At 49.9% G+C, this 131,858-nt stretch overlaps 12 protein-coding genes, 1 long non-coding RNA gene and 3 other non-coding genes across 28 annotated transcripts; 11 read left to right on the top strand and 5 right to left on the bottom strand.

Moving 5' to 3' along the window:
- Positions 1 to 44,942: 44,942 nt before the first annotated feature.
- On the top strand, positions 44,943 to 47,372 carry LOC148379117 (tetraspanin-7). Its single transcript, XM_088366493.1, has 2 exons — positions 44,943 to 45,103; positions 45,171 to 47,372. Exon 2 carries the CDS (start codon positions 45,828 to 45,830, stop codon positions 46,917 to 46,919), a length of 1,092 nt encoding a protein of 363 aa, XP_088222619.1. The 5' UTR covers positions 44,943 to 45,103; positions 45,171 to 45,827; the 3' UTR covers positions 46,920 to 47,372.
- Positions 47,373 to 47,868: 496 nt separating this feature from the next.
- def6c (DEF6 guanine nucleotide exchange factor c) lies at positions 47,869 to 51,732 on the top strand. Its single transcript, XM_088366485.1, has 12 exons — positions 47,869 to 48,222; positions 48,780 to 48,920; positions 48,980 to 49,165; positions 49,402 to 49,632; positions 49,694 to 49,840; positions 49,906 to 50,014; positions 50,083 to 50,297; positions 50,362 to 50,469; positions 50,539 to 50,705; positions 50,801 to 51,017; positions 51,088 to 51,178; positions 51,248 to 51,732. The coding sequence occupies exons 1-12, from the start codon at positions 48,127 to 48,129 to the stop codon at positions 51,457 to 51,459; spliced, it is 1,920 nt and encodes a 639-aa protein (XP_088222611.1). The 5' UTR covers positions 47,869 to 48,126; the 3' UTR covers positions 51,460 to 51,732.
- Positions 51,733 to 51,991: 259 nt separating this feature from the next.
- On the top strand, positions 51,992 to 54,838 carry mcat (malonyl CoA:ACP acyltransferase (mitochondrial)). Its single transcript, XM_088366492.1, has 4 exons — positions 51,992 to 52,498; positions 52,565 to 52,652; positions 52,714 to 53,069; positions 53,136 to 54,838. The coding sequence occupies exons 1-4, from the start codon at positions 52,115 to 52,117 to the stop codon at positions 53,409 to 53,411; spliced, it is 1,104 nt and encodes a 367-aa protein (XP_088222618.1). The 5' UTR covers positions 51,992 to 52,114; the 3' UTR covers positions 53,412 to 54,838.
- LOC148379114 (uncharacterized) lies at positions 53,488 to 55,434 on the bottom strand. Its single transcript, XM_088366494.1, has 6 exons — positions 55,315 to 55,434; positions 55,204 to 55,232; positions 54,465 to 54,588; positions 54,259 to 54,351; positions 54,143 to 54,194; positions 53,488 to 54,070 (listed from the first exon to the last, which is right to left on the bottom strand). The coding sequence occupies exons 3-6, from the start codon at positions 54,578 to 54,580 to the stop codon at positions 53,975 to 53,977; spliced, it is 357 nt and encodes a 118-aa protein (XP_088222620.1). The 5' UTR covers positions 54,581 to 54,588; positions 55,204 to 55,232; positions 55,315 to 55,434; the 3' UTR covers positions 53,488 to 53,974.
- ttll1 (tubulin tyrosine ligase-like family, member 1) lies at positions 54,957 to 59,800 on the top strand. Its single transcript, XM_088366491.1, has 10 exons — positions 54,957 to 56,651; positions 56,732 to 56,855; positions 56,979 to 57,187; positions 57,241 to 57,421; positions 57,741 to 57,878; positions 57,953 to 58,061; positions 58,130 to 58,273; positions 58,349 to 58,435; positions 58,989 to 59,152; positions 59,494 to 59,800. Exons 2-10 carry the CDS (start codon positions 56,743 to 56,745, stop codon positions 59,627 to 59,629), a joined length of 1,281 nt encoding a protein of 426 aa, XP_088222617.1. The 5' UTR covers positions 54,957 to 56,651; positions 56,732 to 56,742; the 3' UTR covers positions 59,630 to 59,800.
- trnay-gua (transfer RNA tyrosine (anticodon GUA)) lies at positions 57,601 to 57,691 on the bottom strand. The gene is given in 2 exon segments: positions 57,601 to 57,636; positions 57,655 to 57,691. It is a non-coding gene; the product is annotated as a tRNA-Tyr (tRNA).
- trnay-gua (transfer RNA tyrosine (anticodon GUA)) lies at positions 58,790 to 58,876 on the top strand. The gene is given in 2 exon segments: positions 58,790 to 58,826; positions 58,841 to 58,876. It is a non-coding gene; the product is annotated as a tRNA-Tyr (tRNA).
- On the bottom strand, positions 59,372 to 59,458 carry trnay-gua (transfer RNA tyrosine (anticodon GUA)). The gene is given in 2 exon segments: positions 59,372 to 59,407; positions 59,422 to 59,458. It is a non-coding gene; the product is annotated as a tRNA-Tyr (tRNA).
- Positions 59,801 to 60,022: 222 nt separating the features above from the next.
- pacsin2 (protein kinase C and casein kinase substrate in neurons 2) lies at positions 60,023 to 67,712 on the top strand. 4 transcript variants are annotated; one of them, XM_088366486.1, is made up of 12 exons: positions 60,023 to 60,188; positions 62,127 to 62,209; positions 62,287 to 62,443; positions 62,551 to 62,786; positions 63,346 to 63,501; positions 63,570 to 63,745; positions 63,820 to 63,940; positions 64,099 to 64,146; positions 64,742 to 64,875; positions 65,615 to 65,779; positions 66,207 to 66,388; positions 66,456 to 67,712. In XM_088366486.1, exons 2-12 carry the CDS (start codon positions 62,153 to 62,155, stop codon positions 66,566 to 66,568), a joined length of 1,545 nt encoding a protein of 514 aa, XP_088222612.1. In that variant the 5' UTR covers positions 60,023 to 60,188; positions 62,127 to 62,152; the 3' UTR covers positions 66,569 to 67,712. The 4 variants fall into 4 exon arrangements, with proteins under 4 accessions (XP_088222612.1, XP_088222613.1, XP_088222614.1 ...); XM_088366487.1 differs by lacking the exon at positions 64,099 to 64,146; XM_088366488.1 differs by lacking the exon at positions 65,615 to 65,779.
- Positions 67,713 to 67,845: 133 nt separating this feature from the next.
- arfgap3 (ARF GTPase activating protein 3) lies at positions 67,846 to 71,931 on the top strand. The gene is made up of 15 exons (XM_088367530.1): positions 67,846 to 68,042; positions 68,499 to 68,617; positions 68,705 to 68,777; positions 68,837 to 68,968; positions 69,034 to 69,193; positions 69,254 to 69,313; positions 69,381 to 69,427; positions 69,502 to 69,656; positions 69,732 to 69,863; positions 69,943 to 70,080; positions 70,149 to 70,259; positions 70,318 to 70,444; positions 70,575 to 70,662; positions 70,744 to 70,868; positions 70,946 to 71,931. Exons 1-15 carry the CDS (start codon positions 67,974 to 67,976, stop codon positions 70,961 to 70,963), a joined length of 1,554 nt encoding a protein of 517 aa, XP_088223656.1. The 5' UTR covers positions 67,846 to 67,973; the 3' UTR covers positions 70,964 to 71,931.
- A 137-nt stretch (positions 71,932 to 72,068) lies between these two features.
- On the top strand, positions 72,069 to 75,504 carry ikbip (IKBKB interacting protein). Of its 2 annotated transcripts, XM_088367534.1 has the most exons (4): positions 72,122 to 72,631; positions 72,714 to 72,831; positions 74,472 to 74,693; positions 74,748 to 75,504. In XM_088367534.1, exons 1-4 carry the CDS (start codon positions 72,441 to 72,443, stop codon positions 75,267 to 75,269), a joined length of 1,053 nt encoding a protein of 350 aa, XP_088223660.1. In that variant the 5' UTR covers positions 72,122 to 72,440; the 3' UTR covers positions 75,270 to 75,504. The 2 variants fall into 2 exon arrangements, with proteins under 2 accessions (XP_088223659.1, XP_088223660.1); XM_088367533.1 differs by lacking the exons at positions 74,472 to 74,693; positions 74,748 to 75,504 and adding an exon at positions 73,203 to 74,394 and having other exon boundaries at positions 72,069 to 72,631.
- ckap4 (cytoskeleton associated protein 4) lies at positions 75,369 to 77,620 on the bottom strand. The gene is made up of 2 exons (XM_088367532.1): positions 77,133 to 77,620; positions 75,369 to 76,703 (listed from the first exon to the last, which is right to left on the bottom strand). The coding sequence occupies exons 1-2, from the start codon at positions 77,532 to 77,534 to the stop codon at positions 75,624 to 75,626; spliced, it is 1,482 nt and encodes a 493-aa protein (XP_088223658.1). The 5' UTR covers positions 77,535 to 77,620; the 3' UTR covers positions 75,369 to 75,623.
- A 733-nt stretch (positions 77,621 to 78,353) lies between these two features.
- Positions 78,354 to 88,410, top strand: bltp3b (bridge-like lipid transfer protein family member 3B). Of its 6 annotated transcripts, none has more exons than XM_088367521.1 (24): positions 78,354 to 78,605; positions 78,752 to 78,930; positions 80,634 to 80,796; positions 80,876 to 80,914; positions 80,981 to 81,072; positions 81,150 to 81,339; positions 81,443 to 81,583; positions 81,652 to 81,819; positions 81,896 to 82,076; positions 82,144 to 82,227; positions 82,303 to 82,458; positions 82,788 to 82,900; positions 82,965 to 83,106; positions 83,171 to 83,364; positions 83,466 to 84,164; positions 84,247 to 84,827; positions 85,117 to 85,200; positions 85,411 to 85,559; positions 85,665 to 85,813; positions 85,876 to 86,026; positions 86,151 to 86,186; positions 86,913 to 87,172; positions 87,239 to 87,523; positions 87,589 to 88,410. In XM_088367521.1, the coding sequence occupies exons 2-24, from the start codon at positions 78,887 to 78,889 to the stop codon at positions 87,715 to 87,717; spliced, it is 4,230 nt and encodes a 1,409-aa protein (XP_088223647.1). In that variant the 5' UTR covers positions 78,354 to 78,605; positions 78,752 to 78,886; the 3' UTR covers positions 87,718 to 88,410. The 6 variants fall into 6 exon arrangements, with proteins under 6 accessions (XP_088223647.1, XP_088223646.1, XP_088223645.1 ...); XM_088367520.1 differs by having other exon boundaries at positions 78,354 to 78,672; XM_088367522.1 differs by having other exon boundaries at positions 78,355 to 78,930; positions 87,239 to 87,341; positions 87,408 to 87,523.
- A 189-nt stretch (positions 88,411 to 88,599) lies between these two features.
- On the top strand, positions 88,600 to 123,673 carry anks1b (ankyrin repeat and sterile alpha motif domain containing 1B). 2 transcript variants are annotated; one of them, XM_088367526.1, is made up of 29 exons: positions 88,600 to 88,745; positions 89,110 to 89,648; positions 95,329 to 95,409; positions 96,318 to 96,474; positions 98,210 to 98,362; positions 98,515 to 98,658; positions 100,001 to 100,076; positions 100,432 to 100,533; positions 100,990 to 101,112; positions 101,329 to 101,510; positions 102,370 to 102,507; positions 104,518 to 104,674; positions 105,994 to 106,127; positions 106,885 to 107,083; positions 109,829 to 110,295; positions 110,398 to 110,523; positions 110,952 to 111,021; positions 112,117 to 112,223; positions 114,056 to 114,154; positions 114,292 to 114,444; positions 119,804 to 119,911; positions 119,979 to 120,185; positions 120,263 to 120,388; positions 120,462 to 120,533; positions 120,635 to 120,718; positions 121,049 to 121,186; positions 121,260 to 121,430; positions 122,221 to 122,312; positions 122,864 to 123,673. In XM_088367526.1, exons 2-29 carry the CDS (start codon positions 89,518 to 89,520, stop codon positions 122,910 to 122,912), a joined length of 3,846 nt encoding a protein of 1,281 aa, XP_088223652.1. In that variant the 5' UTR covers positions 88,600 to 88,745; positions 89,110 to 89,517; the 3' UTR covers positions 122,913 to 123,673. The 2 variants fall into 2 exon arrangements, with proteins under 2 accessions (XP_088223652.1, XP_088223651.1); XM_088367525.1 differs by having other exon boundaries at positions 120,632 to 120,718.
- On the bottom strand, positions 123,531 to 126,413 carry LOC148379103 (uncharacterized). Its single transcript, XR_015855481.1, has 2 exons — positions 124,951 to 126,413; positions 123,531 to 124,627 (listed from the first exon to the last, which is right to left on the bottom strand). It is a non-coding gene; the product is annotated as an uncharacterized LOC148379103 (long non-coding RNA).
- Positions 124,051 to 130,006, top strand: tbc1d30 (TBC1 domain family, member 30). 3 transcript variants are annotated; one of them, XM_088367527.1, is made up of 14 exons: positions 124,051 to 124,679; positions 125,296 to 125,460; positions 126,669 to 126,730; positions 126,861 to 126,926; positions 126,990 to 127,115; positions 127,184 to 127,369; positions 127,434 to 127,503; positions 127,569 to 127,667; positions 127,743 to 127,911; positions 127,997 to 128,102; positions 128,170 to 128,276; positions 128,357 to 128,487; positions 128,558 to 128,746; positions 128,825 to 130,006. In XM_088367527.1, exons 1-14 carry the CDS (start codon positions 124,280 to 124,282, stop codon positions 129,790 to 129,792), a joined length of 2,844 nt encoding a protein of 947 aa, XP_088223653.1. In that variant the 5' UTR covers positions 124,051 to 124,279; the 3' UTR covers positions 129,793 to 130,006. The 3 variants fall into 3 exon arrangements, with proteins under 3 accessions (XP_088223653.1, XP_088223654.1, XP_088223655.1); XM_088367528.1 differs by lacking the exons at positions 124,051 to 124,679; positions 125,296 to 125,460 and adding an exon at positions 125,583 to 125,983; XM_088367529.1 differs by lacking the exons at positions 124,051 to 124,679; positions 125,296 to 125,460 and adding an exon at positions 126,325 to 126,386.
- Positions 130,007 to 131,858: the final 1,852 nt, after the last annotated feature.

The following is a 131,858-nucleotide window of genomic DNA, read 5'->3' as shown; positions in this document are numbered from 1 at the left end:
TTTGAAAGCCTAGCTCCAGTATGAAGCCCCTGAGCCTGGCTTTAATGCCTACTTTGAAAGCCTAGCTCCAGTATGAAGCCCCTGAGCCTGGCTTTAAAGCCTACTTTGAAAGCCTAGCTTAAGTATGAAGCCCCTGAGCCTGGCTTTAAAGCCTACTTTGAAAGCCTAGCTTAAGTATGAAGCCCCTGAGCCTGGCTTTAAAGCCTACTTTGAAAGCCTAGCTCTACTCCGCAGCCCCTGAGCCTGGCTTTAAAGCCTACTTTGAAAGCCTAGCTCCAGTATGAAGCCCCTGAGCCTGGCTTTAAAGCCTACTTTGAAAGCCTAGCTCTACTCCGAAGCCCCTGAGCATGGCTTTAAAGCCTACTTTGAAAGCCTAGCTCCAGTATGAAGCCCCTGAGCCTGGCTTTAAAGCCTACTTTGAAAGCCTAGCTCCAGTATGAAACCCCTGAGCCTGGCTTTAAAGCCTTCTTTGAAAGCCTAGCTCCATATGAAGCCCCTGAGCCTGGCTTTAAGGCCTACTTTGAAAGCCTAGCTCTACCCCGAAGCCCCTGAGCCTGGCTTTAAAGCCTACTTTGAAAGCCTAGCTCCAGTATGAAGCCCCTGAGCCTGGCTTTAAAGCTTACTTTGAAAGCCTAGCTCTAGTCCGAAGCCCCTGAGCCTGGCTTTAAAGCCTACTTTGAAAGCCTAGCTCCAGTATGAAGCCCCTGAGCCTGGCTTTAAGGCCTACTTTGAAAGCCTAGCTCTACTCCGAAGCCCCTGAGCCTGGCTTTAAAGCCTACTTTGAAAGCCTAGCTCCAGTATGAAGCCCCTGAGCCTGACTTTAAAGCCTACTTTGAAAGCCTAGCTCCACTATGAAGCCCCTGAGCCTGGCTTTAAAGCCTACTTTGAAAGCCTAGCTCTACTCCGAAGCCCCTGAGCCTGGCTTTAAAGCCTACTTTGAAAGCCTAGCTCTACTCCGAAGCCCCTGAGCCTGGCTTTAAAGCCTACTTTGAAAGCCTAGCTCTAGTATGAAGCCCCTGAGCCTGGCTTTAAAGCCTACTTTGAAAGCCTAGCTCCAGTATGAAACCGTACTATGAAGCCCCTGAGCTTGGCTTTAAAGCCTACTTTGGAAGCCTAGCTCCAGTCTGAAGCCCCTGAGCCTGGCTTTAAAGCCTACTTTGAAAGCCTAGCTCTACCCCGAAGCCCCTGAGCCTGCCTTTAAAGCCTACTTTGAAAGCCTAGCTCTACCCCGAAGCCCCTGAGCCTGCCTTTAAAGCCTACTTTGAAAGCCTAGCTCCAGTATGAAGCCCCTGAGCCTGGCTTTAAAGCCTACTTTGAAAGCCTAGCTTAAGTATGAAGCCCCTGAGCCTGGCTTTAAAGCCTACTTTGAAAGCCTAGCTCTACTCAAAAGCCCCTGACCCTGGCTTTAAAGCCTACTTTGAAAGCCTAGCTCCAGTATGAATCCCCTGAGCCTGGCTTTAAAGCCTTCTTTGAAAGCCTAGCTCCAGTATGAAGCCCCTGAGCCTGGCTTTAAAGCCTACTTTGAAAGCCTAGCTCTACTCCGAAGCCCCTTAGCCTCGCTTTAAAGCCTACTTTGAAAGCCTAGCTCGAGTATGAAGCCCCTGAGCCTGGCTTTAAAGCCTACTTTGAAAGCCTAGCTCTACTCCGCAGCCCCTGAGCCTGGCTTTAAAGCCTACTTTGAAAGCCTAGCTCCAGTATAAAGCCCCTGAGTCTGACTTTAAAGCCTATTTTGAAAGCCTAGCTCCAGTATGAAGCCCCTGAGCCTGGCTTTAAAGCCTACTTTGAAAGCCTAGCTCCAATATGAAGCCCCTGAGCCTGACTTTAAAGCCTACTTTGAAAGCCTAGCTCCAGTATGAAGCCCCTGAGCCTGGCTTTAAAGCCTACTTTGAAAGCCTAGCTCTACTCCGAAGCCCCTGAGCCTGGCTTTAAAGCCTACTTTGGAAGCCTAGCTCCAGTATGAAGACCCTGAGCCTGGCTTTAAAGCCTACTTTGAAAGCCTAGCTCTACTCCGAAGCCCCTGAGCCTGGCTTTAAAGCCTACTTTGAAAGCCTAGCTCCAGTATGAAGCCCCTGAGCCTGGCTTTAAAGCCTACTTTGAAAGCCTAGCTCCAGTATGAAGCCCCTGAGCCTGGCTTTAAAGCCTACTTTGAAAGCCTAGCTCTACTCTGAAGCCCCTGAGCCTGGCTTTAAAGCCTACTTTGAAAGCCTAGCTCCAGTATGAAGCACCTGAGCCTGGTTTTAAAGCCTACTTTAAAGCCTAGCTCCAGTATGAATCCTCTGAGCCTGGCTTTAAAGCCTACTTTGAAAGCCTAGCTCCAGTATGAAGCCCCTGAGCCTGGCTTTAAAGCCTACTTTGAAAGCCAAGCTCCAGTATGAAGCCCCTGAGCCTGGCTTTAAAGCCTACTTTGAAAGCCTAGCTCTACTCCGAAGCCCCTGAGCCTGGCTTCAAAGCTTACTTTGAGAGCCTAGCTCCAGTATGAAGCCCCTGAGCCTGGCTTTAAAGCCTACTTTGAAAGCCTAGCTCCAGTATGAAGCCCCTGAGCCTGGCTTTAAAGCCTACTTTGAAAGCCTAGCTCCAGTATGAAGCCCCTGAGCCTGGCTTTAAAGCCTTCTTTGAAAGCCTAGCTCCAGTATGAAGCCCCTGAGCCTGGCTTTAAAACCTACTTTGAAAGCCGAGCTCCAGTATGAAACCCTACTCTGAAGCCCCTGAGCCTGTCTATAAAGCCTACTTTGGAAGCCTAGCTCTGGTATGAAGCCCCTGAGCCTGGCTTTAAAGCCTACTTTGAAAGCCTAGCTCCAGTATGAAGCCCCTGAGCCTGGCTTTAAAGCCTACTTTGAAAGCCTAGCTCCAGTATGAAGCCCCTGAGCCTGGCTTTAAAGCCTACTTTGAAAGCCTAGCTCCAGTATGAAGCCCCTGAGCCTGGCTTTAAAGCCTACTTTGGGAGCCTAGCTCCAGTATGAAGCCCCTGAGCCTGGCTTTAAAGCCTACTTTGAAAGCCTAGCTCTACTCCGAAGCCCCTTAGCCTGGCTTTAAAGCCTACTTTGAAAGCCTAGCTCCAGTATGAAGCCCCTGAGCCTGGCTTTAAAGCCTACTTTGAAAGCCTAGCTCTACTCCGAAGCCCCTGAGCCTGGCTTTAAAGCCTACTTTGGAAGCTTAGCTCCAGTATGAAGCCCCTGAGCCTGGCTTTAAAGCCTACTTTGAAAGCCTAGCTCTTCCCCGAAGCCCCTGAGCCTGCCTTTAAAGCCTACTTTGAAAGCCTAGCTCCAGTATGAAGCCCCTGAGCCTGGCTTTAAAGCCTACTTTGAAAGCCTAGCTCTACTCCGAAGCCCCTGAGCCTGGCTTTAAAGCCTACTTTAAAAGCCTAGCTCCAGTATGAAGCTCTGAGCCTGGCTTTAAAGCCTACTTTGAAAGCCTCGCTCTACTCCGAAGCCCCTGAGCCTGGCTTTAAAGCCTACTTTGAAAGCCTAGCTCTACTCCGAAGCCCCTGAGCCTGGCTTTAAAGCCTACTTTGAAAGCCTAGCTCCAGTATGAAGCCCCTGAGCCTGGCTTTAAAGCCTACTTTGAAAGCCTAGCTCCAGTATGAAGCCCCTGAGCCTGGCTTTAAAGCCTACTTTGAAAGCCTAGCTCCAGTATGAATCCCCTGAGCCTGACTTTAAAGCCTACTTTGAAAGCCAAGCTCCAGTATGAAGCCCCTGAGCCTGGCTTTAAAGCCTACTTTGAAAGCCTAGCTCCAGTATGAAGCCCCTGAGCCTGGCTTTAAAGCCTACTTTGAAAGCCTAGCTCCAGTATGAAGCCCCTGAACCTGGCTTTAAAGCCTACTTTAAAGCCTAGCTCCAGTATGAAGCCTCTGAGCCTGGCTTTAAAGCCTACTTTGAAAGCCTAGCTCCAGTATAAAGCCCCTGAGCCTGGCTTTAAAGCCTACTTTGGAAGCCTAGCTCTGGTATGAAGCCCCTGAGCCTGGCTTTAAAGCCTACTTTGAAAGCCTAGCTCTACTCTGAAGCCGCTGAGCCCGGCTTTAAAGCCTACTTTGAAAGCCTAGCTCCAGTATGAAGCCCCTGAGCCTGACTTTAAAGCCTACTTTGAAAGCCTAGCTCCAGTATGAAGCCCCTGAGCCTGGCTTTAAAGCCTACTTTGAAAGCCTAGCTCCAGTATGAAGCCCCTGAGCCTGGCTTTAAAGCCTACTTTGAAAGCCTAGCTCCAGTATGAAGCACCTGAGCCTGGTTTTAAAGCCTACTTTAAAGCCTAGCTCCAGTATGAATCCTCTGAGCCTGGCTTTAAAGCCTACTTTGAAAGCCTAGCTCCAGTATGAAGCCCCTGAGCCTGGCTTTAAAGCCTACTTTGAAAGCCTAGCTCCAGTATGAAGCCTCTGAGCCTGGCTTTAAAGCCTACTTTGAAAGCCTAGCTCTACTCCGAAGCCCCTGAGCCTGGCTTTAAAGCCTACTTTGAAAGCCTAGCTCCAGTATGAAGCCCCTGAGCCTGGCTTTAAAGCCTACTTTGAAAGCCTAGCTCCAGTATGAAGCCCCTGAGCCTGGCTTTAAAGCCTACTTTGAAAGCCTAGCTCTACTCCGAAGACCCTGAGCCTGGCTTTAAAGCCTACTTTGAAAGTCTAGCTCCAGTATAAAGCCCCTGAGCCTTGCTTTAAAGCCTACTTTGAAAGCCTAGCTCCAGTATGAAGCCCCTGAGCCTGGCTTTAAAGCCTACTTTGAAAGCCTAGCTCTACTCAAAAGCCCCTGAGCCTGGCTTTAAAGCCTACTTTGAAAGCCTAGCTCCAGTATGAAGCCCCTGAGCCTGGCTTTAAAGCCTTCTTTGAAAGCCTAGCTCCAGTATGAAGCCCCTGAGCCTGGCTTTAAAGCCTACTTTGAAAGCCTAGCTCTACTCCGAAGCCCCTTAGCCTGGCTTTAAAGCCTACTTTGAAAGCCCAGCTCCAGTATGAAGCCCCTGAGCCTGGCTTTAAAGCCTACTTTGAAAGCCTAGCTCCAGTATGAAGCCCCTGAGCCTGGCTTTAAAGCCTACTTTGAAAGCCTAGCTCTACTCCGAAGCCCCTGAGCCTGGCTTTAAAGCCTACTTTGAAAGCCTAGCTCTACTCCGAAGCCCCTGAGCCTGGCTTTAAAGCCTACTTTGAAAGCCCAGCTCCAGTATGAAGCCCCTGAGCCTGGCTTTAAAGCCTTCTTTGAAAGCCTAGCTCCAGTATGAAGCCCCTGAGGCTGGCTTTAAAGCCTACTTTGAAAGCCTAGCTCCAGTATGAAGCCGCTGAGCCTGACTTTAAAGCCTACTTTGAAAACCTAGCTCCAGTATGAAGCCCCTGAGCCTGGCTTTAAAGCCTACTTTGAAAGCCTAGCTCCACTATGAAGCCCCTGAGCCTGGCTTTAAAGCCTACTTTGAAAGCCTAGCTCTACTCCAAAGCCCCTGAGCCTGGCTTTAAAGCCTACTTTGAAAGCCGAGCTCTACTCCGAAGCCCCTGAGCCTGGCTTTAAAGCCTACTTTGAAAGCCTAGCTCCAGTATGAAGCCCCTGAGCCTGGCTTTAAAGCCTACTTTGAAAGCCTAGCTCCAGTATGAAGACCCTGAGCCTGGCTTTAAGGCCTACTTTGAAAGCCTAGCTCCAGTATGAAGCCTCTGAGCCTGGCTTTAAAGCCTACTTTGAAAGCCTAGCTCCAGTATGAAGCCCCTGAGCCTGACTTTAAAGCCTACTTTGAAAGCCTAGCTCCACTATGAAGCCCCTGAGCCTGGCTTTAAAGCCTACTTTGAAAGCCTAGCTCTACTCCAAAGCCCCTGAGCCTGGCTTTAAAGCCTACTTTGAAAGCCGAGCTCTACTCCGAAGCCCCTGAGCCTGGCTTTAAAGCCTACTTTGAAAGCCTAGCTCCAGTATGAAGCCCCTGAGCCTGGCTTTAAAGCCTACTTTGAAAGCCTAGCTCTACTCCGAAGCCCCTGAGCCTGGCTTTAAAGCCTACTTTGAAAGCCTAGCTCCAGTATGAAGCCCCTGAGCCTGACTTTAAAGCCTACTTTGAAAGCCGAGCTCCAGTATGAAACCCTACTCTGAAGCCCCTGAGCCTGTCTATAAAGCCTACTTTGGAAGCCTAGCTCTGGTATGACGCCCCTGAGCCTGGCTTTAAAGCCTACTTTGAAAGCCTAGCTCTACTCCGAAGCCCCTGAGCCTGGCTTTAAAGCCTACTTTGAAAGCCCAGCTCCAGTATGAAGCCCCTGAGCCTCGCTTTAAAGCCTACTTTGAAAGCCTAGCTCCAGTATGAAGCCCCTGAGCCTGGCTTTAAAGCCTACTTTGAAAGCCTAGCTCTACTCCGAAGCCCCTGAGCCTGGCTTTAAAGCCTACTTTGAAAGCCTAGCTCCAGTATGAAGCCCCTGAGCCTGACTTTAAAGCCTACTTTGAAAGCCTAAATCCAGTATGAAACCCTACTCTGAAGCCCCTGAGCCTGGCTTTAAAGCCTTCTTTGGAAGCCTAGCTCCAGTATGAAGCCCCTGAGCCTGGCTTTAAAGCCTACTTTGAAAGCCTAGCTCCAGTATGAAGCCCCTGAGCCTGGCTTTAAAGCCTACTTTGAAAGCCTAGCTCCAGTATGAAGCCCCTGAGCCTGGCTTTAAAGCCTACTTTGAAAGCCTAGCTCCAATATGAAGCCCCTGAGCCTGGCTTTAAAGCCTACTTTGAAAGCCTAGCTCCAGTATGAAGCCCCTGAGCCTGGCTTTAAAGCCTACTTTGAAAGCCTAGCTCCAGTATGAAGCCCCTGAACCTGGCTTTAAAGCCTACTTTAAAGCCTAGCTCCAGTATGAAGCCTCTGAGACTGGCTTTAAAGCCTACTTTGAAAGCCTAGCTCCAGTATAAAGCCCCTGAGCCTGGCTTTAAAGCCTACTTTGGAAGCCTAGCTCTGGTATGAAGCCCCTGAGCCTGGCTTTAAAGCCTACTTTGAAAGCCTAGCTCTACTCTGAAGCCGCTGAGCCTGGCTTTAAAGCCTACTTTGAAAGCCTAGCTCCAGTATGAAGCCCCTGAGCCTGACTTTAAAGCCTACTTTGAAAGCCTAGCTCCAGTATGAAGCCCCTGAGCCTGGCTTTAAAGCCTACTTTGAAAGCCTAGCTCTACTCCGAAGCCCCTGAGCCTGGCTTTAAAGCCTACTTTGAAAGCCTAGCTCCAGTATGAAGCCCCTGAGCCTGGCTTTAAAGCCTACGTTGAAAGCCTAGCTCCAGTATGTAACCCTACTCTGGAGCCCCTGAACCTGGCTTTAAACCCTACTTTGGAAGCCTAGCTCTAGTATGAAGCCCCTGAGCCAAGCTTTAAAGCCTACTTTGAAAGCCTAGCTCTACTCTGAAGCCCCTGAGCCTGGCTTTAAAGCCTACTTTGAAAGCCTAGCTCCAGTATGAAGCCCCTGAGCCTGGCTTTAAAGCCTACTTTGAAAGCCTAGCTCCAGTATGAAGCCCCTGAGCCTGGCTTTAAAGCCTACTTTGAAAGCCTAGCTCTACTCCGAAGCCCCTGAGCCTGGCTTTAAAGCCTACTTTGAAAGCCTAGCTCCAGTATGAAGCCCCTGAGCCTGGCTTTAAAGCCTACGTTGAAAGCCTAGCTCCAGTATGTAACCCTACTCTGGAGCCCCTGAACCTGGCTTTAAACCCTACTTTGGAAGCCTAGCTCTAGTATGAAGCCCCTGAGCCAAGCTTTAAAGCCTACTTTGAAAGCCTAGCTCTACTCTGAAGCCCCTGAGCCTGGCTTTAAAGCCTACTTTGAAAGCCTAGCTCCAGTATGAAGCCCCTGAGCCTGGCTTTAAAGCCTACTTTGAAAGCCTAGCTCCAGTATGAAGCCCCTGAGCCTGGCTTTAAAGCCTACTTTGAAAGCCTAGCTCCAGTATGAAGCCCCTGAGCCTGGCTTTAAAGCCTACGTTGAAAGCCTAGCTCCAGTATGTAACCCTACTCTGGAGCCCCTGAACCTGGCTTTAAACCCTACTTTGGAAGCCTAGCTCTAGTATGAAGCCCCTGAGCCAAGCTTTAAAGCCTACTTTGAAAGCCTAGCTCTACTCTGAAGCCCCTGAGCCTGGCTTTAAAGCCTACTTTGAAAGCCTAGCTCCAGTATGGAGCCCCTGAGCCTGGCTTTAAAGCCTACTTTGAAAGCCTAGCTCCAGTATGAAGCCCCTGAGCCTGGCTTTAAAGCCTACTTTGAAAGCCTAGCTCCAGTATGAAGCCCCTGAGCCTGGCTTTAAAGCCTACTTTGAAAGCCTAGCTCCAGTATGAAGCCCCTGAGCCTGGCTTTAAAGCCTACTTTGAAAGCCTAGCTCCAGTATGAAGCCCCTGAGCCTGGCTTTAAAGCCTACTTTGAAAGCCTAGCTCTACTGCGAAGCCCCTGAGCCTGGCTTTAAAGCCTACTTTGAAAGCCTAGCTCCAGTATGAAGCCCCTGAGCCTGGCTTTAAAGCCTACTTTGAAAGCCTAGCTCTACTTCGAAGCCCCTGAGCCTGGCTTTAAAGCCTACTTTGAAAGCCTAGCTCTACTCCGAAGCCCCTGAGCCTGGCTTTAAAGCCTACTTTGAAAGCCTAGCTCTACCCCGAAGCCCCTGACCCTGCCTTTAAAGCCTACTTTGAAAGCCTAGCTCCAGTATGAAGCCCCTGAGCCTGGCTTTAAAGCCTACTTTGAAAGCCTAGCTCTACTCCGAAGCCCCTGAGCCTGGCTTTAAAGCCTACTTTGAAAGCCTAGCTCCAGTATTAAGCCCCTGAGCCTGGCTTTAAAGCCTACTTTGAAAGCCTAGCTCCAGTAAGAAGCCCCTGAGCCTGACTTTAAAGCCTACTTTGAAAGCCAAGCTCCAGTATGAAGCCCCTGAGCCTGGCTTTAAAGCCTACTTTGAAAGCCTAGCTCCAGTATGAAGCCCCTGAGCCTGGCTTTAAAGCCTACTTTGGAAGCCTAGCTCCAGTATGAAGCCCCTGAGCCTGGCTTTAAAGCCTACTTTGAAAGCCTAGCTCTACTCCGAAGCCCCTGAGCCTGGCTTTAAAGCCTACTTTGAAAGCCTAGCTTAAGTATGAAGCCCCTGAGCCTGGCTTTAAAGCCTACTTTGAAAGCCTAGCTCTACTCAAAAGCCCCTGAGCCTGGCTTTAAAGCCTACTTTGAAAGCCTAGCTCCAGTATGAATCCCCTGAGCCTGGCTTTAAAGCCTTCTTTGAAAGCCCAGCTCCAGTATGAAGCCCCTGAGCCTGGCTTTAAAGCCTACTTTGAAAGCCTAGCTCTACTCCGAAGACCCTGAGCCTGGCTTTAAAGCCTACTTTGAAAGTCTAGCTCCAGTATGAAGCCCCTGAGCCTGGCTTTAAAGCCTACTTTGAAAGCCTAGCTCCATTATGAAGCCCCTGAGCCTGGCTTTAAAGCCTACTTTGAAAGCCTAGCTCTACTCCGAAGCCCCTGAGCCTGGCTTTAAAGCCTACTTTGAAAGCCTAGCTCCAGTATGAAGCCCCTGAGCCTGGCTTTAAAGCCTACTTTGAAAGCCTAGCTCCAGTATGAAGCCCCTGAGCCTGGCTTTAAAGCCTACTTTGAAAGCCTAGCTCTACTCCGAAGCCCCTGAGCCTGGCTTTAAAGCCTACTTTGAAAGCCTAGCTCCAGTATGAAGCCCCTGAGCCTGACTTTAAAGCCTACTTTGAAAGCCTAGCTCCAGTATGAAGCCCCTGAGCCTGGCTTTAAAGCCTACTTTGAAAGCCTAGCTCTACTCTGAAGCCCCTGAGCCTGGCTTTAAAGCCTACTTTGGAAGCTTAGCTCCAGTATGAAGCCCCTGAGCCTGGATTTAAAGCCTACTTTGAAAGCCTAGCTCTACCCCGAAGCCCCTGAGCCTGCCTTTAAAGCCTACTTTGAAAGCCTAGCTCCAGTATGAAGCCCCTGAGCCTGGCTTTAAAGCCTACTTTGAAAGCCTAGCTCTACTCAGAAGCCCCTGAGCCTGGCTTTAAAGCCTACTTTGGAAGCCTAGCTCCAGTATGAAGCCCCTGAGCCTGGCTTTAAAGCCTACTTTGAAAGCCTAGCTCTACTCCGAAGCCCCTGAGCCTGGCTTTAAAGCCTACTTTGAAAGCCTAGCTCCAGTATGAAGCCCCTGAGCCTGGCTTTAAAGCCAACTTTGAAAGCCTAGCTCCAGTATGAAGCCCCTGAGCCTGGCTTTAAAGCCTACTTTGAAAGCCTAGCTCTACCCCGAAGCCCCTGAGCCTGCCTTTAAAGCCTACTTTGAAAGCCTAGCTCCAGTATGAAGCCCCTGAGCCTGGCTTTAAAGCCTACTTTGAAAGCCTAGCTCTACTCCGAAGCCCCTGAGCCTGGCTTTAAAGCCTATTTTGGAAGCCTAGCTCCGGTATGAAGCCCCTGAGCCTGGCTTTAAAGCCTACTTTGGAAGCCTAGCTCCAGTATGAAGCCCCTGAGCCTGGCTTTAAAGCCTACTTTGAAAGCCTAGCTCTACTCCGAAGCCCCTGAGCGTGGCTTTAAAGCCTACTTTGAAAGCCTAGCTCCAGTATGAAGCCCCTGAGCCTGGCTTTAAAGCCTACTTTGAAAGCCTAGCTCCAGTATGAAGCCCCTGAGCCTGGCTTTAAAGCCTACTTTGAAAGCCTAGCTCCAGTATGAAGCCCCTGAGCATGGCTTTAAAGCCTACTTTGAAAGCCTAGCTTCAGTATGAAGCCCCTGAGCCTGGCTTTAAAGCCTACTTTGAAAGCCTAGCTCCAGTATGAATCCCCTGAGCCTGGCTTTAAAGCCTACTTTGAAAGGCTTAATCCAGTATGAAACCCTACTCTGAAGCCCCTGAGCCTGGCTTTAAAGCCTTCTTTGGAAGCCTAGCTCCAATATGAAGCCCCTGGGCCTGGCTTTAAAGCCTACTTTGAAAGCCTAGCTCCAGTATGAAGCCCCTGAGCCTGGCTTTAAAGCCTACTTTGAAAGCCTAGCTCCAGTATGAAGCCCCTGAGCCTGGCTTTAAAGCCTACTTTGAAAGCCTAGCTCTACTCCGAAGCCCCTGAGCCTGTCTTTAAAGCCTACTTTGAAAGCCTAGCTCTACTCCGAAGCCCCTGAGCCTGGCTTTAAAGCCTACTTTGAAAGCCTAGCTCCAGTATGAAGCCCCTGAGCCTGGCTTTAAAGCCTACTTTGAAAGCCTAGCTCCAGTATGAAGCCCCTGAGCCTGGCTTTAAAGCCTACTTTGAAAGCCTAGCTCCAGTATGAAGCCCCTGAGCCTGGCTTTAAAGCCTACTTTGAAAGCCTAGCTCCAGTATGAAGCCCCTGAGCCTGGCTTTAAAGCCTACTTTGAAAGCCTAGCTCCAGTATGAAGCCCCTGAGCCTGGCTTTAAAGCCTACTTTGGAAGCCTAGCTCCAGTATGAAGCCCCTGAGCCTGGCTTTAAGGCCTACTTTGAAAGCCTAGCTCTACCCCGAAGCCCCTGAGCCTGGCTTTAAAGCCTACTTTGAAAGCCTAGCTCCAGTATGAAACCCTACTCTGAAGCCCCTGAGCCTGGCTTTAAAGCCTACTTTGAAAGCCTAGCTCCAGTATGAAGCCCCTGAGCCTGGCTTTAAAGCCTACTTTGAAAGCCTAGCTCCAGTATGAAGCCCCTGAGCCTGACTTTAAAGCCTACTTTAAAGCCTAGCTCCAGTATGAAGCCCCTGAGCCTGGCTTTAAAGCCTACTTTGAAAGCCTAGCTCTCCTCCGAAGCCCCTGAGCCTGGCTTTAATGCCTACTTTGAAAGCCTAGCTCCAGTATGAAGCCCCTGAGCCTGGCTTTAAAGCCTACTTTGAAAGCCTAGCTTAAGTATGAAGCCCCTGAGCCTAGCTTTAAAGCCTACTTTGAAAGCCTAGCTCTACTCCGCAGCCCCTGAGCCTGGCTTTAAAGCCTACTTTGAAAGCCTAGCTCCAGTATGAAGCCCCTGAGCCTGGCTTTAAAGCCTACTTTGAAAGCCTAGCTCCAGTATGAAGCCCCTGAGCCTGGCTTTAAAGCCTACTTTGAAAGCCTAGCTCTACTCCGAAGCCCCTGAGCCTGGCTTTAAAGCCTACTTTGAAAGCCCAGCTCCAGTATGAAGCCCCTGAGCCTCGCTTTAAAGCCTACTTTGAAAGCCTAGCTCCAGTATGAAGCCCCTGAGCCTGGCTTTAAAGCCTACTTTGAAAGCCTAGCTCTACTCCGAAGCCCCTGAGCCTGGCTTTAAAGCCTACTTTGAAAGCCTAGCTCCAGTATGAAGCCCCTGAGCCTGACTTTAAAGCCTACTTTGAAAGCCTAGCTCCAGTATGAAGCCCCTGAGCCTGGCTTTAAAGCCTACTTTGAAAGCCTAGCTCTACTCTGAAGCCCCTGAGCCTGGCTTTAAAGCCTACTTTGGAAGCTTAGCTCCAGTATGAAGCCCCTGAGCCTGGATTTAAAGCCTACTTTGAAAGCCTAGCTCTACCCCGAAGCCCCTGAGCCTGCCTTTAAAGCCTACTTTGAAAGCCTAGCTCCAGTATGAAGCCCCTGAGCCTGGCTTTAAAGCCTACTTTAAAAGCCTAGCTCTACTCCGAAGCCCCTGAGCCTGGCTTTAAAGCCTACTTTGGAAGCCTAGCTCCAGTATGAAGCCCCTGAGCCTGGCTTTAAAGCCTACTTTGAAAGCCTAGCTCTACTCCGAAGCCCCTGAGCCTGGCTTTAAAGCCTACTTTGAAAGCCTAGCTCCAGTATGAAGCCCCTGAGCCTGGCTTTAAAGCCAACTTTGAAAGCCTAGCTCCAGTATGAAGCCCCTGAGCCTGGCTTTAAAGCCTACTTTGAAAGCCTAGCTCTACCCCGAAGCCCCTGAGCCTGCCTTTAAAGCCTACTTTGAAAGCCTAGCTCTACCCCGAAGCCCCTGAGCCTGCCTTTAAAGCCTACTTTGAAAGCCTAGCTCCAGTATGAAGCCCCTGAGCCTGGCTTTAAAGCCTACTTTGAAAGCCTAGCTCCAGTATGAAGCCCCTGAGCCTGGCTTTAAAGCCTACTTTGAAAGCCTAGCTCCAGTATGAAGCCCCTGAGCCTGGCTTTAAAGCCTACTTTGGAAGCCTAGCTCCAGTATGAAGCCCCTGAGCCTGGCTTTAAGGCCTACTTTGAAAGCCTAGCTCTACCCCGAAGCCCCTGAGCCTGGCTTTAAAGCCTACTTTGAAAGCCTAGCTCCAGTATGAAGCCCCTGAGCCTGGCTTTAAAGCTTACTTTGAAAGCCTAGCTCTAGTCCGAAGCCCCTGAGCCTGGCTTTAAAGCCTACTTTGAAAGCCTAGCTCCAGTATGAAGCCCCTGAGCCTGGCTTTAAGGCCTACTTTGAAAGCCTAGCTCTACTCCGAAGCCCCTGAGCCTGGCTTTAAAGCCTACTTTGAAAGCCTAGCTCCAGTATGAAGCCCCTGAGCCTGACTTTAAAGCCTACTTTGAAAGCCTAGCTCCACTATGAAGCCCCTGAGCCTGGCTTTAAAGCCTACTTTGAAAGCCTAGCTCTACTCCGAAGCCCCTGAGCCTGGCTTTAAAGCCTACTTTGAAAGCCTAGCTCTACTCCGAAGCCCCTGAGCCTGGCTTTAAAGCCTACTTTGAAAGCCTAGCTCTAGTATGAAGCCCCTGAGCCTGGCTTTAAAGCCTACTTTGAAAGCCTAGCTCCAGTATGAAACCGTACTATGAAGCCCCTGAGCTTGGCTTTAAAGCCTACTTTGGAAGCCTAGCTCCAGTCTGAAGCCCCTGAGCCTGGCTTTAAAGCCTACTTTGAAAGCCTAGCTCTACCCCGAAGCCCCTGAGCCTGCCTTTAAAGCCTACTTTGAAAGCCTAGCTCTACCCCGAAGCCCCTGAGCCTGCCTTTAAAGCCTACTTTGAAAGCCTAGCTCCAGTATGAAGCCCCTGAGCCTGGCTTTAAAGCCTACTTTGAAAGCCTAGCTTAAGTATGAAGCCCCTGAGCCTGGCTTTAAAGCCTACTTTGAAAGCCTAGCTCTACTCAAAAGCCCCTGACCCTGGCTTTAAAGCCTACTTTGAAAGCCTAGCTCCAGTATGAATCCCCTGAGCCTGGCTTTAAAGCCTTCTTTGAAAGCCTAGCTCCAGTATGAAGCCCCTGAGCCTGGCTTTAAAGCCTACTTTGAAAGCCTAGCTCTACTCCGAAGCCCCTTAGCCTCGCTTTAAAGCCTACTTTGAAAGCCTAGCTCGAGTATGAAGCCCCTGAGCCTGGCTTTAAAGCCTACTTTGAAAGCCTAGCTCTACTCCGCAGCCCCTGAGCCTGGCTTTAAAGCCTACTTTGAAAGCCTAGCTCCAGTATAAAGCCCCTGAGTCTGACTTTAAAGCCTATTTTGAAAGCCTAGCTCCAGTATGAAGCCCCTGAGCCTGGCTTTAAAGCCTACTTTGAAAGCCTAGCTCCAATATGAAGCCCCTGAGCCTGACTTTAAAGCCTACTTTGAAAGCCTAGCTCCAGTATGAAGCCCCTGAGCCTGGCTTTAAAGCCTACTTTGAAAGCCTAGCTCCAGTATGAAGCCCCTGAGCCTGGCTTTAAAGCCTACTTTGAAAGCCTAGCTCTACTCTGAAGCCCCTGAGCCTGGCTTTAAAGCCTACTTTGAAAGCCTAGCTCCAGTATGAAGCACCTGAGCCTGGTTTTAAAGCCTACTTTAAAGCCTAGCTCCAGTATGAATCCTCTGAGCCTGGCTTTAAAGCCTACTTTGAAAGCCTAGCTCCAGTATGAAGCCCCTGAGCCTGGCTTTAAAGCCTACTTTGAAAGCCAAGCTCCAGTATGAAGCCCCTGAGCCTGGCTTTAAAGCCTACTTTGAAAGCCTAGCTCTACTCCGAAGCCCCTGAGCCTGGCTTCAAAGCTTACTTTGAGAGCCTAGCTCCAGTATGAAGCCCCTGAGCCTGGCTTTAAAGCCTACTTTGAAAGCCTAGCTCCAGTATGAAGCCCCTGAGCCTGGCTTTAAAGCCTACTTTGAAAGCCTAGCTCCAGTATGAAGCCCCTGAGCCTGGCTTTAAAGCCTTCTTTGAAAGCCTAGCTCCAGTATGAAGCCCCTGAGCCTGGCTTTAAAACCTACTTTGAAAGCCGAGCTCCAGTATGAAACCCTACTCTGAAGCCCCTGAGCCTGTCTATAAAGCCTACTTTGGAAGCCTAGCTCTGGTATGAAGCCCCTGAGCCTGGCTTTAAAGCCTACTTTGAAAGCCTAGCTCTACTCTGAAGCCGCTGAGCCTGGCTTTAAAGCCTACTTTGAAAGCCTAGCTCCAGTATGAAGCCCCTGAGCCTGGCTTTAAAGCCTACTTTGAAAGCCTAGCTCCAGTATGAAGCCCCTGAGCCTGGCTTTAAAGCCTACTTTGAAAGCCTAGCTCTACTCCGAAGCCCCTGAGCCTGGCTTTAAAGCCTACTTTGAAAGCCTAGCTCTACTCCGAAGCCCCTGAGCCTGGCTTTAAAGCCTACTTTGAAAGCCTAGCTCCAGTATGAATCCCCTTAGCCTGGCTTTAAAGCCTACTTTGAAAGCCTAGCTCCAGTATGAAGACCCTGAGCCTGGCTTTAAGGCCTACTTTGAAAGCCTAGCTCCAGTATGAAGCCTCTGAGCCTGGCTTTAAAGCCTACTTTGAAAGCCTAGCTCCAGTATGAAGCCCCTGAGCCTGACTTTAAAGCCTACTTTGAAAGCCTAGCTCCACTATGAAGCCCCTGAGCCTGGCTTTAAAGCCTACATTGAAAGCCTAGCTCTACTCCGAAGCCCCTGAGCCTGGCTTTAAAGCCTACTTTGAAAGCCTAGCTCTACTCCGAAGCCCCTGAGCCTGGCTTTAAAGCCTACTTTGAAAGCCTAGCTCCAGTATGAAGCCCCTGAGCCTGGCTTTAAAGCCTACTTTGAAAGCCTAGCTCTACTCCGAAGCCCCTGAGCCTGGCTTTAAAGCCTACTTTGGAAGCCTAGCTCCAGTATGAAGCGCCTGAGCCTGGCTTTAAAGCCTACTTTGAAAGCCTAGCTCTACTCCGAAGCCCCTGAGCCTGGCTTTAAAGCCTACTTTGAAAGCCTAGCTCCAGTATGAAGCCCCTGAGCCTGGCTTTAAAGCCTACTTTGAAAGCCTAGCTCCAGTATGAAGCCCCTGAGCCTGGCTTTAAAGCCTACTTTGAAAGCCTAGCTCCAGTATGAAGCCCCTGAGCCTGACTTTAAAGGCTACTTTGAAAGCCTAGCTCCAGTATGAAGCCCCTGAGCCTGGCTTTAAAGCCTACTTTGAAAGCCTAGATCTACTCCGAAGCCCCTGAGCCTGGCTTTAAAGCCTACTTTGAAAGCCTAGCTCCAGTATGAAGCCCCTGAGCCTGGCTTTAAAGCCTACTTTGAAAGCCTAGCTCAACTCCGAAGCCCCTGAGCCTGGCTTTAAAGCCTACTTTGGAAGCCTAGCTCCAGTATGAAGCCCCTGAGCCTGGCTTTAAAGCCTACTTCTAAAGCCTAGCTCCAGTATGAAGCCCCTGAGCCTGGCTTTAAAGCCTACTTTGAAAGCCTAGCTCTACTCCGAAGCCCCTGAGCCTGGCTTTAAAGCCTACTTTGAAAGCCTAGCTCTACCCCGAAGCCCCTGACCCTGCCTTTAAAGCCTACTTTGAAAGCCTAGCTCCAGTATGAAGCCCCTGAGCCTGGCTTTAAAGCCTACTTTGAAAGCCTAGCTCTACTCCGAAGCCCCTGAGCCTGGCTTTAAAGCCTACTTTGGAAGCCTAGCTCCAGTATGAAGCCCCTGAGTCTGACTTTAAAGCCTACTTTGAAAGCCTAGCTCCAGTATGAAGCCCCTGAGCTTGGCTTTAAAGCCTACTTTGGAAGCCTAGCTCCAGTCTGAAGCCCCTGAGCCTGGCTTTAAAGCCTACTTTGAAAGCCTAGCTACAGTATGAATCCCCTGAGCCTGGCTTTAAAGCCTACTTTGGAAGCCTAGCTCCAGTATGAAGCCCCTGAGCCTGGCTTTAAAGCCTACTTTGAAAGCCTAGCTCTACCCCGAAGCCCCTGAGCCTGGCTTTAAAGCCTACTTTGAAAGCCTAGCTTAAGTATGAAGCCCCTGAGCCTGGCTTTAAAGCCTACTTTGAAAGCCTAGCTCTACTCCGCAGCCCCTGAGCCTGGCTTTAAAGCCTACTTTGAAAGCCTAGCTCCAGTATGAAGCCCCTGAGTCTGACTTTAAAGCCTACTTTGAAAGCCTAGCTCCAGTATGAAGCCCCTGAGCCTGGCTTTAAAGCCTACTTTGAAGCCTAGCTCCAATATGAAGCCCCTGAGCCTGACTTTAAAGCCTACTTTGAAAGCCTAGCTCCAGTATGAAGCCCCTGAGCCTGGCTTTAAAGCCTACTTTGAAAGCCTAGCTCTACTCCGAAGCCCCTGAGCCTGGCTTTAAAGCCTACTTTGGAAGCTTAGCTCCATTATGAAGCCCCTGAGCCTGGCTTTAAAGCCTACTTTGAAAGCCTAGCTCCAGTATGAAACCCTACTCTGAAGCCCCTGAACCTGGCTTTAAAGCCTACTTTGGAAGCCTAGCTCTAGTATGAAGCCCCTGAGCCTGGCTTTAAAGCCTACTTTGAAAGCCTAGCTCTACTCTGAAGCCCCTGATTCTGGCTTTAAAGCCTACTTTGAAAGCCTAGCTCCAGTATGAAGCCCCTGAGCCTGACTTTAAAGCCTACTTTGAAAGCCTAGCTCCAGTATGAAGCCCCTGAGCCTGGCTTTAAAGCCTACTTTGAAAGCCTAGCTCTACTCCGAAGCCCCTGAGCCTGGCTTTAAAGCCTACTTTGAAAGCCTAGCTCCAGTATGAAGCCCCTGAGCCTGGCTTTAAAGCCTACTTTGAAAGCCTAGCTCCATTATGAAGTCCCTGAGCCTGGCTTTAAAGCCTGCTTTGAAAGCCGAGCTCCAGTATGAAACCCTACTCTGAAGCCCCTGAGCCTGTCTATAAAGCCTACTTTGGAAGCCTAGCTCCAGTATGAAGCCCCTGAGCCTGGCTTTAAGGCCTACTTTGAAAGCCTAGCTCTACTCCGAAGCCCCTGAGCCTGGCTTTAAAGCCTACTTTGAAAGCCTAGCTCCAGTATGAAGCCCCTGAGCCTGACTTTAAAGCCTACTTTGAAAGCCTAGCTCCACTATGAAGCCCCTGAGCCTGGCTTTAAAGCCTACTTTGAAAGCCTAGCTCTACTCCGAAGCCCCTGAGCCTGGCTTTAAAGCCTACTTTGAAAGCCTAGCTCTACTCCGAAGCCCCTGAGCCTGGCTTTAAAGCCTACTTTGAAAGCCTAGCTCTAGTATGAAGCCCCTGAACCTGGTTTTAAAGCCTACTTTGAAAGCCTAGCTCCAGTATGAAACCGTACTATGAAGCACCTGAGCTTGGCTTTAAAGCCTACTTTGGAAGCCTAGCTCCAGTCTGAAGCCCCTGAGCCTGGCTTTAAAGCCTACTTTGAAAGCCTAGCTACAGTATGAATCCCCTGAGCCTGGCTTTAAAGCCTACTTTGGAAGCCTAGCTCCAGTATGAAGCCCCTGAGCCTGGCTTTAAAGCCTACTTTGAAAGCCTAGCTCTACCCCGAAGCCCCTGAGCCTGGCTTTAAAGCCTACTTTGAAAGCCTAGCTCCAGTATGAAGCCCCTGAGCCTGGCTTTAAAGCCTACTTTGAAAGCCTAGCTCTACCCCGAAGCCCCTGAGCCTGCCTTTAAAGCCTACTTTGAAAGCCTAGCTCCAGTATGAAGCCCCTGAGCCTGGCTTTAAAGCCTACTTTGAAAGCCTAGCTCTACCCCGAAGCCCCTGAGCCTGCCTTTAAAGCCTACTTTGAAAGCCTAGCTCCAGTATGAAGCCCCTGAGCCTGGCTTTAAAGCCTACTTTGAAAGCCTAGCTCCAGTATGAAGCCCCTGAGCCTGGCTTTAAAGCCTACTTTGAAAGCCTAGCTCCAGTATGAAGTCCCTGAGCCTGGCTTTAAAGCCTACTTTGAAAGCCGAGCTCCAGTATGAAACCCTACTCTGAAGCCCCTGAGCCTGTCTATAAAGCCTACTTTGGAAGCCTAGCTCTGGTATGAAGCCCCTGAGCCTGGCTTTAAATCCTACTTTGAAAGCCTAGCTCTACTCCGAAGCCCCTGAGCCTGGCTTTAAAGCCTACTTTGAAAGCCTAGCTCCAGTATGAAGACCCTGAGCCTGGCTTTAAAGCCTACTTTGAAAGCCTAGCTCTACTCCGAAGCCCCTGAGCCTGGCTTTAAAGCCTACTTTGAAAGCCTAGCTCCAGTATGAAGCCCCTGAGCCTGGCTTTAAAGCCTACTTTGAAAGCCTAGCTCCAATATGAAGCCCCTGAGCCTGGCTTTAAAGCCTACTTTGAAAGCCTAGCTCCAGTATGAAGCCCCTGAGCCTGGCTTTAAAGCCTACTTTGAAAGCCTAGCTCCAGTATGAAGCCCCTGAACCTGGCTTTAAAGCCTACTTTAAAGCCTAGCTCCAGTATGAAGCCTCTGAGCCTGGCTTTAAAGCCTACTTTGAAAGCCTAGCTCCAGTATAAAGCCCCTGAGCCTGGCTTTAAAGCCTACTTTGGAAGCCTAGCTCTACTCTGAAGCCGCTGAGCCTGGCTTTAAAGCCTACTTTGAAAGCCTAGCTCCAGTATGAAGCCCCTGATCCTGGCTTTAAAGCCTACTTTGAAAGCCTAGCTCCAGTATGAAGCCCCTGAGCCTGGCTTTAAAGCCTACTTTGAAAGCCTAGCTCCAGTATGAGGCCCCTGAGCCTGGCTTTAAAGCCTACTTTGAAAGCCTAGCTCCAGTATGAAGCCCCTGAGCCTGGCTTTAAAGCCTACTTTGAAAGCCTAGCTCCAATATGAGGCCCCTGAGCCTGGCTTTAAAGCCTACTTTGAAAGCCTAGCTCCAGTATGAAGCCCCTGAGCCTGGCTTTAAAGCCTACTTTGAAAGCCTAGCTCTACTCCGAAGCCCCTGAGCCTGGCTTTAAAGCCTACTTTGAAAGCCTAGCTCCAGTATGAAGCCCCTGAGCCTGGCTTTAAAGCCTACTTTGAAAGCCTAGCTCCAGTATGAAGCCCCTGAGCCTGGCTTTAAAGCCTACTTTGAAAGCCTAGCTCTACTCCGAAGCCCCTGAGCCTGGCTTTAAAGCCTACTTTGAAAGCCTAGCTCCAGTATGAAGCCCCTGAGCCTGGCTTTAAAGCCTACTTTGAAAGCCTAGCTCCAGTATGAAGCCCCTGAGCCTGGCTTTAAAGCCTACTTTGAAAGCCTAGCTCCAGTATGAAGCCCCTGAGCCTGGCTTTAAAGCCTACTTTGAAAGCCTAGCTCCAGTATGAAGCCCCTGAGCCTGGCTTTAAAGCCTACTTTGAAAGCCTAGCTCTACTCCGAAGCCCCTGAGCCTGGCTTTAAAGCCTACTTTGAAAGCCTAGCTCCAGTATGAAGCCCCTGAGCCTGACTTTAAAGCCTACTTTGAAAGCCTAGCTCCACTATGAAGCCGCTGAGCCTGGCTTTAAAGCCTACTTTGAAAGCCTAGCTCTACTCCGAAGCCCCTGAGCCTGGCTTTAAAGCCTACTTTGAAAGCCGAGCTCTACTCCGAAGCCCCTGAGCCTGGCTTTAAAGCCTACTTTGGAAGCTTAGCTCCAGTATGAAGCCCCTGAGCCTGGCTTTAAAGCCTACTTTGAAAGCCTAGCTCTTCCCCGAAGCCCCTGAGCCTGCCTTTAAAGCCTACTTTGAAAGTCTAGCTCCAGTATGAAGCCCCTGAGCCTGGCTTTAAAGCCTACTTTGAAAGCCTAGCTCTACTCCGAAGCCCCTGAGCCTGGCTTTAAAGCCTACTTTGAAAGCCTAGCTCCAGTATGAAGCCCCTGAGCCTGGCTTTAAAGCCTACTTTGAAAGCCTAGCTCCAGTATGAAGCCCCTGAGCCTGGCTTTAAAGCCTACTTTGAAAGCCTAGCTCCAATATGAGGCCCCTGAGCCTGGCTTTAAAGCCTACTTTGAAAGCCTAGCTCCAGTATGAAGCCCCTGAGCCTGGCTTTAAAGCCTACTTTGAAAGCCTAGCTCTACTCTGAAGCCCCTGAGCCTGGCTTTAAAGCCTACTTTGAAAGCCTAGCTCCAGTATGAAGCCCCTGAGCCTGGCTTTAAAGCCTACTTTGAAAGCCTAGCTCCAGTATGAAGCCCCTAAGCCTGGCTTTAAAGCCTTCTTTGAAAGCCTAGCTCCAGTATGAAGCCCCTGAGCCTGGCTTTAAAGCCTACTTTGAAAGCCTAGCTCCAGTATGAAGCCCCTGAGCCTGGCTTTAAAGCCTACTTTGAAAGCCTAGCTCTACTCCGAAGCCCCTGAGCCTGGCTTTAAAGCCTACTTTGAAAGCCTAGCTCCAGTATGAAGCCCCTGAGCCTGGCTTTAAAGCCTACTTTGAAAGCCTAGCTCTACTCCGAAGCCCCTGAGCCTGGCTTTAAAGCCTACTTTGAAAGCCCAGCTCCAGTATGAAGCCCCTGAGCCTGGCTTTAAAGCCTTCTTTGAAAGCCTAGCTCCAGTATGAAGCCCCTGAGCCTGGCTTTAAAGCCTACTTTGAAAGCCTAGCTCCAGTATGAAACCCTACTCTGAAGCCCCTGAGCCTGGCTTTAAAGCCTTCTTTGGAAGCCTAGCTCCAATATGAAGCCCCTGAGCCTGGCTTTAAAGCCTACTTTGAAAGCCTAGCTCCAGTATGAAGCCCCTGAGCCTGGCTTTAAAGCCTACTTTGAAAGCCTAGCTCCAGTATGAAGCCCCTGAGCCTGGCTTTAAAGCCTACTTTGGAAGCCTAGCTCCAGTATGAAGCCCCTGAGCCTGGCTTTAAGGCCTACTTTGAAAGCCTAACTCTACCCCGAAGCCCCTGAGCCTGGCTTTAAAGCCTACTTTGAAAGCCTAGCTCCAGTATGAAGCCCCTGAGCCTGGCTTTAAAGCTTACTTTGAAAGCCTAGCTCTACTCCGAAGCCCCTGAGCCTGGCTTTAAAGCCTACTTTGAAAGCCTAGCTCCAGTATGAAGCCCCTGAGCCTGGCTTTAAAGCCTACTTTGAAAGCCTAGCTCTACTCCGAAGCCCCTGAGCCTGGCTTTAAAGCCTACTTTGAAAGCCTAGCTCCAGTATGAAGCCCCTGAGCCTGGCTTTAAAGCCTACTTTGAAAGCCTAGCTCCAGTATGAAGCCCCTGAACCTGGCTTTAAAGCCTACTTTAAAGCCTAGCTCCAGTATGAAGCCTCTGAGACTGGCTTTAAAGCCTACTTTGAAAGCCTAACTCCAGTATAAAGCCCCTGAGCCTGGCTTTAAAGCCTACTTTGGAAGCCTAGCTCTGGTATGAAGCCCCTGAGCCTGGCTTTAAAGCCTACTTTGAAAGCCTAGCTCTACTCTGAAGCCGCTGAGCCTGGCTTTAAAGCCTACTTTGAAAGCCTAGCTCCAGTATGAAGCCCCTGAGCCTGACTTTAAAGCCTACTTTGAAAGCCTAGCTCCAGTATGAAGCCCCTGAGCCTGGCTTTAAAGCCTACTTTGAAAGCCTAGCTCTACTCCGAAGCCCCTGAGCCTGGCTTTAAAGCCTACTTTGAAAGCCTAGCTCCAGTATGAAGCCCCTGAGCCTGGCTTTAAAGCCTACGTTGAAAGCCTAGCTCCAGTATGAAACCCTACTCTGGAGCCCCTGAACCTGGCTTTAAACCCTACTTTGGAAGCCTAGCTCTAGTATGAAGCCCCTGAGCCAAGCTTTAAAGCCTACTTTGAAAGCCTAGCTCTACTCTGAAGCCCCTGAGCCTGGCTTTAAAGCCTACTTTGAAAGCCTAGCTCCAGTATGAAGCCCCTGAGCCTGGCTTTAAAGCCTACTTTGAAAGCCTAGCTCCAGTATGAAGCCCCTGAGCCTGGCTTTAAAGCCTACTTTGAAAGCCTAGCTCCAGTATGAAGCCCCTGAGCCTGGCTTTAAAGCCTACTTTGAAAGCCTAGCTCCAGTATGAAGCCCCTGAGCCTGGCTTTAAAGCCTACTTTGAAAGCCTAGCTCTACTCCGCAGCCCCTGAGCCTGGCTTTAAAGCCTACTTTGAAAGCCTAGCTCCAGTATGAAGCCCCTGAGCCTGACTTTAAAGCCTACTTTGAAAGCCCAGCTCCAGTATGAAGCCCCTGAGCCTGGCTTTAAAGCCTACTTTGAAAGCCTAGCTCTACTCCGAAGACCCTGAGCCTGGCTTTAAAGCCTACTTTGAAAGTCTAGCTCCAGTATGAAGCCCCTGAGCCTGGCTTTAAAGCCTACTTTGAAAGCCTAGCTCCATTATGAAGCCCCTGAGCCTGGCTTTAAAGCCTACTTTGAAAGCCTAGCTCTACTCCGAAGCCCCTGAGCCTGGCTTTAAAGCCTACTTTGAAAGCCTAGCTCCAGTATGAAGCCCCTGAGCCTGGCTTTAAAGCCTACTTTGAAAGCCTAGCTCCAGTATGAAGCCCCTGAGCCTGGCTTTAAAGCCTACTTTGAAAGCCTAGCTCTACTCTGAAGCCCCTGAGCCTGGCTTTAAAGCCTACTTTGAAAGCCTAGCTCCAGTATGAAGCACCTGAGCCTGACTTTAAAGCCTACTTTGAAAGCCTAGCTCCAGTATGAAGCCCCTGAGCCTGGCTTTAAAGCCTACTTTGAAAGTCTAGCTCCAGTATGAAGCCCCTGAGCCTGGCTTTAAAGCCTACTTTGAAAGCCTAGCTCCAGTATGAAGCCCCTGAGCCTGGCTTTAAAGCCTACTTTGAAAGCCTAGCTCTACTCCGAAGCCCCTGAGCCTGGCTTTAAAGCCTACTTTGAAAGCCCAGCTCCAGTATGAAGCCCCTGAGCCTCGCTTTAAAGCCTACTTTGAAAGCCTAGCTCGAGTATGAAGCCCCTGAGCCTGGCTTTAAAGCCTACTTTGAAAGCCTAGCTCTACTCCGAAGCCCCTGAGCCTGGCTTTAAAGCCTACTTTGAAAGCCTAGCTCCAGTATGAAGCCCCTGAGCCTGACTTTAAAGCCTACTTTGAAAGCCGAGCTCCAGTATGAAACCCTACTCTGAAGCCCCTGAGCCTGTCTATAAAGCCTACTTTGGAAGCCTAGCTCTGGTATGACGCCCCTGAGCCTGGCTTTAAAGCCTACTTTGAAAGCCTAGCTCTACTCCGAAGCCCCTGAGCCTGGCTTTAAAGCCTACTTTGGAAGCCTAACTCCAGTATGAAGCCCCTGAGCCTGGCTTTAAAGCCTACTTTGAAAGCCTAGCTCTACTCCGAAGCCCCTGAGCCTGGCTTTAAAGCCTACTTTGAAAGCCTAGCTCCAGTATGAAGCCCCTGAGCCTGGCTTTAAAGCCTACTTTGATAGCCTAGGTCTACTCCGAAGCCCCTGAGCCTGGCTTTAAAGCCTACTTTGAAAGCCTAGCTCCAGTATGAAGCCCCTGAGCCTGGCTTTAAAGCCTACTTTGAAAGCCTAGCTCTACTCCGAAGCCCCTGAGCCTGGCTTTAAAGCCTACTTTGAAAGCCTAGCTCTACTCCGAAGCCCCTGAGCCTGGCTTTAAAGCCTACTTTGAAAGCCTAGCTCCAGTATGAAGCCCCTGAGCCTGGCTTTAAAGCCTACTTTGAAAGCCTAGCTCTACTCCGAAGCCCCTGAGCCTGGCTTTAAAGCCTACTTTGAAAGCCTAGCTCCAGTATGAAGCCCCTGAGCCTGGCTTTAAAGCCTACTTTGAAAGCCTAGCTCCAGTATGAAGCCCCTGAACCTGGCTTTAAAGCCTACTTTGGAAGCCTAGCTCTGGTATGAAGCCCCTGAGCCTGGCTTTAAAGCCTACTTTGAAAGCCTAGCTCTACTCTGAAGCCGCTGAGCCTGGCTTTAAAGCCTACTTTGAAAGCCTAGCTCCAGTATGAAGCCCCTGAGCCTGACTTTAAAGCCTACTTTGAAAGCCTAGCTCCAGTATGAAGCCCCTGAGCCTGGCTTTAAAGCCTACTTTGAAAGCCTAGCTCTACTCCGAAGCCCCTGAGCCTGGCTTTAAAGCCTACTTTGAAAGCCTAGCTCCAGTATGAAGCCCCTGAGCCTGGCTTTAAAGCCTACGTTGAAAGCCTAGCTCCAGTATGAAACCCTACTCTGGAGCCCCTGAACCTGGCTTTAAACCCTACTTTGGAAGCCTAGCTCTAGTATGAAGCCCCTGAGCCAAGCTTTAAAGCCTACTTTGAAAGCCTAGCTCTACTCTGAAGCCCCTGAGCCTGGCTTTAAAGCCTACTTTGAAAGCCTAGCTCCAGTATGAAGCCCCTGAGCCTGGCTTTAAAGCCTACTTTGAAAGCCTAGCTCCCGTATGAAACCCTACTCTGAAGCCCCTGAGCCTGGCTTTAAAGCCTACTTTGAAAGCCTAGCTCCAGTATGAAACCGTACTATGAAGCCCCTGAGCTTGGCTTTAAAGCCTACTTTGGAAGCCTAGCTCCAGTATTAAGCCCCTGAGCCTGGCTTTAAAGCCTACTTTGAAAGCCTAGCTACAGTATGAATCCCCTGAGACTGGCTTTAAAGCCTACTTTGGAAGCCTAGCTCCAGTATGAAGCCCCTGAGCCTGGATTTAAAGCCTACTTTGAAAGCCTAGCTCTACTCCGAAGCCCCTGAGCCTGGCTTTAAAGCCTAGCTCCCGTATGAAACCCTACTCTGAAGTCCCTGAGCCTGGCTTTAAAGCCTACTTTGAAAGCCTAGCTCCAGTATGAAACCGTACTATGAAGCCCCTGAGCTTGGCTTTAAAGCCTACTTTGGAAGCCTAGCTCCAGTCTGAAGCCCCTGAGCCTGGCTTTAAAGCCTACTTTGAAAGCCTAGCTACAGTATGAATCCCCCGAGACTGGCTTTAAAGCCTACTTTGGAAGCCTAGCTCCAGTATGAAGCCCCTGAGCCTGGCTTTAAAGCCTACTTTGAAAGCCTAGCTCTACTCCGAAGCCCCTGAGCCTGGCTTTAAAGCCTACTTTGAAAGCCTAGCTCCAGTATGAAGCCCCGGAGCCTGGCTTTAAAGCCTACTTTGAAAGCCTAGCTCCAGTATGAAGCCCCTGAGCCTGGCTTTAAAGCCTACTTTGAAAGCCTAGCTCTACTCCGAAGCCCCTGAGCCTGGCTTTAAAGCCTACTTTGAAAGCCTAGCTCCAGTATGAAGCCCCTGAGCCTGGCTTTAAAGCCTACTTTGAAAGCCTGGCTCTAGTATGAAGCCCCTGAGCCTGGCTTTAAAGCCTACTTTGAAAGCCTAGCTCTAGTATGAAACCCTACTCTGAAGCCCCTGAGCCTGGCTTTAAAGCCTACTTTGGAAGCCTAGCTCCAGTATGAAGCCCCTGAGCCTGGCTTTAAAGCCTACTTTGAAAGCTTAGCTCTACTCCGAAGCCCCTAAGCCTGGCTTTAAAGCCTACTTTGAAAGCCTAGCTCCAGTATGAAGCCCCTGAGCCTGGCTTTAAAGCCTACTTTGAAAGCCTAGCTCCCGTATGAAACCCTACTCTGAAGCCCCTGAGCCTGGCTTTAAAGCCTACTTTGAAAGCCTAGCTCCAGTATGAAACCGTACTATGAAGCTCCTGAGCTTGGCTTTAAAGCCTACTATGGAAGCCTAGCTCCAGTCTGAAGCCCCTGAGCCTGGCTTTAAAGCCTACTTTGAAAGCCTAGCTACAGTATGAATCCCCTGAGACTGGCTTTAAAGCCTACTTTGGAAGCCTAGCTCCAGTATGAAGCCCCTGAGCCTGGCTTTAAAGCCTACTTTGAAAGCCTAGCTCTACTCCGAAGCCCCTGAGCCTGGCTTTAAAGCATACTTTGAAAGCCTAGCTCCAGTATGAAGCCCCGGAGCCTGGCTTTAAAGCCTACTTTGAAAGCCAGCCTACTTTGAAAGCTTAGCTCTACTCCGAAGCCCCTAAGCCTGGCTTTAAAGCCTACTTTGAAAGCCTAGCTCCAGTATGAAGCCCCTGAGCCTGGCTTTAAAGCCTACTTTGAAAGCCTAGCTCCCGTATGAAACCCTACTCTGAAGCCCCTGAGCCTGGCTTTAAAGCCTACTTTGAAAGCCTAGCTCCAGTATGAAACCGTACTATGAAGCCCCTGAGCTTGGCTTTAAAGCCTACTTTGGAAGCCTAGCTCCAGTCTGAAGCCCCTGAGCCTGGCTTTAAAGCCTACTTTGAAAGCCTAGCTACAGTATGAATCCCCTGAGACTGGCTTTAAAGCCTACTTTGGAAGCCTAGCTCCAGTATGAAGCCCCTGAGCCTGGCTTTAAAGCCTACTTTGAAAGCCTAGCTCTACTCCGAAGCCCCTGAGCCTGGCTTTAAAGCATACTTTGAAAGCCTAGCTCCAGTATGAAGCCCCGGAGCCTGGCTTTAAAGCCTACTTTGAAAGCCTAGCTCCAGTATGAAGCCCCTGAGCCTGGCTTTAAAGCCTACTTTGAAAGCCTAGCTCCAGTATGAAGCCCCTGAGCCTGACTATAAAGTCTACTTTGAAAGCCTAGCCCCAGTATGAAGCCCCTGAGCCTGGCTTTAAAGCCTACTTTGAAAGCCTAGCTCTACTCCGAAGCCCCTGAGCCTGGCTTTAAAGCCTACTTTGAAAGCCTAGCTCCAGTATGAAGCCCCTGAGCCTGGCTTTAAAGCCTACTTTGAAAGCCTGGCTCTAGTATGAAGCCCCTGAGCCTGGCTTTAAAGCCTACTTTGAAAGCCTAGCTCTAGTATGAAACCCTACTCTGAAGCCCCTGAGCCTGGCTTTAAAGCCTACTTTGGAAGCCTAGCTCTACTCCGAAGCCCCTGAGCCTGGCTTTAAAGCCTTCTTTGAAAGCCTAGCTCCAGTATGAAGCCCCTGAGCCTGGCTTTAAAGCCTACTTTGAAAGCCTAGCTCTACTCCGAAGCCCCTGAGCCTGGCTTTAAAGCCTACTTTGAAAGCCTAGCTCCAGTATGAAGCCCCTGAGCCTGGCTTTAAAGCCTACTTTGAAAGCCTAGCTCTACTCTGAAGCCCCTGAGCCTGGCTTTAAAGCCTACTTTGAAAGCCTAGCTCCAGTATGAAGCCCCTGAGCCTGACTTTAAAGCCTACTTTGAAAGCCTAGCTCCAGTATGAAGCCCCTGAGCCTGGCTTTAAAGCCTACTTTGAAAGCCTAGCTCCAGTATGAAGCCCCTGAGCCTGGCTTTAAAGCCTACTTTGAAAGCCTAGCTCTACTCCGAAGCCCCTGAGCCTGGCTTTAAAGCGTACTTTGAAAGCCTAGCTCTACTCCGAAGCCCCTTAGCCTGGCTTTAAAGCCTACTTTGAAAGCCCAGCTCCAGTATGAAGCCCCTGAGCCTGGCTTTAAAGCCTACTTTGAAAGCCTAGCTCTACTCCGAAGCCCCTGAGCCTGGCTTTAAAGCCTACTTTGGAAGCTTAGCTCCAGTATTAAGCCCCTGAGCCTGGCTTTAAAGCCTACTTTGAAAGCCTAGCTCTTCCCCGAAGCCCCTGAGCCTGCCTTTAAAGCCTACTTTGAAAGCCTAGCTCCAGTATGAAGCCCCTGAGCCTGGCTTTAAAGCCTACTTTGAAAGCCTAGCTCTACTCCGAAGCCCCTGAGCCTGGCTTTAAAGCCTACTTTGGAAGCCTAATTCCAGTATGAAGCCCCTGAGCCTGGCTTTAAAGCCTACTTTGAAAGCCTAGCTCCAGTATGAAGCCCCTGAGCCTGGCTTTAAAGCCTACTTTGAAAGCCTAGCTCTACTCCGAAGCCCCTTAGCCTGGCTTTAAAGCCTACTTTGAAAGCCCAGCTCCAGTATGAAGCCCCTGAGCCTGGCTTTAAAGCCTACTTTGAAAGCCTAGCTCCAGTATGACGCCCCTGAGCCTGGCTTTAAAGCCTTCTTTGAAAGCCTAGCTCCAGTATGAAGCCCCTGAGCCTGGCTTTAAAGCCTACTTTGAAAGCCTAGCTCTACTCCGAAGCCCCTTAGCCTGGCTTTAAAGCCTACTTTGAAAGCCCAGCTCCAGTATGAAGCCCCTGAGCCTGGCTTTAAAGCCTACTTTGAAAGCCTAGCTCCAGTATGAAGCCCCTGAGCCTGGCTTTAAAGCCTACTTTGAAAGCCTAGCTCTACTCCGAAGCCCCTGAGCCTGGCTTTAAAGCCTACTTTGAAAGCCTAGCTCTACTCCGAAGCCCCTGAGCCTGGCTTTAAAGCCTACTTTGAAAGCCCAGCTCCAGTATGAAGCCCCTGAGCCTGGCTTTAAAGCCTTCTTTGAAAGCCTAGCTCCAGTATGAAGCCCCTGAGGCTGGCTTTAAAGCCTACTTTGAAAGCCTAGCTCCAGTATGAAGCCCCTGAGCCTGACTTTAAAGCCTACTTTGAAAGCCTAGCTCCAGTATGAAGCCCCTGAGCCTGGCTTTAAAGCCTACTTTGAAAGCCTAGCTCCAGTATGAAGCCCCTGATCCTGACTTTAAAGCCTACTTTGAAAGCCTAGCTCCAGTATGAAGCCCCTGAGCCTGGCTTTAAAGCCTACTTTGAAAACCTAGCTCTACTCCGAAGCCCCTGAGCCTGGCTTTAAAGCCTACTTTGGAAGCTTAGCTCCAGTATGAAGCCCCTGAGCCTGGCTTTAAAGCCTACTTTGAAAGCCTAGCTCTTCCCCGAAGCCCCTGAGCCTGCCTTTAAAGCCTACTTTGAAAGCCTAGCTCCAGTATGAAGCCCCTGAGCCTGGCTTTAAAGCCTACTTTGAAAGCCTAGCTCTACTCCGAAGCCCCTGAGCCTGGCTTTAAAGCCTACTTTGGAAGCCTAGCTCCAGTATGAAGCCCCTGAGCCTGGCTTTAAAGCCTACTTTGAAAGCCTAGCTCCAGTATGAAGCCCCTGAGCCTGGCTTTAAAGCCTACTTTGAAAGCCTAGCTCCAATATGAAGCCCCTGAGCCTGACTTTAAAGCCTACTTTGAAAGCCTAGCTCCAGTATGAAGCCCCTGAGCCTGGCTTTAAAGCCTACTTTGAAAGCCTAGCTCCAGTATGAAGCCCCTGAGCCTGGCTTTAAAGCCTACTTTGAAAGCCTAGCTCCAGTATGAAACCCTACTCTGAAGCCCCTGAACCTGGCTTTAAAGCCTACTTTGGAAGCCTAGCTCTAGTATGAAGCCCCTGAGCCTGGCTTTAAAGCCTACTTTGAAAGCCTAGCTCCAGTCTGAAGCCCCTGAGCCTGGCTTTAAAGCCTACTTTGAAAGCCTAGCTACAGTATGAATCCCCTGAGACTGGCTTTAAAGCCTACTTTGGAAGCCTAGCTCCAGTATGAAGCCCCTGAGCCTGGCTTTAAAGCCTACTTTGAAAGCCTAGCTCTACTCCGAAGCCCCTGAGCGTTGGCTTTAAAGCCTACTTTGAAAGCCTAGCTCCAGTATGAAGCCCCGGAGCCTGGCTTTAAAGCCTACTTTGAAAGCCTAGCTCCAGTATGAAGCCCCGGAGCCTGGCTTTAAAGCCTACTTTGAAAGCCTAGCTCCAGTATGAAGCCCCTGAGCCTGACTATAAAGCCTACTTTGAAAGCCTAGCCCCAGTATGAAGCCCCTGAGCCTGGCTTTAAAGCCTACTTTGAAAGCCTAGCTCTACTCCGAAGCCCCTGAGCCTGACTTTAAAGCCTACTTTGAAAGCCTAGCTCCAGTATGAAGCCCCTGAGCCTGGCTTTAAAGCCTACTTTGAAAGCCTGGCTCTAGTATGAAGCCCCTGAGCCTGGCTTTAAAGCCTACTTTGAAAGCCTAGCTCTAGTATGAAACCCTACTCTGAAGCCCCTGAGCCTGGCTTTAAAGCCTACTTTGGAAGCCTAGCTCCAGTATGAAGCCCCTGAGCCTGGCTTTAAAGCCTACTTTGAAAGCCTAGCTCTACTCCGAAGCCCCTGAGCCTGGCTTTAAAGCCTACTTTGAAAGCCTAGCTCCAGTATGAAGCCCCTGAGCCTGGCTTTAAAGCCTACTTTGAAAGCCTAGCTCCAATATGAAGCCCCTGAGCCTGGCTTTAAAGCCTACTTTGAAAGCCTAGCTCCAGTATGAAGCCCCTGAGCCTGGCTTTAAAGCCTACTTTGAAAGCCTATCTCCAGTATGAAGCCCCTGAACCTGGCTTTAAAGCCTACTTTAAAGCCTAGCTCCAGTATGAAGCCTCTGAGCCTGGCTTTAAAGCCTACTTTGAAAGCCTAGCTCCAGTATAAAGCCCCTGAGCCTGGCTTTAAAGCCTACTTTGGAAGCCTAGCTCTGGTATGAAGCCCCTGAGCCTGGCTTTAAAGCCTACTTTGAAAGCCTAGCTCTACTCTGAAGCCGCTGAGCCTGGCTTTAAAGCCTACTTTGAAAGCCTAGCTCCAGTATGAAGCCCCTGAGCCTGACTTTAAAGCCTACTTTGAAAGCCTAGCTCCAGTATGAAGCCCCTGAGCCTGGCTTTAAAGCCTACTTTGAAAGCCTAGCTCTACTCCGAAGCCCCTGAGCCTGGCTTTAAAGCCTACTTTGAAAGCCTAGCTCCAGTATGAAGCCCCTGAGCCTGGCTTTAAAGCCTACGTTGAAAGCCTAGCTCCAGTATGAAACCCTACTCTGGAGCCCCTGAACCTGGCTTTAAACCCTACTTTGGAAGCCTAGCTCTAGTATGAAGCCCCTGAGCCTGGCTTTAAAGCCTACTTTGAAAGCCCAGCTCCAGTATGAAGCCCCTGAGCCTGGCTTTAAAGCCTTCTTTGAAAGCCTAGCTCCAGTACGAAGCCCCTGAGGCTGGCTTTAAAGCCTACTTTGAAAGCCTAGCTCCAGTATGAAGCCCCTGGGCCTGACTTTAAAGCCTACTTTGAAAGCCTAACTCCAGTATGAAGCCCCTGAGCCTGGCTTTAAAGCCTACTTTGAAAGCCTAGCTCCAGTATGAAGCCCCTGATCCTGACTTTAAAGCCTACTTTGAAAGCCTAGCTCCAGTATGAAGCCCCTGAGCCTGGCTTTAAAGCCTACTTTGAAAACCTAGCTCTACTCCGAAGCCCCTGAGCCTGGCTTTAAAGCCTACTTTGGAAGCTTAGCTCCAGTATGAAGCCCCTGAGCCTGGCTTTAAAGCCTACTTTGAAAGCCTAGCTCTACCCCGAAGCCCCTGAGCCTGCCTTTAAAGCCTACTTTGAAAGCCTAGCTCCAGTATGAAGCCCCTGAGCCTGGCTTTAAAGCCTACTTTGAAAGCCTAGCTCTACTCCGAAGCCCCTGAGCCTGGCTTTAAAGCCTACTTTGGAAGCCTAGCTCCAGTATGAAGCCCCTGAGCCTGGCTTTAAAGCCTTCTTTGAAAGCCTAGCTCCAGTATGAAGCCCCTGAGCCTGGCTTTAAAGCCTACTTTGAAAGCCTAGCTCTACTCCGAAGCCCCTTAGCCTGGCTTTAAAGCCTACTTTGAAAGCCTAGCTCCAGTATGAAGCCCCTGAGCCTGGCTTTAAAGCCTACTTTGAAAGCCTAGCTCTACTCCGAAGCCCCTGAGCCTGGCTTTAAAGCCTACTTTGGAAGCCTAGCTCCAGTATGAAGCCCCTGAGCCTGGCTTTAAAGCCTACTTTGAAAGCCTAGCTCCAGTATGAAGCCCCTGAGCCTGGCTTTAAAGCCTACTTTGAAAGCCTAGCTCTACTCAAAAGCCCCTGAGCCTGGCTTTAAAGCCTACTTTGAAAGCCTAGCTCCAGTATGAAGCCCCTGAGCCTGGCTTTAAAGCCTTCTTTGAAAGCCTAGCTCCAGTATGAAGCCCCAGAGCCTGGCTTTAAAGCCTACTTTGAAAGCCTAGCTCTACTCCGAAGCCCCTTAGCCTGGCTTTAAAGCCTACTTTGAAAGCCTAGCTCCAGTATGAAGCCCCTGAGCCTGGCTTTAAAGCCTACTTTGAAAGCCTAGCTCTACTCCGAAGCCCCTGAGCCTGGCTTTAAAGCCTACTTTGGAAGCTTAGCTCCAGTATGAAGCCCCTGAGCCTTGCTTTAAAGCCTACTTTGAAAGCCTAGCTCTTCCCCGAAGCCCCTGAGCCTGCCTTTAAAGCCTACTTTGAAAGCCTAGCTCCAGTATGAAGCCCCTGAGCCTGGCTTTAAAGCCTACTTTGAAAGCCTAGCTCTACTCCGAAGCCCCTGAGCCTGGCTTTAAAGCCGACTTTGGAAGCCTAGCTCCAGTATGAAGCCCCTGAGCCTGGCTTTAAAGCCTACTTTGAAAGCCTAGCTCCAGTATGAAGCCCCTGAGCCTGGCTTTAAAGCCTACTTTGAAAGCCTAGCTCTACTCAAAAGCCCCTGAGCCTGGCTTTAAAGCCTACTTTGAAAGCCTAGCTCCAGTATGAAGCCCCTGAGCCTGGCTTTAAAGCCTTCTTTGAAAGCCTAGCTCCAGTATGAAGCCCCTGAGCCTGGCTTTAAAGCCTACTTTGAAAGCCTAGCTCTACTCCGAAGCCCCTTAGCCTGGCTTTAAAGCCTACTTTGAAAGCCCAGCTCCAGTATGAAGCACCTGAGCCTGACTTTAAAGCCTACTTTGAAAGCCTAGCTCCAGTATGAAGCCCCTGAGCCTGGCTTTAAAGCCTACTTTGAAAGCCTAGCTCCAGTATGAAGCCCCTGAGCCTGGCTTTAAAGCCTACTTTGAAAGCCTAGCTCTACTTCGAAGCCCCTGAGCCTGGCTTTAAAGCCTACTTTGAAAGCCTAGCTCTACTCCGAAGCCCCTGAGCCTGGCTTTAAAGCCTACTTTGAAAGCCTAGCTCTACCCCGAAGCCCCTGACCCTGCCTTTAAAGCCTACTTTGAAAGCCTAGCTCCAGTATGAAGCCCCTGAGCCTGGCTTTAAAGCCTACTTTGAAAGCCTAGCTCTACTCCGAAGCCCCTGAGCCTGGCTTTAAAGCCTACTTTGAAAGCCTAGCTCTACTCCGAAGCCCCTGAGCCTGGCTTTAAAGCCTACTTTGAAAGCCCAGCTCCAGTATGAAGCCCCTGAGCCTGGCTTTAAAGCCTTCTTTGAAAGCCTAGCTCCAGTATGAAGCCCCTGAGGCTGGCTTTAAAGCCTACTTTGAAAGCCTAGCTCTACTCCGAAGCCCCTGAGCCTGGCTTTAAAGCCTACTTTGAAAGCCTAGCTCTACTCCGAAGCCCCTGAGCCTGGCTTTAAAGCCTACTTTGAAAGCCTAGCTCTACCCCGAAGCCCCTGACCCTGCCTTTAAAGCCTACTTTGAAAGCCTAGCTCCAGTATGAAGCCCCTGAGCCTGGTTTTAAAGCCTACTTTGAAAGCCTAGCTCTACTCCGAAGCCCCTGAGCCTGGCTTTAAAGCCTACTTTGAAAGCCTAGCTCCAGTATGAAGCCCCTGAGCCTGGCTTTAAAGCCTACTTTGAAAGCCTAGCTCCAGTATGAAGCCCCTGAGCCTGACTTTAAAGCCTACTTTGAAAGCCAAGCTCCAGTATGAAGCCCCTGAGCCTGGCTTTAAAGCCTACTTTGAAAGCCTAGCTCTACTCCGAAGCCCCTGAGCCTGGCTTTAAAGCCTACTTTGGAAGCCTAGCTCCAGTATGAAGCCCCTGAGCCTGGCTTAAAAGCCTACTTTGAAAGCCTAGCTCCAGTATGAAGCCCCTGAGCCTGGCTTTAAAGCCTACTTTGAAAGCCTAGCTCCCGTATGAAACCCTACTCTGAAGCCCCTGAGCCTGGCTTTAAAGCCTACTTTGAAAGCCTAGCTCCAGTATGAAACCGTACTATGAAGCCCCTGAACTTGGCTTTAAAGCCTACTTTGGAAGCCTAGCTCCAGTCTGAAGCCCCTGAGCCTGGCTTTAAAGCCTACTTTGAAAGCCTAGCTACAGTATGAATCCCCTGAGACTGGCTTTAAAGCCTACTTTGGAAGCCTAGCTCCAGTATGAAGCCCCTGAGCCTGGCTTTAAAGCCTACTTTGAAAGCCTAGCTCTACTCCGAAGCCCCTGAGCCTGGCTTTAAAGCCTACTTTGAAAGCCTAGCTCCAGTATGAAGCCCCTGAGCCTGGCTTTAAAGCCTACTTTGAAAGCCTAGCTCCAGTATGAAGCCCCTGAGCCTGGCTTTAAAGCCTACTTTGAAAGCCTAGCTCCAGTATGAAGCCCCTGAGCCTGGCTTTAAAGCCTACTTTGAAAGCCTAGCTCCAGTATGAAGCCCCTGAGCCTGGCTTTAAAGCCTACTTTGGAAGCCTAGCTCCAGTATGAAGCCCCTGAGCCTGGCTTTAAGGCCTACTTTGAAAGCCTAGCTCTACCCCGAAGCCCCTGAGCCTGGCTTTAAAGCCTACTTTGAAAGCCTAGCTCCAGTATGAAGCCCCTGAGCCTGGCTTTAAAGCCTACTTTGAAAGCCTAGCTCTACTCCGAAGCCCCTGAGCCTGGCTTTAAAGCCTACTTTGAAAGCCTAGCTCTACTCCGAAGCCCCTGAGCCTGGCTTTAAAGCCTACTTTGAAAGCCCAGCTCCAGTATGAAACCCTACTCTGAAGCCCCTTAGCCTGTCTATAAAGCCTACTTTGGAAGCCTAGCTCTGGTATGAAGCCCCTGAGCCTGGCTTTAAATCCTACTTTGAAAGCCTAGCTCTACTCCGAAGTCCCTGAGCCTGGCTTTAAAGCCTACTTTGAAAGCCTAGCTCCAGTATGAAGCCCCTGAGCCTGGCTTTAAAGCCTACTTTGAAAGCCTAGCTCTACTCCGAAGCCCCTGAGCCTGGCTTTAAAGCCTACTTTGAAAGCCTAGCTCTACTCCGAAGCCCCTGAGCCTGGCTTTAAAGCCTACTTTGAAAGCCCAGCTCCAGTATGAAACCCTACTCTGAAGCCCCTTAGCCTGTCTATAAAGCCTACTTTGGAAGCCTAGCTCTGGTATGAAGCCCCTGAGCCTGGCTTTAAATCCTACTTTGAAAGCCTAGCTCTACTCCGAAGTCCCTGAGCCTGGCTTTAAAGCCTACTTTGAAAGCCTAGCTCCAGTATGAAGCCCCTGAGCCTGGCTTTAAAGCCTACTTTGAAAGCCTAGCTCTACTCCGAAGCCCCTGAGCCTGGCTTTAAAGCCTACTTTGAAAGCCTAGCTCCAATATGAATCCCCTGAGCCTGGCTTTAAAGCCTACTTTGAAAGCCTAAATCCAGTATGAAACCCTACTCTGAAGCCCCTGAGCCTGGCTTTAAAGCCTTCTTTGGAAGCCTAGCTCCAATATGAAGCCCCTGAGCCTGGCTTTAAAGCCTACTTTGAAAGCCTAGCTCCAGTATGAAGCCCCCGAGCCTGGCTTTAAAGCCTACTTTGAAAGCCTAGCTCCAGTATGAAGCCCCTGAGCCTGGCTTTAAAGCCTACTTTGAAAGCCTAGCTCTACTCTGAAGCCCCTGAGCCTGGCTTTAAAGCCTACTTTGAAAGCCTAGCTCCAGTATGAAGCCCCTGAGCCTGACTTTAAAGCCTACTTTGAAAGCCTAGCTCCAGTATGAAGCCCCTGAGCCTGGCTTTAAAGCCTACTTTGAAAGCCTAGCTCTACTCCGAAGACCCTGAGCCTGGCTTTAAAGCCTACTTTGAAAGTCTAGCTCCAGTATGAAGCCCCTGAGCCTGGCTTTAAAGCCTACTTTGAAAGCCTAGCTCCAGTATAAAGCCCCTGAGCCTGGCTTTAAAGCCTACTTTGAAAGCCTAGCTCTACTCAAAAGCCCCTGAGCCTGGCTTTAAAGCCTACTTTGAAAGCCTACCTCCAGTATGAAGCCCCTGAGCCTGGCTTTAAAGCCTTCTTTGAAAGCCTAGCTCCAGTATGAAGCACCTGAGCCTGGCTTTAAAGCCTACTTTGAAAGCCTAGCTCTACTCCGAAGCCCCTTAGCCTGGCTTTAAAGCCTACTTTGAAAGCCCAGCTCCAGTATGAAGCCCCTGAGCCTGGCTTTAAAGCCTACTTTGAAAGCCTAGCTCCAGTATGAAGCCCCTGAGCCTGACTATAAAGCCTACTTTGAAAGCCTAGCCCCAGTATGAAGCCCCTGAGCCTGGCTTTAAAGCCTACTTTGAAAGCCTAGCTCTACTCCGAAGCCCCTGAGCCTGGCTTTAAAGCCTACTTTGAAAGCCTAGCTCCAGTATGAAGCCCCTGAGCCTGGCTTTAAAGCCTACTTTGAAAGCCTGGCTCTAGTATGAAGCCCCTGAGCCTGGCTTTAAAGCCTACTTTGAAAGCCTAGCTCTAGTATGAAACCCTACTCTGAAGCCCCTGAGCCTGGCTTTAAAGCCTACTTTGGAAGCCTAGCTCCAGTATGAAGCCCCTGAGCCTGGCTTTAAAGCCTACTTTGAAAGCCTAGCTCTACTCCGAAGCCCCTAAGCCTGGCTTTAAAGCCTACTTTGAAAGCCTAGCTCCAGTATGAAGCCCCTGAGCCTGGCTTTAAAGCCTACTTTGAAAGCCTAGCTCTACTCCGAAGCCCCTGAGCCTGGCTTTAAAGCCTACTTTGAAAGCCTAGCTCTACTCCGAAGCCCCTGAGCCTGGCTTTAAAGCGTACTTTGAAAGCCCAGCTCCAGTATGAAGCCCCTGAGCCTGGCTTTAAAGCCTACTTTGAAAGCCTAGCTCCAGTATGAAGCCCCTGAGCCTGGCTTTAAAGCCTTCTTTGAAAGCCTAGCTCTACTCCGAAGCCCCTGAGCCTGGCTTTAAAGCCTACTTTGAAAGCCTAGCTCCAGTATGAAGCCCCTGAGCCTGACTTTAAAGCCTACTTTGAAAGCCTAGCTCCAGTATGACGCCCCTGAGCCTGGCTTTAAAGCCTACTTTGAAAGCCTAGCTCTAGTATGAAGCCCCTGAGCCTGACTTTAAAGCCTACTTTGAAAGCCTAGCTCCAGTATGAAGCCCCTGAGCCTGGCTTTAAAGCCTACTTTGAAAGCCTAGCTCCAGTATGAAGCCCCTGATCCTGACTTTAAAGCCTACTTTGAAAGCCTAGCTCCAGTATGAAGCCCCTGAGCCTGGCTTTAAAGCCTACTTTGAAAGCCTAGCTCTACTCCGAAGCCCCTGAGCCTGGCTTTAAAGCGTACTTTGAAAGCCTAGCTCCAATATGAAGCCCCTGAGCCTGGCTTTAAAGCCTACTTTGAAAGCCTAGCTCCAGTATGAAGCCCCTGAGCCTGGCTTTAAAGCCTACTTTGAAAGCCTAGCTCCAGTATGAAGCCCCTGAACCTGGCTTTAAAGCCTACTTTAAAGCCTAGCTCCAGTATGAAGCCTCTGAGCCTGGCTTTAAAGCCTACTTTGAAAGCCTAGCTCCAGTATAAAGCCCCTGAGCCTGGCTTTAAAGCCTACTTTGGAAGCCTAGCTCTGGTATGAAGCCCCTGAGCCTGGCTTTAAAGCCTACTTTGAAAGCCTAGCTCTACTCTGAAGCCGCTGAGCCTGGCTTTAAAGCCTACTTTGAAAGCCTAGCTCCAGTATGAAGCCCCTGAGCCTGACTTTAAAGCCTACTTTGAAAGCCTAGCTCCAGTATGAAGCCCCTGAGCCTGGCTTTAAAGCCTACTTTGAAAGCCTAGGTCTACTCCGAAGCCCCTGAGCCTGGCTTTAAAGCCTACTTTGAAAGCCTAGCTCCAGTATGAAGCCCCTGAGCCTGGCTTTAAAGCCTACGTTGAAAGCCTAGCTCCAGTATGAAACCCTACTCTGGAGCCCCTGAACCTGGCTTTAAACCCTACTTTGGAAGACTAGCTCTAGTATGAAGCCCCTGAGCCAAGCTTTAAAGCCTACTTTGAAAGCCTAGCTCTACTCTGAAGCCCCTGAGCCTGGCTTTAAAGCCTACTTTGAAAGCCTAGCTCCAGTATGAAGCCCCTGAGCCTGGCTTTAAAGCCTACTTTGAAAGCCTAGCTCCAGTATGAAGCCCCTGAGCCTGGCTTTAAAGCCTACTTTGAAAGCCTAGCTCCAGTATGAAGCCCCTGAGCCTGGCTTTAAAGCCTACTTTGAAAGCCTAGCTCCAGTATGAAGCCCCTGAGCCTGGCTTTAAAGCCTACTTTGAAAGCCTAGCTCTACTCCGAAGCCCCTGAGCCTGGCTTTAAAGCCTACTTTGAAAGCCTAGCTCTACTCCGAAGCCCCTGAGCCTGGCTTTAAAGCCTACTTTGAAAGCCTAGCTCCAGTATGAAGCCCCTGAGCCTGGCTTTAAAGCCTACTTTGAAAGCCTAGCTCCAGTATGAAGACCCTGAGCCTGGCTTTAAGGCCTACTTTGAAAGCCTAGCTCCAGTATGAAGCCTCTGAGCCTGGCTTTAAAGCCTACTTTGAAAGCCTAGCTACAGTATGAAGCCCCTGAGCCTGGCTTTAAAGCCTACTTTGAAAGCCTAGCTCCAGTATGAAGCCCCTGAGCCTGGCTTTAAAGCCTCCTTTGAAAGCCTAGCTCCAGTATGTAGCCCCTGAGCCTGGCTTTAAAGCCTACTTTGAAAGCCTAGCTCCAGTATGAAGCCCCTGAGCCTGGCTTTAAAGCCTACTTTGAAAGCCTAGCTCCAGTATGAAACCCTACTCTGAAGCCCCTGAGTCTGGCTTTAAAGCCTACTTTTTAAGCCTAGCTCCAGTATGAAGCCCCTGAGCCTGGCTTTAAAGCCTACTTTGAAAGCCTAGCTCCAGTATGAAGCCCCTGAGCCTGGCTTTAAAGCCTACTTTGAAAGCCTAGCTCCAGTATGAAGCCCCTGAGCCTGGCTTTAAAGCCTACTTTGAAAGCCGAGCTCCAGTATGAAACCCTACTCTGAAGCCCCTGAGCCTGTCTATAAAGCCCACTTTGGAAGCCTAGCTCTGGTATGAAGCCCCTGAGCCTGGCTTTAAAGCCTACTTTGAAAGCCTAGCTCTACTCCGAAGCCCCTGAGCCTGGCTTTAAAGCCTACTTTGGAAGCCTAGCTCCAGTATGAAGCCCCTGAGCCTGGCTTTAAAGTCTACTTTGAAAGCCTAGCTCTACTCCGAAGCCCCTGAGCCTGGCTTTAAAGCCTACTTTGAAAGCCTAGCTCCAGTATGAAGCCCCTGAGCCTGGCTTTAAAGCCTACTTTGAAAGCCTAGCTCCAGTATGAAGCCCCTGAGCCTGGCTTTAAAGCCTACTTTGAAAGCCTAGCTCCAGTATGAATCCCCTGAGCCTGACTTTAAAGCCTACTTTGAAAGCCAAGCTCCAGTATGAAGCCCCTGAGCCTGGCTTTAAAGCCTACTTTGAAAGCCTAGCTCAACTCCGAAGCCCCTGAGCCTGGCTTTAAAGCCTACTTTGAAAGCCTAGCTCCAGTATGAAGCCCCTGAGCCTGGCTTTAAAGCCTACTTTGAAAGCCTAGCTCCAGTATGAAACCCTACTCTGAAGTCCCTGAACCTGGCTTTAAAGCCTACTTTGGAAGCCTAGCTCTAGTATGAAGCCCCTGAGCCTGGCTTTAAAGCCTACTTTGAAAGCCTAGCTCTACTCTGAAGCCCCTGAGCCTGGCTTTAAAGCCTACTTTGAAAGCCTAGCTCCAGTATAAAGCCCCTGAGTCTGACTTTAAAGCCTACTTTGAAAGCCTAGCTCCAGTATGAAGCCCCTGAGCCTGGCTTTAAAGCCTACTTTGAAAGCCTAGCTCCAGTATGAAGCCCCTGAACCTGGCTTTAAAGCCTACTTTAAAGCCTAGCTCCAGTATGAAGCCTCTGAGCCTGGCTTTAAAGCCTACTTTGAAAGCCTAGCTCCAGTATAAAGCCCCTGAGCCTGGCTTTAAAGCCTACTTTGAAAGCCTAGCTCCAGTATGAAGCCCCTGAGCCTGGCTTTAAAGCCTACTTTGAAAGCCTAGCTCTACTCCGAAGCCCCTTAGCCTGGCTTTAAAGCCTACTTTGAAAGCCTAGCTCGAGTATGAAGCCCCTGAGCCTGGCTTTAAAGCCTACTTTGAAAGCCTAGCTCTACTCCGCAGCCCCTGAGCCTGGCTTTAAAGCCTACTTTGAAAGCCTAGCTCCAGTATGAAGCCCCTGAGTCTGACTTTAAAGCCTACTTTGAAAGCCTAGCTCCAGTATGAAGCCCCTGAGCCTGGCTTTAAAGCCTACTTTGAAAGCCTAGCTCCAATATGAAGCCCCTGAGCCTGACTTTAAAGCCTACTTTGAAAGCCTAGCTCCAGTATGAAGCCCCTGAGCCTGGCTTTAAAGCCTACTTTGAAAGCCTAGCTCCAGTATGAAGCCCCTGAGCCTGACTTTAAAGCCTACTTTGAAAGCCAAGCTCCAGTATGAAGCCCCTGAGCCTGGCTTTAAAGCCTACTTTGAAAGCCTAGCTCTACTCCGAAGCCCCTTAGCCTGGCTTTAAAGCCTACTTTGAAAGCCCAGCTCCAGTATGAAGCCCCTGAGCCTGGCTTTAAAGCCTACTTTGAAAGCCTAGCTCCAGTATGAAGCCCCTGAGCCTGGCTTTAAAGCCTACTTTGAAAGCCTAGCTCTACTCCGAAGCCCCTGAGCCTGGCTTTAAAGCCTACTTTGGAAGCCTAGCTCCAGTATGAAGCCCCTGAGCCTGGCTTTAAAGCCTACTTTGAAAGCCTAGCTCTCCTCCGAAGCCCCTGAGCCTGGCTTTAATGCCTACTTTGAAAGCCTAGCTCCAGTATGAAGCCCCTGAGCCTGGCTTTAAAGCCTACTTTGAAAGCCTAGCTTAAGTATGAAGCCCCTGAGCCTGGCTTTAAAGCCTACTTTGAAAGCCTAGCTCTACTCAAAAGCCCCTGAGCCTGGCTTTAAAGCCTACTTTGAAAGCCTAGCTCCAGTATGACGCCCCTGAGCCTGGCTTTAAAGCCTTCTTTGAAAGCCTAGCTCCAGTATGAAGCCCCTGAGCCTGGCTTTAAAGCCTACTTTGAAAGCCTAGCTCTACTCCGAAGCCCCTTAGCCTGGCTTTAAAGCCTACTTTGAAAGCCCAGCTCCAGTATGAAGCCCCTGAGCCTGGCTTTAAAGCCTACTTTGAAAGCCTAGCTCCAGTATGAAGCCCCTGAGCCTGGCTTTAAAGCCTACTTTGAAAGCCTAGCTCCCGTATGAAGCCCCTGAGCCTGGCTTTAAAGCCTACTTTGAAAGCCTAGCTCCAGTATGAAGCCCCTGATCCTGACTTTAAAGCCTACTTTGAAAGCCTAGCTCCAGTATGAAGCCCCTGAGCTTGGCTTTAAAGCCTACTTTGAAAGCCTAGCTCTACTCCGAAGCCCCTGAGCCTGGCTTTAAAGCCTACTTTGGAAGCTTAGCTCCAGTATTAAGCCCCTGAGCCTGGCTTTAAAGCCTACTTTGAAAGCCTAGCTCTTCCCCGAAGCCCCTGAGCCTGCCTTTAAAGCCTACTTTGAAAGCCTAGCTCCAGTATGAAGCCCCTGAGCCTGGCTTTAAAGCCTACTTTGAAAGCCTAGCTCTACTCCGAAGCCCCTGAGCCTGGCTTTAAAGCCTACTTTGGAAGCCTAGCTCCAGTATGAAGCCCCTGAGCCTGGCTTTAAAGCCTACTTTGAAAGCCTAGCTCCAGTATGAAGCCCCTGAGCCTGGCTTTAAAGCCTACTTTGAAAGCCTAGCTCTACTCAAAAGCCCCTGAGCCTGGCTTTAAAGCCTACTTTGAAAGCCTAGCTCCAGTATGACGCCCCTGAGCCTGGCTTTAAAGCCTTTTTTGAAAGCCTAGCTCCAGTATGAAGCCCCTGAGCCTGGCTTTAAAGCCTACTTTGAAAGCCTAGCTCTACTCCGAAGCCCCTTAGCCTGGCTTTAAAGCCTACTTTGAAAGCCCAGCTCCAGTATGAAGCCCCTGAGCCTGGCTTTAAAGCCTACTTTGAAAGCCTAGCTCCAGTATGAAGCCCCTGAGCCTGGCTTTAAAGCCTACTTTGAAAGCCTAGCTCTACTCCGAAGCCCCTGAGCCTGGCTTTAAAGCCTACTTTGGAAGCCTAGCTCCAGTATGAAGCCCCTGAGCCTGGCTTTAAAGCCTACTTTGAAAGCCTAGCTCCAGTATGAAGCCCCTGAGCCTGGCTTTAAAGCCTACTTTGAAAGCCTAGCTCTACTCAAAAGCCCCTGAGCCTGGCTTTAAAGCCTACTTTGAAAGCCTAGCTCCAGTATGACGCCCCTGAGCCTGGCTTTAAAGCCTTCTTTGAAAGCCTAGCTCCAGTATGAAGCCCCTGAGCCTGGCTTTAAAGCCTACTTTGAAAGCCTAGCTCTACTCCGAAGCCCCTTAGCCTGGCTTTAAAGCCTACTTTGAAAGCCCAGCTCCAGTATGAAGCCCCTGAGCCTGGCTTTAAAGCCTACTTTGAAAGCCTAGCTCCAGTATGAAGCCCCTGAGCCTGGCTTTAAAGCCTACTTTGAAAGCCTAGCTCTACTCCGAAGCCCCTGAGCCTGGCTTTACTCCTTGCTACGGCGTTACCAAATTTGGTGAAGCTTGGTTCAAAGTGGAAGGGAGATTCATTGTGCACTGAGTTTGACAGAACTGAGGAGATTTGATAAATAAATAAATAAAAATTTGAAAAATACGTAGGGCTACAGAGAAAAGCATTATAATCAGAGATTGAACGGATTTGGATACAACAAATAGGCTAAAACGGTAGGAAACAAGAGCAAGATCTGATATTTTGGCTCATCAAGCTTAAGACGTAGAGGTCGAGTTATATAAATTTTAGAACAGGACATTTGGCAGTCAGGAAGAAGTTAGATTGCTCAATGTACCTACTCAATACAATAGTAAGGTTTTTTGTACCACAGTGGAGGTTGGATGGTCAGAAAGTTAGGTACGTTCAATTTTTGACATTCACACAATCATGCATAGGAGTCACACGGCGACAGTTAACAAGACAATGACTGCAATAGGGGCCACATACGACTGCACCGACAGGAAAAAGTAGAAGCGAGAGAGCAGAGTATGGGATTATATGCTCAAACGTCTGCTATACAGTTACCAATAGGAGATTCTATCAAAAGAAGCTACATGAGAGATGGATTAGAATCCCTACGTGTGTGTGTGTGTGTGTGTGTGTGTGTGTGTGTGTGTGTGTGTGTGTGTGTGTGTGTGTGTGTGTGTGTGTGTGTGTGTGTGTGTGTGTGTGTGTGTGTGTGTGTGTGTGTGTGTGTGTTCACACCCTGTGTGGGTGCGAGCGTGTGAGGAGAAAGAAGGCATGGGTAAGACAATCTCTTTTAAACCAGGAGGCAATAAATGGGAACGCCCCGGTCATAAAGAGTTTTTGGTTAAAGGGAATCATTAGGAAGTGTTCAAACTCTTCCCGCAAACATTCCTATTTGCCAGTTAAATGGGCACTACAATTGACGACGAGAGTTGCAAACATCAGATAAAGAACAGTCCTTGGCAGATTATATGATCAGGACGCTCAAACTGTGTCAAAGACAAATTTACTGCTGCCTGATCTCTCCTCCTCACAGGTCGACAACCCCATCAATCCAGGAGACTGGGTCTACATCGAGGTCATCAAAAGAAGGAACTGGGCCAGCCACGACGGGAGGGACCATTCCAAGTCTTGCTGACTACACATGTTGCATCCAAGGTTGCAGCACCCACAAATGCATTAACGACGACTGCTCTCCAGGAGGAAACTGGATGGGAGCTTTGGACATCACCACTGTGTGCCAGGATGAGAGAGCCGTTTTCAAGGTGTAAGGGCTCTACTACCAACATGGCTGCACCATCGGACGGGACCTACTTCATCCAGAAGTTCAGAGGCACTGCCTCACCTGCATCCTGTGAGTGCACGTGCCTGTTCAGTACGGATCATGGTTTTGTGGTCACAAGAGTTGTCCGATGCTGCCTGCCCACTGGACACGAGCGTGTGCGCCAGTGTGTGTGATGGAACACACCTACAGACTACAACATCATCAGCTGACGAAAACACGAGCACATATACAACTTCTTAGACGTGACAGATGTGATAATGATAATGAGACGTGGATTGCGTAGATGCTGTTCTGTTGAGCATGTGTTACGGAAACTTGTTGATTTGACCATCAAATATGCTTCGCACGTGATGGATACAATGATGTACTGTTTCTGTGTTTTTCTTTTTATTTTTTTTATTATTGATAGCGTTCTGGTCGCCTGTGGCAACGGGGCCGTGTAAGAATTTTCCTGCTAATAACATCTGGCCAGCAGGTTTTTCGCTTACACAATAAGTTTGATTTGGGGTATTGAGGTAATGCCTCATCTTCACTAGAAAGTGTTGCTATCATTGTTTGTTGTTTTTATTTTTACCATTCTACTTTCTTCATTATACGTATATATGTTGTTTTTACTTGTCTTTGTTGTTTGGGGTAGCATAATCATATGATAAATCAGGAGGGAGATGTTAGGGTTTTCCAGGTTATCTTTATCATAGGATTATGTTGGAATGCAACAGGTAATAAATACCTTACCTTGTCCTCCTTATCACAAGGTAAGGTATTTATTACCTGTTGCATTCCAACATAATCCTATGATAAAGATAACCTGGAAAACCCTAACAGTAACCAAAAGATATGAAGTAAAGTTACCTTTTTCCCTCCAAAGTATTCATTGTTTTTAGCCTTTAATTAGCCGAGATGTTTTAAATGACCATGATGAAACAAAAAAGCTGTTTCATGATATGTTGCATCATCTTCCAGGTTTTTGGAGCAAAAAGTTGAAAAAAGAAATTGACCAAAAGCAAGAATGAAGACCTGCAGGTAACGTCACTGTCTTTGAGTAGACTTCATTATCTTGTCTTATCTTCATTGTTTGCCATCATTTTAGGTGTCTGGCTTCTACATTTGCTCACCACAGCTATTTCTAGAACGGCGGCGGAGGAAGCTCTTAAATCTCAAGTCACATGTGTCAGGTGAGTCATTTCCGTGGTAATCGCACAGAACACATAAAACGTGGGTGGCATTATTGATGAAAATTTGAATTTTTCCTCTTGTGGTGGAAAACACTCATCATGCTCACTCACTGTGTATATTTTCCGTATAGCCAGTAAGAAATCTGCTTCGAGTCGTTTTGCTCGGAAAGCATTTAATATTCCGAACCCCGTGGAAATTTCCAATATGTCCGAATTTTACGAGCGCATTTGTGCTACTAAAAGAACACAACGAGTTAAATCCCGCCACACCGGGAGAGGGTGTGCACGAGTAGATTCCCGTCGAGTCTTTTCTCATTGAGCGCGGGAGCACCGACGTACGGATTCCTCGCCACGCGTCCGTTCATTTGGAAAGGACGCCGAGAATAAACGGACAAAATGGAAGTCGGGGCGACGTCTGCGCATGCAGATAACGCCGCAGACATCACACGGGCCGTCATCGTGATTTACGCCTCGACCGATGTCGGAGGCGCAGGTGGCGGATTAATAACCGGTCATAAAGAGGAAGAAGAGGAGGGGGCGTAAAATGGAGAGGAGATAAAGCCCGAGCGGGGATGATGAGCTCGCCACTGCATCCACAGTCGTTCTCCGCCCGGCCCAGCCCCAGCAGGCATGCTGTGGAGCGGGACCACGAGCAGCTAGCCATCCGAAGACTGTCCTCCCCGCAAAGCCGTAACTTCCTCACACCTCCACCGTACCCTCGCCGCGCCTCCGCTATCCCTGGCTACCTGCTCCCCCCCTACCAAGAGCAGGAGGACCACCACCTCCTCTACCAGCAGTGTCGCCGCCTCTCCTCGCCTCCCGAGATATCCCAGGTCCCGCCCCCTGCTCCTCTGCCCGCCGTGGCTGCCCCTCGTCGCCGCCCGGTGGGCGTCATGCACCTCCTCCGTCTGGGTCTTCTCGCCTTCAGCTGCCTCTTTTGGGCGGCCGGCTTGGCTCTCTTCACCTTAGGCGTGTGGGCGCAGATTTCCCTGGCCGACTTCATGCTGCTGTCCGCCAACCGCTACCCCAACGCGCCCGTTATTCTGCTGGTCACCGGCGCGGCCGTCACCGTCTGGGGCTTCCTGGGTTGTCTCGGGGTGGCGGCCAACCTCCCGTACGTTCTGAGGGCGTACGGCTTCTTCCAGCTGGCAGCGCTGGTGGCGGGTTTGTCCAGCGGACTCTGCGGTCTCTTCTACCGGGAGGACATCGCCGGGGGGTTTCGTAGCGGCCTCCAGCGAGCGGTGGCCGGGTACACCGAGGACGAAGGCCGTGCCGACGCGCTGGATAGCCTACAGAGGGCGCTGCGGTGCTGCGGGGCCGAAGGATGGCGCGACTGGCTGACGTCGGACTGGGCCTTCCAGCATATGACCTTCCTGCCCAACGAGAACGCCTCCGTGGGGTCTTTGCCGGACAGTTGCTGCACGCGCCGCAAAGGCTGCAGGAACAGGCCGCTGCCCTCGGAGGACAACGACGGCGTGGTCGCCGCCGGCATCCACCCCCACGGATGCTTCCGCAAAGTCTTCAGCTTGGTCAACGACAACGTGTTCCACATCGCCGCCACCGTGCTCGGATTGGCCTTCACCCAAATCGGCGGCATCGCTTTGGCGTGTCTCTTAGCTAACAGGCTAGCGCCGCGGCAACGGCAACGCGTTGTGGCAAATTAATACAAAGGAACAAATTGTTGTGGTGTCGTTGAATGCATGAGTAACGTTTTACTTTCGTGAAAAAGATGTCAGCAAAGTGGCGTGGTCAGTGATATGTTGGGTTGGAGCTAAGTTAAGCCTGGGTTATTACGGAGAGTCTTCAGTGCATGTGCATGGATACACAGCAATTCAGATGCTTTTCTTTTTTTAAATCAAATCATCTGAGTTATTTGGCCTAAAGAGTCATTTGAAAAAAAAAATTGGGGGATCATTGATGACAAAACTAATTAGCATGACTTTCAGGTGAGGTTTACCGTCACGTTTGGTGCTAAAGGTGCGATGTGAAATGTTTACGGGTCTGTCTTGAATGTTGTCTGAAAACAAAGTCACCAAAATTCATTTAAGCAATGTATTTTCTGTTTGTGCTGTTATTTTTCTATCATGTATCGACACAACAATAAAGCATGGATGAATGTTTTACGTGTCCGTGGCAGATTATATCGATCTGGTCGTGAAGATCAAGATCTATAACCTCCTCTGAACCAACTTTGTAAACGATGGCGGCGTGTATAATTGCAAACACACTGATGATTACCCAACAATGGCAAATCATTACATCCGAAAGTTATCAACTATGAATGTCTGCGTCAGCGCTCCATTTCCAGGACCTCATTATGCTATTGATTAGCCTACATTATGGTCTGTCTAGCAAAGCCTTGCGCTTCACTGCACCGGCCTCATTTAACCCCCACTGTGACCCTCACAGAAATAGAGCCCTTGGGGGGGGGGACATCTGGGAAGTTGTTGTCGTTCCTTGGGAAAGTCCCGACACGGCCACCGCCGTATGGTCAGCAGAAAGGAGCACATTTGTAAAAGCAGAAGTATGCAAGTGTAATAATAACAAACCCTCCCCAAAACAATGTCATGGTGACGTCACCAAATATGGGCGTGTCCTGTGAATCCTCTTATTTGCTTAGGCTGCAAGGAATTTAAGCAACTTTGGGCTTGTGTTGTTTGGCCCGTGGAAAAAATGACACCTACTCAGTTTGCGCTATTAGGAAGAAAATAGCGGTTTGCTGCTCCACATCTGCTGACATGTTTTCCCCACTTTCGCTCTTTGCACTGGCCCAGATTCCCCGGCCCCCACCACCGCATCTGCGCGGCATGTAAGCGAGCTGAGCTGAGCTGCGCGCACCGGCGAGGAGGGGGTGGAAACAAAAAAACAAAAATGGACTTCAAATCGGAGCTGCTCAAGTCCATCTGGTACGCGTTCACCTCGCTGGATGTGGAGAAGTGCGGGAAAGTCTCCAAATCTCAGTTGAAGGTAAGTTGCGAGTTTTTATTGACGTGGTTGCCGTAGAGGGGGGAAGCACTGGAAGGGCAAAGGGCATTAAAGTGGACTTTTCCCTTTGAGTCACGCTCCTGGGTTTTGTTTTTTTTTGTGTTGTTATCTGAAGTAAAATATATGTCAAATATTTAACATCACTTAAGGACTTTCTTTAAAATAAATAGTAATAATGACAAATACTTCCTGCTTGCTTGAGTGGAAGCTCCGCTAGGTAAAAAGATTCCAGGGAACTTGTGGAAAGCTGCCCTGACATGTCGCAATTTCTTCCTGCTCCTGTGTGTTAGTTATTATGTCTCATTTTTCAAAAAATGAGGCCAACAATAAGTTGGTGTGCTGGCCTTCATTTAGAGTCACGCCCTTTTCTATTACTTTATTATTGTATTTCTAATGAATATTTGTATTTAAAATGGTGTTGTGGTATTTTATTTAATCCACATGATAAAATTGCATGTCAAATTTGCACTTATGTAAACAGGGATTTTAAATTGTCTTAATTGGCTTTTTCACCATATATGATAATTGTTGTCATTGAGGTGCTTTCCCACAACTTGTACACGGTGCTGAACATCCCACACGACCCCGTGGCCTTGGAGGAGCATTTCCAGGACGACGATGACGGCCCCGTGTCCAATCACGGCTACATGCCCTACCTCAATAAATACATCCTGGATAAGGTATTGTTTGGAATCCTGCCGGCGTTGTAATGTGTTTAACGCCATGTTGTGCATTGCAGGTGAAAGAGGGCATGTTCGACAAGGAGAAGTTTGACGACCTGTGCTGGACGATGACCATGAAGAAGAACCGAAAGGGGCCGCCGCCAGAAGGGGCGCTGTTGTCCGAGAGGAACTGCTTCAAGCTCTTTTGCCTGTTTAACCTTCTCTCTGAGGACCGCTACCCGCTGGTCATGATCCCGCAGGAGGTAAGCGAGGGAGGGGGGGGGGGGCGGAAAAGCCGGGCAGGGCGATTTTCAACTTTACAGTTAATGAGGCTCTTCCTTCCTGTGATTTCCCAGGAATTTTTTTTTGCAGCTTTCCTGAGTCCCTTCATTTTCTTTATTTATTCTATTATAATCCTGAAGAGGAATTAAATTTGCTCTCCAGGTATGAAAACAATGTTCCTTGTATCTTACTAACAATATATTAATGATTGAACAAGGTGGAATATCTCCTGAAGAAAATCTGCAGCGCCATGAGTCAGGAATGGGACGGCAAGCCCCTGGAGGACTTGGTCTCCCAGAATCCAGAGCTGCATGAAGAAGGCTTGTCCGTTTGGAGCTTCCTGGAGCACATGGACGCCGGACGCCTGCTGCGCTTCACCGGCGCCGAGGCCTTCAGCCTGGCCCTACACGAGGTCTTCCTGGAGATGTACCACAACGTCCTAAAGCGGGTACGTAAGCCGGCCGCCGTTTACTCGAAGTTGATCTTATAATATGGCGTGACGGCGGCAGGGCTACATGTGGAAAAAAGGTCACGTGAGGCGGAACTGGACGGAACGCTGGTTCGTACTCAAACCGTCCTCCATGGCCTACTACGTCGGCGAGGACCTGAAAGACAAACGAGGAGAGATCCACCTGGACAAGACCTGTGTCATTGAGGTCAGTCGGGGGCGCCAGGATGGCAACTGGTCACTTGGATGGTTCTAATCATCTGCTCATTGCAGCCCATTCCGGACAGAGAAGGCAAACGTTGCTTGTTCTGTGTCAAAACTCACAACAAAACGTACGAGATGAGCGCGTCGGACCAGAGACAGAAAGTTGAGTGGACGCAAGGTGGGTGCGACAAACTTTCGAATCGTCATAACTGGATGGGAATCAAGTGTGTGTTTGCGCATATCCAGCCGTGCAGACGGCCCTGCGTCTTCAGAGCGAGGGCAAGCCGTCGCTTCACCGCGAGCTGAAGGTCAAGAGGCGGGTTCAGCGGGAGCACAGCCAACGGGAACGCAGCTGCAGTGCCCGCAGCAGCTGCAGCAGCCAATCGGAGGACTCCAGCAACTTGGAGGCGGAGCACGCTGATAAGGACCGGCAGGACTTGGAGATAGAGAGCATCATACAGGTCAGACTTGGGGACTCTTCATGAGGGACGCTTATGCACGTATTCACAATTTTGTGTCTTGTAGCATGCAAGGGAGCTGGAAACCCGGCGGCGGGAGGTGGAGGAACGGGAGAGGAGGAAGCAGAGGGAAGTTCAGATGGAGCTGGAGAGACAACTTGAAGAGGCCCAGATGGTCAGTTGGTTGGTGTTTTTTCGGCACTGTCTCTTGGGAATAATAAATGCTCACGTGATGTGGTGCCAGATGAGGGAGAGCATGAGGGCGGAGATGCAGGAGAGGGCCAAGGAGGCCGAGCAGCAGCGGCAGAGGATACAAGAGCTGGAGGTCACGCAGCGCAAAATGGAGGCCGCGCTCAACATGGAGATCCAGGCGCGGATGGAGGAGGAGAGGGCCAGGCAGGAGCTGGAGAGGTCACTCACACCCAAACACACGACCACAAGACATCTTAAAGACTTAAATGAATGCAATAAATAAATATCCTCCATTTTTGCTGTCCCGCTTATAGACTGCTGGAGGCCGAGGAGGAGAAGAAGCAGCAGTTCCAGCTCCTCCAGGAGCAGCAGCGGGTCCTGCGCAGCCTCAGCCCCGACGAGGACAGCGACACGCCCGACACGGACCACGACCATGACGTGGACCTCCAGACTCCCGACGCCCTTCACTCAGCATCCCTTGAACTCCGAGATTTGCAGGCGTCACGGCAGAGAAGCCACCAGCGTTTGGAGGTGAGAACTTCTTTGCCCAGTTTCACGTTTGCACCGTAACGCCTTTCTAATTTGGATGTATCCATTCCAGGAAGTGCAGGAGAAGCTAAGGAACGCCAGTCAACATGTCCGCCACTGGAACGTCCAACTCAACCGCCTCATGAAGCCCATCGGCCCTGGAGGTTCACACGCTTTTTACTTTTCACATCCCTGAGATAAATACTACAATCATGTTAATGTCTTTATTCTAGAACGTTTGGAACATCGCTCCACCAAACATTCGTGTCCTAAGAAAGAGGGCGCCCTGGCCAGCAATGAGTTCATCTCCAAGTTCAAGATCCGAGATGCTCGCAATCCCGGCACGCTCAAGGAGTACCGGCACACGCCGGAGGAGAACATGGGGGCGCTACACCTGTCGGACGACTCGGACGAGGCTGCGGAAACTTCCAACGGGACAATCTGATCAACTGGAAATTAACAGTGTTGGTATTTATAGTGACTGACAGCAAGAGCTGCGACAAAGTCCACATTTCAGCAGGACAGAGATTTACATTTTTTTGTATAATACATTTGATGGTTAATTAATGCTGCAGATTCCTGGACTCCTTAATTTTTAAAAACATCTATCATTCATCTTACAAGAAAATAGTTATACTTTTATTAGGGAAAAGTAATAATGAATCTGTTTAATAAGTAAAGTCTTGTTTTACAAGAATTAAAACATTTTTAATGAGAATCAAGTTGGCTTTTAATTTGATTTGAACCTTGTCTGAAACTACGAATTAATTCATTTGACTAAATATTTCTCTCTTAAAATGTTCACGTAAGACTCGACTTTGAAGTAATTTGATCACTTCTCGTTAGGTTACTGCTTTTTAGTTTCACGACTGATTTATGTAGTAACCACGTAAGACCACAAGACGGCAGCAAAAAGTTCAAGCAAGACAAAACGCAATTATCAAAACCCGGAAATGAACGCTAGTAAAACCCGGAAGTGAACGTCGGTGACGGAATCAAATATGGCAGCCTCCTTAGCGCTTCATGCCGAACCATTCACGCATGTTATTTCCACGCCAAATGTATTTTGTTGATATTTAATTACATTTATATTATAGCTCATGTCGGCCTCGCTGGTTGCAGCCTCCGTCCGCTTGATCAGACTGCGGTTCCCACTGCAAAGGACTCTATCCACCATCCAGCCCGGCAATGGCTCACCTTCTTCCCTGCCGACCGAGCCAAGACCCTGGAAGAACCCGGGCGACCGCTCCGTGCTCCTTTTCCCCGGCCAGGGCAGTCAGTTTGTGGGCATGGGTCGAGGGCTTTTGCGATACCCCAACGTCGGAAACATGTTCGAGGTGGCCCGGAAGATCCTCGGCTACGACCTGCTGTCATTGTGCCTAAACGGCCCCGAGGAGGAACTCACAAAGACGGTGCACTGCCAGCCGGCGGTGTTCGTCATCTCCCTGGCTGCCGTGGAGAAGCTCAACCATCAAAATCCCAAAGTAACCATCGAGTCAAATCAGATTTATTTATATAGTTTTTGCAAATCTTTGTGTTTGTGTCATCAGGCCATTGAGACGTGCGTCGCCGCCGCCGGCTTCAGCGTGGGCGAGTTTGCCGCACTCGTCTTCTCTGGCGCCCTGAGCTTCGCTGAAGGTAAATACGCCTCCACGTCTTCATCGCTGGCGTCCAAACTCTGCCTCTTTTTCTCCTTCAGCTCTGTACGCGGTGAAGGTGCGCGCCGAGGCCATGCAGCGGGCATCGGAGCTGGCACCCAGTGGGATGCTGTCGGTGGCGGGCAAGGCTCAGGCACAATACAAGCACGCCTGTCTCCTGGCCAAGGAGCACTGCCGCGAGTTGGGTCTGGAGGAGCCCGTGTGCGCCGTGGCCACCTTCCTCTTCCCTGACGGCAGGGTGATCGCCGGACACCGCCAGGCGCTTGACTTCCTGCAGCAAAACGCCAAGCGGTTCCACTTCCTCAGGACTAAAATGCTCCCCGTCAGCGGCGCCTTCCACACGCCGCTCATGAGCGCCGCAATCGAGCCCCTCCGAGATGTTCTGCGACAGATTGAGGTCAGGATTCAACTGCTATTACCTCTCCCAAGGAGGTTGTGAAGGTCATGTGTGCGTTTTGCTTAGGTACGCCGTCCCGAAATCAACGTCTACTCCAATGTGGATGGCAAGCGCTACATGAGCGAGGACCACGTGCGGCGCCAGCTGACACGGCAGCTAACGGCGCCCGTCAAGTGGGAGCAGACGCTGCACGAAATATTCGAGCGGGCCCGTGGCGAACGCTTCCCGTGCGTCTACGAGGTCGGGCCCGGCCGGCAACTGGGCGCCACGCTGCAGCGATGTAACCGCAAGGCCTTCGAGGGATACACGCACGTCGACCCAGTTGACGATGACGAACAATGACGCAAGAGGTGGGAACAAAAAAAAAAAAAAGACAATTTGATATCTTCCAAACTAAAGTGACTTTTAAAAAGAACAATTTGCAGTCTAGCGATTTTATTTTGGTGAAAAAACAGAAAGTCCAGCTCCCTTCACGTCAGAAGACAGTCCAGTGTCCCAATACTTTTGACTTAAAAAATGCTACATACGTAGATGTGTATATGTATATAAGTATACACTACATATACTTATATTAGTATACACTTTTGACACAAATATTAGCATGCATATTTATATATTTTTGTATCAATCAATATAATTATATATGTATATAAAGTATATACTGTATTTGTATATATAGTGTGTATGTATATATACAGTAAATACTTTATATACATATATGTATATATAATTATACACATGTAAATAGTAATGATTTAAATGTATAGATAGAAGGTGATAGGGGCTGTAGAAAAACAACTTTCTTGGTGTGTGTTTTTGTCAAATCGATATCAAATATAAAGCAAAGTAAACAGCAAAAACCCAAAAGGGGCATTCATTTTCTCTTCTTTTGCCAAAAGTCCTGCTTAAGGCCTGTTCTGCCAACCCAGAAGTAAAAGAGCCGCTGTCAGAAGCGCTCCGCCGGTGAGATCGCTGCAGCTTTCCGGTTGGAATGTCGACAACTGGGGGCAGAAAAAGTTACTTTTAGTTGGCGCAATGCAACAGCAGAACATTGAAGTCGGATTTGTCATTACCCAGAATGCTCCACTTTCAATCCGCAAGCCCCACAATGGTCGCCTCACTTCACTATGGAACAACAACGCTTTAGTTTGTCAACACAATTTGAGACATGGTTGAGTGGTGACTTTACCGGATCCGCGGGTTCTGGGTTCGATTCCGCTCCAGCTGGTCCCCGATGGCGGCCAGCTGGCGACCCACCGACCGCATGGAAAGGCTCGCGCTCCTGCGTTAAAATAGAAATTAAGTTCAACCTTGATCGCAGGCACAAAAATATTGGGACACTTATTAAAATAATTTATTCATGCCCCTAAATTTGGATGTATTGTGTTTAAAAACCTGAAAGTGCCGTCCAACAGGGGGCCCGTGATGTCATCACCAGGTCCTGCCTGGGGGATGGACGAGCCGACGACGGCATTGGCGGCGCGTCTCGGCTCTCGTGTTTGCTCCACCATGTTGTTCTCTGCAGAGACGCCATATATGCAAAGTACGGTCACGTGCGTGTCTGTGTGTGCGTTTGCGTAACGTTCACAAACAGGCTGTGTCAACAATGAGGCTGGTGGTGGCGTTGTTATCCTCCGTCCTGACCAAACAGGCTTGTCGAGAAAGGTGACATCATGCGTTGGCATAACAGTTGTAGGTCACGTACACCTCTTTATAATACTCTTAATACTAATACTTTTAATGTTTGATAAAAACTTTTTTTAATCATGTTTCATCAAGTTCATTTGCTCGGCTTGAACCGGCTTTTCAAGCACTTCCTGTCTGTCGATGCAAATTGTCCATTTCCATAATTCAACTGCTGCTCACATATTGCCGTACAAACTACCCAAAGGTATTATTTGTAATTATATTATTGCTGTTATAACATCCTAAAAAGTAATCTGGCGTAATCTACAGAAGCTGAACTAGGCCATTGTCACAACAAAGAGATGAAGTCATCGCCCACGTGCAAAGGTCATGTTTCAGATCACAGACATTTTTCACGTTATGCGCCTCATGGAAAATAGTTTCACCGTAAATCAGACCTTTTTTATAATCAAATGAATACTCAAGTGTAAAAAGAAGGTAAACATACCTTAAAAGTAGATTAAAACGGACGCCGCCCTGTAAGAAACACAATAACATTAGGATTAAAAATATGTATCAATATATATTTATATTTAGGTATTGTTTTCCTTGAACTTACAGCAGCGTCCTTTAATCTCGTCGCTGTCGGGTAACTGCCAAAGATCACGCTTGGCCACGCCTTTACCACCTCATGAGGAGGGAGGGAAATATATGACTTGTTTTTGGGGTGTGGTGCAGCTAGTCACACTCCTTTCATTATATATTTTATTACATTTTAATTTAAAATGAAATAAACAGTATCACCAATTAAATAACTATACAAAGGTACAATTTTATACACTAATAATATAAACTATTTATACATTTCATTTTTAATATGTATATAAGTGTCATTTTGTAATGTCTGATAAACATTTTGATGAGTTTAGGATTTTAAACCTGTTTTTTGTTTGTTTTGCTACAACAGCACCCTCTAGCGGTCAACCAGAGATAGTGTTTAAGCCAGCCTGATGAATCCAGCGTCGTGTATTTACCATGCTAATTTAGTAAAATAAACAAATGAAAACACCGGCCAAAATTTTCTTAGTAAATATAGTACTTTATCCCGGAATAGTATGCTTATAAAAAAAAATGTAATGTCTTTTATTGTACATTTGAACAAGCGTTTCTGTTGCTAGGTGGCTTAACCTTCCGACAACCCCGGAAGTCAACCGTTGACATAATTTCGACGTTTATTTAGTAAAAAATCAGTAAAACACATTTCTGTGGTTCAAATATAATATTATTATAGTGTTAAATAATTTAATTTAGAAAATATATATTTTTTTACATTTTCTTGTTGTGGAAAAAGACCGGAATAAGTGTCATTACTTATGACGGTAGGATAAATAGAACAATCTTTAAATGCACAAACTGTCATTGAGTTTCATTTTACTGAGGACTTGTTTGCTTTTACACCTTTTGTAAAATATTTTCGGATCACTTTTTTTCCGAGTTAAAATAGACAGGTTTATACTGCCCCCAGCAGACGAACTGAGGTAGTGTTTCTCATTGCACCTTGGTTGCTAGGTTATCCTCGCGAAAAACATTCCATCCTAAAATCACTTTCACTTCTCTTTTCCTTTCTTAAATCCAGCTTAAAAAAATATTCTTACTCAAATTTAACAAACGTTACTGCTAGGTTTTTATTATGTAGGGCAATACTTGTCGCCACTCCTTCCTCGTCGCGTCACTCGGATCGATAAATTGCTGCCTGGGCTTCGGGCGCTAACTTATCAGTATGGAGTCGATTTAATTTCTCTAACTGGAGCTTCCGAGGGACCAAGGCCTGAGTCGATTCAGGCCGGTGAGGGTGCACCAGGGACGGGCAGGCGGGAGGGCGGTGCCGAGAAGAAGGATGCAGCATCCTGCTAGTTAGAGGGACAACCACTGATGACTGTTCACGTTGATCGACTGGTAAGAAATTCTTAACTATCACATAAATTATTCATATTTATACTCACTTTTGCTTTTTTTTTCTCACCCGGTTCTTGCAGTGGGAAGGAACATGGCCGGTAAGGTGAAGTGGGTGACAGATATTGAGAAGTCAGTCCTTATCAATAACTTTGAGAAGAGGGACTGGATTCCAGTGACGGAAAATGACGACTGGAATTTTTACTGGTAATTAAAAACTAACAATGTATTGTACTTAAATTATAAGGTCGAATTAAATTGTCTTCATGATTCTATGGGCTTTCATTTATGTTGAAGTAACAAATGGCTTGCATGTTTCTAACATGACAGGATGAGCATCCAGACCATCCGCAATGTGTTCAGCGTGGATACGGGTTACCGTCTGACTGACGAGCAGATGGTCAACCACTTCCCCAACCACTACGAGCTGACCAGGAAGGACTTGATGATCAAGAACATCAAGCGCTACCGCAAGGAACTGGAGAAGGAAAGCAACCCGCTGGCCGAGAAGGACGACAACGGCAAATACATCCATCTCGGTTAGTGAGCGACTTCAGTCATCGGCAGTTTTACCGACTCTTTTGTGTTTTAGATTTCGTCCCGGTGACATTCATGCTCCCGGCGGATTATAATCTCTTTGTCGAGGAGTTCCGCAAGAACCCGTCCAGTACGTGGATCATGAAGCCGTGCGGGAAGGCACAAGGCAAAGGCATCTTCCTCATCAACAAACTGTCCCAGATCAAAAAGTGGTCGCGGGACAGCCGCACATCCACGTACGTTACAAAAACAACTCGTCAGTAACATAACATTGCATGGTTTGGTAGGTGCTGCTGTTTTGATTAGCAACTCATAGTTAATTCTTTCGTGCCTGTTTAAAAGAGTCCCTGAATTGAGTTGATTATAATGACAATTTTTTTTTCTGTATGGCAAATGGAGGGCATTTAAAAAGTTTTCCTTCGAGCCGGATTTGAACCAGCGACCTAAGGATTTCTACTTTTTTTTTTTACTACAGTCCTCCGCTCTACCAACTGAGCTATCGAAGGTTGTACAATGTTGCGTTTAATGTTTGACTAAAATCCAAGTTCCTTCCAGGTTCATGGCGGCCTCTAGTGGCAAGGAGGCCTACATCATCTCCTTATACATTGACAATCCGCTTTTGATTGGAGGGAAAAAGTTTGACCTGCGTCTCTACGTGCTGGTCACCACGTATCGGCCGCTCAAATGCTACATGTAAGACCCCAGCCAACCTATTCAGGTTATTTAAAATCATGCAATCTATCGTATGACTCCTTATTTCTTGTCAGGTACAAGCTGGGTTTCTGTAGGTTCTGCACGGTGAAGTACACGCCGAGTACAAGTGAGCTGGACAACATGTTTGTGCACCTTACCAACGTGGCCATCCAGAAACATGGAGTAAGGCTTGTGATATATTGCATCACGTAATAGTTGTGGCGTCATTCCGCTGTCGTCCGTCCACACAGGACGACTACAACCACGTCCACGGTGGCAAGTGGACGGTGAGTAATCTGCGTTTGTACCTGGAGAGCACCAGAGGAGAGGAGGTGACCAGTCGGCTCTTTGACCAGATCCACTGGATTGTGGTGCAGTCCTTAAAGGCAGTGGCTGTAAGTGTTAAATTGGGACTTGTTTTGTAAAGTACAAATGTCACATTCATTTGTTTTTCCACATTTTTTCCCCAGCCCGTGATGAACAATGACAAGCATTGTTTTGAGTGTTATGGTTATGACATCATCATCGATGACAAGCTCAAGCCATGGCTCATTGAGGTGGGTCAGTAAAGCATAAAAGAATAATAATTAACAGAAAGGTTGATTTGATTTACATGACATTTTTCGCGTAGAGGAATAGAAATTAAAACATGCCATCTAAATCATCAAAATGGGTAATTTTGACGCGGCCCCTTTAAGTCCGCCATGTTTGTGTAGCCCGATGCTAATGTGTTAGCAAGCTCAGCTAAGTGACGCTACTGTACATATACTGGCGCTTTTACGACCATCAACTTCACCGGAATAGTCTTTGCTCGCTTACGAGTGATTTTACAGTTTTTGTGTCGCGATCAAAATGCCATTGACAAGTATGGGTTTTGTATATGATTGGTAAAATGGCGCCTATTCATATCGCCTTCGATAGCTCAGTTGGTAGAGCGGAGGACTGTAGAGGCATACGCTGAGATCCTTAGGTCGCTGGTTCAAATCCGGCTCGAAGGAAATTTTTTTTTTTTGGGTGCAAAATCTTTTTGTTAATAAAGCTAGTAATTTAAAAACACACACATTACAAGTATTTTTACTGGATGACATTTGAATGCAAATATGTGTCCAGGTCAACGCGTCGCCCTCACTGACGTCCAGTACGGCCAACGACCGCATCCTCAAGTACAACCTCATCAATGACACCCTCAACATCGTCACGCCCAACGGCGAGATGCCGGACAGCCGCTGGAACCGAAGCCCGCCGAGAGACGCCCTGGGGAACTATGAACTTCTGTGAGTCCTGAAAATGACTCGTTGCTATGGAAACCAGAGATGAGTTTGGCCTCCTTGTCACTTAACTAAATTGTTGCAACCCTAGATTTGGTCGCTGGTTCAAGATCTTCTCAAAGTAGTTATTTTTCAAACAATACAATATGCCAAGGTCACTTAAATTGTTACACAATTGGACTTCATTCATTTGAACTTCCCTTCCAAAAAATACTTCATAAAATGTCCTTCGAGCCGGATTTGAACCAGCGACCTAAGGATTTCAGCTTTTGCCTCTACAGTCCTCCGCTCTACCAACTGAGCTATCGAAGGATACAATTTCAACCCTCTTATTGATTTGTGTGTAGGTATGACGAAGAGCAGGCGCAGAGCGACAGCGCCGAACTGCGGAGCCGCTCGGGTCAGTCGCTGGGGTCAAAGGGCGCTAAGGGCAGCGGCGTCAACAGCGGCACCGCCCGGTCCGCTGCGGCCACCTGGAAGTGATGCACTTTTTAACAATAATGCTCAACATGGATTCAAAAGAAATACTTTTGTATGTTATTACATTGTATTGTGCCTCGTTTTGCCTACAACTGCTCTTGTAGAATGTTATTTTATTTGCCCACTAGCAATGCATATGGTTTATAAAATTAAAATGTTTGCGGAATTGCTCAATTGCAATGTCGTCATAATAATGTGTTAATGTTTAAAAAGTATTTGTGTATATTATATTAACCTGTAAACGTTTCAGAAATGTTACTTTATGGATGGAAACTTTGAGGGATCGCAGCTGGTCCAGCGGATGTGGCGTCACAATCGAAGTGCTTGGGTTTTTCAGAGTAAAGTTAGAGGTTGGGCAAGTACCACACTTGTTTTATTTTGAAATTGACATCACAACCGGATATAAGACATTTTGGGGCAATCGACGGTGGTGTCATACAGTCGCTCGCTGGTGGGACCGCTTCTCCCGGAAAAAAGGGACAAACTCCTAAAACCAGCCCGACTAAGTATATCAACCAGCAACTCGGACATAAAATCATCGATCCGAGCGAACTTGTAAGAGGTAAGAGCACAACAGCACGTTGATTTTGTTCATTCTAACTTTATTTTTCTTTTTTAACGGCGATGGCTAATTTGCTAACACCAAAGGGAGCGGGGCACGGCTAACTAGTCAAAGTTGCGTTTTAATACGAATAAGAAAGTAAAAGTAAACTGCGACGTGTAAAGTGAAAAAGTCTTGTCATAAAAACAAAATTCGAACATTGGATGACATTATAAGTGTTAAGACTTGGACAGACGTGACGTTGATTTAACTTGGGCGTTAGAAAATGTCAATATTGGGCTTTAAAGTGTGCAATAAATGGTGAAATGATTAGTAACTGTTGAATCAAGGAGTGTAAAGTGATGAAGGGTGGGGCAGCCTCACCTCCTGATCCACGTCCTGTACCCCCCCCCCATTCGCTTGACATTCCCTGGACATAACATTAGGAACACCTGCAATGGACAAAAACATATTTGAGGTATCCATTTTAATAGTTGGGACCTTTTTTTGTACAATAATGTGATTTTACTTTATCATAGCACTGGTGAAAGATAATTTCCTTTTTCCTGCTAATGTGAAAACAACAACAAACCCCAAGAAAGGCAGCCAGCCAGCCAGCGTGATGGTCCCCCTCCCCACTACCATGCAATGCCGAGTTTCCCTTTATTCTGTTCCTCTATGAAGTTCTGGCAAGCGCAGTGGAAAATGCTTGAACCTGCACAGAGCAAATGGCATTGTGTCGCAAAAGAGGATTTGCCGCAGAGCGACACACAAACCTGAGGTCACAACCTTCCACCCTGTCATGGAAATGTGCACTTTTCGGTGTTTCTGGGATTTAGCAACATCTCGGGACGGAGTAGCTTGGCCTTTTGTGCAACAAAAGAAGGAAGTGGAAACAGAGCTTCCTCTTAACTGCGATAATTTTTTTTATTTACTTATGTAACTTGCCTTTCTAGATATTTCACTTTTAACCCAGTTGGCGCCTCTTTCAGATCAACTTTCAATATTCACATCGGGTCTAGTCAGCTGACCACTGATCTCATTTCCCTCCAGCGACTTAAGTTAACGTCAAACACCAATGTGGGAACTCTCTCAACGTTTCCCAGGTGGATCTCGAAAGCACCAAAATTCCATCAGGCTTATGACAGCGGCTCCCAAGTGGCCATCATTGTTGTGTTTGATTACGTCACGGCTAAGCTCCGTAATCTACAAAGCACAACTCTGCCAATTTTTGGAGGATAATTCAATTAAGCGCCATACTGATAGGATTTCAGATTTGGCAAATCGCAACCGTGACAATTGTGTAACCAACCCTGACCTTCACCGTGGAGTTTTCCCACCGAGTTCGATTTCACTCGCGAAGCACTGGACTTCAGACTTTTGCCGTGTCAACAACCGTGTGTACACTCGCGGGTCAAGTCACGTTTGGTTCCTCCTGGCCTTTGATTCGTTCGGATGTGGCCGCAAGAACAGAATGGGCTTCTACAATGACTCTTTGTGTACGTGTGTGTGAGTCTAGATCTATGTAGTGTGTATGGATGTGTTCATGGGGCCACAATAAGATCCACTGTGCAAGCTTGCCAGCGAACCACGGGTCACTGACCAGCATCACACACACTCCTAGCGTTTGCTCCCATTTGGCAAACATGTGTGTCCAGTCCACAGTTTGCTATTGCAAACCTGTTAGCCCAGGTTGTCAGCAACGCTGGAATTAAGCGGAAAATTGGCGGACAAGTGTCTCGGATGTGAGCGGGGCAGCTGCAGCGAGGAGGAACCAGTGCATGTGAGGAATAATGAGAGCTTTTCAATTAATGGAGAGGAGGAGGAGGGGGGATGGAAACAGAGACAAGTCTGTGGTGGGTTGAAGCAAGCGGAAGTGTTCCTGCGCACATTTTAAAAATATTGTAATACAACCTGGTTAACTCTCCCCCCTGTCCTGTTTTTTGCAATCTTCTCCAGTCTACTTGTCACATCCGGCAGCAGCCATGTCGGGCTCCTACGACGACTCCATGATCGACGTCTCCAGCGATAGCTTCTGGGAGGTGAGGAGGCGCCCGTCACGGAAAGACTACTGAGAGCTGTCATTTTTATTATTTTTTTTCCACCCCTCTGTTGTCAGGTGGGCAACTACAAGCGTACGGTGAAGCGGGTGGACGATGGCAACAGACTGTGCAACGACCTCATGAGCTGCATCCATGAGCGGGCGCGCATCGAGAAGTCGTACGCCCAGCAGCTGAGCGAGTGGGGCAAGCGCTGGAGGCAGCTCATCGAGAAAGGTCAGGCGGCAATTCGGCGGTCTTTGGTTTTACTGTTTGTTGTTGTTTTATGCAGTGGTGGACCGATGTTTTAAATGTGAAGGTGTTTTTGTTCCCCCCCTGGCCAGGCCCCCAGTATGGCATGATGGAGCGAGCGTGGTCATCGCTGTGCACGGAAGCGGAGAAGGTCAGCGAGCTGCACATGGAGGTGAAGGCGGCGCTGATGGGCGAGGACTTTGAGAAGCTGAAGAACTGGCAGCGCGACGCCTACCACAAGCAGATGATCGGCGGCTTCAAGGAGACCAAGGAGGCCGACGACGGCTTCCGCAAGGCGCAGAAGCCCTGGGCCAAGAAGCTCAAAGAGGTACACGTGCTCGCTTAGTCAGCGCCGACACATGACGCCTGACTCATTCTTCCAGCTGCTCGCCGCTTTTCTGTTTCCCAATACTTTCTGGACTCGGTCAAGTTGCAGCGCTCTGACAGCGGCAAAACATTCCACGCGGAGCTTTCAAGTTGCCTCCCAGCTGGCATTCCTCACGACCCCGAGCCTGATATCCTGTGCATGTCTGTGATGTCACCAGGGAAGGGGCGGGCACATCCTGGCCCGCCTTTGAAGAATAGAATTTTGTAGCCATGGAGATTTATTGACCAACGGCGGGACAAGTGGCAGAACGTCGGGAGGAAATGAGGCTTATTAGCAGCGCTGGAAAATGACAGGAGGAGGTGGGGGGGGGGGGGTTGAGGCCCCTCGCATCGCGACTTGTAGAAACTTGCGGAGAGCAAACTATGTGTGACGACGGCCCTCCAGTTGTGACTATTTCTAGAAGAGAGATCTACAAAAAAAGAAATTTTCATTCTGTTTAATTAGGAACCACAACATCCACACAGTAGATCCAAATTAATCCACCAAATCAATTTCCCAGGTGGAGACCATGAAGAAGATGTACCATTCAGCCTGCAAGGAGGAGAAGCTGGCGGCCAGCCGGGAGAACAACAGCAAGCTGGAGAGCAACAACAATCCCGAAGTGCTGAAGAAGCTCCAGGAGAAGGTGGAGAAGTGCCAGCAGGAGGCGCAGAAGGTAACAACCTCACTCCCCACACCCCTGAAGCCGCCATCCATAATTGGGTCACCCTTCTCCTTATCCAGACAAAGGAACGCTACGAAAAGTCCCTGGAGGAGCTGGACAAGCTGACGCCTCAGTACATGGAGAACATGGAGCAGGTCTTTGAGCAGTGGCAGCAGTTTGAAGACAAGCGCATTCGCTTTTTCAAGGAGCTCCTGCTGGAAGTCAAGCAGCACTTGGACCTCTCCACCAATCACAAGTCGGCAAACACGGCCACAATCGGCTCTCCGGCAAACAAAAAAACAACGAAAGGTTAACGTACTTTGTCGTTAGGTTCCAGACGATCTACCACACGCTAGAAGACACCATCGCCGCTACGGACGCCGAGGAGGACCTGAAGTGGTTCCGGTCCAACCACGGTCCTGGCATGCCGATGAACTGGCCTCAGTTTGAGGTAAAGCGCTGCAAATTTAGCACTTAAATTCTTCACTGCCCAAGTTTGGCATCAGGGAAGCAGAGATCTTCCAGGAACGTGCAGGATCAGCCATTTGGAAGATTGTAGCTTTTCACTAACGTCCACATTAATCTCCACCTGCCTTCCCTTTCCTCCAGAACTTGGACTGGTCCCACGTTCACTCCTTTAAGAGAAGGTCCATTGTAGTGAGTGCTCTCCGTATCACCACGGCTACCAACAGATAGGGGAGGGGGGGGGGTGGAGCATGTCGGGATCCTTCTTCATTCACGCTAACGCTCTCCCTGCTTTCATTCAAGTGCGTGTCCGCGAGGACGGCAAAGCAAGACCTGAAGGAAAAGCGGTCGAGTCCTTTCACACTGGCCGCATGTTTTTTTTTTTCCCTCCCTGCTTGAATTTTCTGGCTGCCTCGCATCTCATGATCCAAATGCGTCAAGCCGCAGCAGTCGTGTCAACGCATGCAACAAATTTGACGGGACGTCGGCAGTGTGAAAGGGGCTACAGGGTCCGGGGTTCACCTCTGGTGGCGTAGAGATTTCCTTTATTGATTTAAAAAAAAAAAAAGACTTTTTGGAGAGAATGATAATGACTTTTGAGATGAGGTTTTGTCAAATATGTGCCTTGGCTCAGCAGAAGTTGCATCCAAGCAAATATGCTGCCCCCTTCTGGTTTGGAGTACACTATGCTGGCATGTTCTCAATGTGGCACCTGGCGAGGATTTGATTTGGGAAAATGTAGAATTTTGCCCTCCACGAGATGCTCAGCTGCGTTTCTGCATCGCAGGACTGGTCCATAGACCTGAACCGGACCCTCAGCAGGCGGGGGACGAAGAAGACCTCCGAGGGCGTCACGCTGACGGGCATCAGTCAAACCGGCGCCGACCAGCCGGTTCAGCCGCTCAAGACCAACAACAGCAGGTACATGTTGCAACTGTCTTTTTTTAGTGGCTGCGCTCTGCACACAAACACTCCCCCCCCCCCCCCCCCCCCTCCCTCCCTCGTCCGCTTATCTCGGAACCATACATGGCGACATCCTGTGCAGGAATGCGCCGAACAAGTTGCGTAAGACACGGCGCTGGTGCAGCTGTCTCCCCGGCGACCGCAAACGCTCGCAGTTTGTCGGGAAAGACGTCTTTTGATGCATACTTGAACCCGGGCCAAAAGCGGCGGTGTGGAAATATCGCTGTTGCGCGCCGCGTGACGATAAGGTGGCGGAATGTTCGCTTTGGACAAATGAAACACCTGCACGAGAAAATGAACTCTAATAACCCAGCGGGCCGGACTTACTCGCTCCAAAGTGTCCGATTTCATAAGTGCGCGAGAGGAGTTAACGCCAGGAATGCGGGTCATGGGAAGCGTCTGACCTCTATATGTGTCTTTTAAGAAGATGAAGCTACAGGCGCTTTGTTGACTGCAACATAAGCAAAGTTACATTTGCAAGGAGCCGTGTTTATGAAACAATCCGTCAGGATTCACTCGAGTGCGCTTACAAACACACTGCTGTCGTTGTCATCACGGCTGTCCATTTGGGGGCGGGGCTATCTGCATGCTCAGGGATCATCTGGAAGTTTCCCAAGCAGGAAGCCGTCACATCACCTTATGTACGTTTGTGTGTGCGTGGCTTTCTCAGCGTCCACTCTCTCATTGTGTCCCGAAGCATTAGCCTGAGCGCGCCCGCAAAAGCGGGCTTCAACCCGTTCGAGGAGGACGACGACGATGAAGAAGAAGAGCGGGAGGCGGAGGTGGCGGAGGTGGCGGAAGTGGCGGAGGAGACGCCGCCGCCACTCAACCACATCAGTGACAAAAAGGAGGAAGTGAAAACGTTGGTTGATACACCCGCGCTTGTCCTTTATGTGGCTCTTTTTTTTTTTTTTTTGTGGTTGAGGACTCTGCTGGCTACCTCCATCTTTGCATCCTTCCGCAGGTGGCACCGTTGCATGGTGACCCGCTATGTCGCACACTTGTGACGTCTTTGTGTGTCTGTCAAATGCTATGATCTCACAGATCTGACTGTAAATCATTTCTCCTGTCGGGACGTTCCGGTGGCGGTCGTCCAAAATTTTCCGCTGGCTCCAATCACTTGTGTGCCTCAATGATCTGCTTGCGGCTTTGTTCCCACATGCCACGTCACTTTTCCTGATTTCCTCTCGCAAAAAAACAGCTCAGTGGATACGTCAGGATCCGCCGTGACGGCTTATCGTCTTGTCCACCCTCCCTCTTAACGATGACCTTTCGTGTCCTGTGCCCAGCGTCAGCAGCGCCGAGAGGACCCCGGACTGGTCCGACGAGGACACGACCGCCAACCCCTTCTCGGCCAACGGCGACGGCAACCCGTTTGAGGACGAGCCGGCCTCCCCGGTGGTCTCGGTGCCCGTCCGGGCTCTGTACGACTACGAGGGGCAGGAGCAGGACGAGCTCACCTTCAAAGCGGGTATGGCACTCAACTTTAGGGTCCCGTAAGCGCCAAAGAGCCCAACTTGATCTGATCTCCCCACAAGGTGACGAGCTGACCAAAATCGGCGAAGAGGACGACCAGGGCTGGTGCAAAGGTCGACTCAAGGACGGCAAAGTCGGGCTCTACCCCGCCAACTACGTGGAGGACATCCAGTAGTGACCACAAGTGAGTCAAGTCGACGGAGACAAAGGTGGCCTTCTCGCCAACATTTCCCGTGTTTTTGTGTGGCGTGGTCAGAGAAGTGAGCCCACAAAAGGACCTTCCCAAGATGGAGGATCACTTAAGTTTGACATTAAGACACTTGTTGATGCTGTTACAAACTAAAAAAAAAAAAAAAAAGGCTCATCAATTAAAATGCAGTAAACACTGGGCCTGATGGAAGGTTTCATTAAACGCAAGCCGCCATGGACTTCGACACGATTGGGTGGGTTGGTGGTGGGCTTAGTTCACGTGACTTGATTTCAGTCTAGTGGCGCCCTCGTGTGGTTCACGTCGGGGTTGAAGTCTACTTTGGCACTGCACTTGAATGTAAACTCACTGATTGTATTTTGTTCATGAGCTGTCCGCCGACTATAAATGCTGTTGTTGTACATTCAACCACTGACCTAATTATATGCAGTCCTCTCTACTTTTGATTCTAGATTGTATGTACATATATATATTTTTTGCCTTTTATTCGACACTGAATATCTTCCAGAAGGCTTGAAGCGCCACCTCAGTTTCAAGTATGGGAGTTTTTTTTGTTTTTTTTATTATTCAATACGGCATACAACCGCAGCAAAATATGGTATTTTGTTACAGGCACATGTAAATGCCACAAATTAAGCTTTTGAATGGTAGGAAGTTGATAATTGTTAATTTATGATACCCTTAAGTGCTCTTTGTTCTGTTCAAATGCTCTGACTGAGAATCAGTTTGTACAAAAATTGAATGTTTTATTTTATTCTCCTACTTTCCAACGTGATAATTTCTCTCTTTTTGCATGGGGCCAAATTCTTACAATTAATCGGCTAGTCTATGAATTGTTACTGATGTAATACTTTATTCCATTTTTTTTAAACAAATCAGTTATGATGATGATAGCCTTGCCCTGGGAGACATTTTTCATTTGCATTGTGTAGCCATGATTTCATGATTCAAAAATGAGAGCGCGAGAGAAGCCAACCCTGGTGCCTTTAAATCCAGAAACGATGAATTCCAAGTTTTTGCCAAGTTTTCAGGACACATACGTTGTCATTTGCACAGCTCATGTTTGTAAATGTTGTCACACACAACATAATAAATGAATTTATTGCAGTAACGTATTGACTTTGGTGTTTGTTGGACGCACACTAGAAAATGTATCAAGGAAGCCATTTAATTGTTTATTTAGCGTGAATAGCCTCGCAAACTACATTACCCACAATGCACTGCAACCACAACTTAGCCACGTGCTATTTTCAGCCAATCACAGGCGAGCTAGAATGTTTTCCTCCTGAAACGTACGTGTCACTTGGCTTATAATTAAACATAAACGCGTTTCTATTTATTTTCCTACCAGCTACCACCCGCTTAAAGAATCATGGCGGAACCCAGCAAGCAAGACATTAGTGCCATTTTCAAGCGGCTTCGCTCCGTTCCCACGAATAAGGTGAGACTTTAGCTCCTCTCGTAACAAGGAAGTAAGTCGACGTCTGACACGTCGCACCGTCACGGTTAGCATAAAAGTTAGCAACCCGACTTTAAATAACGACACAGTAAGTGTGTTTGTGTGTTAATTTGATTTATTGACAAATAATGTTCACGTGGAAGCAACTTCGGAAGAGTAATTAGGTGTCAGCTAATTACTAGCTGGTTGACAGGAATGAGTTTGGGTAGCTTTTATTTTGACAGTTAAGTGTCATTTAATGACTTCTAAATGTTCTACACCCAATTACTATAATAATAAAAGACAATTAATATTTCCACAAGTTTTTAACGTCTGCTTCACTTGTGTGTGTGATCTAGTTTGAACAACAGCTGTTACCTCTTAGCTTAGCTTTTGTTTGTGTTGATGAGTTGTATAAAGTTCTATTCAATACTAGTTTTGTTTTTTTTTTGTTCCCAGGCTTGTTTTGACTGCTCAGCGAAAAATCCCAGTTGGGCCAGCATCACATATGGCGTGTTCCTGTGTATAGACTGTTCGGGAACGCACAGATCTCTAGGTGTGCACTTGTCCTTCATCAGGTGAGTCAATATTACGGGTGCATTTTACAATGGTTGCATTTCTAATACACTTTGGCATGTAACAAACCATGATCTTCTTGTCAACAGGTCCACAGAGCTGGATTTTAACTGGTCATGGTACCAGCTGCGATGCATGCAAGTGGGAGGCAACGCCAACGCGGTGAGCAGAGCCGCACGCAAACCATAAACGACGGCGTGCTGACCTCATTTCCTGTCTAGGTGTCGTTCTTCAACCAGCACAGCTGCACGGCCAACGCCGCCAACGTCAAATACAACAGCCGCGCCGCTCAGCTGTACAGAGAGAAGATCAAGACGCAAGCCACGTACGCCACCAGAGCACATGGCACAGAGGTAACAAAAATATCTTCAATGTATGGATTTCGTCATCTATTCATTTGCATATTTTGTCTTCGTAGCTTTGGTTGGACAGTCAGGGTTCGGCCCAGACGGCGTCGCCAGAAGAGAAGCACGATGATTTCTTCAGTCTCCACACACAGGTTCAGGAAGTTCCGGAAAATATGGCCAAAATGAGCCTCAGCTCTGTGACGTTTGACGCGGAAGGCAACGTGGAAGAAGGTACTGGCATTTCTGTCTATTTATATGCATATTCATATCAATGCATCTCGTGACTTTCAGGCAATGCAGAGAACGGGCCCAGTGTGGACCTGCTGAGCGCTTCTCCGAAAGCCAATCCAGGTTAAACGCTCATTCGCTCACTTGCGCATTTTCCTGTTTAATAATAAAATCTGTCGTGTTCTTCCAGAACCCTTGTCTCTTCTCAAGAAGAAGCCGGGCGGCACCAAGAAAACGGTACGTCCACATACACCTCTCGTGTCTCGCTATCTTATGTAACACTCGAGTGTGTGTGTGTTTCGTCCTCGCAGATGGCCGCCAAGAAAGGCGGCCTGGGTGCTCAGAAGGTGAGCGGGAAGAGCTTCAACGAGCTGGAGAAGAAAGCGCAAGCTGCCGACAAGCTCCGGGAGAAGGTGGAGGACGTGGCCGGCGACAAGAAGAACAACACTAAAACGGCCGAGTCCATGTGAGGACACGCTCGGATTATGTACCTAATGTTGTGTCCGCTCAGCGTTGAATCCATCCAATGATGTGCTCTCAGTGCGCCATCCTTGCGTCTGGCCTACCAAGACCTGGAGGAGCAGAGGAAGAAGGACGACCAGAAGCTGAAGAATCTGGACGGGAAGAAGCGGGAGCAAGCGGAGAGGCTGGGAATGGGGCTCGGGGTCAGGAGGTACCCTGAGAGCAGACCTTGGAGGTCCAAAACACAAAAACCAGTTTGTTTCTGACGTGTCAGTTCTCTCGCCCTATAGTGGAGTGTCTCACTCGGTGACGTCCGACATGCACATCATCCAGCAGGAGCGCCCCCTGGCGTCCAGGACAGGCAAACAGGCGCGTTTCACCGAAGACTACGACGACTACGATGACGACGAGGACAGCTTCGGCTCAGGGTAGGATACGAAGAAAAAGTGCCGAGCTTTCGTATTTTACACGGCCGCTCTCTCTGAAACCATCTCAGGGTCCTGTCCCGTTACGAGCACAGCAACTCGTCAGACTTTCTCTCCCGATGGAGCAAGAAACCCGAACCGGACTTCTTCTTGACGTCGGCCATCACCTCGCTAGATGATAGGTGAGAAGGTTCTGACTCGATTTCCATCCGCTGTGATGACGTCAAAGTCTGCTTGCAGGCCCGCCCCACGCAGGAAAGTAGACCCGGCACCCGTCCCAGACACGGGAGAAGCTCGCAAGAAGTTCGGCCAGGACGTCAAAGCCATCTCCTCAGATATGTACTTTGGGAAGCAAGACAACACAGAGGTACAGATATTGTTTACAGATTTTTTTTGGGGGTGCATTCTCGCACTAGCTTCTCTTTGTTGTTTTTTGTCTCGGCTAAATGAGCAAACTTAATGTCAGACATTTCAAAAAAAAATTTGCTTGTTGGCAGTACGAAGCCAGATCACGCCTGGAGAGACTCGCCGGGAGCTCTGCTATAAGTTCAGCTGACTTGTTTGACGATCAGAAGAAGCAAGTCGGTGAGTATCTCGGACTGGTCGGTAACGATACGCCAGTGTGAGCGTTTTGGTCTTTTTTTTTTTTTATTTCTCCGATTGCAGCCAGCTCGTACCGCCTGACCAACGTGCTGCCGAGCGCTCCCGACATGACGCAGCTGAAATTGGGGGTGCGCAACGTCGCCGGAAAGCTCTCGGTCATGGCCAGCGGCGTCGTCAACACCATCCAGGTCTCCGCTCGTCATCGCCCAAACGCTCGTCTCCGTTCCTGAACGTCACATTTGAATTTTTGTGTGTGTGTTTTTAGGACCACTACAGCTCTTGAAGGATGAACAAATGGCTCAAGTCCAAGGTGATGATTTTTGTATTTAGTGACATGTTGGACAAAACATTTACATCAACAATTGAAGCTTTACAAAGACATTTTTTTAGCTTTGAAAAAGGCCAAAGTTTGTGAATAATTTCCTCTTTCGGCATGTAAATACAGCCAGAGCCAATGTTATGAAGTTTAAAAAAAAAAGTGTCCTTTCTAATGCTGCAAAGTGCTCTTAAGTATCTTGGATGGCCTTGTCAATTCATCTTAAGCTCATTCGAATAGTTCTTTAGGAAGTAGCAACACATCAGTCTGAATATTTTTTTGGGGGGAGGGTTAGAGCCTGCAGCTTAGCGTGTCTTAGCATAAATGCTAATATCAGATGATGGTAAAAATGACAAAAAAAATGAACAAGTGCACTTAGTGTGTGACTGGAACTTTTGCACTATAAAGCAGGATGTATTTCTTTGTTCTTATAATTAGACACTTTAAATATTTTAAGGGATTTTTGCCGAGCCCTTTTTTGTAACTTGAATACGTTGAAGGCAAATTGTTAATTTGGGCATTGATGTAGGCAGATGGTGCCACTCTTGTTTTAAGGTTAAATATTAGAGCTGGATATTTTATTTTCTTGAATCAGTAGATGTGTTGAAGCTGGGAGTCGGAGCTACTAAATGTTTATTTCCGCTATTCCACAATGTTTTTGTCCAAAGTTAGAATTATTATTATGCTTTACTGTGGAGTGATCTAGTTACATTTTTGCCTCTTTCTTTTTTGCATTTTGCCAAAATTGGCAGCTTTTGCTTGAATGTACTTTAAAGTTGTGTTAACTGAAGTAAATGTATCAATATTGAAATAGTTGACATGTACTGCTGTTTACCCAAGTTACATCTATATATAAAGGACTTTGTACAAGCTACTGGCAATCATATGGTTGACAATGTTTTTGGGAGCATTTAAAATAAACATGCTTGCATTTATGTATGATTATTTTATTATTATTAAAAAGCTTATTTACTTAGTTTTGTGTCAGCGTGAGGGAACGCTGGCAACCGCTGACGTGGCTGTGTGAGGCGTTCGTGGTTTTCCAGAAAAGTGGGAATATTGATTTTTTAAAACCTTTCGAGCATTAAAGTGACAGTTCCTTCACAAACAGCTCATTTGGTCACTGCTGTGAATTGAGTGGGGTATTAGCAGTAGCTTTAGTGTAGTTATTTGCAGTAACTTTGGAAGTTTTATTTTTCCAGAGTCATCGCTTTCGTGTTGACTTTGCAATTTCCGAGGTACATGAAACCAGCATTATTCAAGCACAACCGGGTCAAAAGAAATGAGGAGTTGACGTGCAAAGAGTGTTTTTTTAATCCCATTTTTACTTTTATCTGTATATTTTGAACCTTTTGGGGACTTTAGTGTTTCATCTTCAATAAAATTGGTGAGTTTTTTTCCCTCCCCGTTCCTGCTGATTTGGGCCAGTTTCAAGTAAGTCAAAATGCATGGCGAGGTGAAGCAAAGAAAGAAAAAGCAAAGTAATGAAGTAGTCACTCCCGATTCTGCAAACAAACAAGACCAAGACACAAAAGCAAAGCGTGAGCATGTCAGCACGCCTTCCAAATCCTCCAGTTTGGATCTTAAATGCATCATGTGCGTACTTTCGCTTGCAGTCTGCGCTGCACTCAGCTGGTAAGTTCAAACCACACGTGCATTTTTAAGTTCAAATAATATTTTGTCTCATCTTAATTAATAAATGTTAATTTTTTTGTAGGATGGTGCTGCAGCAGAATGCCAAGTTCTCTCAAATGGAGGAAAAATTTGCACGTTTGTATGGAAAGACGTCAAGTTTGTCTCAAATGGAGGAACAAGTCGAGATGGTTTCCAAAAAAGTAAGTTTTGTTCTAAAATGTGCAACGTGACACTTAGTAATCAACACTTTAGAGCTAATATATAAACAAAAGTGTTATAAATGCATTGGGGTATGAATGACAGAACCACTCCAGCTGTAAGAGGAGAGCTTTTGTATCTCATGAGGGTTCCAAATTAACCCATGGTGATGTTTGTGGAATCACATTTTGTCATATTACACGTAAACTGTCCACCCACCAAACAACAGACAACAGTGTGTCAAGCTCCACCCTCTCGGGTACCCTACCTCAGGCGACTGCCATTTTGGTACCCTCCCTTCCAACAAATCTGTGGATTCCTGGCTTGAGCACTCCCTGAGAAACGGCCCTCCTGTTTTGTGTTGCGGCTGCAGCTCGCCGCCTCCGAGGAAGACCTCCAGGCGGCGCTCTCCACCGTATCCTCGGAGAGCGGGCTTCGACGGGATGTATCTGAGCTGCGCGTTGCCGTGGCGGCGCTGCAAGCGGAGGACAGCTTGGCGTCGGGCGACCTGCAAGCCATCAACGCCCGCTTCCTCAACGTGACGGAGACGTGGCAGGACCGGCTCGCCGCCGCCGCCTCCGAGCTGGCTTCCCTCAAGGCTGAGTCCCGGGAAGCCCACGCCAGCGCCACGGAGCGGGTGAACGAGGCTGAGCGGAGGGCCCGGTCGCTGGCCAAGAAGCTTGAGGAGCTGGAGGACAGCACCAGGAGGAACGCCCGAGCCATGGAGCATGCCGAGGAGGACGACGCTAAGCGTGCGCAGGCGCAGCTGGACTGGAACACCCAGCAGATCCACAAAATGGATGAGAACATCAAGAGGCTGGCCCGCAAGGAGGCGGAGCTTAGCGCCCAACTTCAGGAGCATCTGCCGCGGGCCAAAGAGTGCGAGGAGCATCTCCCCCATGTGGAGGAGGCGCTGCGCTCCATAGTGAAACTGGGGGCCGACCTGAGCGGCGCCGAGAAGCGCATGGAGGAGTTAACGCTGCAGGTGTTTTCGGCCGAGGACAACATGCTGAAGACGCTCAACCGGATCCTCGCCATGCGCCAGGAAATTGACGCCCTACAAGCTCGCGGCACCATCCTTAAGATGAAGAGCGAGCTGGAAGTGGTGCGGGAGGCTGTGCATGAACTCACCATGGTACTCAGGGCGGGGCAGACTAATGAGGAAGAAGAGGAGCCGGATGAAGAGTGGGAGGAGCCAGCCGAAGCCCCTCAAGATGACATCACACAGTAATGACACTGCAGAGAGGACAGGAAGGGCCTCTGCTTATCATTGCTGGAATTATTTTCTTAGTTCAGTGTCAAAATAGGTCAAGCTTCGGTTTTTTTTTTGTTACTTTGTGTTACTATTTTCTGTTAAATTATCCCCCCCATGCATTACTTTGTCCTCAGTGTGGTAGCAGAGCTGGACTGCTGCTCATTTGTAGACCCACATGATTGATATTTTACCAATAAATTATAAAATAAACAAATTGGATTTTTTTTTTTAATTTACCGAAATACAGTACAGTGAAAACTTTAATTAGTCTGTATGCAGTAGTTTGGGAAATTACTGGATTACAGGTGTAATAGCGCCCTCTTGTGGTCATGTTGGGGAAATACATCAGCAAGATAATTCTCAACAGAATCTCATTCTGTCTTGCAGTGCGAGAACGTGCACCTGATGCTGGACGATGTAGGGGGTCGCCGGAAGGCTGCACGGGCCCAGCTGGAGAGCCTGGAGCAAGACGTGGGCCAGCTGAAGGAGTGGGCGTCCGGGCTGAGCGATGAGCGTTCGGCGCTGCGGTCCAGCGTGGACGCGCTCAGCGGCGCCGTGGACCAAATTGAAGCGCGCACCTCCGCCATCACGGTGGACTTTTCCAACAAGGTGCGTTTGATTCATCAGCCTCTACTTCTTGACGCCTGACTGAAATACCAATAGGTGGCGTCGGTGAGGACGGACGTTCGGCGTATGGACGGCCTGCGCTCGGAGCTGGACTCCCTCCTGACGCAGGTGTCGGAGTTGGAAGAGCAGGCGTCGCGGTCCGAGCGCTCCATGGTGGGACGCATCAGCGACGTGCTGGCCGGCAGCATCGAACGAGTCTCCAACCTACGCGCGGCGTCCGAACGCAACGCGCAGGCCTTGGAGCAGCTGCGCCGACGCCTCCCCGAGCTGGACGCCGCCGACCGCGGCGTGTCGGAGCAGCTGCGGGAGCTGGAGGGCGGCCGGGCTCGCCTCATCCGCACGGTGAGCTTCGCGGCGGACCTCAAACCCAAAGTGGGCGCCATCAAGAGAGACTTCGGGGGCTTGGAGCCCCGGTTGGCTGACCTCACCTTCCGCGTGGGGAACCTGGCCGAGGAGCTCGGTAAGAGGGACGAGGAGATCGCCCAGCTCAGACGCACGTTAGACGGACTCACGTCGACCCAAGAGCAGGACATAAGTGTCACTACTGATCAGGTCTAAGTTTTATCAGAATTTGATTTTTTTAATTTAATTCATAATTCAACTTTCTGGAGCTAGAAGGTTGTCGTGTGTAGTATACATGAAAATGTGACATTGAGGTCAAGAAGAGTGTTTTTTATTGTAAAATAAAAAGGAGTAAACAACAAATTCTAGACAAGACCTTATTGCTTTTGATTTTAAAAAAAATCTTTGGTGAAGGCAGGAAGCTGTAAAATAAAAAAAACCCCTAACAGTGCAGATTGAGTGTTGATTCACAGCTCAGCAGTCCATCCAGCTCCCTCCTCATTTCTTGTCCTACCTGTGCAACTTCAAGTTACTAACGAAGAAAAGAGTGTTTTGTGATTTGTGACGATGCTACTCTTCCGCCTGGGCTTCTGGACCTTGGGACAATGCCTCCAAGGCCGTCTGTAAGGCGGCGATGGCTTCTTGCTGCTCCTCCAGCTTGGCAGCGTGCTCGCTGGTCCCCTCGGCGGCCAGCCTCTCTAGCTCCTCCACTCGCTGCGCCATGATCGAGTCTGTGGAAGCCAGCGAGTCCTGCGCCTCCCCCACCGCTTCCACGTTGGCCCGCAGCTCCTCCAGGTTCTTGCTCAGGACCTCCACCTCCTTCCCGGAGAAGGCTCTGCCGGCCAGGTCGCTCTCTTGGGTGTCGTACTGGGAGAGGAGCGACTCCACCTTGGAGGTAATGGACTCGCTGTTCTCCTCTGAGGCTTTGAGGCGGGCTTCCATGTCGTCCGCTCTCTTCTGCGCCTGAGCGGCCACTTCGTTTAGCTTGGTCTCCATGTCGCGGACTCCCTCGGTGGCCACCTCCAGGACGCCGGTTCGGTCCTTGAGGGTCTGGACTTCCGTCTCGGCGTTAGACACGGAGAGCTTGAGACTTCCCACCGTGTCCTGCACCACCGACCTGAAGGACTCCACCTCCTGGGAAAGCGACGCCACTTCCTGGCTACGGGTTCGGAGCTCCTCCCTCACCGAGTTGATCTGCTCCCGGATGGAATCGGCGGAAGCGTCGGCCTCCTGCTTGGTCGCCCTGATCTCGGCCACCACGTTCACGATGGCAGCCAGCTCCTCCTTGACCATGGCGGGGTCTTCGATGCCGCCCAGCCGGGCCTTGAGGTCGGCCAGCTGGTTCTGGGCCTCGCCCTGGGCGTCGGTGAACTCGGCCACGCTGGCGCGCACCGAGCGGCTCACCTCCTCCAAACGTTGCTCCACCGTCGTCTCCAGGGAGGAGAAGTCACGCTCCCGGGCCTCCTTCACCTCGCTGATGCCCTCGGAGAGCTCCTTGAGGAGGTCTTTCTGGAGCTTCTGGAGGGCCTCCTCCACTCGCCGGGTCTCCTCCTCGCCCCTCGCCATCCGGGTCATTGCACCCTCCAGTTCGGCGCGGGTGGCGCCCAATGACGACTCCAGACTGTCCACCGTGGTCTTCAGAGAGGCAACCTAGAGTTGGAAAAATATTAAGGAGAGCATTTTACGGTGGAACCTTTCAGCTGCAGATGATGATTCATCAATCTGTCACAAGTACTCAAAGTTCCTGGAACCTATGGAGGACATGTTGTAGATAAACAGAAGTGATCTTAAAGTCAGAATGAAACCAAACAGCTTTCGTTAGTCTGGGGAGATTCCTTAGAAGATTTTGAGTATGGCTCAAGCGAGTTGATTGACTTGCCATGCGTGTAGTTTGCATTCAGTGACCCCCCCAAGGGGGTTCACCCAACCCCTCAAGCCAACCCCTGACCCGCCCCTCGATCCAAAAGTACACCAAGTACAGACACGAAGTACAGGGACTGCAAAGTCACTTCAAAGGTCACAATGCTGGAATTAATAATAAGTTGGGTGCAGTGCCTGCCGAATGACATCTCAACGAACCTGTTGAACGACGCCGTCCATTTTGCCGCTGATCTCGGCGCTGATTTGCGCACTTTGGGCGTGCGTTGCGCTCGTCTGCCGAATCTCCTCCACCACCTTCTGCAAGTGGAAGGCGGCCAGGCCGGCGCCTCCGATCATTACCGCGTAGAAGAGCATCGAGAACAGGGTGCCCAAGCAGCTCCTGCCGCTGCTGCCGCCGCTGCTGCTGCCCCTGCTGCTGCTGCTGCCCCCGCTGCTGCCGCCGCTCTTCTTCCCGGATGAGCGCGGCGACCCGTGGGCGGCTGAAGAGCCGCTCACGCCGTTACTTTTCTGGGACTTCTCTTCCTTATGCACCGGTGCAGCTGCAGAAGCTGCAGCGGCTTTCTCGCCGGCGTTGCTCTTCTGTCGGTTCTTGGCCGTCATGATCGCTGGAGGTGAACTGTGTGAAAAGAACGTGTGTCGCTGTGCTGCCCGTTTTTGCGTTCGTGGATGGATGGAGTTTTTGCTTCTTTTTTTTTTAAACCAGCGCTGCAATAGCGTATCAGGGAGCGAGTCGTGTCTTTAGGTTGCCTTTTGGGACGTCCCATGTTGGACTCCTGCAGGCGAAACTAATGCAAAAACTGCAAAAAAGTGACAACGAAGTAACAAATATTTAACTTCTCAAACAACATTTTTGGTAGTTAAGCATTTATGCGTTATGTTAAACTTTAAAATTATATTATTATAATCTAGGGGCGTGGTTTAGAAGCAAAACACCTCCCACCATACGTGGCAACTGGCCTCCTGCCACATCCCATAATGCCACCTCACAAGTTTCTAAGGAACAAAAAGTCCTTGTTTTACAATCTGTGGGTAAATTGGATTAACTCTACTACATTTCTTCCTACTTCTCATTGTTTTAGGTACTTGTCGTGCAGAGAAAAATGTAGTTTTAGATCTGAATTTAATCTTAAAACGCAAGAAATGACACAAAAGGATTATTGTACATGCCCTACAAAGAAAGAAAGTGTTAACGTTAAGCAAAAGTACAATGAACAAGTGAAACCCACAGTAAACAAAACGCTCTCAATTCTAATCTTGTCCGCTAGAGAGCGCCAAAGTAACGTCTACGTGTACTGCGTGTCCACACGTCATTTCGTCTTGAATCAAATGAGATAATAATACAGGAATTTTGCGAAAAAATAAACCTGTGAAGAAAAGACTTTGTTTTTGAATGATTCATCAAATTTGCATATTCATTTTGCAAAGAATCAATTTCAGCCTCCCGCCGGTGACACATTTATACACATATACAAACATTAACTTAAAACAGCTATTTCAAGTGATTTAGCATTTCAGATACAATTTTATTGTTTTGAGACATTTAGATGGAAATGTTTTAAAATAGACACGATGCCTCCTAAAGGCATCATCACTTTTTCCGAGCGTCGCATGAATGCATCACGACTGCACGCCCTGCCCCGGTGACAGCAGACACCGCCCGCCGCCATCCAGGTGCTCACCTCGGGGGAGCTTCTTTCTGGACCCCCTTTGTTTTCGGAGCCTCTACCGAGCTGAGGAGGTGTACCACCACTATGCTATGCTTTGTCTCCAAGAACGACCACCTCATGCCCTGAACCCCCTCCTCCTCCTCCTGCCAGGAAAAATGAAGCGGGAGCACGGTCCAAAAATGAGGACGGCCGCGTTCTGACTCGTCCGTGTCGCGTCCAAGCTGAGTTGGGAAGCCTGCTAAGCAAGCAACCACCCGGAGCAAGTCTCCCGGACTTCGCGGCGCCATGGCGGGGCTCATCAAGAAGCAAATCTTGAAGCATCTCTCCAGGTTAGTGAGCCACACACAACCGGGTACGGGGGGCGATCGGCAGGGGTGATCCAGAAGCTGCTTTACGGTCAGCCTACAGAAACGCCCGACACCAAGACTTTGTCATTGTGGTTCCGGACGGCTTGTCGGCCCTTGCAGCCGCCGTGCGGCGATTGTCAGTCGGCCTTTTGCCTCCGGTGACCCTCGCTGAGCTCACGCAGCTAACCGGGCTAAGCTAACAGGCTAGCAGGGCTAATCCCTCGACAGCCCAAATGACAGGTAGAACCGGTTGCCTCTCCGAGTCTGATTTATTCAAATAACAATCTTAGACGTACCTTTAACGTGATCTTCCACCTTAAACTTTATTTTAAAAATCATTTTTATCGGTATGGGAAGCAACGTGAACGTATTCCAACGCGTCATTCGATTAGAGCAAGGTGCTCATATCTTGTTGACATGTCATTAAACTTGCCGTGTCATCACTTTAGTGGCCTCGCTTGAATTCAAATAATCTCTCGTTTTAGCACTTAATCACGATTTTCTTCCCGTGTTTTATTTTAACTAGCTCCAAGATGCCTGCATTATTTATCCCTTTCCAGGGTTTCCTCAAGAGTCTTCAATGGTTGAGCTGCTGTGACGTCACCCATTGTTTTTTTTTTTTCCTCCATACACCTGCTGCCAACCTTACTGCCTCTTTCTGGTTTATAATGTGTTTGTGCAAACAGTTGCTTCATTTCAACGTTTGTAGAGGAAGTGGCAGCAGAAGTGGCATTGTTGCCCCAGAGCAGGCCTGTTGGCGTCCGACCGGTCGCAAGAGGTCGTGTCGAAGCGCCCTCGTGTTGTCACGCTCGCATCGTCTTTGGTTGTGTTGTTTGTGTCAACATAGGTGCAAAAACTTTCCTGAGGCCTGTGCTGCCGAATATGATTTCCTCAAATAACGCCCTTCACGCTTATATACACCTTCCCGTTCTTCACTCACTGTTTCTAAAACAACACTGTTGAACAATGGATGAAATCTTGGTATGTCCTCCATTTTGTGTTATACCTTTTTCTAGCATCCATTTTGAGTTGAAACCTATTGTTATTGGCCTCACTGCTGACTGTTAAGGCATGAATCACGCTGGCTTACTGTGGGTGCACTTGAAGTCCTCCGTGTGCGTGAGCGAGCAATATTTGGCAGGATGTCGCTTTCTGCATCGTGCTCACCTTCACGCCACTTTCAGGTCATAAACAAATCCCTCGACCTTCACTGGCAATGGATTTTTTTAGATATAATTTTTCGTCCTTCAAATTTTGTTGTGCTTGCGTCTCGACTACTTGTGTGACATGATTGTGCGTTTTACTTTTTGTGTGTGTGTAGCCAGCGTGCAGGTTGCCTCTGCTAAATAATTTACGGAATTGGAGAGGAATGTGACGCTGCTTGTGATAGGAGGAGGTGCGGTCGGTCCACAAAGAAATGACCTGCATTGCTTTTCGGGCCTCACACCTTCTGTAACTTTTTCTTTAGAAAATTCTTTGCAATACAACCATTTTTTTCCCCCCCGGCATTCCACTGGAAGACTGCAGACGTCCACTTTGTGTGTTTTAGTCTGTTTGCTCAAATCAAAGAGCAAACTTGCAGTGTGGACACGCACGGAAAAAAAAAAAACTTGATGGACCTTGTGCAAACACCAACATTTTCTGTGTGAATTTATTCTATGGGGATGTTTCCCGTGTGCCGGCAGGTTCGCCAAGAACCTGTCGCCCGACAAGATCAACCTAAGCACGCTGAAGGGCGAAGGTCAGCTCACCAACCTGGAGCTGGACGAGGAGGTGCTCCAGAGCTTGCTGGATCTTCCCACCTGGCTGGCCATCAACCGCGTGTGCTGCAACAAGGCCGCCATCCGCGTACGCCGACACGCATTTCCGATCATTTGATGGCACGCCGCCGCATTCGCTCATGATCGTTGTGTCACCTCGTCCACAGATCCCCTGGACCAAGTTGAAGACTCACCCCATTACCCTGGTAAGTTGCTACCTGCTCATCGAACCGTTTGGGGGGGTAAGTCACCTCATTTTTTTGGTCTTCCAGACGCTTGATAAAGTAGAAATGGAAATGAGCACTTGCGATGAACCCCGTCCCCCCAACGGCCCCTCCCCTATAGCGACGGCGTCGGGTCAGAGGTGAGCTCCCGCCCTGAAAGAAATAATTAAAGGTGGCCCAGAGCGATTTCTTGCTGACGGGTTTGTATGGTTTGCAGCGAGTACGGCTTTGCCGAGAAGGTGGTGGAGGGCATGTCGCTGTCCATCAACTCCATCGTGATCCGCATCGGCGCCAAGGCCTTCAACGCCTCCTTCGAGCTCTCCCAGCTGCAGGTGTACAGCGTCGACAACAGCTGGAACCTCAGCGACCTGCGCTCCACACGCATTCAGGACCCTCAGCGGGGGGAGGTATGCAAAACTGCACGTTCCACCAAAGCCTTTGTCTGCAGGGCGCCCTCTGCTGGGTGTAATGGTGCGTTGCCAGATTAAGACACGGTCTCATACGTTGCAGCTGCTGTCCTTCAAGGAGATCAGCTGGCAGATGATCCGCATCGAGGCCGACGCCATCCAGAGCGCCGAGCACGACATGCTGAGCGCGCCCATCCGCCTCATCACCAACCAGTCCAAGATCCGAGTCACGCTCAAGCGACGCGTAAGATATCCACACGCAACCACCCGCCGCCCCCTGTCTGTCTTTGACGTGTCCCCGTTCCGGTCCAGATGAAGGACTGCAATGTTGTGGCCTCCAAGCTGGTTCTGATCCTGGACGACCTGCTGTGGGTGCTGACCGACTCGCAGCTCAAAGCCATGGTGCAGTACGCCAAGTCCCTCAGCGAGGCTATGGAGAAGTCGGCGCAGCAGAGGAAGAGCTTGGCCACCGAGGACCAGGTCAACACCGCCGCCCGTCAGACCCCTCCTGCTCCAACTGGATTGAAATTAATTTCCCCTCATTCTCGACTCACAGGCGTCGTCCGGGCTGCCCTCGGCCCAGCAGGCGCGCCCGGCGCAGACGTTGGCAGCGGCCGACCAGAGCGCCACCATGGCCAAGCTCTTCAGCGACCACGACGTGTGCGAGACGTCGCACCACCTGCAGATCACGCACCTGGACCTGCACATCTGCGACGACATCCACGCCCCGGACAAAGGTGGAAGCAAATATGACGCTTTTGTCATCGTGATTTTTACACAAGGCTGTTTTGTCTTTCTTGGCAGTGATCAAAAAGAGGATGACAGGTGGGGCCATGCAGCTGTCCTTCAGCTCCATCACACTGGACTACTACCCCTTCCACAAAGCAGGTGTGCCCTTATCTGACATATTTCAATCAATATGATTTTTTTTTTTTGCCTCTAGTAATAACCTGACTGTTCCAGGCGACAGCTGCATGCACTGGATGCACTACAGCGAGGCCACCAAAACGCGCGAGGATTGGGCGCGGTGCCTCCTGGATGAGTTCAAGTCCAACGTGGAGATGCTGAAGAGTGCGGTGCGAGGCCAGCAGGGGGCGGCGCCCGCGCACGGCTCACCCGGTAAGCGCGTTCGGATGGCCGACGGGCGCGACTGTTACGGCGCGTGCACACACGCTGGGTTTTGTGTCCCCAGTGTCCGTTAGGGACGATGTGTATTGGCCCATTGGGCTTAGTGAGGCCGAGGGAGCCCTGGTAGAATGGAGCCCGCACATGCAGCCTCCAGCCCAGTGTTGCTGGTGCCTTGAGCCAGGTACCATGCTGTGCTGTGTGTGTGTGCGCACGCTCCGGTGCGGTGCGGTGGTACGCGCCTCGCGTGAGGCCCAGCCGACTCCCCTCGGTCACTCGTCTCGTGGCGCTCGCCTCATTCTCACCCGCTGGTTCCTCCCAAGGCAAGATCAATACGTCGTCCACCTCGTCCTTCAGCGCGCCACCTCAGAGCCCCAAGACGCAGCTCATGTCCAGCTCGGTGGTCCTCAGGATGGCCGACTTCAGCATCTACCAGGTCGGTCTTTTTCGCCCTAACCGTCATCCTTTGCTCCCGCTGATCGAGTATTTGGTGTCGGCAGGTTTCCACGGCGGACCAGCGTCGCTCCAGCCCCAAGACCATGATCTCCTGCAATAAGAAGTCCTTGTATCTTCCTCCCGAGATGGCGGCCATCCACGTCGAGTTCACGGAGTACTACTTCCCGGACGGAAAAGACTACCCCAGTAAGTCCACATGCTCTGTGGTGCTTTTTCGATTTTTTTTTAACGGAGCCCCCCGCCCCCACAGTCCCGTGTCCCAACCTGTACGCCCAGCTGAACGCCCTGCAACTGGTCTTGGACGCTCGCAGCCTGGTGTGGCTCAACCTCTTCGCTTTGGACCTGCGGCAGAGTCTGGAGCAGTTCATGGAAATCTACAAGCTCAACGACTCGCAGAAGCCCGACGAGCACGTGGACGTCAAGGTGGACGGCCTCATGCTGAAGGTATGGGGAGTTCAAAACAAAGCAAAACCAAAAATTGGAAACTAGCTCAGTTGTCCAACTGGAAGATTGAGTGTCCACTAGTGGTCTTTATGTCCTCGTAGCTGGTGATCCCGGCCGATCGGGACCCCTCGTGCCCGCCGGACCTTCCCCGCTCCGTCTCCGTGCAGACGTCGGAGATGGTGGCCACCAACACCCGCCACCCGGCCAACTGCACCCGCGCCCACCTAGAGGCGCTGCTGCAGGCCTTCCAGGGTGAAGAATTCTTCTCGCCCTCCTACGTCTCCTTCCCCCGCTCGTCCTCCTCTCTGCCGCTCCTTCATCCCGTTTTCCGCTACCACGCCCACGAGCAGGACACCCGCCTGCACGACATCTACCGCGGCCTGGTGGTGCCCAGTATGACGGCCGACGCCCTGAAAATGCCGGCCGCTGCCGACTTCTGGGCGATGCACTTTGCGCAGTTCTGGGTGGACTATGAGGGCAAGGGGCGGCCGCAACCCTTCGTGGACTCCTTCCCCCTCACCGTGTGGGCCTGCCAACCCGCCAAGCTCCTTGCGCACCAGGAGAAACTGCGGGGAATGTCCCGCAGCGCCTCCGCCGACTCCGCCGGGCGTATGCAGAGGAAGCGGCTGCTGAAGGAGTTCTACAGCGCCGACGGCGCCCCCCCACCGGCCCACAGTCCATCCAACGGACTCCATAAACCGCAATCGTTGGACAGCTTGCCTTCTTCTCCTTTGGCGTCTTCGGGCAAAGATGCTGATGTCCACCTGCTGGTGCAGGTTCACAAACATCTCAGTGCTCAGGTACGCTTGGCTCTAATTTCTTTGGGACGTGTAAACGGAGTTCAGAGCAGAGTGCCAAAGCTTCTCGGCTGTTTTTCCCCAGGTGAGCCACCAGCAGTATGTGTTCCTGATGCGTCTGCAGCGCAGCATCAAGGCCCTGCAGCAGACTTTGCAGCAGGACCTGGAAGACATGGGGTGTCTGCGGAAGGCTCCATCCCAACGTCCCGCCGACCACCGGCCCTTCACCGCCTGCCTGGGCCTGCTGCTCAAGAGCGCCGAGGTCTCCCTCCTCCTCAAGCCCGTCGCCCAGACCGAAGGCTCGGGAACTCCTCTCGGGTCGGAGCTGTCCCCCTCGGCGAGCGGAGGAACCTTGGAGCCGGCCGGCGACGCGGAGGCGAAAGGGACCTCCACCGCGGACGAAATGCTGTGCGGCGACGTGCCCGAGGCTAAAACATCTCGGGGGCCCGACCCTCTGGTCCCCACCACCGCCCCGGCGTCAAATCACCAGTCCTCACATGAGGAGAGGACTTCCTCGGCCAAGAGTGCCGGGAGCCGGAGTTCCGGTGAAGGCGAGGAGATGGTGGCCGAGGTTTTATCCAGCGAGGACGAAAGCAAGCTTCAGGCAGGTGAGCCGCTTTGTGAGGACAAAGCTGCGGCCGCCAAGATGACCCAGTCCACGTCCAGGTATTTGCTAGTTTATGCTTAGCTAGCAGCTTTCCACGCACACTCAACATCTACCACTTCAGTCAGTCATACATAATGCCCTCAAAAAATAACCTTGGCTGGTGCTTCATGTACATCCATAAATAGCAGCGATGGGCTTCACTATGGATGTTCTCTCGTCCTTCACCGCACTTGTGTCGTCATTTCTCATTTCCTCCTCTGGTCTGCAACATTTCTCAACTTCCTTTTTGGCCTCTTCGCTTTTGACTCTCGCAAGGTGTGTGTGTGTGTGTGTGTTCTCTCTACCAAGGAAAGGAAGTTTGTCTGTCGTTTCCGATCTCCTCAGCTCCTCATCTACCTGCAGATCCTCCTCCCTTTATTCCATGTCCAACATGTAAGGCCCAAATGGATCTGTGACTATCATTAATGAATTATTAGTATGTGTCATACATAAAAGTGCAAACTTGCGCACGTATTTGCACGTTTGCATGCGTCCTTTCTCGGCGTGCCGCTGTACAGTATTTGTCGTGACTAGTCACGCGTGAACACTGACGTTCATCCATGTAGACGCGTGTCAGACAAGGGCGCCGTTTGTGTGTTGCAGCGGGCGCCTGATGCGCGACCGCTCGCAGTCCAGTTTCTCCGTGACCTACAAGAACATGAAGAAGAGTCCGTCCCTGCAGTCACTGGACAACATCTCCATCGACAGCTACCTGCTGGAGGACGGCGACACCTACAGCCTGATGGAAAGAGGTGCGCGCACCCTTGCAAGTTCACATCAAGCCACCAGGCGGCAGTGTTGCACAACACTAAAAAAAACTCGAGGTCAATTCTCTGCCCCTGTTTTCCTGTACATAGATGACATGTCCATCTCAGGATTCAAGGCCGCCGCCGACAGCGGCGCCGAGGTCGCCGCCCCCGCGCCTGTCCCGGAGCAGGAAGGGGGCGTGTCCCCCGACACCGTCAGCGCCGCCTCGCAAAGCATCGATGAACCCTCCAAGGACATTGTGAGAACTCTGACATGTGTTTGCCTATGAGGGCGAAGTCGACACGTGTGTGTGTTGCCCAGGTGTCGGTGCTGGTGCTGAAGGTGCACTCGGTGTGCGTGGCCATGGAGGCGGTGGGCGAGAGCACGGCCGTGGCTCTGGAGGTGGACAAAGTCACGCCCGTCCAGTTGGGCAACGTCAGCTTGCGGCAGTACCTCAGCAGCCGCAGCCTGGGTAAGCCCCGCCCACACCGTTCTTTTATCGGGTCACGGTTAACTTCAGAAGCCTCTTCGGTGGTGATTCGGAATCCCGGGACTAACAGACACGCTAACACGCCTTGGTCATATTTACCCCGCAGGTATGGTGTGTTCAATGCCGGCTCAGAGCAGCCAAGGTAACACCTGCAACCTGGTGTGCATGCTCATGTGTGTGTGCGCGCCGTGACACTTCTCCTTCAGTCGCCTTTGCACAAGTTCTGCCACACGCGCGGAGGTCACGCACGCCTAATGGCGTCTCGTTCCGTAGCCACGGCGACGCCCGCCTTGAAGAATTTGCCGGTAATCGACGGAGCGCTCCCATTATATGCGACATTAAGCCATGCACAACGTGCGTGCTAGTGGAATCAAGTGCAGATGTCGAGTCTTCCTCTCTGCCTGACTGACTCACCCTCCCTCTCGCACATCACTCACTAACCCCCCCCCACCCCCTTCCATCTCGCCACTGCAGCAGCAGACTTTGCGGTTTCAGTCCCGCGATTCCTGCCGACGAGAGAAAACCTCTTGCTGCTTCCAGCTATCTCCCCCCCCCGCCCCTCCCCTTCCTTCTTTTGGACCCGCTGTTGCTGTTATTAACCTCGACATCACACCATGACTCCGCTCCCTCGGTCTTGTACGCTCAAACCTGAATTTCATAAACAGTCGACGTGTTGAACCGAGGTCCTCATTCTTTGCCGAGAGTCGCCAGCTGCTCATCTTCTCGCACGAGGGTCAAAGTCTCTCCTCCCTTTTTCTCAGCACTTTTTGTCGCTTTGTGGCCGTCCCTCCTGCCTTTGTTTTTCTTCAGACTTATTCGTCCATTCTAGCTGTCGATGTAATGCGTCCATCAACGTTTATGTTGGCAGGGCCGGCCAAAGTGCCCACGCCGTCCAAGGGGGCCCCCCACCGCCCGGAGGTGCGGGCCCGGCTGGAGAGCGGGCCTTGCGCCGCCGCCCGCTCGCCGCTGGCCGAGCGCAACGGCTTCCTGGACTTGCGCCTGAGCGGCTACCGGGCCGGCCTGCTCATGTCCACCTTGCACAACCTGGCCCACTTCCTGGAGGAAGACACGGCGCCGCAGGTGCTGCCTATGGAGATCAGCGTACGGGACACGCACATAAACTTGAAGGTGAGCCAAAATGTTCTTGATGAAATTCAATGAAAACAAAGCTTACTTTTGTTTTCTTTGCCGCAGGACGACAGCCGGCGGGACAACCCGTCCGACTCGGAGCCCATCACGCTGCAGGTGAACAGCCTGCTCATCCGCCGACGTGACGACGGCGCCTTCTCCATCGGAGGTGAGACGCCCGCACATTCGGCTAACATAACCCGAGCTGACTTCGCCCGGTTCCTCCCGCTCACAGCGGACCCCGAGGCCAAAAGGTCGTCGTCGACGACGGATGGCGCCCTGACTACGGTCAGCGAGGTCGCCGTGACGGAAGCCGCGCAGACCCCCGCCGGCCCCTCAAACCACGAACAAGTGAGTTAGCACCATTGTGGGCGTTCTCAGACGCGCACGTGATACCACGACAACCGCTCCCGCAGATGCTGATGGAGGAGAACGATTGCCTGAAAGTGGAGCTGTCCCGGGCCAAAATGGCACTGGCCGAGGTTCAGATGGAGAGGGACTCGCTGCTGCACAAAATCAACAGCCTCAAGGTCAACACCAGCTAGCCGCTTATCGTGTGGATATTTCCTAACTTAATAATTCCTTCATGAAGCAATGCAGAGGATGAAGAAAAGTACTTTTTTTTTTTTTAACAGCAAAATGATATGTGTGCGTGTCGTGATGTGGACTTGGACAAGGGTTGAATCAAATCTTAATGAATGTTTCTGAGGAATGTCACCGGGGAAAGATCAATTTTTTGCACATCTTGCTCTTATATGTGTGTGTGTGTGTGTGTGTGTGTGTGTGTGTGTGTGTGTCCTCTTAGAATGTGAGAGCTCTTTTGTACACAAATCTGAACTGTTGCACAGTGTTGAATGTGCGCGTCGGTAAGAACAAGCATTTCATTCCCCAGATGAGTTTTTATGGGTTGGGCCGCTTCCCAGCTATTTTTCTAGGAAAAATGTACAGCGTGTACTCCCGTTCAGCTTCGCTCCATTGCTCTTTGTGCGTCTTTCTGCCCGTGTGGTTGTCCGCCATCTTGATTGAGCTGTACAAAGGGAGATTATCTTGTCATATTTTGTCTGTCAACGCTGCTGAATTGCAGATTAAAACAAGCAAAAAAAAAAAATCTAATATGAAAATAAGAAAACCATCCACTCAGATGATGTTTATTTTGACAGGAAATGAACTTCTTTGGAATGTTTTATTCAGAATTGTTTTGTTTTTTGTGTTTAGTAATTAAAAATATATAATTTGAATTATTTTTTATTTATGTTTAAAATTACAACATTGTGAAAAGAAATCCTTTTTGTGCTCATCATTGCATTGACGAGCTATCTCAGCATTTTATTTTGAAGACTCGAACAAAGGTATTGCATTCCCGCCCTCTTCATCGTGAGGGCCAGGAAGTAAACCATTGTGCTTTTAAAATAAAACAAATCCGAATTTATACGTACGAAGATGCTTTACTGGAGAAAATGTCGTTGGCGTTATTTAACTCATTTATACAAGTGAATTTCAGCGAAGCACCGTCTCTAAAACGCCTCAAGTGAGTCTGAGATACAAGATGACCAAATAATCGATAAGAATTAAGGTAAGAAGGCAGTTTTTGTATACTTAAAACATTGAAATACTGCTAAAATCATTTTTGTACTGTTCGGGCTAATCTTTTCGTTAATTAGCTAGCATAGTTTTGTTAAATTGTGTTGACGTTGGCTTGTTAAAATGATACTGGATTGAAAGGTGGCCATTTTATTTGATTTAGTAGTTAAACGTAGGTTAAATAGAAACGTGGCAGTTGTATTTCATGTTTTAATTAAACATATACGTAGTTAGTATACTTTATTTCATTTTGTAGTAAAGTTTAAAGTGACGACATCCGCGTGGCGTTTTATTTTGAAAGCGGAGACCGGAATTAGCAGGTTCGTCAAGTGAGCTTGACACGACTCTGCACTCAGGGGCACCGGGCAGTGCGGAAGGTTCAGCCGAGAGCGGTGGAAGGAAGACCGGCCAGGGAAGCCTCTTCCCGTGGTGGGCGTACACGCTTTCACCTCCAGCTTGTCATCAGCTGGATAGGAGCGGGACCAGAGTGGAGGCTCGCTCGGGGTAAGCCAAAGGTCTTCACGGCGGGTTCCCCGGAGGAGGTACCGGAGCTCCAAGCCTGGATGAACGGGGAGTACCTGAACACGGTGGTGTGTGCGTGTGGGGTGGAGGTGGTGGCGGCGGCGGGGGAAGCTCTCTGCAGCATCCGAGCGGGAGCACCGGCAGCATGCCCCCGCGGTGAAACGAGCGTGCACGGAGCTTGAATTGATGGAAGATTGCGGTCGTCGCTGGCCCGACATCGTCGTGCAGCACTCGTGTCCGGGATGGGGAAGGAGCAGGAGCTGCTGGAGGCCGCCCGCACCGGGAACGTGGCCGTGGTGGAGAAGCTGCTGAGCGGCAAGAGGGGCTTGCTGGGCTCGGGCTCCGGTTCCATTCCGCTGCCCAACCTGCTGAGGTATGTTCTATGCCTTTGAATCAAAGAGGGCTTCTTTCCAGCTTTGTTTGGTGAGAACAATAGCCCTGCAATAATATAAAAAAGACTTACTTTGATGCCCATTGGAAAACAATGAACCCTACCTGAACTAGAACCTCAAAGAGACCGCTCAGGTGATTGGTTGCCTCCTCCTCGCCCTGCAGCATCTTCTCACCGGGGACAGGTGATTAGGGAGATTAAAGCAAGGAGGGTGGGCCTCAGGCTGAGTTGGAAGCCCTCAACTAGGGGCCACAGTAGATGAATGGCTTTATAGTTAGTAATCAGCATCTAAGTGGAGGTGGTTAACAATGTAAAATGTCACTTCAAACGTGACCTGTGAACTTTAACCTTTTAAAGATTTTTTCAGCCTACCTTTAAAAAGTTGTGTTTTTCAATAAGAGCATTTTATATTTTTGTACTTTAAAACAAAACTCCTGCAACTCAGTCACCTGCTGTATATTATTTTGTAGACGATAAAGAATGAATGCCTGTGGGTTTGTTTTGAGTTTTGTCTACATGCCTTGCTCCACCGTTTGTGTGCAAATATCCGACAGATTCATCGGATGATGCTAAGTGTTTTTGTAATCTGTTTTAGTAGTGTAAGGTCTTTTTTTGTTTTTCAAGCATCCCCTCATTCATGTGCTGCTATGGCTCCAAATGAGGCGTGCAGATGTTAGCTTGTCGCGTTCAGGGGAAGCCCGCGTCGCTAGCTTCATTCTCCTCCTCCTCCTCCTCCTCCTCCACTTTTGCAAACAAACAAGCTTTAAGTGAGTCTCCCGAGAAGACGGGCTCTCACACTCCCGTTCGCTCGTGTTTGTACTTTTGACTCACTGCAGAGTGGGGGAAGGCTAAATGGAGCTAAACTAATGCTAATAACAGGAAGAAATATTTTACGTCCTGTGTCAAGCCCGTCTAATCTACAGGCCGGTGACCCTGCCTTACATCACGCATTCCACACGGCCCTCCTGATGGATTGCGCAAGCAAACCAGAGTTGCTATCGTGGCGAAAGGGAAATCCTCCAGGCCCGATTGGATCGGACTGCTCAAAAACTGGAGAATCGCTGCGATGGGTTTGAGCAGCCTACTGCAAGCCCATTTTGGCAGCAAACTAGTCGTGCCTGAATTAATGTGCAACTAAAGTCCATCATCCAGACTTAATGAAGATACATCATGACCTAGGTGACACGACGCTGAAAACCTTCATGATCCAAGATCAATACATCATGCCCGTCTAGGCGTCTGTCCGATTAATATAAACAATTTGCGAAGCTAGCTTCAACAGGCGTGCAGCGCATTTCTTGGCAGCCTGATGGCGTTAAGCGTGCAGTTATCCTCTAACTAGCTTCGGCAAGACACATGAAATATGCGCGCGATTCATCTTTTCTTAAAACGAGCCATCAAATATTCATCTGCTGCAGAACTGCTCAATGAAAAACGGACCATTAATCATGCGCCCGACTGCACGCGAACGCTGAGAATCACGAATTTGCGCTAATGTTATTGTAATGATCGGATAAAACGACGAGACGGGCATGATAAATTGATTTAGGGTCGCGAAGGCTTTCTCTTGTCATTGAGGTAGTATCTTTGTTGAATCTGGGTTAGACTTGAGTTGCAGATTTGGTCCGGTCCAAAAAGTTTGCCGCTTAATCGGGCTGCCGTATGAATCCAAATTATGGACTGAAATTTCTTTGATTCAGGCCGCCTGAACGGCTGCGGTCCAAATACTGTAATCCCGAGTCTGTACTTTGTTGTTTATCTCAGCTCCTCAGAGCCTTTTCTTTTACAGTTGGAAAACGTGCTTTCCGCAACGCCGCTACCCGTCTCATGTGTCAGCAGCATATTCATTTACACGGCGTATTGTCCTGCAGTACTTTCCCGTCTTGCTCGTCTCCTGACTCAACGGGGAGACACTGGAGCTCTTGAGTAAGCATTCCCGAGCACCCCTGCGGGGCTTCGGCCTACACACTTTGCAGCTCTTTGTGTATCGCCTGTCCTTCCAGCATCCTCCCTTTCTTCTCGGTCCCGGCGAGTTAAGCTCAAGCCCGACCAATTCGCCGTTTTGAAAGTAAACGAGTGAACCGCCGGAGTCATCGTTGATGGCGTGATGCAGTTGCGAAGGCCCCGCGTCATCGCCAAGCGCGATTTACAGCACGCACCTTGACTCATCATTCTGGCGACTTCCTGTTTCATTAGATCGGCCGAGCCCTCTGCCTTCCCGTCCCTCTGGCCTTTTCTTCATCGCCGCTGAGTCACTGCGAGACCATTTGTGGCCGTCTGGCCCTGAGGGAAGGAGGGAAGAAAGAGTGCGGGTGGGCAAGGGGCGGTGCCTTGTGGATCTCCGTTTGAACAAAAAGCAGACTTGACCTCAAGACAGGTCAATGTTTCAATCAAGGTGAATTTCTACAGAGCAGATGATGCATTTTATTTTGAAATCGAGTTGAGGTGGGTTTATAATATATTATTGAATAGGTGTGTATTTTTTTTTTGCATTCGATTATTTGTGTACTTAGACAAAGTCATATAAGGAGCCACATGCTGCTTCACCAGCGCTTCAATGCTGTGCAAATCCCATTTTGCATGCAAATGGCGGTTGTCAAACACGTTTGTTGTTGTTGGCATTGTCGCCCGCCATGTGTGAGCAAGCTAATGCGATGTAATTGGGGCAGGTTGTCTTGCGGGGACTACCCCCCCTCATTTTTTTTTTTTTTTTTTGTGCAAGCACACCTCCCATAGAGGTTTTTTTTTTGTGTGTGTGTGTATGTGGGGGAGCTGCTAGCGGAAAAGCTTTTGGAGAAAGCTTGAGAGAATTCACCTCAGGGCTTTGCAGACGCCGTTGCGCGTGCCCAAAATTGCTTTTCGTCTTTTGTTAGCGGAATAAGTTTGTCGACGACGAGAAAAAGATTGTGTCTCCTTGTCGCCGACATCCTGCAGGTGACACTGGAAATGGGAGCAAAAAACTTGTGTAATGATCCTGCCGCTGTCACACAAACACAGCGCAGAGAATTTGAAAGCGTCTGAAATCTTAAAAGTCATCTTTGATGCTTTGGAGGACATTTCTACTGCAGCTTCTTCCAAATTGTTGCTCGGTGCCAGCTGAAATCTTGCTTTGTTCACAAAGCTCTTAAAGCTGCTGGGCGTGTCCTCTTTCGGCTTTTTCGGGCGGTGACTCGGCACTTTTCTGTGTCCGGAGTGTGTAAGAGATTTTTCTGCTTGGTTGATTTAGTGATGTGTGAGGCTGGGTGTATTTTTATTTATTTTATATATATATTTCCATTGTTTTAAAAGTTTTGCAGATGTTTTTTTTTAATGTATTTTAATTTGTTGTATTTTAGATTATTTTAATTTATTCGATATATTTTTTCTGAAATATTTGACCTTTGTTTTGATGACTTCACTTCCAATTTGTGCTTGTCTGCGTTCCCAAGCTTCAAAAGCTGCGCTTTCATGTCAACAACCGGCCATGTTTGCCACGTGGCAGCTCGCCTCCGCCACCTGTGCCTCCATCCCGCCGACAAGAAGGCAACATATGCCCGAGCGTAGCCGCCATATTCCCGCCCGGCGTCGAATCGCTCCTTCCCGCTGACTCGACATCGGCTCTCGCTGGCGAGCGCGGGATTGAATCACATGCTCCATATGAACTGGGTCATATAGTAGACGGCGCGGGGGCTAGCATCCATATGTCCCTGCATCTTTCATGAGCCACGCCGTCGGTGCCTGAGCTCCTTGCCGGTCTTCCCGACTCGGCATCGACATCCCCCCCTCACCCCTTCCACATGCCGTCCCTCCCTTCTCTCGTTAATTGGAAAGGGCAGCCAGCGAGCTAGCGAGCACCCGCGGGGGAACGTTGTAGAGAAGCTGGTGGTGGGAACCAGGAAGTGACAAGGCCAAAAGGGGGAAATACCCCCCGGGACGTTCGTCAGGCTGTGAGCATTTTTCACGAAGCTTCCTTGTCCTCAGTTTAGTTTGCTCCGCAGCGTCTCTTAAATACCTTTTTGGGGCTGGGGAGGGAGAGAGAGCGTACACGTCTCCCCTTAGCGAGATTTATCGCCAGCCGGGGGCCTCCTAATGTCTTGATTCACGGCGTAACGTGCCGCCTCTCCCGACTCGCCGGCGCGGCCGTCACGGCAATTGGCAGATGCGTGCCGGGAGCCGTCGCGTGTCATCGCAGGCCCTAAGTCACGCCGGGTGTTGTGAGCGTGCCTTGTTTATGCTCACCCCCCCCCCACTCCCACAGGCACTTGACTTTATAGCACTGCTCTGTCGTGTATTTATAGTCGAGAACAAGTTGGCGTTGACTTGCAACGCCACAGGTCGCCTCTTTAATACGGGCCTCTTGTGTTTGGAAAGCGCCTCAGTGGCACGTCAAAAACCAGAAGATGCAGCAAAAGGTCGCCGCTTTTAGGTGCCGAGCATTTGTCGCTGATTCATCCCAGGACGGCCGGTTGCCGTGGCGACCCGCACCATCTGCGCCTGCTTGCTACGTTAGCAGGAGATAGCGAAGGCGCGGAGGCCCCCGCCGCACGCCTTATATAGGCATTGTGCAACGCTCGCCACTGGGCTGCTGCCAAACACGCAGAGCAGCGCTTCAAAATAACAACACGGCCGCGCCGTAGGCAGGAGTCGTCCCCCACGTTGATGTCAACGTTTGCTCTTCGCGGATGCTATTATTTGAACGTCTCTCTTATGTTGTCAAAAATGGCCGATTAATCGGTCCGTCCCTAAAAATAGAGGCTCGTCCCAATACTTTTGTCTGTTGACTGTTTCGATACACTTAAAGTAACTTTTCTATTCGTTGGTTATGCAATCAGGCGGGAATTTCACACGCATGCAAATGCGAACAGCGGCTGCAAAGTCGGGTATTCATGCCCCAAAGCATCATGGGAGTTGAAAGGCTTTGTGGGCTTGGACATCAAAGCTTCCGACTTGCTTGTTTGTCACCTGGCAGGTCAAAAACAAGCGAGCGAGTGTGTGTGAAGATCTCCTGGCAACAGGAAATGAAGCAAGGCCACTTCCTGTCTTTTATCTGCGGCTAAATCCCCCCACCAACCTGCTCTTCGTTTTGGTTTTTCGCGAGGTGGCTGACAGCACGTACAAAGCGTCCGGCGCTTCCCGTGCAAGAGCGTTTAATTTACTCCGCCTGTCACGATACGTCGCCGGCACAGACAAACACAAACACGTTTCCCTCCACAGATCAATTGATGGAAGTTTCTCATCGGATGCTGTCGGCCATTGCGGCGGGTGGCAATATTCCAACTGCTTCCCCTCCGATTGATTAATTAGTTAAGTGAAGTTGTCGAGGTGCATTATGGGAGCGGGACGTTTTGGCGCGTTGCCTTGGGGCTACTTCCGTCGCCGCCCTGATTAATAGCGCCAACAGCAAATTACATTGAGGTCAGCTCACCTCAGCGTGTCGTCCAAAACATGTTAGCGTTGTTCGTTTCACCTGCAATTTGGCTGGAATTCATCTCATTCCCACTTTTTGGCCCTCGCAGGAGTCCAAAGAAGAACATTTCGTTTCAGCCAGAGAGTTTTATGTCTTAATGAGAAGAGCGGGGGACACGCTGAGTTTATGTCCGCTCAGCAAAAAGTTGCTCCGTTTCTATGCACACGTGCCAATTTTTCCTTCCATTCTTCAAATGATGCGTTTGTGTGTCCACAGCATCTGGAAGGGCCTCAACGTCAACTGCACGGACAGCTCGGGATACACGCCTCTGCATCACGCCTCGCTCAACGGACACAGGTACCGCTTAACACACACACACCAACTTTGTGTGCGTCGTGACGTGCGCGGAAACATAAGCAGGGAACAATTAGCTCCGCCTCGAGCTGCGCTACCTGATTGATAGGAAGCAAGAAGGAAAGGGCAGCATTTGCATTCCGCTCACAAGTAAACATTCTCAGCCATCGCTCATACCAGGCGTCCTTCAAATAAACTTTGGCTGCTCTTGCATTTGGGTCAGAGTGAAAATTGAGATTGGTCGCATTGCAAAAGTTGTCGGATAACGTCTATCTTTGGAAAAGGGCTTGCTTTGACCCTGGTACCTTTTTGGCTTCTTGAGACGATTTTTGTGGGTCTACTTGTGATAGCCTACCAAATGTTCTTGTTGCCAAGTAAAACTAGCTTTGGGCCCCTGGATTTTCAAAATAGTTCTCCAGGGTGCATCTGAGTAATTAGCTGCTTTCAAGCCAAATGTTGCTAATTGAAAGCGGCTAACGTAGCATCCCTCCAAACAACACGCTGTCGCGGCGGTGCGGATTAGCCGGCGAGCCAGCGCACCATGACGGGGGATTAGCGACGTGTTTTGGGGGCAATTATGTGGATTTCCTGCTGCGGATCAGCCGACCAGAAAGGGGCAAAAGAAAAGTGGAAATATTATTCATTTAGTTATTTTGATTTTTCTTTTTTTTTTGGCGGGAGTCTCCGCGGTGGGAGCGTCGTTCCGAATGATTGAAATTAGCAGCTCGTTAGTCGTCGCCTCCTCTCCGCTCTGCTTCCCCCGCTGACATTTGGAATGCAAATGAGCCGCCTCGGCTGGGGACTTCCTGTTGGGGAACGCCGACTGTTTATGGTTAAATAGCCCTGCCGCTCTTATCGGGCATTTTCGAGTGGCGCTGACGTGGAAACGTGACAAACTTTGTCTTCTTCAGGGAGGTGGTGCTGAAGCTGCTCCAGTTCGAGGCCTCGGCCAACGTGGCCGACAGCAAGGGCTGCGTCCCGCTGCACTTGGCCGCCTGGCGGGGTGACGTGGACATCGTGCGCATCCTCATCCGACACGGGCTTTCGCCCTGCCAAGTCAACCAGCAGGTGAGCGCCGCTGATTGCAAAAATTGGATTTGATTGTCCCTAATGTCGTGTCCCATAAGTTGGTTTTTTGTGCTTCTACTTCTTCCCAGGCTGTAAATTCTCAAACAAAATCGATGTGCCGTTTGGAGGGGCGGTTTACGACGCGCCGTATTTTTGCCCTCGTATTTTCTCGTCCTCAGTCAACACGCACGCGTTTGGGAAAGGGGGGGGGGTGACCCGGGAATGCCTGAGATGGGCGTAATAAGCGCAAAAGGTCACCTGGCTCGGTAAAAGGACATGATGGATGGTAATAGGAGGCGAGTTGATTTTAGGAGGCGGCGGTAAACCCCAGCCGGCTCGCCATTTAGCGCCTAATTGCTCCCGCCGGTTCACAGCCGCAGCTGTTTTTGTTTATGGTGCATGTGAGGAAGCGCCCATTTATTAGGAACACCGAAGACTTTTGTCCCTACTCGCGTGGCCTGAGAGGCTAACCCCAATGTTTTCTTTCCCACCAAACAAGAGGCCTGGAATTTTCCTCCCTCCTTGTCCTTCAGCCGCCCCCCCCCCCCCACTTGCTAGCAGATGATCCGGATAAAGATGGAAAAGCGAGGCGTAATTAGCCAGATTAGGAGGACGAGAGCGCACGCTGCGGTAGCGCCGCTCGACCCGGTTTCCCGTCGGCCGGGAAAAGAGACAAATGTGCGTTTCCACAAATAACTTCCTGCCTGGCTGCCAACTGGCCCTGTATCTGCTGTAATATTAGTTTGTCTTTCCGGAGGATAAAGAATATATGCTATGTGGTAACCCGTCTGTAACATTTTTAATTGTTTGCTAGCAATAAGCTATTCCGCTAAATGAGACCCAAATTTCCCCACATTTTTGCTGCCCAGGATGACCCCCCCCCTCCTTCCCCGTTTGTTCAAGTGGTAGCACCCAGTGTCGATTCATCAGTGTTTACGAAGCGTTATACGGTTTTAATACCTCCGCTGTGACATAGCGCCTTTCATCAAAGCGTAATGGAGCGGCGGCGAAGACGGCCGTCATCCATCACGAAGCGCACCATACCGGCGTGCGGTCTGCGCCGCAAACCGGTATAATTAGGAGTGCATTACGTGAGAGAGCGATGACGAGAAAAGCAAAAAAAACATTATGGATGCGCTGTATTTAGAGGCAATAACGACACTGTGACTCCATTAGTCGGCCCATTATCGGGCGCGGCGAAGAAGATAAGCGTGCTGCATTGGCCACTTGAAGGAGTTTTGATTTGGATATTACCAAAAAAAACGAAAGGTTCCATACGAGGCAGTGCGTGATTTCAACCTCTTGAATATTGGTAAATTCGAGTTCCCAGTGCACCGCTGCAACCGAGCCACAAATCTACTTAACACCGCGGTGGCGGTGTCAGTCAAAACACCCCTGAGGGCCCGACATTAATATGTACATCACATGTCTACTGTATGGCTGGCAGCCGATCAATTTTTAACGCTGTTCTGGAGCTTTAATCCCCCGCATTTTCTTCACTCTACCCCTTCTGCCCCCTCCAAGCCCGAGCTGGGCTGGAATTCTGAGCCCCGGAGGGAACGCAAAACAACCCAGCCGAGTTCAAAATGCCATGAGAAATGCAAACATGCCCATCTGTGGTAGATAGATTCTGTTCCAAAGCGCATCTCGGATCAATTAACCACTTCCTCCTTGTCCGACATGGTTTCTTTGCTTTGTTCCACATTTTTGACTCCCCCCCCCACTTCCGCTCCAGAACCACGAGCGGGAGACGGCGCTGCACTGCGCGGCGCAGTACGGACACTCGGAGGTGGTGTCGGTGCTGCTCCAGGAGTTGACGGACCCCACCATGAGGAACAGCCGGCAGGAGACCCCCTTGGACCTGGCGGCGCTCTATGGACGCCTACAGGTCAGAGGAATTTTGACCCACCTAGCTTGCAGCTGTTACGCTAGCACACCAGTGTAATTCTTTGAATCATTGATGAGCGAGGCGCCGTTTTTTGAAGATGAATGAAAGTGTTGCCGTGGCGGCGCCGGGTCAAAAGTTTGATGTGCACGCAGGTGGTGTGCATGCTGGTGAGCGCTCACCCCAACCTCATGGTGGTGCGCGGGCGGCACCACACGCCGCTCCACCTGGCCGCACGTAACGGACACCGCAGCACGGCGCAAACGCTGCTAGAGGCCGGCATGGACGTCAACTGCGTGGTAAGACCCATTTCGCCAGCTCGGCTTGCGGGAGAAGCAATTTCTTGGAGGAAGAAGGTGCTTAAGAGCAGCGGCAGGCAGATGGCACGTTATTACGCCAATTAATTAGAGTAGGCGGAAAATGTTGTTCTTTTTTTTGCCCCTCCCCCTCAAGTCTGTTGTTATTATTACATAACGGATTGTGTGTCAAAGGACATGAAGCTCCTGAGGCGCGGCACGTTTCATATTGCTTCCACGTTTCATACTGCTCCCCTCGCTCGATAACAGTTTGATGCAAAGCTGGACCTTGACGATTTAAAAAAAAAAAGAGAAAAATATTATTAATTACTTTCATACTTAAATAGAAGGTAAAATATATTAGACAATTTGTGCTTATTGATAAAAATTCTGCATGTGCAAAACGGCCACCAGGTGGCAGTCTAATACATTGGTGTCAACAAAGAAGAGTTTCACGAGCTGAGCAGAAATATTTTTTTATTATACGCCTGGCGGCATTTTCATATTGTGCATCTCCATGCACCTTTATTTAAATACCACCAGAAGGATGCTAACCTTTAGCCGCACCATTGTGTGTATTTTTTTTTTAAGATTCTCCAATATATTAACTATGCATTATTATATTCATATTTAGAGCCAATGGTGACTGTGGCCTCTAACTTATGCGTAAGTTTTGCTTCTCAAATGCAGGTCGGTATGATGTAACCGCATAAAACTGGTGGGAAGTCAGTGTGTATGTGTGTGTGTGTATGGGTCAGTAATTGGAGTCAAGCCATAAAGGTCTACGTGCTTGAGTGTGCATGAATAATTGATGGCAGCAGCACACGAGTCACTTTCTCTCTCGCCTCTTCCTCACTCTGGCTCGTGCATATTAACGAGGGGAAACCCCTGTTTTGTGGCTCAGCGGGTGTGCTGGCGGGTGGGGGCACCACTCACGGGTGGGCAGGTAGCGCACACACACACACCTCCCAATGAACTCAGCAGTTGCCACCTTTCAATTGGCGGAAACTGTTGAAGAGCGAGAGTCGCCTTTCCTGGTTTCCTCTTGGCAGCGTCACCATGGGAAAGGGGAAAGGAAGTTCTCCTGCATAAATGTGGGGGGGTGAAGTGGATCACTTCCGATGCTGCCTTCACTTGCATGTGGAGCTGCGGCGCTTCAGTTCGGTTTGGGTTCGGAGTAAGAGAAAATCCCGTAAGTCGTTTTACTTGGCCTTTTTATGATGAGGCTTTCTTCAGGGTTCTGATGGGCTTCCCATTTGGTTCTTGTGGGTGTGTAGGAAACCATAAAATGATTTTTTAAATTATTTTTTCTTCCCAGTCTATTCTCATCAACTCTCTTTTTCAGACGGAGAACGGCAGCGCCCTCCACGAGGCCGCCCTCTTCGGCAAGACGGACGTCGTTCGCCTTCTGCTCGACTCAGGTGGGATCCCAAACCAGTCGAAAAAAGTTCCGAACGGAGTCGTTCAGTATTGAAAGTCGTGGCTTTGATGATGGCGCTCCCCCCTTTGCACTTCCTGTTTCCTCCGGGATGATCGACATTGTGTTGCCGGGCAACAGGCCAGTCATTGTCATATATGTGCAAGCCAATGTGGATGAAAGCATGACCAAAAATGTGTTATATTCTTTATTCTAAAACAAATCTGATTTTTTTTATTATTATGATAGAACATAACTGCAAATTATTCTGCAGAGGACCAAGTTACAGCTCATGCGGGCCCTCGTGCCTCAGTTTGAGGACCCTGATTGACTCTATTTTCTATTTGTGTTTGTTTCAGGGATCGACACAAATCTGAGAGACAGCCAGGGAAGAACAGCTTTGGACATCCTCAAAGAACACCCTGCGGTGAAATCTCAGCAGATCACCGCTCTTATCCAGGGTGCGCCGCCCGCACACACCCACTTGCACACACACACACACACACACACACACCATTGGCTTGCACCATCAGAGCTTTTTGGCCCATCTTATTTTCTTTTTGCAACACGCTCCACTGTTTATACCATCTGCCACATTTTAGTACAAAAGCGTGCGTGCCCATTTTGTGCTTGCACGTGCACAAGGCGGGCCACTCTTCTTTATTTTGGTAACACGCTCCATTGACTCTGCTGCCATTTGGCTCTTGTTTGGGAAAAGGCCTCAAAATGGAGCCCAGTGTGCAGTTCCGTGTGTGAATGTGTGATTTGAAGGCACAGCTGCGAGCGAGTGAAAAGATCAGCTGCATGCCATTTCCTGTCGGAGAGCGCCGGCAATAGATTGCCCATTGACTGGCCGCAATCAAGCCTCCTCAATGGAGTCTCTTCCTCATCCTTCTCGTCTTGTCCTGCGTGTGTAGAATATGTGACGGAGGAGATGGAGCGCCGTAGCATGGAGGAGGAGCCCGTCCGCAAGTGTCCCGTCCCGGCGCCGCGAACCTCCATCTCCTCGCCCTCGGCCTCGCCCTCCCTCAGGCACAAGAGTGAGTAGGCATCACGCTACATGTTAGCGGGCACTGACTGTTTTCCAATCCGCTGCTGCCCCCTGGAGTCCGGATGTGACATGACATGATGTCAGCACAAAGCCTAAATGGCTCATTACCTGCCGAATGGCGAACGCGTCATCATTGCAAAAGAAAAAAAGCTTCAGCTTCTTCCAACAACAAAAAAAAAATTGCACCTCTGATGTCTTTTTTTAGACGATGCGGTGACCAGCGAACTGTCCAAGCTGCTACACGAGATCAAAAGGTGCCGCGACTACTCTTTTGAGGAGCTGTGCCACACCATCTCCTCGCACTCCATGGACAGCTTCGGCAGCGGGCGTCTGTCGGACGAAGAGCGAGCAGACGCGCCTGACTGCACCCTGACCCGCGCCGGCCAGGTAAAACTCATTAGTATGCGCATAATTAAGAATGACATTGAATCAGACAGAAATCTGGTGTTCATGAAGGACTACAGTGTTTATCATTCATCCATGCTAATTCTTGTTAGCCTATTTTATATTAGCATTAAGCTAGTCAACTCTTGGTATTATATGGCTTTCCAAATTTCCAAAAAGTGTTTTGACACTTGGCTTGTACTTGTTCAATTTTACCAACAGGGGGCACTATCAGACAGATCAGTGCAGTTGGAAGAGCCTAAGAACACACACACACACACATGCTGCTTCAGTCACTTAATCATCTCCTCATGTGTGCGCGTGTTGGAGCTCCTCCAGGCGAGCGTGTCGACGGGTGGCCTCTGCCGCCACGAGGCGACTGTCATGAATAAAACATGGCCACTGTATTACAACACGCAGTGCAGGGACGTTGCCATGGCAGCTGTTTTGTGCGCCGTGTTATTTTTTTATTATACGTGACCTATGGAATGTGGCTGCAGTCAATGACAGTCAATTGTGTCGCAGAGGTCTCGGCGCATCTGAGCCCCAAGAGAACCCCCGGGAAAGGACACTGCGCCAAAATAAGAGCACACTCGCTGTTAGGGCGATGTCGGTGTCACAATATGTTCTTGCCGTTTGAGCTGCGTCATAGTCAGAAGCTGTCTGGAATACTTGGGCAAAATATTAGAAACGGCTAGGAATATGAAAGAAATCCTCGAAACAATTACTGTGTCTTTTCGGGCCTAAGTGCTTGAGACTTTTTTTGTGGGTCTACTCATGATTGACAAGTGTACCAAATTTCATGAGGTTAAAGTATTCTGGATTCAAGGGCTGAATTCTGATCCTGATTTGCAACCCGCAGCATCCGAGCCCGCCCCTCGCCGCGACCCCCGAGGACGACGACGAGCGGGACGAGAGAAGTTGCGGCCCCGCCGGATTCTGGGAGGCGTTGACCCCCTGCAACGGCTGCCACAACCTGGGCTTCTCCAACCTGTCGCAGGTAAACCAACAAATCATCTTGATGATGTTGCTTGGCAGTGGTGAACAACTGCATTGCAATCATACTGACTGCATTTTTTTTTTCTTTTGCATCGTTACCTTGGGAATGCTAGAAAGGAGTCGTTATTGTATTTTATCGGTTTCCTAGAGAATATAAATTATACGTCCCAATATGGCCCGAAAGCTTCCGAGAATTTATTTTCCCTCCTCTCCTCTTGACTTTTTAATCTTCGAGCATGATGGAACGGCATCTTGAGATTTCGTTGAAAATGATTGCATCCGGATCCACGTTTTCGGTGAAACAGGTGCATCCTCACACCATGTAAAAAACGCAAGCAAGCGTCTTTTTGCTGATGATTGGCGCCGGTCTTGTGGTCTGGATGAGGAGCTCCATTGTCCCGTGTGGCGTCTCCACTGAAGGAAATGCCAGCAGATTACAGGCTCCATTCATATCTGATGGCCTCTGCACTTGGTACGGCCGGGCTTAAGACGTGGCGTCAAGAAATGCACAAAGTGTGTGTTTAGATCAGTGTATGTCGCACACACACACATGCCGGCCTCCTTTAATCGGCGTTGGTGCGCCATCCGCATGCGCGCGCCTCATTAGCGTCCAGATGAGGCTTCTTGTTTGTCCGCCGGCTTCCTGTGCAACTCGGACACAAGTTGCTCTGTCTGCTATCTCTCGGCTCGGGTGGGGAAGAGGAGGGGAGGGGGTGAGGAGGGGTGGCGGCTAATGAATGACTTTGAATCGCCGAGCGCCTCCTCCTCCTCCCGCTGGCGCCCCCGGGCAGCTCATCTTCATCCAAACCGACGCTGGCCGCCCAGTCGGGAAGGGCTCAAACTTTCCGTCGCTGTCCTTTACTTCCTGCCCGAGCTTTTGAGAGGAAATCCCAGCGCCATACTCCCACTTCCTGGTTTTTTACCCTTCCTGCTTTTCTCCTCGGGACGCGGCGTGAACCTCGTAAGTTATGCCGTTATGCTTTGAGTTCTTGTGTATTTTATTTGGCCTTCTAAATTTGTTCACTTGTCTTACATGATTGAGTCCATGCTGGGTTTTTTTAGAGTGGGCCCAGTGCACTGTGGGTAATGTAGTGTGGCTTTCCATTCAGGAAAATCGACACTTCCCACTATTATGCCATTATCATGACGATTAATCGATGCGATAATTGATGGAATAGTCAATTGTGATGATGTACGTTGTCGTTGAAATCCTTTTTGTTTTTTGCTTGGTGTTTCGCTTAGCTGCATTGTCCACTGGTCGCTAATGGAGCGCTGATGGAGTTGGGTGTTTCTTCAGTCCGCCTGTCACTCTTAGATGATTGCGTCCATATTGATGGATGGCCCAGTGCACACGGGCGAGGGTGCCTCTAATAGTTTTTCAATGAGCTCAGGGGGCCAGGGCGTGATAATGGAGAAGAATGCGTCGGGCAGCGCCGGAGGAGAATTCAATCAAGGCAGGGTCGCGGCGAGGCGACACCTGTGAAACGATGACGGAGCGGGAGTCCGTGTTTGGGCAAAGAGACTTCTTGTTGTGTCTCGGGACGGGCGGCGTTCTCGCTGTTTGCGAGATAAGAGGCATCGCTCCGAGCGGCCTTCCTTTTGGGAGCCACCTGTGATGCAAAAGAAAACATACTTTCAAGACGTCTCACGAGGCTGAGACGATTCACACGCATCCCAAAAAAATAGCCAATAGGAAATGGGGTGTTTTTATTCCCATGTTAAGCTAATTTTTCAAATCCAGGTTTGACAGAAATATTTAATTCAGCTCTGAGTGAAGTATTTCAAAATGGAAACAAATGAGGTCGCCTATTTGCGCGCAGCCTCCCAAAGAGAGGAAGTGGTGCTTCCAAAGTTGCACTCATCTTTTCCCAACTGTTAGCTTGCCATGTGCACAAAAGGCTTCTTTTATCTTCTCCTTTTCTGGGGCGCATTCTTCACATTCTTGGCGACTTCCTTATTTAATTTTTCCCCTCTGCTGTGTCATGTGATTAGCGCTTTTGCCTCTCCCAAGGATCACAAGCGTTCGGGTGAGTCGCCGGCCTCGCCGTCGCTGGACGTGTTCCCGCCCGAGGACGAGGACAACCCCTACGAGTTGGTGACCACCGCCGTCACGCGCAAGCCCTGCTCGCTGGACGTGGGCCAGCGTCCCGACGCCGCGCCCCGTAACGGTAAGCTAACATCAAAGCACTCCTTTTGTCTAAATAAAACTCACTCACTTCAACGTAGCTCGTTGCTATCGGCAGGAAAAACAAAGTACAGAGATCTGAAAAGAAGCTTATTTGACGACTCACCCTTAGGCTCGTTGCCTTGCAACGCTGTCACCCGCCTGGTTCATCACCTGAATGTTTCCATGGCAACTGCAAGTCCATTGACAAATGTAATGTAATCATGTCATGTTGGACTGTGCTTTTGAAATCCTCACCAAATGCAGCAAAGTGAGCCTTAAGCCCCGCTGGCTTCTCGCTGAGCGACTTTTTCCAGGGGCTTAACTTTTCCGGATGTGCATTTACTCGTCAGCCTAATTGGACACGGATGTCATTCGGTCCAGAAGCGCGTGGGGGGGAGTCAAGCTGCACGCTGCAAAAAGTGCTGATAGCTATTTAGTCGTGTTTTGAAATCGATCGGCTCCTCCAGGCGGTAAAACCTGACAGAAAATGAGGAATTATGTAAAATATAATATACTCCACTTTATATTGAATTTAATATTTGACTGGCGAAACGAGTGTTGCTTTGCCACCCGTGCCTTGATGAATATTTCACCAAGCTGCTACTTTGCAATTTTTGCTTCAGTCTTCATTTTTTTAGTAGCTTCTGCACCGGGCTGGGAGGGGATGTGTTAGTTTTTTTTTTTAAGTGTCTATGCCTCAAAACAACCCAGTGTCATTATCGAAATCCACATGGCGGCTGTCAATCACGGAACCTTTCTCATCTCATCCCCCTTTTGACTTCCGCTTCATTTTCTTGCTGTATATGGAGCAGCCGTTCCATGACAAGAAATAGAATTCATGCTTCTTTCATGCCATAGAACGTGATTTTTTTTTTTCTTCCACCGCCAACATTTCTATGGAGTGCAAAAATCTTTGCAGACTTCTGTACTGTGCTGAAAAATATTGATGTCATCGATTAATTGACATCAGCTCAGAATTGACACATCGTGGAAGCTACGGGATGGGTCGACTCATCTCCCATCGCTTCCTCGTCGCCACTTGCTATTTATGTGATGTGCGCCTATTTTCGGGACGCACGTGTTTGTTGATGAAGATAAACGCTTTTGTCCCTCCCGTAGCAAATTCAGGCCACGTCAGCGCTTTCTTCTCACGAGCCCCCTCAAAAACCTCCAAGCCACACCCCAAGCACACTTGGGAAATAAGTCGTTTGGGAAATGGTTAATTTTTTTTGTTTGGCTTGTCGCCCAATGCAGACCTCACAAACGCATACACATTAAAAAAAAAAACCTCCAAAAAGCATCTCTTCTTCCCTCCGCAAGGTCACTTGTCCCATGGAGCCAGCCAGAGGGGGGGCGGTGACCATGGCAACCACTCCACGGGCCCCACTCCAGACTGCTCGCCCCCCTCCCCTGACACAGCCCTGAAGAACATCGAAAGAGTCATCCGCCCACAGGTACGCAAGCGGAGAGTAATGATTGTCGAAGCGACGGCTGCATTATTGAACATCACAGCATCCACCTCCATGCAGCTGGGACACCTGACGACACACACACACACAAACACACACTTTGTGCTCGCTTGTGTTTGTTTCTCTGTTGTCGCTTCCAGCAAGCAGAGCCTTTAAGCTTCCCATTGATTTATTTTTAATGCAAGTAAACCGAACTGTAAGCCCCACACCAAATTCGGTTATCAAGTTTTGATTTCAGGAGTCTAATTACAGGATGGAACAACACGGCCGTGGATGCGTTCATTTGTCGTCCGTGTGTTTCATTTGCGAGATTATTTCATTGCTGCTTTTAAATATTTTAGCACCGGGAAATAAAAGTTCGCCGATATTCAGGCTGGAAATTGTAGCGGCACCAAATGAGCAACATGTGCGATCACAGCTCACTACTCAACATCTTCATTAATCACTTAGCTGTGTGTGTGTGTTGAACTTCTCCCCTTCATCAGCTGAGCGCCTTTTACGGCAACACTGGCCTCCAGAGTGTCACCATGCACCACTTCCCCAAATGTCTTAGTCAGCACTTTGTGATGCTCATTAGCAGGCACGCTGCAGGTCCAGCTTCAGTGGTGACAACCTGAACTGGCGGCTGGCTAATGAACACGTTGCGGCGGATTAAAGTGGGATTCATTAGCGCTGCACACACACATACACACTTGACACAGACAAACACACACGTGTTTGGTAATGATGTGTCTCCTTTCAGCCCAAACAGCGCACGTCGTTGTCGTCCTCGCTGGACGTCCAGCGGCCCGTCAATCACAGCTGCGAACCCAGCGAGGTCAGTTCGTCCCTGGGCTACGCCAGCTTCAGCACCAGCCCCCCGGCCAGCCCCCCGCTCAGCCCCAGCCAGGACCAGGACCGGGACTCCAACGACGGGTCCAACGACGAGCGTACCCCGGCAGGTAGGCCCATAAATGGAAGTATGAGTGAGTTTGCCTTTTTCCTCCTACGTGCCTGTTTTCCCTCCGTGCTGACCTGCGCTTACGTTGCCGCGGCAACCAGGATTCTTGTTGTCATGGCGGCCGTAGCGTTTGATGGACGGATGCATAAAGACGCTTGTGTGTTTGTGCAGTTCAGAAGGTCTTATGAGACTTTCATGTCCTTAACGCGGGAGTGTAACAATGGCGTCCATCATCCGGCGTGCTATTTTTGCTCATTATTTTTCCTTGAACATAAAGAGCTGTCACAATGAGCCGTATTGATCACACGGTTCTCTTTGAGAGTTTTTAATAGCGCGCGAGAAGTCCCCGTGGGACGGACTCCGGGTCAACACCAGATTTTCTTCTGATTGGTTCAAATAATTTTGACGTCAGACCACATTATTATTTTTTTTCCAATATCCTGGCTAGTGTATCTCTCTTTTTATTTTTATTCAACCCTAGCGTGTTTCAACTCACTCCCTCTCTGCTTATTAGCTTCATAAGACCTATTGTGTTGTTGCCGTAGCAACACGTGGCTTGAGAAGCGAGCGGCGTACGTACGTGGGTACAGCGGAGAAGTGAGACAAGATTCAAAGAATGCCAGTGCGGCAAAGGAGTGGGTGAAAGGAAGAGGGGACGGGACGCACTGCCAAATGTTGCCCAATGAGGTTTTTCCGGAAGGTGGAGCTACTTTAGCGCTCCCCGATATCCCTCTGCAGCCAAACGTTTACGCAACAAATCTCCCAACGTGAGTGGGCGGTGGATTTAGAAGCAGCAGCAAATCCATCACGGAGGCAGCAGCCGACCCCTAGGTTGGGGGAGGAGGGGTAATCCCCCCCACCACCATGCATAACATCAGCCTGGCTAATAGGAAAGTAGTACTATAGTTGTTGTGATGATGCTTGGAGACTGTTGTATGTCAGGGAGATGCAACGGCAGCAGCCCCTCAAGCACAACAAAAACGTGTCATTAAAGAGATTTATTGTGTTTTGGAAGCGGCTTACTTGGAATGTACGTGCCACCTCTGTGACTCGCAGCCCGGAGATTTCCAAATGAGGCTCGCAGTTTTGTCAAAAGCGCCCGTCGCTGCCCTAGCACAAATCTCGGCGCCTGTGACGCTAATCTCCGACACAGACGCTTGCAAATCCCTCAAAGTGCACAGAAGGAGTGTGAGGGCAAAAAGACGGAAAAAAAAAAAAAAAACATGTTATACTTGCCTAACAATTAGCTAACAATTAGCTTCGCGGTTTGTTTTTGCATGGCGGTATACTACTTAACGAGTCGACGATGCGTTCAGGGACTAAATTTCACATTAGATTTGTCATGTTTTTTGCGCTTCAAAGCATCTTGGCCACACCCACTCGTGACATAACACCCCCCTAAAGCTAACTGAGTCAGCCAGAATCCTCCAAAAACAGCAAAGATTGTCTTGAGAGGTTGCAACTTGTTAGCCTAGCGTGAGCGTAGCACCTGAGGCCTAGCATAATGACTTCCCGCGCGGCATCTCCAAGGAAATAGGCCTCTGTATTTCATCTCCGGTGCTGACTGGCAGCCGAGTTATTACTTTTAATAACATTCAGCCACCACCAAGACGTCCCTATCTGAGATTTGTACCACCTCCACTGCGTTGATGCATTTATTTGTATGGCTTTATTTATGGACGCCGACCTAATTATGCATCAAGAGCCTTCCTTCTCAAGGTCGACGGTGAATAAATTATGTTCTATTTAGGTGTGTACCCCCTGGCGTCCTTCTAGGTCCACTGGGACTTCTAAATAAAGTGGATTCTCATTGTTGGTGTCAATTAGCGCCACCTGTGCTCTCTTGCTCGCGTCACGTCCTGTCAGTCGTCTGACGTACAATATACAGGACAGAGGTTATATAACACGGAAACGCTAAAAATGAGAATAAATTGAATAAATTTCAGAGAACTGATGATCTTTTGTTTCGTAATTACGAAAATGAGGTCCCGAGTTGCTCACGTTTATTATTGCGGTGTCGAAACTTGTCGAGCACGTGCGTATCCGCGGTTGTTTGTTCAGCCGGCGGCTCGCATGCCATGACCTGTGTACACTTGTACGTATATGTGTTGGTCGTCAATGTTTGGAAAGAAAAAAAAAGTCAGGCAGAGGCAGCAATTCTTTGTGCGCTAGCTTTCTTAAGTGCACTCAGCAAGGTCTACTTAAAGGTAAGCCACTTTTCGTCCGCGACACACTCGTTGAGAACACACTTTGTCGCCCCTGCTGATTTGATTGTCATCATCGGAACTGTCTTTCTTTCCTTTTTTTAAATTCCGTCCCGCTCCTTCTCTTGCCCGGCTGAAAGCTAAAGGCGCTAATGGTCCTGCTGCGACTCTCTGTTGCCGTGGCGACCGTGCCGCTCACCTGTTGGAGCGGAGGCGCGCGACGCGCAGCTAAATTTTAATGATGCCGCGACGTACGTCACTCTGAAACTGCGCACCTGCTGTCTGGTTGTTATGGCGATATTTGGTGTAAACACACAATTTGTTTTCTAACCGCAATGTTTGGTTTTCGCTGCCATCTTGAATGATGCACAACACAGACGCCGACACAACGCTAGCTAACGTAGCTCTATAACCCCTGTCGGAAAATTCCCCAGTGTCTTCTCTGATGATGAATTCACGCATACATGCCCCACTTCAGACACGTTGGATTCAAACAGTCATGCATGAAACGGAGTCAGGAGATCTTGTTGTTTCCTCTGCAGACGACGGGCCTTATCATCGCGACCCGCCGCTAGAAGATCGGCGGAAGAGTCGCATCCCGGAGGAGTTCGCGGGCCTCCTCCACGGGTCCTCCCCGGCCTGCGAGACCCCGGAGACGCCGTACCACCTCTACAGCCCCAAACCTCGCAAGCACGCCTCGACGAGCCTGCAGCCGCCCGACGTGAAGGACGCGGACGCATCGGCAGCTCAGAAGCCCCAGGTGGTCTATCGGACCGTATTCCACACGAGAGTCAACCAGGACCTGGAGCGACGAGTTGACTTGCAACACGGGACAAACGGCGAGGTCGCCGAGTGCGAGGGAGGGAGCGTGCCCAAAGGCCCTGGCTACGAGGAGAGGGCCTGCACTCTGGGCAGGATGAGGTCCATGCCCCGCCCCGTGCTGGACCTGCAGCTCTCCAAGTCCCTCTCCAAGTCCGACTCAAACCTAGTCGCCGTGTCGCCCATACAGGTGAACTTCCTCTTCACACAATAACAACAACAAAATATTTCTAGAGCGCAAACTACTGCTGAGGAGGACTTAATATCAGATTTTGTTTTGGTTTTGGTCCAGGAGGAAAACATTTGGGAGTCTGCATCACGAGGCCAAGACTCAGGGAGTTCGGGTGCAGGTGGCGACGGAACCACTGCGGCAGGAAAACTGGAAAGAACACCCTCGTTTACTGCAGAGTGGGAGGAGGTACGAATTAATTGATGGGATACCGTCATCATTATCACTCAAAAGTATTAGGACGGACTTTCCAGAAGTTTTTAATTGTCTGAGATTTGAATGTCACCATCCTCAGAATAGCGACGATGACATCATTAGATGGTGCAGAACCAATTCCACCTTTGCGCCGCGCCATCATTAGCCGCGAATTAGCATCTGGAATTTAGCGTAGTTCCCGGCAATTAAGACGACCTTTGCGCCGTAATTGCAAACGGCGGGAGGGCGAGATAAGAAAAATGCCGGGAGCCACTTTGGGCTCGGCGACCAACCGGGGAGAAGAAGGTGCATTTTTAGAGTCGCTCTTCGCTCAATTAGGCAGCCGCACGTGCTTGCAGCTTATTGCTAACATTGCGACTATTTGTTTTGACTTGAGAATGGTCTCTGTCTTGTTTGCTCAGATCGACAAGATTATGAGCTCCATCGGGGCCGGAATAGGCAGCGGGCTGGATGTGAAAGACCGCGACTCAGGTAAAAACCGGATTGAGTGAGACAAGTTTTCTCTTGCGAGATTTGTTCCCAAACTATTTTTCATCACTTTTAATTGCTTGATAGAGCGTAACGAAAAAAAATGACGTGGGCGGCAGAGAAATAGTTTGACTTTGTGGGGGGAAAAAAAAGGAAACTGACTGTATTTGGACATGAGCGTTCCGCCTGACGACGACAATATGTATTTTTAAATGCCTGTCTTTTCATCACCCCCCCAACACACACACACTTCCTTCTCTCGTGTCAATCCAAATGCTTCATTTACCATGGTTACCAACCCAACCTGCACCCCCCCCCCCTTCCAGAACCCTCCACTCCCCCGCTCCCTGACACACACACACACACACACGCACACACACACACAATACCCGTGGCACTTTTGTCTACGTGGAAGTGGGTTGGCTGGGCTTGGAGACAAAGACGCTCGGAGATGTTGCGATGGCTACCATGCGCAGAGGCAGCGCAGTGGCGGAAGAGGGTGAGGGAGGGAGGAGAGAGAGAGCGAGAGGAGAGAGAGCAGAAGCATACAGATGAACGTGGGAGTCCTCCATGAAGAGAGTCTCCAGTGCACAGCTCCATCTTTTGCTCTCTCTCTTTTTTGCAAACACACACACACACGATCGCACACATGCAGGCAAGGGAGCGCAACAGCTGAGCGAGCGAGCGCACGAGCAGCTGCTCCAAACACACACGGACACCTCTCGCCTCTTTCGGATCACTACCTCCATCCTCCTCCAGCCAGCCCGGCAGGATTTTACGCCCAGGACGAGCGCTCTTTTCTGGATACAACTTCTGTCCTCGCCCCTAACCCCTTTACGGCTCCCTCCATCCAACATCAGAACCTTTCTGTGCTGACCCCCCCGTCCCTCCCTCCCTCCCCCTCCCTCACCTTTGGCATGTTTCTACCCTAGCCCCCACTCCCCCCTCCCCTTCCTTTTGTCATGGCTGGCTCTTTTGACAGCCACTTTGCCCGCCACAACATGATGTGGCAGTGCCAGCTGTCCCAGCCGGACTGCCGCTGCTACCGCGTGGACGGCTACTCGCTTCTCAAGCGTCTGCCCCTGCACCCCCTCATAGGTCCACGATGCCCGCTGCAGTCGGTGGGCCAGTGGCTGGACTCCATCGGCCTGGTCCAGTACGAGAACCACCTGCTGGCCAACGGCTTCGACAACGTGCAGTTCATGGTGAGTGACGTCTGGCCCCGTCTTGCGTACGTACGTAAGATCATCTCTGCAAGTTGTCGGATATCCTCTTCGCGCCTCCCACGCGCGACGAGCCCACGCCGCCGATGCAGCCCGGGTTTTTTTTTTTGTATCTTGCGCAGCCCCTGGAAATGAATAAACATGGCACACGGTGGAAAAGCACCTGTTGCCTACAGATGCTCGACGGCCGTGACGCAGGACCAGAGACGCTGCTGGCTCTGAGCGACATACCAAATTGCTATTTACTCGAATTGATCTCTTCTTTAATCCAATTAGCACACATGGAAATAAATGAATTAGCCCTTTTTTTTTAAAGGAGAGAAGCGAATCTTGTTCCCGTGGCAACTGCAGGAAGTCCTCTCGCACATGGCCAGTGTGCATGAGGACACTGTTGTTGTCCTCAACGTTCTCATCGATGTTGGGATGTACCCCAACAGCGGGTTGCAGCAGTCGTGTCGTCATTTTGGTCACTAGGTGGCGCTCAAAATATGCGTTGTTCAAAGGTCCCTGGATGGTGCCAAAGCCCAAATATCAATTGGTGTCAAAGAAGATACATCTCAAAATGCTCTTCTAGTTCAAAAACATCTTCAGTTCTCATCACAGTGCCGGTTAAAAGCGTCGCCTAGCAACTATTTATCATTAGCCATGGCTGCTAATTAGCACGGGGGTGTCCGCTAACCTTCACCAGTCCTTCGAGGACATAAAACACAAGCAACATTTTCCGATGGAAGCTCACCACCAATTTGTGATCAGTTATGTACCTGATAAAGGCGAAACGCAAACGCTTAAATCGGAATGAGTCAAGGACGTGATCATCGGTGTCATGTGGAAGTAATATTCCAAATGCTGATGGCTATCTCGATCTTCTAACTGCACATTCAAGTCATCCATCTCCATTCAGGTCTCGACCCTCCGCCACCGAGCAGGAATTTTAATTTGTCAAGTATTGTGACGATGACGACCGAGCTCGGCGGTACGAGTGGGGAAACGACTCGTGAGATTGATGAAGTGCTACGCCCGTTGCATACTAAAGTAGCCCGCCAAAGACACCCCTGTAAATTCATCTTCCACATCACTATGCATACTAATGAATAAACCAGAACAAAGAGTAATTGCGGGAATCATGCCAGACCCAGACGTTTGCCTTTGCATTCCTTGTGCAGCCACCAGGGGGCATGCTACTGGATTTACCGGCTTAATAAGGTCACACCCAATTCTTCTTTCCGTATTGAAATGAATGAAAACTCAACTCCTCTCTGCTTCTCAGTGCGGCACTAATATAATTACTTCTGAATTTGACCGTGAATATTGTTATTTGAAAAAAATCGCCTGTTTTTTTGCCATTTTTCCCCTCAAAGTATTAAACTGTAATGCCTTTAAGTCAAATTTATTGGAGTAGGCTGAAAGTGTCAACACTGCCGCGTAGATCTTAATTGTCAACCATTGTACGTTAGCGTTATGATGCGGTTGTGATACGCTTTGGCACAAGTTTGCTATTCCCAGTAGGACGCCAGCCAATAGTTGGCACTGGCGCTCGGCCTCACAAAGACAATAGGAAGAGCGTTTGTCATATCCAAGTACTGTTAGCAAAGAACTGGCAATGAGTCCTGTGACAAAACACTTTTGCTAACACAATTTGTGAGTTTTGGAGGCCATCAACGAGCGCCGAGCCTCGTAACGAAGCTCCGGCGGCGTGCTCGTCCTCACGCCGAGTGCTTTAAAGTGGAGGAAAGCTTTAAATTGGCATCAAGTGCAAAATGTTTGCTCACTGTGAAGCGAAGCACGCTAACACTTCTGTGTATGTGGTGGCACAGGGCAGCAATGTGGTGGAGGACCAGGACCTGCTGGAAATCGGCATCCTCAACTCGGCCCACAGACAGCGCCTCCTGCAGGCCATTCGGCTCCTACCCAGGGTGAGTCCTGAAGCCGCCCAAGTTTGATGGTCTTACTTTTGGCTTTAAGACAAGTCTAAAATTTTGAGATAAGCAGATTTTACAGCAGCACTTGTCTTCTGTCAGCACTTCCTATCTCGCAGTCTCTGTCATGGCAGGTGAGACCAATCGGATACGATGGCAACAACCCGACGTCGGTGGCCGAGTGGCTGGAGTCGCTGGAGCTGGGCGACTACACCAAGTCCTTCTTGGTCAACGGCTACACGTCCATGGAGCTGGTCAAGAAGATCTGGGAGATCGAGCTCATCAACGTGAGTCTAACTCTGCGCTCAAGTCAAACGGTCAGCCGCATCTCTTTGCTTCTGGAATGTGCGTTGCGGCGAGGCAGCGCTGATGAAGTGATCAGCTGGAGGAGGCGCAGAGAGCCTCGTTATATAAGCATGTGGGCCGCAAGATGCTTCGCAGCGTCAGGGATGCCGCCTACGTGCTGCGGTGTGTGTGTGCGCGCACACGCCGCATCTGTGGGATGCATATGTGACACGCGGGGAGCGCGAAAACATGCTGACACTCTTCATATACGTCAAGGCCGAGCGTGGAATTACATAAGTCTGTGGCACGTCACAGGAGTCTGCAATATAAATAGATATACACGTGTCTACTCGATAGATATAGATATATATATAATGCAAAGACATATAAATCCAAAATGTGATGTCAGATCGTGCTTTTATATAATACTGCAGGATAAAATACTGTACAAGTGCAGTGCCGTCAAATGCTACTAGAGGGGGTACAAGTCAAATGCGGTTGCGTTATAGAAGCGTCCACAAGATGGCGCTGCTCGACTGTCACATGTCTTTTAAGCGCTCAGGACTCTGACATTTGTTTTTATTGTGGAGTGAAGAGTTGTCATACTCATTCAAGGTCATTTCATTTATTTTATTTATAGTACTTTGACATTTCGTGTGTATGTTGTAAGAAGCAACACATCAGTCCAGTATGCACCAAATTGCCTTTTTTAGCCACCTCCACTCCAAACGTGGCAGACGGATAACTCAAGTGAGCAGCACCACCTTGTGGACGTTTCTTGAACATCCCCTTTCAAAATAAGTGCCGGGCTTTTATTTTGAAGTGGAATGCAGTTGGCAACAGCCATCCCAATTTGTTTGCTGTGGGATTCTTCTGCCGCTTGGCGTGTGAAGGCCTGTTCCGCTGTGTGTGTCTACTTGTGTGCGTAACCAACAGGGCCCGACTTGTCCGACGCATTCCCGGCACACTTTTTTGGACAAAAATGCATGCGTGTGCAAATATGTGTCCAAGTGAAGCCAGGACAGTCTTCCTCGCTAGCCTGTTGCCATGGTGACTGCTGGTTGCCATAGCGACGCGGGCCACGGTGATATGATAGCGGTTCATTGAAGTAAGCGAGCGTGTGTACCTACACGACTCCGGGTGGCCCGGTGCCAGTGACGGCGAACAGCGTGTGTGCGCTTATCACCTTTTCTGTCCGGACTCCAAGCGGACAGATTGCGCGGCGTCCCGCTGCCAGATGGTTCCGGCCCTTAAATATACATGGCGGGATCAAACCCGACCCGACGCTACCCCGTCGCGCTGCCATCAAACACCCCGACTCTCATTTTGTAAAAGACGGACCTCCCCTCAGATTGATCCCGTATCATCATTCATATGTTGAATCAATATAACTTTGCATATATTAAAAATATAATAGTATGATTTCCTCTTAAATTCCCAGCAATCGTTTTTACTCTGGATTAGTTTCACAACTTCCTTAGGTGACGCACGTTCATTAAAAGAAGGAATGAGCGTCACTTGCACAAGCAGTGACTCAAACATCCTTTTTTTTTCTTTTTTTATCTCCTTCGAGGCGCGCGTTTTCCACTCTTCAATCAACCTGCCGCATTGATCCCCCCCTTTTTTTTTCCCCCGCTACGATCCCATCGTGAATCACGTTGCGTCGTAGTAAGCCGACGGACGCTATACGAGCGCCCGGCCCGCGTCGCCATAGTGACGAGATGGAGAGCAGGAGGAGGGTGCAGAAAGGGAGGGAGGGAGGGAGAAGGGGGGGAGGAGAGAGAGAGAGATCAGGCAGAGACATGCAGGCGAGCTGCCGCAAGCTAAGAAGAAGAAGAGCTGCCGAACGAAAGGGAGAGGCAACGCGATAAGCAGAACAAAAGTGTAAGCGGACTAAACTGTCGGGAACGCGTCTTGACGTCCGGGAAGGTGAGCGCTGATACGTTTGTCTGCCGCGTCCTTATCGTGACGGATGATATTGAGCGTGTGTAAAGACGGCGAGTAGTGGGTGGGTGGGGGGGTGGGGGGTCTCGAGAAGGAGCTTGGTGTGTCCGAACGCGGCTCGCACTCCTGGCCACATGTGTTTGTTTTGACGGACGGGTTCGGAACTCCAAGTGTAAAACAAGAGTCCTTGTGTCAACTTTGACGAACGCTTGTCAAACTTTTCATTGCTGCAGCAGCAGCAAGAAAATATATATTCATCTGTCAGGGTACCAAAAAGCAGCGGTACGCTTCCCAAAAGGCTAGCTTGGTTCGGTTCGAAAAGTGGCCAGAATTTACTTGACAAAAAAAAAAAAAAAAGTGTGCAGCGTCGCTGTCAGCCGAGATCCAAACATCTCAAATTGATCACGCTGTCCAAACTTTTAATAATTCATCAAATCAAACAAGAGTGGTTACATCATCTTCTCTCAGAGGCCTTTTTCAAAGGTCTCGGAGCCACTCGTGATTCGATAAATACGACCGTGAGCGGAATAAGTGCTGTGACGGCTGCAAATCAATCCAGCGCTTCCTTCTGCACCAAAAGCCGGATTTGTGTCTTTCTAGTGTTAGCATCGCTGCCACGAGTCAAGCTAGCCCACTTTATTGTGTCCTTTGACTTCTGTTCGGTCGACCCCCAAATATATCAAAAACATTTTGGTCGGTGAAAGCGCTCAACAGAATCCAAGGCGTAAGGAAATCTGAAGCATCCGCATTTAGCGCACAAATGTTTCGACGCTACGACACCACAGCAACTTGGAGAGCATAAATCATGTTGACGTGAGCAGCGTGGCGTTCTTGGCGTGTGACCCATTTGCGTGAGGTCCGGAATAAGCAACACCGGAGGGCCCGCGACGCCTCGGCTCGCCTTTTTGGCATCGTCTATCTATAGGCGCGCAAAACTATGCAGTCCATATTTATTTACATTTTTAATCTACGGACGCATGCTATCTGTGTTTATTTACGTACGGCGCATACAATATGCAGTATTTTGTATTTGTTGCTCCCCAATTTAGACTTTGACGCCTCTGCGTGCGTACGCTGCTGCTGCTGATGCTTTGCATTATGAAACACGCATCATCTTTCCCCTCTGAAGTATTTTAGTAACCCAGAAAATAGCATCAACTCTCATCCTCGCGTGTGTTTGCGTGTGTGAGGGGATCTCATTTTCAAGTTGATCCTGCAGCATTTAACGCACACACTCACACAGTCTAGTTCCACTCCTCCTGCTATTAATGGAGATGCATCTGTCTCCGTGTAGGCGGGCTTCTTCACGCCGCTCCGCCATTGGCCGCACGCCCTCGCCCAGCCGCTCCATTGGCTACTGTACTGTTTTATCACTTCCAACACATTGCAACCTCCCCCCAACCCTTCTCGGTGGCTCGTCCCGGTTGCCAAGCAGCCAGTTGGCCGTTACCGTCCAGTAGTAGACCCCCCCCCCCCCCCTCATCCCAAATGTGTGGTGTAGATAAACGGTGTGTGTGTGTGATTTACGGGCCAGTCGATACTAATGATCCATTCCGCACACTAGCCAAGTGCTGGCGGTGTGTGTGTGGTCTCAGGTTTGAAGGCGAGTAAAATAAGAAAGCAGTTAAACATGATTTTAAATTAAATAATGAAGTCGGCAGCAGCAATGGCACAATAAAAGGTTCCCCACAGAGGATAAAGAATATGTCACTTTGAGTATTGTTATATTATTTGTGACAAGTCTCATTTGCTGCTCCGCTGGCGCTGAGACGAGCGTGGATCAATAGGATCTCCACTCAAGCGTCCCTCAGAGGTAACCTGACGCCTGTGATTCTCTGACCCACCGCCATCGATTCCGTAGGAGTCGATGGACGATCTCAATGAGGTCACGACTTCACGTTTTTCAATGGAGGAGACTCGCAAAAGTGGATCAAGGCCAAAACGATGAGGCCGGAGATCGGGAAGCTAATTTGGACGCGGCTTTCACTCGGCCGTGATCTGCTGCAATGTTTGGAGAGTTTTTCCAATTAATTTGTGTCTTTGGCATTCGGGCTCGTCGACAGCCTCTCTCTGAGCTTGCTTTATTTGTGCCGCCTTAATCCGTTAATCAAAGCCGCTCCCATCTGCGCTAACGGCAGCGCTAACGAGATTAGCGCGGCAGCTGGCAAACCGGAGACGGAAAATGTGCTCGCTAACGACATCAAGAGTGGACAGCGGCGCCCGTGCGGGATGACGTCGGGCGATGACACGGCGGCGACCGCTCATTTAGATACAAACGGCGCCGCTACGTAGCGTTGGCTCGCCGTGGCCTCCTCGGTCCACTCGGTGGTAACGACCTCGTCTTCCGCCTCTTCCTTGAAATGTAGCTGCGTGTGTGTGTGTGGCTGCCTGATGCGGTGCTGTGTTGCCATGGCAACGGGTGAACTTCAGCTTGAGGTCTGCTGTACTTCAAGTAGATGATGTTCTTATGACTGCTGCTGCGTACGCGAAGCGTTATGATTACGGGTCAAGAACTATATTTTTGAATATTCAGCTTATGAAATTTTGCAGACTCTGTAACTGCACCAAGCATGTTGAAAGTCCAGTCTGACTTGGAAATTTGAAATTTGGTAGGTTCATCATGAGTAGACCCACAAAAAAAAAGTGTCAAGAAGCCCTAGATGAAAAGAAATGTTTAGTTTGAAGTCCTTATTTAATAAAGCCATAACGATAATTGGACACACAAAGTTTTTAGATCAGACTGCAATGCTAATTAAGCGTGTGTGTGTGTGTGCATGTGTGACTCAGACCTTTTGGGAGAATCATTACGCTGACGGCAAGGCCTCACATTGAAGCTAATTACCGCAACGGCCACACATCGCTCAGAGAGGCTGCTGCGCCAAGGTGCAAACGTCCCCGTCGAAGGCCGCCGGGTACCCGCTGCTCTTTTTTTTCAGGGGTAAAAAAAAAAAAGTGGTAACTGGCACAGTCAGAGGACGCGTGGTGGACGCGGGAACAATGCAGCCTTTCATTGGCGTCCAAGTGTGTGCCCGTTTGTGTGTGTAATCAGCACCAAAACAGCAACATCACAGTGTGCATTTGATGGCGGCGCGGCAGAACGTTGCTCCATCTGATGATTCATTCATTAAGCGCCAGAAATGACAACCCGACGTCAGAGTGCGGCAAGGTTAGCCGTTAGCGCTTCCACGCCGTTATGCAAGTCCAACTGTGGGAGGCTTTTCATTTAGATTTGCGTCAAGCCGCCCTTCGAGCTACGAGACCCTCCGAATGTTAATCTTGCATTGCACAGACAAAGTTGGAATTTAGGGAAATGTCCCGAATTAGCGTTCCGATGAATAAATACATGAATAATCTGACAATTGAAATAAGCTGTAATGAATCATGATCATAAAATGTATTGCGATTGTCTCCGTTCAGGTTCTGAAGATTAGTCTGATCGGGCACCGCAAACGGATCTTGGCCTCGTTGGGGGACCGGCTCCACGAGGACACGCCCCAGAAGCCCCCGCGGGCCGTCTCCCTCCGGGTGAGTGCGCGGACGTCCCGCCGGAAGCCTCCGACTTGACCCGAGCGCCTGTCGACTTTGTGCGCAGGAGCCCGGCGGCAACCACACTCCCCCCCAGCTCAGCCCGGCGGTGGGCCCAGCGGCGTACGCGGCGGCAGGGGTCCCGGGCGGCTCCTTGGACGTGCAGCACCTCATCATGCAGGCGGACGCGCGGCGGCGCCAGCGCAGCAACGACAATTACTTCGACGACGTGCCGAGATCCAAACTGGAGCGGCAGATGGCCCAAGTCAGCATGGTGAGAGACTGACGGACGCCGCACGTGTCTATCACCCCTCCCTTCCCCACCGACATCTGATTGGCTGTCGTTGGCAGGCGGGCGAGTGGTGCGAGCCCATCACGTTGCGGCCGCCAAACGAGGCCACCTCGTCCACGCCCGTTCAGTACTGGCAGCACCACCCCGAGAAGCTCATCTTCCAGTCGTGCGACTACGAAGCTTACGTGAGTCGCACGTCGGGTTCGTCGTCACTTCGGCAGTGGTGGGATTTTTGACGTGTGAGCTTTGTGCGTCCAGTACCTGGGCTCCATGCTGGTGAAGGAGCTGAGGGGCACCGAGTCGACGCACGACGCCTGCGCCAAGATGAGGGTACGCGTGGCCGATACTCGCGCGCCGCCGAGGAGAAAGCTCCTCCCTGGCCTCTGGTGGCCTCAAGTGATTTATTTTTGCTTGTCTCGCTCTCCAAGAAGTCGACGGAGCAGATGAAGAAGGTGCCCACCATCATCCTCTCCGTGTCCTACAAGGGAGTCAAGTTCATCGACGCCACCAATAAGGTAATGCGCCGGCCGAGGTTTTAAATGTTGTTCTCAATTGATTTTCATTCATTTTCCAATTTGAATTAAATTGTACTTTTTAGAAGTAGTATGTCTGTAGACAATCCAAACGGAAGCCAATGAAAGCAAGCATCCTCCATTTTGGAATCTTTCTCTCTAATGAGTCTCCTCTCCTGCGACATTTTCTTGTTGTCATCGCCGCAGGACACGAGCTCGCGCAGCAGAACGCCGCACCAAATACGCGCTGAATAATAAATGCCGTTTGTTTTGCGTCTCGCCGGAGACAAAGGCGGAATGATAATAACGACTCGGGGGCGCCTTTGTCGGCAGAACGTCATCGCCGAGCACGAGATCCGCAACATCTCGTGCGCCGCTCAGGATCCCGAGGACCTGTCCACCTTCGCCTACATCACCAAAGACCTCAAGTCCAGCCACCACTACTGCCACGTCTTCACCGCCTTCGACGTGGTGCGCGTCTATTTTCTTTCCCCTCGTATGCAAATGATACATTGGGTTGAATTTATATCCCGCCTCTTTTCAGAACCTGGCCTACGAGATCATCCTGACGCTGGGGCAGGCCTTCGAGGTGGCCTACCAGCTGGCGCTGCAGGCGCGCAAGAGCGGCCACGGCTCGTCCACGCTGCCCGAGAGCTTCGACAGCAAGCCCGGCAAGCCCGTGCCCAAGCCGCGCGGCCTCAACATCCGCAAATCCGTAAGCAGCCCGCCGGCGCCGCTCGCCAGCTGGCCTCATCGATGAGCTCGCTCCGCTCCGCCTGCGTGTGTGTGTGTGTGTGTGTCTGCTGACTGCGTCACGGTTACCTGCCTTAATTGCCATGCGTGGCTCTCCATCTCCAAGGACCCTCCTTGCCATGGCTGCCCGTCGGCGTCCTCAGGCACATCTCCTCCGGCTCGGCCTTTGACCTCTATGCGAACTCTGTATGCCCCCTGTGCAGGTCATCATGTCGCCCTCGGGCCGCTGGTCACTGGGCCACATTTACACCCCCCACCGGCCTCCTCTCCACCCTCCTCCTCTTCCTCCCTCCCGATTCTTCCATCTCGCTCAGTCGCAGGTCCTCCTCACTTTTCCTTTCCTTGCGTGTGCACGCTTGGTTTTGTGCGTGTGTGCGCTCCGGACGCTGACGCCGCATCTGTAAGTCGTGGCTCGGGCTGAGCTCGTACTGTGGACCGCCCCGATAATGTGGGTGTGTGTGTGTTGCTAATCCGCTAACAAGATTGTGTGTGTGTGTGTGTTGTGAGTTTGCAGCAGCGTGTGGAGATTAGACTCGAGTGACTCTCACCCCCCCTCCTCTTCCCATTCCTCCTCCTCCTCTTCATCATGTTTACATCGAAGCAGCCCACCAAAATGAACGATTGGCTGGACTGCGCTTGCGGCCTTTGCTTCCATTTCACCCGACAGTCGTGTGGACGTCGGCCAGCGGGGATTGTTGCAGAAAGTTGGTCCTCGCCATGGTGTGTATTCATTTTCACGTGTGTGTGTTTAGATGGAGCAGGCGTCCATGGAGCAGAAGGGCCACGCCAACGTGCCGTGGATAGTGGAGCCGGCTCAGGAGGCCAAGAGAGGAGTCAACACCAAGTACGAGACCACTATTTTTTAACGTCGCCTTGTGCACTCCTTTCCGAGGGCGGGCGTGGTCGGAGGGGGCGGGGCCGCAGTTGTGGGGCAGAGGGGGGCTGGGAGCCAAAAGCAAAAAAAAAAAAAAAAGCATCCCGCCAGTCCTTCCTCCTTTACGCCACCTGCATGACAGCGTTTGGGGTGCACTTGTGTTTCCACCTCTAGGGGGCAGCGTCATTCCCCCCCCACTTCCTGTGTCTGGGTCAGTCATTTCCTCACATCTTTTTTTCCTTTCTTTCTGCGTTCTACTTTATTGTCCGAGCGTCCCGCCCCCTGAGAACTTGATTGACAGGTGCCCGGGAGGCCGTTGTCATAGCGACGGCAGCAAGTGGAGGAGCGCTTTTGGTTTTCTTGTCTTTTCTGTTCCTTTTGTTGCATCAAGTGACTTGCTGGTTTACTGAGGTGTCTTTCTAAAGCATGTGGCTCGTGAGACGCATGTCGGCGCCATTTTGCTGGGGGGGGGGGGTGATGGCGAGGGCTCTCCCGATAAGTGATGTCATCTCATTTTGCAGGGCAGTGGCGGACGCTCATGTCTTTTACTGTGGAAATCAAAGAATGTAGCCAGCCATAAACACACGGACCTTGTCAGGCGTAACACGCACGCTCTTTACAAAGGACTACAAATATGGACTCCCTCGCAACCCCCCCACCCCGCCCCCTCTCTGTTCCGCGTTTAAGCTTGACTGCTATGTCCGGACCAGCGCGCGCGCACACATAAAACGGGGGACTGAATGATCTGCTCCAACTTTTTTTTTTTTGAGGGGAAGGTTACCATGGAGATGGACTTGTGGGCATGTGTAATTTTTTTTTTTTTACTTATTATTTGGACTAATTCTTCTGCTATGATGTTTAATACAGTATGAGAGTATTAAAAAAAACACCCTGATGATCTTGTGCAATTCTTATCATGTCACATTATTTTTCTACGCGTTTGAGATTGATGGCCGCCCCCCTCCTTCTTTAAAAAACAAACACACAAAAGGAAGCGTGAATGTGCAGACCTCCGTCCCACCTCTCTGGACTGTGTTCTACTACTGTACGTATAAGATCCAAGGCTATGAAATGTACATAAATATTTTGCCAACTCATTGTTGATAGCTGTAATGTAAAAGACGGACCGAGCGTTTGTGGCAATGGAAACAAAAGCTAAACAAAGACAAAAAGGAAGACACGTGCTAGATGATTCTATAGGTAATGTATTTGGAGTGACATTCATGTATATAGGCTTGGAGCTTCCAGCACGCTGATTTTTGTAATTTTATGCCATTATTTATAACCCTGTAAAGCACACATGGAATAAAATATGACTTGTACAACCATGACTGAGAGTGGAGACTATTTTTTTTTTCCACGGTTCCAAACTAAAGAAGTGCCCTGTTATTAGGTACACCTCATAGCTGTTTTTTATATTTATTTATTTGGATAAGTATAACTCATTTTAAAACATAAATGTAGATATATATATTTCAACAAACAATTTAATTTGATACATTTCGCAACCTTAGATTTTTGCTGGATTAAAATAATTGGTAGGGACTATTTTGTATTCATCAAATATTGATTGTGATATGTCCCTGCCATACCAATATAAACCCATGCGCCAAGAATTGGAAGAAATGTCAACGTGGCCGCAAGGAACAAACTGGAATGGTCGCTTTTGCACTTTGAGAATCTGGCCTCTGATTGGTCGCTTTCATGTCTTTAGGAGCTGCACTCTGATTGGTCGATCAAAGCTGTCGCACCTGTCGCACCAGCCGAACTTTGGCAGAGTTCGTTGGCCTGAATGTGGGCTGGCCAATTGCGTGGCTTGAGGAAGGAAGTGTGAAAAGTTTGCACGGAGCAACGGAGCGATGCGCGAGCCCACAACTTAAGCAAAACTTCCAAATTGTGCGTCAACAAAGTCGCAAACTTCCCGTGCAACTTCAACCATGGCGTCCGAGGTGCAACTTTTGGGAGTTGACATATGCGACAGTTTGGTTAGCTCGGACGACTTCTCTGGCTTCCAGCGGTGGATCGGTCCGGCTGGCTCGTTTGTTGGCTCCCGCACTGGTTCCCCGCCTCCAGCGTCACCCTCGCCGCCAGACCCTGCTGCGGCCGACAACAGCGACCCCGATGCGACCACCCCGAGGACGTCCATCGTGGACTGCCTGCTCGTGGAGCTGTACGACACGTACAGCGGTAGGAGAAACTTGGACAGCTGGGACAGCTCCACGGAGGCGTCCGGGCCGGATGCCTTCCTGGGCCGCTGCAACACCGGATCCGGATTCCTGCAGGAGCTCCAGGAGAAACACACCAGGAGGCATCAAGTCAACTATTTGGCCCGCAAAGGTGAGCGACAAGAGTCGGTGGCTTGCGCACAAGTTAAGATCCCTCTTTGGATCACATTCACAGAGAAACGGCGTTGCATGAGTAATTTAATGTAACCTGTTTATGTTTTTTAACTCAAGTTGGGCATTAGTTAAACTAATGCAAAAAATGTGTCATTATGATTCATTTGCACTGTCGCGTGTGTGCCAGAAAATAATCCCATTGCTAACTTGAGCGACAAATAACACACCAGCAGGGGGTGCTAGCCCGGTAAATACAAATCTTTATTTACCTGCTCTTCATGCCTCCATTCTGTTTCAAGGAGCCAAACTGTCCTGGTAGTGGGGGGAAAAACATTCAAGACGGGACTAAACGCTAATGAGCATGTTGACAGTGGACATTCTTGTGGGTGTGTGTGGGGGGGTGTTTCGTTGCCTGGTGACCCGTCATGTGACCCCGGTCAAGTTAAAACAATGCTGAGTGTCAACACCCAATTTTGGACTTCCTGATCTGTCACACTAGCAGCATTCTCGTCACATGACATGGCAAACTGACTCGGTGCTGCCCCCTGCTGGCCCAGGGACTAGAATATGGGCAGTACTGTAAGCGTTTTTTTTGCTCTTCCCCCCCCCAAAAGCCCCCGAGGAGCTCCGCGCCATCATCCAGGAGGTCAAATACCGCACGAGTGTCCAGTCGGCCAAGCTGATTCGCCAGCTGAGACGGCGAGACCGACTGGTGCACAAACTGCACAAGAACTACGACATCATCACTGCTTGCCTTCAGGCCGTTTCCAAAAAACGACGTAAGAAACGTTTTGAAATTGACAGTCTGACTTGACAGCAGCTTGGCAGAGTTCATCTTAAACAAAAGGGAATGAGCGCACCCTGGTGGTGCATCCTCCTGCATTTTTGCACCGCCTCCTGATGACGTCAAAAAAAAAGAGGGGGGGTGAGGAGGAAGAAGTGTTGGGCATCATCCGCAGCGGTAGCCCTCTTCATTGGAAGCCTTTTTATACGGTTCCAAAGCGGACATTTGGTGATTAAAAAAATGTTTTTTGCGGACGAGTCGCCATCATGAGCTGAGCGCACGTCGGACTTGTTCAGGGCTCAGCATGCGGCAGGAGCGCCTCGGCGGCGCCCCCGCCTCATCGCTGGCCGGCAGCAGGAGGCCTCGAGCGGCCGCCGGCCGGCAACGGCAGCGCCGGCAGCAGCAACAGCAGCTGCAGCAAGCGTCGGGCGGGGTCGCTAGCATCATTAGCAGCGTGCTGAGGAAGCGCAACGGCATCTCCAGGAGCGCACCCAGGTTGCTCTGCACGCTCGAGCCAGGTGACGTGCGCGACCGGACGACCATTATCTAAAGAGAAACGTCACCCAAACCAAGCATGGATGCACCTGTACAGAATTATTAAAAACAAAAAATAATTAAATTGCATGCAGACAATTTTAAAGAGGAGCTAAACGGTGCTGCTGGGGCGGAAATCGTTCATCTCATTCCAGATGAGATATCTTTCTAGTGCGTGTGGAAATGTGCAAGTGTACCTACTTTAATGGCCGCTGAGTGATTGTTAATCTCCCCGTGATTGACAACCGAAGTGGGCGTGGATTTGGAGTTAGTTAATCCTCTACAAAAGCTGCGTGCAAGCGGCAGGGGGGGGGAAAACAGCTCGGGGAATAAAAGGTGCAATGGCGGACAATATCGAGGACGAACCGGACGAGGCCAAGCAAGCAGGTTTTGTCCCACTTATGGATTCAAAACCCAGCTACTGTTCCACTTCCGCCTATATGAATACTAGTGGACTGCATTCGGGTGTGGTTTACATGTCAAGATGAGTTTTTAGCACCGCGACGCAAAGGACAGCGACACTGCTTACTGCGCGTGCGCAAGCAGGACATCAGCAGTGCGCTGGTCGCTTTAAAATGTAGTTTAGCTCAACAATGGAATGACTGTTTTTACTGGTGTCAACTTTTTTGGGGGTTTTTTTTTCAACCTGTGCTTACTTTTTGTCGGCAGGAGTGGACACAAGGCTGAAGTTCACCATTGAACCTTCTGTTGGGAAGAATGGATTCCAGCAGGTCCAAATATATTTGTTTGTTGATTTCAGAAAACGGACAAATTCAACAAACCTTCAAATGTGTGAAATATTGCTCATTTACATACTTTGCTTCACTTACTAATATTTTTTTCAAACAATGTCTTCTTCAGTGGTACGACGCCCTGAAAGCTGTGGCCAGACTTCCGACCGGCATCCCCAAAGAATGGAGGAAGAGGGTGAGTCACTCACAGGCATCGCCGTCCATCCACACGACTCACCATTGCGCCGGCGTGGCGTAGGTGTGGCTGACGCTGGCCGACCAGTACCTCCACAGCATCTCCATCGACTGGGACAAGACGCTCCGATTCGCCTTCAACGAGCGCAGCAACCCGGACGACGATTCGCTGGGCATCCAAATCGTCAAGGTGAGTGCAGCGGCGAAGGGCTCATGTCCTCGCCCGTTATGTGAGCGTCTGCGTCCGTCGCTTCCCAGGACCTGCACAGAACGGGCTGCAGTTCGTACTGCGGCCAGGAGGGAGAGCAGGACAGGGTGGTGCTGAAGCGGGTTCTGCTGGCGTACGCCCGCTGGAACAAGGCGGTGGGCTACTGCCAAGGCTTCAACGTGCTGGCCGCGCTCATCCTGGTGGTCACGCAGGGCGACGAGAGCGACGCGCTAAAGGTGACCTTGACGCCGACCGCGTCTCGCCACACGCTCGTGATCACGATGATGATGTCGTCCGCAGGTCATGATCTACCTGATTGACAAAGTGCTGCCCGAGAGCTACTTTGCCAACAACCTCCGCGCTCTGTCAGGTACGGACTTTCGATTGCCGACCGAGCACGCGCGTCACGTGACCCCCCCGTATCGTCTCCGTCAGTGGACATGGCGGTGTTCCGAGACCTGCTGCGTGTTAAGCTTCCCCGCCTGTCCCAACACCTGCACCGCCTCCAGAAGGCGGCCAATAAGGAGGCCGGAGGTATGACATCGCCGCACGTGGCTTCCGATGTTGTGTGGCGCGCCAAAATATCCCAACTGACGTGGTCTCGGCCAGGCAGCTACGAGCCGCCGCTGACCAACGTGTTCACCATGCAGTGGTTCCTCACCATGTTCGCCACGTGCCTGCCGGCGCCCACCGTGCTCAAGATCTGGGACTCGGTGTTTTTCGAGGGCTCCGAGGTGCTCTTCCGCGTCGCCCTCGCCATCTGGGAGAGACTCGGAGAGTGAGGGCAGCCTCTGCTCGCCACCCGCCCGCCCGCTTTTGAGTGCCGCAACACAATTTCCAAATTGCATTCTCACATTGCGCAGGAGGATTTTGTATTGCCAGACGGCTGACGAGTTCTACAGCACCATGGGTCGTCTGACCGAGGAGATGCTGGACCGCAGCCTAGTCGACCCTCCTGACCTCATACAGGTAATTTAAAAAAAAAAAAAAAAAAAAATGCAAGTACGTTGACAAACGAGTCCGCAACGTCTTTCAGGAGGTCTACGGGATGGCGCCCTTTCCATTCCCTCACTTGGCCGAGCTGCGGGAGAAGTACACGTACAACATCACGCCCTTCCCGACCTCAGTCAAGCCCAGCGCAAGGTGAGGCAGAGGGGAGGGGCCGCCGGAGTAAGCCAAACGTTGGCGCCGCGCTGACGGCTTGCGTGCGCTGCCCTCGCCAGCGGTCAGGAGAGCGACGACGAGACGGTGGAAGCGGACGACCAAGACGCGGTGATGTCGGCGCTCGGCTGTTTGGGGCCGCTGGGGGGGCTGCTGGCGCCGGAGATTCAGCGATACCACAAGCACCTCAAAGGTCAGACCGCTCGGACACGCGCCAACGCTCGGACAAGCCCGCGTGACGCCCGCCGACCGTTTGCGCCCAGACCAGCGAGCCGACATAGCCGAGCTGAGTCCGGGCGCGGTGGGGGGAGGAGCCAGGGCGGAGCACCAGGCGGCCATCAACAGCATGATGCTGGAGCGAATGAGCACTGACATCTACGCGCTCAAGAAGCAGTACGCTCGCATCAAGAGGCGGCAGCAGCAGCAGGCCACGCAGCTCTGCATTCGCACAGGTGGCGAGGGAGGGGGGGATTTGACGCCAAAAGTTTTGTGAATGCTTACATACAAACGTTGGTCTAACATCCCCGCAGACAAGTGTCCCGCCACCCGCGTTCTGGCGTCCCAGCTCAAGCCTTCCAGCGGCGTCATCAATCATCTGCTTGTGGGTCGCAAGCCCCGCGGCGCTTCCTCGCCGTCCGGCAGGGTCTCCTCCACAGTGGCTCCGTCTCGCGCTAGGGGCTCTCCGGCCAGGCGGCGCCGCCGCGACTCTCGTCTCTCCGACGGCAGCGTGTCGTCAGGCTGCGGAGGAAGCGCGGGGTCTCCCCAACTGGCTCGGCGCAGGAACGCAACCCGGACCCCAGCTGAGCTGGGCTTGGGAGAATGTCAGCGGCTGGATGAAGAGGAGGGCAAATCAGAAGGCGGGATCGCCGATAGCGTTGTTCAGGGGAGCAGCTCCTCCGCAGAGAACGTTTCCGCACAGGTGGAAGAGGTGGAGGCGCAACTGGGCTCCGTGCATCTGGACGAAAACCTTCAAGATACGACTTTGGAAAAAAGCGAGCCCGCTCCTCCGGCTTCTTCAGTTGCTCCAAAGGGCTCGTCAAGTTGGGCCAATGGACATTCCTCCACCGTGGCACCGCCTCCCAGTGACAGCGGCCTCCCCTTTTCACCACCTTCCACTCTGAGTCCATCTCCTTCTCCGGTTTCCACGTTTACGTCTGCTGAGCCGTCGTCCTCGCCCACGCCGCCTTCCACGCCGCCGCCTAGCTCCGCCTACCTCGCCGCTTCCTCCACACCCGTTCAAGGCTTATACCAGACACGCTTCCTGTCCACGCCGTCCCTCTCCTCCATCGCCTCCTCGTCTCGATCGCACCTGCCGACCTCGCTGTCTGTGACGAAGCCGCAAGTCTTCTCGCCCTTCCCGTGCGTCAAGCTACCCAAGAAGTCGGCGGCGGCCCGAAACCTGGGCCTGTACGGCCCCACCTCCAGGACGCCCGCCGTCCGCTTCCCCCAGCTGAGCCGCAACTGTAGCAGCGGTGCCTGCACCACCAGAAGGCGCTGAGAACTTTTGCCCACCAGTCAGTCACACATGGCTTGGTGAGAGCAAATCTGCAGGTCGGACCGGACCAGATTGGAATTGACTCCGCCCACCACACCGAAGCCATGTTTCTATGCCAAGAATAGATACCAAGCAAAGGTTTGAGATTAAAATGCAAAATATGTACGCTTGCATTGCAACTGTTGTAGGATAATTAAAAGAAGTACAAAAATTGAAACCGACATAATGGAGTTCTTGATTATTTCACTTTATTATTGTCGTTTATTTTTATTCACAGCAAGTGACAACAACAATTAGATTGAACTTGTGCAAGTCTGCAAGGAAGAATGGGCAACTATGACCCAATGGAGGTGTGCAAGGTGACTTTTAAAAGGCCTGTCACAAATCAAACAGCCAATCAGGAGGTGGGGGGTGAGGGCGGGAGTGGCACTTTTCACTTTGACCATGATTTTTCCCTAATGAAGTGGCCTGTCACGTGGTACGCGAGTGTGCAACGCGCCATTGGACGAGCAGGCGAGGAAGATTTGAATTGACGGATGTGACGTCATGTCTTCGGGTGAATTGGGGAAGTTGTCAAATACCGGTGCAATCACTCGCGCAGCGGGCGGTTTCTCAGGTAAGCTAACATGCTAGGAAATGTTTGTCGTTCATTGGCGTTTCTCACGACGGACGCCTTGTTTGTTTGTTGCAGGATTCAAGGCGAGTTATCAAATGCAGGCGCCACCGACCGTGTGGCGGTTTCTCGGGTAAGCTATCAAATGTTTGTCGTTCATTGCCGTTTCTCACGACGGACGCCTTGTTTGTTTGATGCGAACAAATATCTTTGGCTATCTTTTCACACTCGTCCCGGCCACCGCGACTGTCGTTTTGCCGCTACAGTTTTTCAAATCTCTTTGGCGTTGTGTTTCGTCAAATTAACAATGTTGCATTACATATAGTGTGCTATTTCCGTGTTATGCAAACTGATGAATGTGACAAATTTGTTACGTCATGTTCAAATCTATTCCAAGATGGCGCCCGCCCGCCCGCCTTCCGTTATGCAACAAACATTTGCGAGCGTGATTTTCTCCCGTTTAGTCGACTGCTCGATTCATGCCGACATTTTTGAGTGAGTTGATGGATGATAAAATTAAATTATTATAATTCGGATACTTTTGTAATTATTATAACTCATTACAATATACTGATAATTGTATATATATTTTAAATATAAAACTGGAGTTGGTATGTGTAATTGTTGCAAAAATATCATGCCATTGCCACTCTACTCAATGTCTATAATTGTAACTCCCAGACGCAGAGCATATAGTATGGTATGATATTGTATGGTATTGTATTGTATGTATTGTATTGCATGCATTGTGTGTATGGTAGCGTATGGCAGGGTATTGTATGTGTTCTATGTCAATCCATCCATCCACCCATCCATCCGCCCGTCCGTCTATCCGTCCATCCATCCGTCCATCCACCCGTCCACCCAACCCATCCACCCCACCCATCCTCCTATCCATCCACCCACCCATCCAACCCAACCTATCCAAAACCCATCCATCCACCCAGCCATCCACCCATCCATCCACCCATCCATCCAGCCACCCATCCAGCCAGCCACCCAGCCATCCACCGCTTATCCGGACGTCGGATTGCGGCGGCAGCAGCTTTAGGAGGGACTCCCAGACTTTCCTCTCTCCAGCCACTTCATCCAGCTCAACCCAGGAAATCCCAAGATTTGTATGAATTGTTTGTTTTGTTGTGTTTTGTTGTTTTGTTGTTTTGTTTTTTGTTTTTTTTGTTTTGTATGTATTGTATTGTATGTATTGTATTGTATGTATTGTATTGTATGTATTGTATTGTATGTATTGTATGTATAGTTTCTTTTTTGTTTTTTTTTGTTTTTTGTTTTTTTTGTTTTGTATGTATTGCATTGTATGTATTTTTTTTTTTGGTTTGTTTTGTATTGTATGTATTGTATGTATGTATTGTTTTGTATTGTTTGTTTTGTTTGTTGTTTTTTTTTTGTTTTTTGTTTTGTATGTATTGTATTGTATTGTTTTGTATGTATTGTATTG

Source organism: Syngnathus floridae, chromosome 22, assembly GCF_059516105.1.
Source record: "Syngnathus floridae isolate MCC-2025c chromosome 22, RoL_Sflo_1.0, whole genome shotgun sequence".
Taxonomy (NCBI): domain Eukaryota; kingdom Metazoa; phylum Chordata; class Actinopteri; order Syngnathiformes; family Syngnathidae; genus Syngnathus; species Syngnathus floridae.
The sequence above is the reverse complement of the archived record's forward strand: the minus strand, read 5'-3'. Positions and strand labels throughout refer to the sequence as shown.

Excerpts from the sequence above, each read along its gene's own strand:
- LOC148379117 (XM_088366493.1), top strand. The coding sequence starts at position 45,828 with ATGATGAGCTCGCCACTGCATCCACAGTCGTTCTCCGCCCGGCCCAGC.
- def6c (XM_088366485.1), top strand. The coding sequence starts at position 48,127 with ATGGACTTCAAATCGGAGCTGCTCAAGTCCATCTGGTACGCGTTCACC. Across the intron at positions 49,841-49,905 it reads ACAAGACCTGTGTCATTGAG|CCCATTCCGGACAGAGAAGG; the intron begins GTCAGTCGGGGG and ends TGCTCATTGCAG. Across the intron at positions 50,015-50,082 it reads GAAAGTTGAGTGGACGCAAG|CCGTGCAGACGGCCCTGCGT; the intron begins GTGGGTGCGACA and ends GCGCATATCCAG.
- mcat (XM_088366492.1), top strand. The coding sequence starts at position 52,115 with ATGTCGGCCTCGCTGGTTGCAGCCTCCGTCCGCTTGATCAGACTGCGG. Across the intron at positions 52,499-52,564 it reads TCAACCATCAAAATCCCAAA|GCCATTGAGACGTGCGTCGC; the intron begins GTAACCATCGAG and ends TTGTGTCATCAG. Across the intron at positions 52,653-52,713 it reads CGCCCTGAGCTTCGCTGAAG|CTCTGTACGCGGTGAAGGTG; the intron begins GTAAATACGCCT and ends TTTCTCCTTCAG.
- LOC148379114 (XM_088366494.1), bottom strand. The coding sequence starts at position 54,580 with ATGGTGGAGCAAACACGAGAGCCGAGACGCGCCGCCAATGCCGTCGTC. Across the intron at positions 54,352-54,464 it reads CTGTTGGACGGCACTTTCAG|GAGCGCGAGCCTTTCCATGC; the intron begins GTTTTTAAACAC and ends ATTTTAACGCAG. Across the intron at positions 54,071-54,142 it reads TTGAAAGTGGAGCATTCTGG|TTGTCGACATTCCAACCGGA; the intron begins GTAATGACAAAT and ends TTCTGCCCCCAG.
- ttll1 (XM_088366491.1), top strand. The coding sequence starts at position 56,743 with ATGGCCGGTAAGGTGAAGTGGGTGACAGATATTGAGAAGTCAGTCCTT. Across the intron at positions 57,422-57,740 it reads CGGGACAGCCGCACATCCAC|GTTCATGGCGGCCTCTAGTG; the intron begins GTACGTTACAAA and ends AGTTCCTTCCAG. Across the intron at positions 58,274-58,348 it reads AGTCCTTAAAGGCAGTGGCT|CCCGTGATGAACAATGACAA; the intron begins GTAAGTGTTAAA and ends TTTTTTCCCCAG.
- pacsin2 (XM_088366486.1), top strand. The coding sequence starts at position 62,153 with ATGTCGGGCTCCTACGACGACTCCATGATCGACGTCTCCAGCGATAGC. Across the intron at positions 63,502-63,569 it reads GCCAGCAGGAGGCGCAGAAG|ACAAAGGAACGCTACGAAAA; the intron begins GTAACAACCTCA and ends CTCCTTATCCAG. Across the intron at positions 63,941-64,098 it reads TGAACTGGCCTCAGTTTGAG|AACTTGGACTGGTCCCACGT; the intron begins GTAAAGCGCTGC and ends CCTTTCCTCCAG.
- arfgap3 (XM_088367530.1), top strand. The coding sequence starts at position 67,974 with ATGGCGGAACCCAGCAAGCAAGACATTAGTGCCATTTTCAAGCGGCTT. Across the intron at positions 68,043-68,498 it reads GCTCCGTTCCCACGAATAAG|GCTTGTTTTGACTGCTCAGC; the intron begins GTGAGACTTTAG and ends TTTTGTTCCCAG. Across the intron at positions 69,428-69,501 it reads CGGGCGGCACCAAGAAAACG|ATGGCCGCCAAGAAAGGCGG; the intron begins GTACGTCCACAT and ends TCGTCCTCGCAG.
- ikbip (XM_088367533.1), top strand. The coding sequence starts at position 72,441 with ATGCATGGCGAGGTGAAGCAAAGAAAGAAAAAGCAAAGTAATGAAGTA. Across the intron at positions 72,632-72,713 it reads GTCTGCGCTGCACTCAGCTG|GATGGTGCTGCAGCAGAATG; the intron begins GTAAGTTCAAAC and ends ATTTTTTTGTAG. Across the intron at positions 72,832-73,202 it reads TCGAGATGGTTTCCAAAAAA|CTCGCCGCCTCCGAGGAAGA; the intron begins GTAAGTTTTGTT and ends TTGCGGCTGCAG.
- ckap4 (XM_088367532.1), bottom strand. The coding sequence starts at position 77,534 with ATGACGGCCAAGAACCGACAGAAGAGCAACGCCGGCGAGAAAGCCGCT. Across the intron at positions 76,704-77,132 it reads TGGACGGCGTCGTTCAACAG|GTTGCCTCTCTGAAGACCAC; the intron begins GTTCGTTGAGAT and ends TTCCAACTCTAG.
- bltp3b (XM_088367521.1), top strand. The coding sequence starts at position 78,887 with ATGGCGGGGCTCATCAAGAAGCAAATCTTGAAGCATCTCTCCAG. Across the intron at positions 85,560-85,664 it reads CTACAGCCTGATGGAAAGAG|ATGACATGTCCATCTCAGGA; the intron begins GTGCGCGCACCC and ends TCCTGTACATAG. Across the intron at positions 87,524-87,588 it reads GCCCCTCAAACCACGAACAA|ATGCTGATGGAGGAGAACGA; the intron begins GTGAGTTAGCAC and ends CCGCTCCCGCAG.
- anks1b (XM_088367525.1), top strand. The coding sequence starts at position 89,518 with ATGGGGAAGGAGCAGGAGCTGCTGGAGGCCGCCCGCACCGGGAACGTG. Across the intron at positions 98,659-100,000 it reads GCATGGACGTCAACTGCGTG|ACGGAGAACGGCAGCGCCCT; the intron begins GTAAGACCCATT and ends TCTCTTTTTCAG. Across the intron at positions 114,155-114,291 it reads CCATTCGGCTCCTACCCAGG|GTGAGACCAATCGGATACGA; the intron begins GTGAGTCCTGAA and ends CTGTCATGGCAG.
- tbc1d30 (XM_088367527.1), top strand. The coding sequence starts at position 124,280 with ATGGCGTCCGAGGTGCAACTTTTGGGAGTTGACATATGCGACAGTTTG. Across the intron at positions 128,103-128,169 it reads ACCCTCCTGACCTCATACAG|GAGGTCTACGGGATGGCGCC; the intron begins GTAATTTAAAAA and ends AACGTCTTTCAG. Across the intron at positions 128,488-128,557 it reads ATACCACAAGCACCTCAAAG|ACCAGCGAGCCGACATAGCC; the intron begins GTCAGACCGCTC and ends GTTTGCGCCCAG.